A 137,885-nucleotide genomic window follows, 5' to 3' on the forward strand; every position below is an offset into this window, starting at 1 on the left:
ACAGGAAGGATCACTTTCATCTTTTACATTGCTGAGTGCTCACTTCTGCATCCCTTCTTCAAACAAGGACATTTTAATCCAGCTTTCATGTTGTTTGTTCTCTTCACAGATTTTTGATTATTTTGTCCCGAGACTTGGTGATACGCACAAGAAAGTGAAGCAGAAGGCGCTGGACGTGCTGGCTGAAATCATAGGCATCCTGAAAGATGGCTTAAACCCGGTGATCATCTGTCTTGTTGAAGGAATAACAAACAACCTAAACTCAAAGGACCCCGGGGTTTATGCCGCAGCTGTGAAAGCGCTGGAAGAATCCATGGCTCACTTAGGTAAGGCTGAGCCCTGGCATGGACTCTCCTCAAGTGTGTCTCTGCCTCTGCGAGTCAAGAGAACGCTGAGTGCCTTGACAGCTGTTGTTGTCTGTGGAAACCTCCAGCTGACATCCACCAGAAGCTGTGCAGGTGCAGTCCTTACGCACCAGTCCCCCACCAGGCTTGAATGTGCATCAGCATTTCCCAAAAGTCCCAGGAGCCCTTGGCTCTGTGCTGCTTGTCTGAAGAGGAAGTGCTGGACTACAGCTTTGCTGGAATTCAGGGCCAAAGGGATTTTTGGAGTTTGCCTGGGCCCCAGTTGACTTCCCAAATGAATAGCTTTGCTGTTGGCATGAAGGGACACTGGTGCATCAGAACCTCTGCAGAGCAGCCTCCTGGAAGGCTCCACATTATAGGCATTAGCTTCATTAGGACAGCAGGATCAGTTCTTTACTGCATGCTTGCATGAAGATCATTTGGGACCTCCTTTTTGTATCTCATGCAGGAAAGGAGCTCTTAATAATACCCTGCTACTGAAACCCACACTGGGGTGTAGCTCTGTAGTGGTTCCCAATGAAGCAGATTGCCTGCTTTGTCACTGCCAGCCCTGGTGACCCTGTGAGGGACCAAACTTCATCCCACACACGTTCTGTCTCCAGGAAAAGCTTGCCTTGGCTTATTAGAGTGGTAGGACTGGAGGCTTGTAGGCCAATGCAGGCAACAGCAAATTCAGACCCCCAAAACCGCAACAGATAGGCACAAGGAAAACCAAAATACATACGCCGGTCAAGTATTGGGAAATCAGTTCATTTTCCAGTCTCTCTGCCAAGATCTGATTTCACAGATGTTACAGAAACCCACAGGCTACTGAGGCACTGAGCACTAATAGCTCTTGTATGAGTAACTTGGAGTCTTGTCCCTAGATCCACACAGGTAACCTGACAATTTAAAAACAGCTTATCCTTCAGGTGGGAATGGAGGTGTGCATTTTGGAGCCTTCTCACCCTTTTCCATAGGGGAGAGAGAAGATCACTTCTGCAAAGCTCTGGGATGCAAAACCTTTTCACTGCTTACGTGTGATTGAAGTCTTGAGGTCCCTGATGTAAAATGTTTAACATAGCTCCTGGTACAGCAGACAACTTTGGATTTAAAAAGTGAAAGGAGAGCTTTTCTTTTGGAATTTAAAATCCTCCCAAGTAGGCTGGAAGGAAAGAAGAAAAGGATTCAAAAATCAACAGGAATTTCCTTTCTTTTACAAAATGTAGTTGCCCCTGCCCTTTCCCTCCCCACTGTCCTTTCTCTTATGACCTCGGAAGAGAGAGCAGAAACATGTGTTTCCCTTGTAGATAAAGTATCCCTGATGAAAGAGTTCAGCCACCGCAGGAGTGAACTGAAGGGCCAAGCTCTGCTGGATGTCACAGAGCATCTCTCAGGTATGGCCTCCCCTTCTAAGGCAAGAGGTCTTCCGAGGCAGAATTTACAGGGAATGCCAGTGAATAGACACTAGAGTGGCTCCTCCAAATCAGGAGGTGCTGAGCTTGTCCCTCCTGCCCAATACCCATGGAAGGTGTATTGGGCAGGTTTTCCCTGGCTGCTGCAGAGGTGTGCAGCATCTGAGATGGGGGCGGCACTCGGCCTCGGGGCTGAGCTCTCACTGGGGCATCTCAGAAGCCGCCTCCAGGAAAGGGAGGGGCTAAAAGTTCCCAAGCTGGCTCCTTTCTTGGAAGCTCAGGGACAGCTCTGATCCTTTAGGGAAAATGGTGGCAAATGCTGTTTCAGGGGATCGGTTTGTTTTGTCCTCACAGAATTCTTGCTTTGCTCTTGGAAAGTTTTGAGGCGGAAGCCTGCAGTGCCTGGGGGTCACCGTTTGGTCCAAACTCAGCACACATGTTAGAGGCACGGATTTTGTGCAAGGCAGCCTTTGGGGGCAGAGGGGCAGAAGCAGAGTGCTGAGGCTCCCTGCCTGTGCTGTGGAAGTGCCATTGGACTGAGCATTTCAGGGTGTGCAGTCAGGGTCTTCCTATGTCAGCGCTGCCCAAAATGCTCCAAATGCAGCTGATAATTGATTGCTCAGAGGAGCTTGCTATGTCAGCAATAGCCAAGGGATGGGAAAATGATAACCTCAATATATACAAGAGAAGACAGTGTATAGCCTTGCTTTATTTATAGCCTTGCTTTAGCTGGGGCTAAATCCACTGCTAATTAAGCCAGGTCACAAAAACGGAGTCATCCTTTTTATTAGAAATCTCTCAATTTCCTCTCTAAAGTGCCTTTCAAACCTTCAGCAGTGGGTTTAGACAACTTCTAAATGGAAATAAACAGCAATTTGACATTTTGGTCATTCATCATGCCGGAAACAGATTGTGGAATGATTTAGTAAAGGTGTGAAGTGTGCCACAGATACAAGGCTCGGATCTGGAGAAATTATTCCTGAGGGCTTGGTGGTTCTGTTTTGGGGATGTTCAGCTGCTTTGCCCATTTCTGGATCATGGGGCTCTCTCTGTTATTTCACTGATCTTAGCCAGAGAGACTCCCAAAATCACAACTAGAGGTAGATCCTTGTTTGCATTAAGGCTGGTGGTTAAGAAGTTTGTGTCTCTCTTCCGGCAGCGCTTGTGGCATGGGTTTATCCCAGGAGCCCCGAAGTCGTCCAGCGCTACGCCCTGCCCGTGCTCTGGTCCTTCCTGGGGAACAAGGCGCTGCCTGTCCGAAGCGCCAATGTCCGCACTGTGGTCACCAAGCTTGCCTGCGCCCTCTACAAGGTGATGGGCGCCAAGCTGAGGAAGCATGCTGCCAGCCAGCCTCCGCATGTGCGGGAAAACCTCTCCGACATTTTGGGCTGGTGAAGGCTCGATGACCTGCAGAGAGATGACAAAGTGCTGAGTTGGACACCTCCGGACGTGACTTCTTAGCTGTGCCAAAAAGGACAGAATGCAAAGGAAGGGTGTGCACCTGCCCCCGCTCTCTCCACCCCCCTTCCTAGTCGTGGCATGGGGTGCCTGAAGCAACTTCCAATTGAGGACAAGGTGAAGGCTGAGCATGGCTCAGCCTCACAAAGAGGTAAGGCGGGAGCTGGGCCGCTCTCTGGCGGGAGGAAGGCTCTTGTGCCAGCCTAGAGAGCCTGGGCACATTGCCAGGGAACAGTTCTGCCCTGCATGTGCCCCCTGCAATGAGCTGTGCTGCTCCCAGTGCCCCGTGGAGCTGTAGGGCTGCTCAGCTGTGGGGCCGGCAGAGGAGCAGGAGGGTGCGTGTGCAGCTGAGCCATTCCTGGAAAGCACAGGCCTCTGGGCTCCCTGCTGTCCCAGGGCAGCCCAGAGGCCAGGCTGTTCCTGTGCTGGCTCTGTGCAAGTGGGTCAGGGTGTCCCCCTGGCCTGCCTCAAGTGGCTGCTGGCAGGAGCATGTTTCCCTGTGCAGCTCTTTAGAAGTTTCCAGGTGGTCTGTCCCATTAAATACGTAGCTTCAGATGCTTTAGGTTTGCATTGCGGCCTCTGTTATATTTTGTGTCTCCACTTTGCAGGCGTGACTGGCTACAGTCTTATCAAGAAGTTTTCCTTGGACGTTTCCTATGTTCCCTAACCGACAAAGCCCTTGCCTCCTGTCCAGAAGAGCTCTCTTTCCTCGAGCTCAGGAAGAGGGTTCTGCCTGTCTGAAGAATGTTTGAAGATTTGGATTTATACGTTAGGCTTTGTAGTTACAGATGTACATATGTTCTGACATGTAGATGTAGGTTTGAATAAATGTGTTATCATTTTATCTTTTAAATTTTGGAAATAGATTTTCAACAGTATATATTTTATTTTGATTGTTTTTGTTTGTTTTAAATAAAATAATTTTAAAAATACAAGCCAAGAATGTGAGACCTGCTAGCCTAGAGGTTGTCAGAGTGCAGCTGACTCAACGTGCCACTGTCTCACGGTATTCTTTCCTCACAGCGCCTCTCCTCTTCCTCTTTTGCCATGTTTTCTTCATGTCATTTGTGCTGCTGTTTGTTATTTAGCATTACAATGGGGCCACCTATTACCATGTTTGGGGGACAATGGACCCAGAAGATCCTGTGTAGTCTCCAGTTTTCTGCCTCGATCTATTCTGTGCTCACAAAAGGCCTGAGCAAAGCAACAAAGAGAATGTGCCCAAATCCCAAAGCTTTGCTCCTTTGCAATGTCACACAGATCTGGCTCAGAGGTGTCTTCAATCACAATTCCATAGGTAAGAAGAGGACGTGTATTTCACTGGGAAAAGAGGCACTGCTTTGGAAAAGGCATCTGTATGTATATTTACCCAGGACAGCAGTCCAACGGCGTTGTTTGCAACTTGTTTGCAGAAGGATGAGCGGACTGTGAGGTTATTGAACAGGTGACAAGGGTTCCTCAAATCTGTACCCTAGCCTGGGTGCCATTCAGCCCAGAGTTATGGGGTAATGGCGTAGTACATCCCACACACATTCTGCCTCCAAGAAAAGCTTGGCTTGGCTTAATCGAGTGAAATAAATAGAAGAGCAGTGAAATGGACATTTAAACTCGTCACTTTAGAGTGATTCTCCTGCTTTCCAATGTCAGCCCTGTACCTCATGCTCCCAAGGCTTGTTACGAACGAGTGTTTGAGATTGCTTAAAAATTCACTGTCAAGGTTATCAGTAAAACCAGATTGAATATGTCCTAGGTTACAGTGTAAGATGCAACCAAGAGTATGTATTCTATTGTCACCTTCACAAGCTGTTAAAACAGATGGGGCTGTGTTTGTTATCTCCTACCATGACTCATCCTGGATAAATCCCTCTGGGGGCTATCTCATTTTAATGGGCAATCAATGACCCACCCCATGACTCACAGAATTACATCAGCCCATTGGGAGATGCTCCACCCATGGGGAGGAGCCAAGCATTCCCACCTGGATATAATCAGGTAGGATTGAAGCACAAGCAGCTCTTCCCTACTGGATTCCCAGAGGATAAGGGTTACTACTGGGCCTTCAGCTGAAGACCAGACCCTTCTACAGGATCACTGCTTCAATAGGACCACTTCATCTGGGCTGCTACCACCACCCTGACTAACAGGGTGTCAGGTTGTATCCTGACTCTGTCAGTGTTCTTGTACTATTGCAATTATTTTAATTTTCCTATTAAATTACAGCTCTGTCTTGTGATCTCTCACTGGTTTGTTTTCAAACTAGTACAGAATATTAAGTAACAGCTCAACAAAATTTGTTGGCAACATTCACACTATTACTTACTAGTCCTTTAAGGCACAACAAGGAAAAAGAGCAACAAACAAAATGCAGTCAATCAAACCAGACATGAACTGAGAACTCTGTGTGTGTGTGTGTGTTTAGACGGGTTTGACAAAGGGAGAGAAAGGACAAGGATGAAAAGGAATGTGGCCTAAAAGCTTAACAGCACTCAAGCTTAACAGTAGTTAAACTGGAGCCGTGAGGAGTGGGGGTATTGGCCCAGGATCCATTGTTGATCGACGATCCTGTGAGTACAGGAAACTTGAGCTCGCTGGCTCTGAGAGGCCCCACTGGAGGTTGCCAGTGGCAGCCGCTGTGGTCCAGGAGAGCTTCGAGGGCTTCCTTTTGGACCGCTGTTTATGGGCCACAAGACAGTGGGCTTCAGTCATAAAATGCTTCATCATGGCCGCACTTTGGGTCAGCACCCTGTCTTTGGAAGTGCGAGAAGAAGGATGTTATGGCCTTCAGGCAAGAAAAGTAGTTTCCAAGACTGTTCATAGAAAACCCCAGGAGCTGGTTAGACAGCACAAGTTCCTGGGAGCACTCAGTGTTTTGGGCAAGCTCAAGAGGAGCTGAGTCCAGGGGCTGTTCATCAAGGCTGGGGCCTAACAAGCATTTCTGAGATCACAGTGTGGCCTGACAAGGCCAGGGAAGATTCACCACCACAGTGTGAAGCATGAAGTTTTGATGTGGAGTGAAAAGCCGCTGCATGAAGTTTTGATGTGGAGTAAAAAGCCGTGGCCCAGTGGAAGCCCGGGGCAGTTTCCTCAGGCCTGCGGGAGAATCCCACTGCAGATCCTTGTGCCACTGATTCCATCTCTCCCCACTTTTCTCAGTTCTTGGTGGCAAGGTCACTTAGGTTAGACACACAGCTCCCAAGAAGTGCTCCTGTATTTCTCTATACAATGAATTAAAGTGAGATTACACATCCCAAATCTGTGTTTTCTTTCTGGCAATCTGACTGATTGCAGGAATTTCTGGAACAACAAACTTGCTTCCTCAAATATTTCCTATGCATGGTAATGAGCACAGAGGAAAGATTTAATGTTAAAAGCTTTGCCCAGGCAATGCTCTTTTGACAAGTTCCCTCCTTAGCTCTCCTTGGGAAGATCTGAAAGGTTCAATGTCCCCAGAAAAGCTCCTGCAATGGCTGCCCGCCAGCAGAGCAGGGCTGTCAGCTGTGAACCAAGTGTTGCCACAGGCAGCAGCTTACCCAGGGCAGCAAATCAGGAGCTAGCAAGGAGCTGATCTGAAGGCCAAACCTCCTTAGCTCCTTCCAAGAGCACTGCAACAATTCCTCATTCCAAGGAGGTGCAGTGCTGGACACCAGAGCTCTGGGTGAGGACTGGACACAAGTTTGCTCCCACCGAGTGCTGTGATGGTTTCTGCAGGAGCTCTGGGCTCCTGTGCCTGCCGGACACCATGAGGAGAGAAGGAGCCGAGTACACTGACACACCTTTGCCTCGAGCATAGCCCGGCCTTGACCAAACACACTGAAAGGTTTCCCCTTTGGCCCATGTCTCGAAACATCAGGCCAGCTGCGTGAGGGATAAAATGATGTTTTCGTTCAGGCATTGCAGGTAGCCATGAGAAGGAGTGCTGGTGTCACACAGGCAAAGATGTAAGGAGCAGGAGGCCAGGCCTGCTGAGTGTGGGCGGGAGGAAAAGGGGAGGGAACCCACGCTTGTTACCGGCAGGGAAAGGGGAGGGGAAAGGAGCTGTTGCTTGGAGCCTGGTGGGCAGTCGGAAAGAATGTAAGTTCCTGAGCAGCCAGCACATGGGAAAGGGGACAGGCAGCGCCACGGGCCGGGGAAAGGCATAAAGGTTTGTGCATTTGAGGCAGAGCTGTGCCTCATCAGGGAGATGCACTCAACTCAGCTGACTTGTTTATACTCATAAAGAGTTTTGCTTAGATGACTTTCTCCTCTTTCAGCCTTATGGCTGAGTGAATATTTCTCACAGCTGTTTGACAACTCAGGTTGGTTTGTTGTCAGAGAATTTCCCTCAGAAATGGGAGGGTTATCTTCCTCTGTGCCTTCCTCTCAGCAGCCTTGGGGCTGTTGCTGTGGGAAGCCATCATAGGGGACTACTAAAATATGATCGCTGGCCAGCATTTTTCTCCTAGGAGAGCCCTGCATACTGTTCCACACATCTTTCCTAAAGGCCCAAACCAACTCCAGACACTCTGCCTACAGCAGGTTTCCACAAAGGGCTGCAGAAATCCAGGACAGCTACAAGTGAGTGTGGGAAGGGTTTTGTCCTGGTCCTGACAGGAGAATTCTTAATGATCTGAAGCAATTTCATTCAGATGTAGCATAGGATCTGAGTTTTTTCTATTGATATGTTTCAGGATGTCTTACAAGCCTTGGGAGAATGAGGTACAAGGCTGACATCGACAGTGTGATCGTATCCAAGTATAATTGTCCATTTTATTATTCTTCTATTTTTTTCCACTCTAATAAGCCAAGGCAAGCTTTTCCTGGAGACAGAACGTGTGTGGGATGAAATATGGTCCCTCACAGGGTCACAGGGCTGGCAGTGACAAAGCAGGCAATCTGCTTCATTGGGAACCACTACAGAGCTACACCCCAGTGTGGGTTTCAGTAGCAGGGTATTATTAAGAGCTCCTTTCCTGCATGAGATACAAAAAGGAGGTCCCAAATGATCTTCATGCAAGCATGCAGTAAAGAACTGATCCTGCTGTCCTAATGAAGCTAATGCCTATGATGTGGAGCCTTCCAGGAGGCTGCTCTGCAGAGGTTCTGATGCGCCAGTGTCCCTTCATGCCAACAGCAAAGCTATTCATTTGGGAAGTCAACTGGGGCCCAGGCAAACTCCAAAAATCCCTTTGGCCCTGAATTCCAGCAAAGCTGTAGTCCAGCACTTCCTCTTCAGACAAGCAGCACAGAGCCAAGGGCTCCTGGGACTTTTGGGAAATGCTGATGCACATTCAAGCCTGGTGGGGGACTGGTGCGTAAGGACTGCACCTGCACAGCTTCTGGTGGATGTCAGCTGGAGGTTTCCACAGACAACAACAGCTGTCAAGGCACTCAGCGTTCTCTTGACTCACAGAGGCAGAGACACACTTGAGGAGAGTCCATGCCAGGGCTCAGCCTTACCTAAGTGAGCCATGGATTCTTCCAGCGCTTTCACAGCTGCAGCATAAACCCCGGGGTCCTTTGAGTTTAGGTTGTTTGTTATTCCTTCAACCAGACAGATGATCACCGGGTTTAAGCCATCTTTCAGGATGCCTACAATTTCAGCCAGCACGTCCAGCGCCTTCTGCTTCACTTTCTTGTGCGTATCACCAAGTGTCCGGACAAAATCAATGTTGGTATGGACTCAGAGGCTGCCCAGAGCTTGGTGCCCTTCATGAAGCCTTTGCCTTCTTTCTCTGGGTCATTGATGCAGACTCCGAAGAAGCTGTAGAGAGTGCACAGAGCCTGTTGCACTCCATGAACCACTTGACTTCTTCCTCTGAGTTCCTGATAGGGAATCAGAAGTTATAGATCAGGTAAAAGGGAAGAAGTGAACAGGGTGAACTGATACCTTTACAATCAACCCATGCTGGTTGAGGCATTCACCAGCAGAGAGCAGCAAGTCCAGGTGCCTGTGGCCGGGAGTGATCTGCTGCCTCCCAAAATTGCAAATGGCACAGGATTTCTCCCAGACCAAAGCTACCAGCAACTAGGACTCTGGCTGCCCTTGGAGTGCCAGACACCACATCCAAAATGACATCAACAAACTTGGGAGCTGAGTTTGGTTTCCCATGGAAAAGGGCCAGCACTTGCCTCCAGGTGCCTTTGGCCGGTCCAGGTGCCTGTGGCTGGGAATGGGGTGCCACCTCCTAAATATATGAATGGCGCAGGATTTCTCCTAGACCAAAGCTGCCAGCAACTAGGACTCTGGCTGCCCTTGGAGTGCCGGATGCCATCTCCGAACTGACATCAAGAAGGTGGGGGGATGAGGTTTTTTCTCCCATGGAAAAGGGCCAGCGTTTGCCTCCAGATGCCTGTGGTGGGGAGTGGCGTCCCACCTCCTGAAATTGCAAATGGCATAGGATTTCTCCCAGACCAAAGCTGCCAGCAACTCGACTCTGGCTGCCCTTGGAATGCCAAACATCACCTCCAAACTGACATCAAGGAACTGGGGTGTAGGGAAAGAAAACAATTGTAATTGATAGAACAAAGAGTATTTAGTTAGAAAGAAAAGACTTTTTAGTTGGGGCAGGAGAGATGCAACAAAGTTTTAAAAAATGTAACAAGTAGCAGGTGCACACTAGTTTGTAGCAAGAATCATTATATAAGCATTTATCTTTGAGAGAAAAGTCTGATGTTGCTGTTAGGGAATTGATCATGAGTATTTGTGGTTAGCAAGCTTGTTAACAATTCTACTATTCGCTATCCAGGCTCATGCTATTCTAACCCAATGGCAAAAATACTACAAAAGCTATGTACACTTTTAATAAACGTCTCTGGTTATACCACGACTGGGGACCGTGTTTCTTTTATGCACGTGCAAATGGCTCCCTGAACAGGGACAAACAATCTCCTGGGCAATCCTGGACCTGCAGCATATCTCGACTGTAGCAACGGTGAGCTTCAAGGATCGCCGAGGATGTCCTTTTAATCGCTGGCCAAGAAACACGTTAGCTTGTGACATGGTTTGGCAATCCCCACATAAAATGAACAACAATATATCTAAATTAGAAGCTTTCCATAAAGACTGCTTATTACATACAGCAAAAGAGCAAAATCATAAAATTCAGGAAAAGAAACTAATACAACTCCTTATATGGTTGAAAACCTATTGTCCCTGGTACCCCCCTGACAGCTCCTATGACCTCGATCACTGGGAGTGGGGGATGCTTTAAAAGTACATCAAACAGAGATGCCTGAGATTAACTCAGATGAATTTTTAACATGGAAAATTATATATTCTGCATTACAAGCTTTTCACAATTCAGAAGACATAGTACCCCCAGCTGTAAATTCTCCTGCAGTCACTTCCCCCGCACTCACAGCACCACTTTCTTGTTCCAATTCACTTGCTTTGTGTGTGGAGGAGGGGACCCACGGAGAGGAAAAAGAAGGTGAACTTACAGAAAAAGTCTGTGACTCAGATTCTAAAATAGCGCCGCAACAGCTAAAAATTATGGCTGCAGCACCATCTACTGACACAAAGGTGCTAAAGCAGCCCTTCGTGACTGACGGTGAATTTTCGCTGCTCCCTGAGCCAAGAGACTTTTTAGATACATGTAGAAAAACAGCTTTGCTTCAAGGGGATGTTGAATTGCTCTGTGCTTTGCCTGTGATCTATCAAGGCAATCAGCCTCATCATGAGCAAATTTCTTATGAAATGGCTAAAGAATTAAGAAAATCTATGAAAGAGAATGGTTTGAAATCTTCCTATACATTGAGACTCATAGAAGCTATCTCAGAAAGCTATGTTATGTTACCTGCTGACTGGAAAGCTTTATGTAAATCAAATATGACAGCAGCACAATATTCTATATGGTGGATAGAGTATGGTGGGCTTTGTGAAAATCAAGCACAGGCTAACATAAATACTGCTAATGCTGTGATAACAAGGGATCATTTGACAGAGCTCAGACAATGATAAGAGAACAGTTAAGGATGCCCCCAGAAGCTTTTAACCAAGCAAGGGAGCTGGCCATAAGAGCTCTGAAAAGAGTACCCGATGTTAATAAAACTTAACCTGGCTTCTCTGCTATAAGGCAGGGACCTCAAGGGCCCTACATTACTTCTATTGATTGTCTGCAAAAGCTGTGACAAGGCAAATTGATTTATCAGCTGCAACAGAAGTTTTACTGAAATCCTTAGCTTATGAAAATGCTCATCCTGACTGTTGTAAGGCACTTGATCAAGACAGAAACAAACCTGTTGTTTCCTTAAATGATTTTATCAAAGCTTGTGCACATGTTGGTACAGAACAGTACAAAGCCGATTTATTAGCAACTGCCTTAGCTCAACAGCTACAGGTTGCTAAGGCAACAGTCAAATTTGGACAGGAGAGGAAGGTCATATGAGAAAGCAATGCTCAAAGAATAAACAAGGGAAGAAAAAAACTAGTAAACTGTATCCCAGATGCCAGAAAGGGTACCATTGGAGTAATGAATGTCATTCTAAATATGACAAAGATGGTAAACCTCTGCCACAGCAGGGAAACTCGAAGAGGGGCTCTGGATCCTGTGCCCCACAACAAAACAGGATCCAGCCACAGCAAACCCACACAGCTCAAGCTCAAGGTGCATCGGGGGACCCCAGGCAGTGCCGGGATGGATTTGGCAGTTTCCACCACAACAACAATAAATGACACATCGGCTCATCTAATCTCTACAGGTTTAAATGGATCCCTTCCTTTTAAATGTCATGTATTGTTCCTCTGGCGATCATCATCATCTAAAAGCGGAGTTTTTATTTTACCAGGAATCATTGACTCTGATTCTAGGGGTGAAATAAAAATCATGTCTTGGACTCCTAATCCACCTTGTACTATTCCAGCACGATCATGCATTGCTCAACTAATACCACTCCCTATATTACTGGACACGCAGTTGATACCATCTGTCAGTGCTGACAGAGAAATTGGAGGTTTTGGGATCACAGGCACTCCTAACATTTATTGGTCTAAACTTATTTCCGTACGGCACCCTTTCTAACTTGTGTTATAGATGGCAAGTCTTTTAGAGGATTGACAGATACCAGAGCTGACCATCATCAGTGAATGTGAATGGCCATCTACTTGGCTCTTGACAACTCTATCAGCGATTGTCACAGGCATCGGAGGTCAGCAGATGCCACAGCAGTCAGCTAAAGAACTCACGGTATACAGGCCAGAAGGGAAACAAACATGTCTTAAACCATATGTACTTTCTACTGCATTCACACTGAGGGGAAGAGATCTGTTATCACAGTGGGGACTGACACTGACAACAAATTTTTAAAAGGGGTCACTGATGTGCAGCTGAGACTTAAACCCACATGGAACACAAATACTCCTGTGTGGGTGGATCAGTTGCCCCTCAGAGGGGAACGGCTGCAACAAGCACAAAAGCAGCTCAAAGAACAATTAGATCTGAGAAATGTAGTTCCTTCTACAAGCCCGTGGAACACCCCAATATTTGTGATTCCAAAAAAGATTGCCAAAATGAAGACTCTCACAAGATCTGAGAGCCATCAATGCACTAATAGCCCCGATGGGCGCTCAGCAACCCAGAATTCCTAATCCAGCAATGATTCCTGAAACACGGGAATTGTTAATCATTGACTTAAAAGATTGTTTTTTCTCACAATTGCATTACACCCTGATGATGAACCTCATTTTGCTTTTTCATTACCATACTTGAGCAACAGTGAACCCATGCAAAGGTATCACTGGGTTGTGTTACCACAAGGGATGAAAAACAGTCCTACAATATGCCAATTTGTGGTAGCATGTGCTTTACAAACCAGTGTGGCTACAATTTTCAAAGGTTTTGTTCTATCATTACATGGATGAGATACTGCTAGCAGCAGATGATCCTGTTGTATTGCAAAACTGGTTTGCCTTTTTGTGCCTTTCTCTTGACAGATTTGGTCTTTGTATTGCAGCAGACAAGGTTCAAACTGTCCCACCATGGAAATACCTAGGGTTTCTATTATTTGAAATTATTCCTCAGCCCATTGTGCTGAAGACTTCTATTAAAACACTAAATGATTTGCAAAAATTATTAGGAACTATTAATTGGCTCAGACCTACCCTTGGTATTTCCACTGAGGAATTGTCATCCTTGTTTAATTTACTTAAGGGAGACACATTTCAACTTAATATCAGATTCTTTGTATGTAGTAGTTATTTTAAATCGTATAGAACATTCCTTTTTAAAGCAAGTACACAACAAGGATTTGTTTATGCTGTTATCTACTCTCTATGATTATGGTCAATGCCGATCTCACTGTTTTTATGTTATGCATCTCAGGTCTCAGTCATCTTTGCCTGGACCTCTGGTGGAAGGCAATGCTGATGCTCTGACAGTGATGTCAACAGTTCCAAATCAAATTACACAAGCAAAATTGTCACACTATTTTTATCACCAGAATGCAAAAGCTTTGAGTAAACAATTTGATCTTACCCTTTCTCAAGCCAGAAAAATTGTTCATTCTTGCCCTTGTGCAAGATTAACACCCTTTTGTGCTCGTTTAACGCCCTTACCTACTACAGTAGGTACAAACCCAAGAGGTTTGGGTGTCAATGAAGTCTGGCAGATGGATGTTACACACATTTTCTCTTTTGGCACTTTAAAATATGTGCATGTATCAGTTGACACATATTCCAATTTTTTTGTTGCCTCTGCTCATAAAGGGGAAAAGACAATACATGTCATTAAACACATGTTGCGAGCTATCGCTATCTTAGGTGTCCCAAAAGTAGTGAAAACTGATAATGGTCCAGCGTATGTTTCACAACCAATGAAACCTTTTTTCATTCTTGGGGTATACGTCACTTAACTGGTATACCTCATTCCTCAACAGCTCAAGCTGTTGTGGAACAAACACATGCCCTTTTAAAGAATATGCATCTTAAACAAAAGAGGGGGAATCCCCTTGCTATAACACCTCCGGAACAATTGGACAAGGCAACATTTGTTTTAAATTTTTTAAATATTCCCAGATTTGATAACAAAACAGCAAGAGAAAAAGGCTTTCTCATTATATCTTAACAGATTCTCAGCCACCTGTCTATTATAAAGACTTGCAGAGTGGACAATGGCTAGGCCCTATGCCTTTGCTAACATGGGGACATGGTTATGGCTGTGTTTCTCTATCCACAGGACCCTATTGGTTACCTGCGAAGAACATCAAGCCCACCACAGAAGGGATGAAGACTTGAAGGCATCACAATTTTAGTTTGGTAATCAGTTGCAATGGGTTCGGGCACAACTTTTTGTCATCCTCAGCGTATTCTCGATGAATATGAACAAAGTATGGGTCCCACGACCAAAGATCAATGCTTGGCTCACATTGGCCAAAGCAATTAACCAATCTACCCTTTGTCTATCCATGACCAGTCCCAGTGATCCATTTCAGACGTCTGGTCAGCATTCCTTTGTCAGAGGATGAATGGAACAAATTATACAATACTGTTGTACAAGATTGTACAATTTTAGGTAAGTGTAGATCGCCGTGGTCATGTTTGGGGTCACAGCAATCTAATGCTGGCCAATCTGTGGGATGGTATATGGGCAATACTGATGGAAGCACGAAAAAAGTAAGTAACTTCCCTGCTCTCTCACTGCAGCCCCAAGAGTTGGACATTTTAGGCTCTATAAGAGCTTCTGTGTGTTTTTACTTTAGTTATGCTAATGATCCCAAGGCAGTCAACACAGGAGTTGATGTAAGTGGCACTGGCATTTATTGTAATGCTTCTGCCTGACGCAATTTTACTACTCCCTCACAAATCACAACAGAGATCAATGCAATAAGCCTGCCTGATAACATATTTTTAATATGTGGCAACAGAGCATGGAAAGGCATTCCAAGTAATGCAGTGGGACGTCCATGTAGTTTTGGTTGTTTAACTGTGTTTCATCCCAGTCTCGAAACTTTAACTAGTGACATTATGTCATAGGCAAAATAAACGTGATGCTAAGTCATTGGGTCCTGACTGCAATTCAGAGGTTGATTTCTGGAATCCTGCAAAGATTTTTTAGTTCCTTAGTTGCCTCTACTGGTACTGCACACTCCTTGAACACAATTAATGAACTAGGTTGTTGGCTTGCAAAAGAAAGTAATGCTACTAGTAATGTGTTAACAGGATTGTTAACAGATGTCAACTCAGTACGTCATGCAACACTGCAAAATAGAGCAGCAATAGACTTTTTACTGTTAGCCCAAGGACATGGATGTGAAGACTTTGACGGAATATGCTATATGAACCTGAGTGACCACTCCAAATCCATTCCCAAAAGCATGCAGGAACTGAAGGAGCTGTGTGGAGAACTGCAGCAAAAGCAGGGATGGGATCCTTTTGGCCTGTTCTCCTGGCTGGGAAGGTTCCATTTTGGACCTTGGGTTAAACACGTAGTTGGTTTCGCTGTAGTAGGATTCATAGCACTTTTAATGATTATATCTACTATGTGTATTTTCTTGTATTCAACGGCTTATCAATCTGAATATAAAGCAGGTAATGCTTGCACAGACACACTGTACTCGCTTTGCAATGCTTAGTAAAAAAGAAAGGGGGAGATGTAGGGAAAGAAAACAAAGGGATCTTGTAATTGATAGAACAAGGAGTATTTAGTTAGAAAGAAAAGACTTTTTAGTTGGGGCAGGAGAGATGCAACAAAGTTTTTAAAAATGTAACAAGTAGCAGGTGCACACTAGTTTGTAGAAAAAACTATTATATAAGCATTTATCTATGAGAGGAAAGTCTGATATTGCTATTTAGAGAATTGATCATAAATATTATTGGTAGCAAGCTTATTAACAATTATACTATTGGCTATCAGGCAGACGATTCCAGTGACCAATCACTCTTTCAGTGAACAATTTTTTCCTGATGTCTAACCTAAACTTCCCCTGGCACAGCTTAAGACTGTGTCCTCTTCTTCTGTCAGTGGTTGCCTGGGAGAAGAAATGGACCCCCACCTGACCACAACCTCATTTCAGGTAGTTGCAGTGAATGATGAGGTCTCCCCTGAGCCTCCTTTTTTCCAGGCTAAACAACCCCAGTTCCCTCAACTGTTCTTCATAGGGCTTGTGTTCCAGGCCCTTCACCAGTCTTGTTGCCGTCCTCTGGATGTGTTCAAGCATCTCAACGTCCTTCCTAAATTGAGGGGCTCAGAACTGGACACAGTACTTGTGGTGCTGCCTCACCAGTGCTGAGCACAGGGGAAGAATGATTTGCCTGGTCCTGCTGGTCACACTATTTCTGATACAGGCCAGCATGCCATTGGCCTTCTTGGTCACCTGGGCACACTGCTGGCTCATGTTCAGTCAGCTGTCAACCAGTGACCCCAAGTGCCTCCCTTTCTGCCTGACCACTGTCCAGCCACTCTGTCCCCAGCCTGTTGCACTGCAGGGGGTTGTTGTGGCTGAAGTGTAGGACTCCACACTTGAATTTGTTGAACCTCATATTGTTGGACTCGGCCCACCTAGCCTGTCCAGGTCCCTGTGCAGAGGCCTCCTACCCTCCAGCAGATGGACACACACTCCCAGCTTGGTGTTATCTGCAAATTTACTGATGGGGGACTCAGTCCCCTTATCCAGATCATCAATAAAGATGTTAAACAGGACTGGCCCCAGCACAGATCCCTGGGGGACACCACTAGTGACTGGCCACCAACTGGATGCAGCACCATTCACCACCACTCCCTGGGCCCAGCCATCCAGCCAGTTCTTAACCCAGCAAAGAGTGCCCCTGTCCAAGCTGTGGGCTGCCAGCTCTTCCAGGAGGATGCTGTGGGAGACCATGTCAAAGGCCTTGCTGAAGTTCAGGCAGGCAATATCCACAGCCTTCCCTGAAGTCACCAGGTGGGTCACTTAGTCATAAAAGGAGATCAGGTTGGCCAGGCATGACCTGCCTCTCCTAAACCCATGCTGCCTGGGTCTGATCCCCTGGCCATCCTGTAGGTGCCGTGTGATGGCACTCAATATGATCTGTTCCATAATCTTACCGGGCACTGAGGTCAGGCTGACAGGCCTGTAGCTTCCCAGATCCTCTTTCCGGCCCTTCTTGTGGATGGGTGTCACATTGGCCAGCTTCCAGTCATCTTGGACCTCCCCAGTGAGCCAAGACTGATGAAATGAGGTACAGCAGATTTGCAAGCTCATCTGCCAGCTCCCTCATCACCCTAGGATGGACTCCATCTGGTACCATAGACTTGTGAGCATCTAAGTGGCTCAGCAGGTCTCTGACTGCTTCCTCCTGGATAACAGGGGGCTATTCTGCTCCATGGCACCATCTACCAGCCCAGGAGGCCAGTTGTCCTGAGGACAACCTGTCTTTCTGTTGAAAATTGAGGCAAAGAAGGTGTTAAGTACCTCTGCCTTTTCCTCATCTTCAGTTACTGAATTCCCTCCTGCATCTAATAGAGAATGCCATTAACGTATTTATAAAAATATTTATTATCCTTCACAGAAGTGTCCAGATTGAGTTCTAATTGGGCTTTTTCTTCTCTATTTTTTTTCCTACGTGCCCTAGTAACTCCCTTAAACATTTCCTGAGATACCTGACCCTGCTTCCAAAGGTAATACACCCTCTTTTTTTTTCCTTAGTTGCTTCAAAAGTTCCTTGCCTACCCGGTCATTTTCCTCCTCAGCTCATCTTTCAGCACATAGGGACAGTCTGTGTCTGTGCCTTCAAGATTTCTGTTTTGAAGCAAGCCCATCCTTCCTGGACTCCTTTGTTTTTAAGGCCTGCTTCCCAAGGTAGTCTCCGAATTAGTCTCTTGAATAGGCCAGAGTCTGCCCTCCGGAAATCCAGCGTGGAAGTTTTATTGATGCTCCTCCTTGTTTCATCAAATATTGAAAACTCTGTAATTTCATGATCACTGTGCCCCAGCCAGCCTCCAACCACCACATCTCCCACCAGCCCTTCTCTGTTTGCAAACAGCAGGTCTAGCGTAATCCCTCCCCTGGTAGGCTCACTCACCAGCTGTGACAAGAAGCTGTCCTCCATACTCTCTAAGAACCTCCTAGACCGCCTCTTCTCTGCTGTGCTGAGGGTACCCAGAGGGTATCTGGCAGGTTAAAGTTACCTACAAGAACAAGGGCTGTTGATCTTGAAACATCCTCCAGCTGCTTGTAGAATAAGTCATCCACCTCTTTATCCTGGTTGGGTGGTCTATAACAGACTTCCATCAGGGTGTCAGCCTTGTTGGCCTTCCCCCTGATTCTTACCCCTAGGCAATCGACCTTATCATCATTAATCTCAATTTCCATGGCATCAACAGCCTCCCTAACATACACAGCCACCCCTCCACCTTTTCTCCCTCACCTGTCTCTTCTGAAGAGTTTGTAGCCATCCAGTTCTGCGAGTTATCCCACCTCCTTTCCACGATGGCAACTACGTCATTGCTTTCTTGCTGTACCATAGCTTCCAGCTCTTGTTTGTTACCCATGCTGTGTGCATTAGTGTACATGCACTTCAGCAGGGCTACAGATTTCACCCCTGACTCTGGCTTAACCCCCTTGGGCTTGTTTCTGGAGAGCCTACCTGCACCCCCTTCAAACCTAGTTTAAAGCCCTCTCAATCAGCTCACACATGGGCTAGAATCCTTTATGCCCTTATTAGTTAGATGGAGCCTGTCTGGCTCCAGCAAGCCAGGTGCCACGAAAATTGCCCCATCATCAAAGAACCCAAAGTTCTGCCAATGGCACCAGCCCATAATCCACTTGTCAATAATGTGGGTTCTCCTGTTCCTTTCATCATTTATCCCTGCTACTGAAGAGACTGAGCAGAACAGCACCTGTGCTCCTGCCCCATCAACCAATCAACCCAGAGCTCTGAAATCCCTTTTAATTGCCCTGGTACTCTTCTTTTCAATCCCATCACTGCCAGCCTGGTGTATCAGCAGTGGGTAATCATCAGAGGGCTGAATCAGCTCAGGGAGTCTCCTGGTGATATCCCATACCCAGGCTCAGGGAGGCAGTAGACTTCCCTATGGGATGGGTTTAGTTGACATATGGGCCCCTCTGTTTCCCTCAGAAGGGAGTCACCTACTACAACTACCCTCCTTTTCTTTTTAATGCTAGAGGTAGTGACCTGTGTTGGGGAAGATGAAACAGGAAAGCCTTGGAAATATGATTGCCTGACAAAAGATTTTGGGAATATGAAAACTACAGGCAACATCGAAATGAAAGCCACTTTTGAAATACCAGGTCTTAGTTACTAAACAACTAGAAAACAATGGTATGGCCACTGAAGTAATCCCCTTTTGATTGAACAATACCCTCTGCTAGCAGGCAGGTCCAAGGGTCAGAGCAGACCCTACTAGCTCAGCAGAAGGGGTCCAAAGAGTAGTTTTTAGAAGTTAAGATGTAACACTCTATGGTAATATAAGAACTCTTATAGGCTGTATGTAAATGCTATAGGATTTGTATCTTGTATTAGATTGGTTAGTGACAATTAGAATATTCAGTACAGAAGATGATTTATTGTATTGTAACCAGGACTTCTACTTCAATTCTCATTCTCTCTTCACTTCTACTTCGATTCTCATACTTCTCTCTTCCACTTCTACTCTTGCTCTTACACCCTCTCTCTCTCTCTCACCCGTTCACTCTCTTGCTCTCTTGGGCCTGCTCAGAGCTGAGTCTAGCAGCTCTGAGCAGTGCCCCAATACCCACGCCCTTTACAATAAACCGGCTGTGTCCCGAAGACCTGCCTATAGAGATCTCTCGTCTCCATCCGTTACCGTCTACGTCCGGCCGTCCCGACTGGACCTCAGACCTGTCTGACAAAGTGTAATTGGGAGGCTCTATGGGCAGATTGTTTTCTTCTGTGTCATCTGGCTGACCCTCTGGATCCAGGGCCTCATACCTATTCTGAAGGTAGGTGATGGGGGTCAGGAGGAATTTTTTATTAACTCCCCAAGTAGGTACCCATTTCCACCCCCCCCCCCCCCTTCATCTGGATGGTAGGAAGGTCTCATCCTTCTGCCTGATGGCAGGAGGCATGGGAGTCCTCTGACTCCTGGTGGGCTTCTCTCAGGGATGGAAAGGTGAAACTCCACCAGTCTATTTCCCTTTCACTTTCCCTAATATTCCTTAGTCTTTCTACTTTCTCCTTAAGCTTTCCACCAGACAGAGGAGATCATTCACCTGTCCGCACCACACGCAGGCATCTTTTGCACCATCCCCTGGTACTACTGACAGCCTCAAACACTCCTTACAGGCAGGGATCCAGACAGACACACCTTCTTGGGGGGTTCTGTTTTACTAGCTATAGCTTTTGATCACTTGGAGACCACTGCTGAAAAAAAACCCAAAAACAAACAAACAAACCCCCATCACAAAATAAAAACCTCACAACCAGGAGAATGACTGTAACCCAGCCTGCTTCCCCTGGCTGTGTAAACTGCCATGCCACAACCCTATATGCCCACTCCTGGTCACTGCACTCCCCAGAGCCTTCTTTAAAGCACCTCCCTGTGCCTGAGTGGCTAACAAGAGGATGAGAACCGCCTGCTCAGTCCCTTTTGAAAACACCTCTGATGGCATGGATTGGGATGAAATGAGGTGCAGTGAAAAGCATAGAACTTTGCAAAAGTTATACTCATTGAAATCAAGGAATGAAGTGAAGAGACAGGAGTAGTAATTGAGGAAATGAAAATGTGTTAATGCACCTCTCTGGTTGCCTGGGAAATATTATACTTAGATTAAATGAGGTGAGAGATCTAGCACTGAAACAGTTCTAAGGCCACAGAAAATGGGACCTTGAAGACAAGTAATTTTGCTAAATTTGGAATAGTATGTTTAAACAAAACACAGGGAACTGAAGAGAGCCAAATATAGGAAAAGTCCTATACAATTCTTTGAGGACACATGGGATATTAAGAGAAGTATCTGGAAGCATCCATTGTTTTGTGCAAATTTACAGTGTGAGGAAATGGTTGTGGTACTTGTGCTCAAAAATATAACTTATTTTCTTTTTGGTCCTGGTTCTCCCTTTTATAGTTGAATAGATGGAACTGGATACTTTAAGTTCTGAATATTTTCAGGATTACTCGTAGCTGTAAATAATAGGAAAAGACAGTAAGCCTGTAGTAAGTCCCTTTTCTAAGAGTAAGTCTCTGAGTCTACCACCACAGCACCTCTTTTTCTGTGCTGACAGTAAGAACCAGCATCAACATTTAACCACGTTTGCCCCCAGTTCACACGCCACAAACATCTGTTTGATGTAGATATTTATAATCCTGTTGTTGCAGCTTGTTGATGCAGGTGGGAAGCACCTCAGCTTTTGTGGATCCTGTCACCTTGGGCCTTCAACTGTTTGCCCATATACCTAAAAGGCTGATATATTTTATATTGAAGTTACTAAAACAAGGTCTGGAATGCTGTGACTGTTTAGGTGCCAGCTAAGCCAGTTTCAATTTGTGAATAAAAAACTTCAGATGTGGCTGAAGCAGCAGATAAGCAGGACTTTTATCCTTTCATGGCTACAGTTTTTTGAGAATCTTTTTGTTTAATACATAAGGTACATTTCAGCATGGAAGCAATGTATTCACTGCTGCTTGCTCTACACTCACCTGCTGCTAGCAAGTGGTCATGAATTTACAGGAATGTTTCTTTGCAAAATCTCTTGCTAAGTTACAGTTGCAAATCCAACCTGTAACTTTTTGGGGGTTGGTGCTTCGGCTGATTTGTCACTGAACAAGGCTTGCACACCATTACTACAACTGAAGACTTACTTCTGGATTAAAGCTCTTTGACCCAGTTATTAAAAACCTCCAGGCTTCACATGCATAAATCACAGGAGTCCATAATAAAGATGCCAAAGTATTCAGCCACTGTGGTTGTTCTCTGAGAGAAAAGAAACAGCCAAGTTGTTTGTTAATGCAGCTGTATTTTCTCTAGCAGTGTGCTGACACCTATCAGTGCCTTCTAGCACAGAGGAAGTAATGCAATTCCAAATGATGCAGATGAGCATGTCCTGCATGTTACATTTTGATGACAAAAGGCACACCTACACAGCCCTCTCATGCTGTTCTGTCACTTGAAAGACACGATGGAAACTGAAACAAAAGTTGTCTTCCTGCCAAGGTGTCTGTGTGTAAGCACAGCCATGTTTCTTGCTCCTCCCTTGTCTTATGCAAGTCACATACACACGGTGAGCTAGACACCTAGCAGGCACCAAAAGGGATTAGGACGGAGGGGGAAAAGAAAATATGTCCTCTCTAATATGCACAGGAAAACACCAAAAATTAGGAACAATTAGTTACAGAATTTTACTGTCTCCTAGATTTATGCAGCTTCTTGAAATTAAGAACTGAGAGACCTAATTTTAAGCATGTTACTAATTTCAAGAAAATATCATATATGAAGGTTCATTTATAAAAGATCACTAAATGCTCTAACAGGTTTTATAGTCATTTGTCTCACTTTTTGATAAAGACTGCAACAGGTTAATAGGCTGTTTATTGCCATGGTTTATCACCAGCTATGATGTCTTCTACTGACATACTTGTAACATTTCCAGTGTATCCCACACCATTTTAAGCATGTTAATAAAATACATTAATAACATGCAATCTTTATAAGCCCCCTCAAAAAATGCAGCCAGGATATAGTCTTTATTGAAATGAGACCCAAATAGGTGCTCTCTCTTGTATTTAATGGAGTGGATTTAATACAGAAAAAATTATGCTTCCAGCCAAAACCAGCCCCCTGTGTGTGCTGCTTGTGCAAATGACATTTGCCAGTTGTAATGTACTCAGCCTGTGAAATTCTAATAGCCACAGAAGGTTATCTATGGCGAGTGACTAATACCTTCTAAATTAAGGCCTGTAATTGCACTCCAGTGATTAATGCATTAAATTACCCATTTCTTATATGTACGACACTTACCAAATGTGCATCTTATTGTACCTCTGAGATCACCTATAATGTACAATAGGCAGGTGAAATACATGAGCATTTCCCCCAGGCTCCTTCTAAACCAGACTTCCACCCACACAAGATCAACTCTGTAATAAGGTCATTATTTCTGGAGACACACATTCTCAGATCTTGCATAGGTAATGCCATTAAGTTCCTTTACCTTATGAGTCCCAGTTAAAATTACCATAATAAATGCCAAGAATGATTTGATTTTTTTTCCCCTATGGATTTCACAACTAACATAGGAAAATCTATGATCTCTTTAATAAACCTCTAACTTAAAAAAAAAAAGGACAGGGGGAAAAAAACCCCAGTATTTTGGGAATAATTAAAGTGTTCTAGAGAAAGATTTTTATCAAAGCAGTGAACTCAGCAGTTTGTCCATATAATGGAGAGAATAAGAAAGGATAAAATTCTACATGTACAAAGTTAATTATTCTCTCTTTATGACCGTAGAAGAATCCAAAATGAGCCTCTGCAAATGAATTTTTTCCTGGGTTAGGTAGCATTGATTTTGATCTCAATCTGCTTCTGTGAGCTTTTTTCTTAGTGAGACTAAAGACTTTGGAGAGGCAGGTTTTTGCATTCATCTGCCTTTATAGCCTTGGCTACCACTGAGCTCAGTTACAAATACGACTGTGTTAATTTGAGCAAAGGATAGAAAAGCAAGATCAATAAAGGCTAACTGAGAAAAGCCTGATCAACTGAATAAAGTGCTCTATCCATCTCAACATAAGAATAATTCAACATATTACATTTTAGCTTGAAAATTATGATACTTTCATTTTAGCACACACTGAAACCGAAGTTTCTCTGTTGAAATTAACACAGTCAGATCTTGGCAAAAAGAAACCCTCAGAGCTGTGCTTACCCTGCTTTAGATTCTTAAACCCAAAGTAAAAATAAGCAAAAGGATTGTGATGGAGAACTGATTCAGCTTGCTCTGCTTCTCTCTCAGATCTGAGTAGGCTGTAGGAGAAAAATGTACTCCCACAGTTTAATATGGATAAAATACAGCCCTGGGTTGTCTGACCTCCACAGCTGTATAGGACAAATCCCTGTTTTGGGCCTTGCTATCAAGCTAGCCAGATGCAGCAGCAGCAGCAGCTTCTCCCCGAGGCCACTTGGAGTAGAAGGAGACCTTTGTTCAGGCAGCGTCCACCAGCCAGCTGTTCCCTATATCCTGCAAAAAAAGGCTGACTGGAGCTGAAACCTGGTTTTACTCTAACGTAAATACCTTTCAAATGTTGGGGCTGTAGCAAAATGACCTGTGACAGCTTTTGTGTTACTGAGTTGTCTGGCATCGGGATGTGAGTGTACACATGAAGCATTTTTGCAAGCTCAGGTTCTGCCATGGAAACCCCCTGGGAATCACACAGTGCATGTGGGATCGGGAAAGACAGGAGAGAGCCTCAAGACATAAGTTTGTGCAGTGTTAACAAAAAGGGGAGATAAAGGCAAAACAAAATCCACTGGTAACACCGTAAGGAATGTCCCATGAAATTGAAAACTGTACATGCTGACAATATGCCAGAATTGTGCATGCAGGTGGGATATAAAAGCTAGCACATCCATGACAGCCTTGTGTCCTTGTGACTCCAGTGGCACTCGAGACATCTGTCAGTTAATTGCATACTCACCCAGGATAGCGGCCTTGCTCCATCCTGGCCACTTCTCCAAATGTAAAAATGACACATGAATTGCGACATGTCATGTTGTGCCACTCAAAAACACAACAGATGAGGGGAGCGTAAAACCAGCACATCACTTCTTGCACTCCCAGAACATTATTCTTTTAAGGGTCTTCAGAGTGCTTCAGTAGCAAAGCACGTAACATCCTAGAGAAAAAGTCCTTAACATTTTTTCACATGGAAAGACTCCGGCAGGCATTAGAATAATAACCTGAAGTCTCAACACCAGATCACATTTTTGCCAAGAAGCAGGTGGAAGTAATCTTCTGTTCAAGAGGAAGGACTGCTGGGTGGCCACGTGAATTCCCAAGCTGGGAGGCAACCTGTCAGGGTTTGATGCTATTCACTCATTTTCCTCTGCTATAGCTAAGCAGAGGAGGGGAAATTAAAATGAAAGCTTCATGAGTTGAGATAAGGATTGGAGGAAAAACATTTTAAGGGAAAAACAGGCTCAAAATTTAAACAGCATAAAGAAAATTTATTATTAACAAAATTAAAAGTAAAAAGGGTAATGAGAACTAAAATAAAACTTTAGAACACCTATTTTCTTCCCAGCCCCTGTCTCTTTTTCCACCAACCACACAAGGAGACAAACCATGGAGTTTTTAGTCAAGTTTGTCACTTCTAAAAATCTTTCTTCAGTTCACTTAGGGAAAAGAGTTTATTTTTTATGCTATTCTGTGGGATCCTTCCCACAGGAGATAGTTCTCTGCAAACTTTTCCGGAGTGATTTTAACTTTCACAAACAGCAGCCCACCTGACCTGCTGTAACGTGAGTTCCTCCCATGAAAGGTGCAGTCTTCCCAAAACTGCCTAGCCTGGGTCATTTTAGTTCATGAGGTTTAGTCTCTTAAGGATAAGCTGTTCTAGCTTGGAAGCAAGACTTCTCTTTCTCTGTCTCTGGAAGCAAGGCTCTTCTCTCTCTGAGTTCCTCACTAGATTTCAGCTTTTCAGCATCCACCTGCTCCAGCGTGAGCACTCTTTCTCATGGGCTGTGAGTGATCTCTGCATCCCCCCACGCACCTCATGAATTACAGGGAAAGAATTCGTTGTGTTATAGTCCTCACCACAGCTTGCAGAGAGATCCCCACTCCGATGCTTGGAGCACCTCCTCCCTCTCCTTCTTTTCTGACCTCAGTGCTGCTATGTTGGTTCTCCTCACGTGTCCTCCCTTTTTTTCCATTTCTCTGACTCGGAAGAAAATTGTTGTCCGTAGGTATTATTGTTCTCAAGTTCTGTTAATTGAAAAGTCCTAATAGAGCTTCACTGCACTGAAAAGGTTGATCTCGTCTGTGTTCTGTGTCGGGCAATTGTTCACCATGTTTTCGTTGCTGGCCATGTGGTCCCTACTGGCACCGCACAGGCTGCACTGGCCACTGGCTCCACTCAGTGCCTCTTCTCATGCGGGGTGCTGAAAAGGAAAAGCTGCTGCTGCCCCTGCCCTTCTGCCTGCAGCACAGCTGGTTAAAAACAGCTGAGTACAGTTCATTGAGAGCCTTGCTGAGATGGCAGCGGCCATGCCGCCCCGGCACTGGTCTCGGCCGCGTGGCTGCTTGCGGCGCTCGATGGCCCAGCGGCCCCCGCGCCACCCCTCGGAGGGTAGCAAGACAGAGAACTTCCTACACTTTTTCCTTTCTTAAATTTGTCATCACAGAGGCGTTACCAACTTCTCTAATTGGGCCAGCCAATATGTCCATCGTTAGAGCTTTCAGGGATTGGCTCTGCTGGACATAGTGGAAGTTTCGAGGAGCTTCTCTCTCCGAAGTAGCCTCCGTGTCTTCCTCTGCCCCCACTACAAGTCCAGGTTGTGTTAAACTAACACACAGCCCCTTTGCTGCTGCTGCCTCTGGCTCACCAGAGAGCTGTGCCGGAGGCTGTGCTTCCCATGGCCACCATAGCCCTCTCCAGAGCCCATCCACTCCAGCTCCTGCCCCACAGCAGGGAATCACATTGATGGGGTGAATACAGAATAGAAAAATACAGCAATTGTGCTGCAGTGCCTTCCACCTCACCCAGTGCTCGGTTTAGCCAAACTCCACTAAGTGGTGCTTTGCCCTCCTGCTCTTGTGCCAACAGCACCTGCCAGTCAGGAGTAACTGAAAAAAGTGCTTGGAGCAGGATGCCACATCACTTCTGGTTTCGTCCACACCTGAAAGTCCAACCTTTCAGGCATGAAATGTGTTTCACTTTTGTATGGCCTCTTCCTGTGTTTTTTCTGCCTGTTTTGATGTGACAGCAGTTTCTGCTCATTTTGTGCTATCAGCACAAGCCCTAAAACACTGCTCTTATCTACACCTGTTCCTGCCATGGAATGTTGCTGCCTAAAGAAAAGAGAGATGCTGCAGATGCCAAGAAGCTTCTGTGACTCATTGCCTGTGAAGCAAACATCACCTCACAAATCTTTTTTGCCTGAAAACAGCATGCTTGCCATTTTCAGTAACATTGCTGATACTGTTTTCTTTGTACATTTGAGAGAATTTGGTGTCTGGTCACCTTTGCCCCTGGCTTTCCTGGCCAGTGCACCAGTACTGATGGAGCTGTGTGGGTCAAGGCCCAGTACAGATGGGCTACAACAGATAAACTTGTGTCTCTTTTGCCCTAATGCAAATGGCTCAAATCGGGAAATAGCCTTCAGCAGTGAACAGCTGTTGTTTTTAAGAGACCAGAATCAATTCTCTATGACCACGCCAAGGGGTAAAGCAGCTGCTTAACTGGAGCATTTCCCAGTTATCACAAATTTGTGCATTTCAGGGTTTCTTGCATTTCCTACCTTCTTCAAGTTATATAGAAATAGTTGTGTTTGGCATCTGCACATGTGAGTCCATCTAGATTTGGAATTTAAAATGTATCACAACCTGCTTCGCACCAGTTTCCCTGTAAGCTTTCAGCACATACTTACGGCTCTCCACAGCCATTCTTTATTTCTTTTTCTGTGGCTCTGCTAATCAAAGCCTCAGCTCACTTTCCTTTTAAGGTCCAAACTCTCTTCACTCTGTAAAAGAGACAAATACTTATCAAATGTCAAAGGTATTTGAACTGTTGTGTTGGTGTAATCCTGATGATTACAGAGGACTCTTTCTGACCAGCAGCTTGGGATTTGTGCCTTTCTCACTCAGTAAACAAATCATTTCCACAGAGCTCAAATATGTAATTGCAGGGCAGAGGCTGTTGCTTTCTAAGAAAAGCACTTATGAACACATCTTGCACTAAGTGTTGAGATTTCAGTGCAATCGTGGGCTAACATTTTTCTGGTTTACAGGCTGGATTTCTTTCCAGGGTCTTAATTATGAGCATGAGATTTGGCTTCCCGATTGTGAACTTCCTGTTCCTCAAGTGCATGACTAATCTGAAGAGAAAAATGAATGCATGGGGACAACACAACAACAAGGCTACTCCTAAGCTTGATTTACTTATGTATTTATTTATTAAAACTTTTGTTTAGTTTTCAGTGGCACTCATTTTGGAGCTGATAGGAGTTGAAAATATTCACTACTTCACAGAGCTGGGCCTGAAGTACATCCTGATGCAAAGATCTGACAGTGCTGAATGCTGCTGAGGCAAAAACTAAGAGGACTTGCAACCATTTCTAATAGGTCCAGCCTTGGCCAGCAGTATGTCCATCTTTGGAGTCACCAGGAATTGGCTCTGCTATTCATGGAAAAAGCTTCTAGCAACTTCTCACAGAAGCCATTCCTGTAGTCCCACCAGCTACCAAAACCAGGCAATACTAAACCAATACAATTACATTGCACTTCATTTCATTCCATTCCAATTCATTTCATTGTTTTCAATTAATTTCAGAATGTTATATTTTATCAATTACATTTAATTTCATTTAATTCTATTTCCTTCCCTTTCTATCCATTATGCTTCATTTCTTGATTTCTCATTTCATTTCCTTTAGTGAAATGAAAATTCTTCATTTCATGCAAGGAAATGAAATATCAAGATTTCAATGAGTATCATTTCAGTACATTTCACTGCACTTCTGTTCATTCCATTCCCTTTCATTGTTTTCACGTAATTTCACAATTTTCTTTTTTTTGCATTTCATTACATTAATTATATTTCCTTTCCCATCTTTTCATTTCACTTCATTTCTTGATTTCTCATTTCATTTCCTTTCATGAAATGAAATCTCAAGATTTGAATGAGTATCGCTTCATTATGTTTTAATTCATCTCACTACAGTTTATTCCATTCCATGATTTCCTCTTCAATTCAGTATTTTCATTTTTTTTAATATGTATTTAATTTCATTTTGTTCTATTTCATCTCCTGTCTTTTCTTTTCACTTCATTCCTTGAATTCTCATTTCATTTCCTCCCTTTTTATATATTCTAGAGGAGGCAGATATATGATTTATGTCTACTGTCTCCTAGTGACATAAAATATGGTTTGGTGACACAGCTTCAATGAAGAAACTGAAGGTCAGGGGACAATTAATCACATTCTTGCCCATAATTTAATATGAAGATATGTAGGCATATCTAGGACACTTAGGCACCCAAAAGTGAAGGCAGTGCCATACTGGATTTATAAGTATCTCAGAGGGAAACTGTCTTAGTTTCACTTGCTTGTGTTTGCCTAGTGCAGCCAAAGGCTGTCGATGATCTGTTGCACAGCCCTGTGTTGTGAAGACTCAAGTGAATCCACACTACCACAGTGCACCCAGTCAGCCTCGAGTCACTGCAAATACTGTAATGAAAGTAAAATCAGAAGTCTGGGTAGATTTTCCAGAGTCCAGTTTTGCTCTAAAGAAGTGTAATGATAAACCCCACCTTCACTTGGAAGGCAGCACATGGCCTTTCTTCTTCTTCTGGGAATGAGATGGGGACTCCTGACTGCACAGTCAGAAAGAGCTCATTGCTAAAAGGGGCCCCAGTTCTCATCCACTTCACTGGAAACTGAGAGCAGTGTGTATATTCAGAGCCTTCTGTCTGAACAGCTCCTAGATTCAAAAATTCAGGGAACAGGAGCCTCCCAGACCAGAGAAAACTGACTAAAGAGGCATCATTACCTTTAATGATGCTTCTTGGAAATTTTTTCCCCCCACTTTTTCCATAAACCAGAGAGAAGGCTATCATCTAAGCCTTATTGTAGGTATGCCTATCCCCAGTAAGATGTATTTGTGATAGATCAGTCCAGCACCCTAAGCCTAATTGAAAAGCTGGACTCTTTACAGCTGTTACGATGTCTTTTTTAATGCCAGGCTTCAACACTTCTGTAGCTCTGTCTACACTTGCATGCTGCTACAATGGGAATGGATAAGTAAGAAAACCTGCTAAGTTATTGTGGCAGTTCTCTTCCCAAGTGGTTGCCCAAAATCCAATGGAAAACCAAGCAGGAGGTGTACAAGCAGACAGCTCCCTTTGCCAGTTGGACTAACCCTCATTTTTGCTGCAGCACTTCAGTAAAAGCCAATTATACCGAACTCCAGTAATGGCTCTATCAGTGATAGACTGCAGACACTTATAGTCTTCATCAATGAACAGGCTAAGTGAAGCTAAATTGTTCTGCTAAACTTTTCAGTAAGTAATTAACCCTGAATTATTAACAACAGGCAGCTATGGTAATGGTTATGAAAGAAATAACAACTGGTTGCACAGTTATTAGCACGAGAGCACTGAACAAGGCAGGCAAGCAGCATGTGCTGCCATGGAATTAATAGAAGGGACAATGGTGGCAAATGTGATCCCCTGCAGGGCAGTACAGTTCCAGGGGTTCACAGAGCTGCTCAAAGATACTTGCTTTGGCAAGAGCAGCATGTACTCAGCAGTAGATGGATGGAAGTCAGAAGACTATGGTAATAAGGAACGTTAAAAATAAATCCAGCCTCATTAAGTTAAAAAAAAAAAAAGGAAAAAAGAAAGTATCTGAACCTGACAGCTCAGCAACTGGTAACTCTTTAGTTCAAGCAGTTATCCAGGGGACAAGAAATTCATACTGGAGCACCAGGAAGCAGACAGATGAAGTGACCTGCTGTGCAGCCTGTGCTCCCGAACTGGACCGTATCAGTGCCAATTTTCTGAAGCTGTGAGCTCACCAGTTTCAGAAAGGAGGCGGTCTTTATAAAGGTCTTACCTTGAAACACCCTAAAATATTAGCAGATCCTTAAAACCCTTGGCTAGTGTGTTTGTATAGGAGCGTTCTCATGCACCTGCAAATACAGGGACTGTGAAAGCTGGTGAGCTGACAGTCCTGGGACCAAGGCATAGACACAGCACTCATGGAGCAGTGTGGACTCCCCTCACTGCCCCTCTCCAACCATTTTCATGGACCATTTGCCAGCAGAGTGAGGAGCTCCATATCCCTTCTTATCCTCTCTGCTGAGAACTTAAATGAGCAAGGCAAATAAGAGCAACCTCTTACGAGGGAGGGAAAGTGTCCTGCTGGGTACTGCACTGCAATTAAGCAACTTGTTTTGCTTCCCAGCATGACTGGGGTGGCAGAATGAAACTGGAACAACAGTATTAGTGTCATGGTTTAGTATAGGTAAAGAAGGCTCCATCAGCCATGGAAGTGATTCTATTGCAAAGAGGTGCTTACAGCTTCCTCTATGAGCTGACAGAACCAATCAACTGGCCAGTTTGAATATTGGCCACTTTTTAAGCCCCTTAAGAAGCTTGACACGGCTCTGTGACCCACGTTTAAGAAGGAACAGAGCCCGGGAAAGCTCAGTCGCTTCCGGCCTTCGGGCAGGTCCCTGGGGCCCGCGCGGCGCAGCGGGGCCGGGCCGGGAGGCGGCCGTGCTGGAGCCGGGGGGCGCTGTTCCACCCGCGGCCCCTCAGCGCGGGCAGCCAGAGCCCCGCTCCGCGAGGCAGCGCGGCCCGGCCCCGGCCCCGCAGCGGCCAAGGATTCATCGGAGGCCGCTGCCCGGCAAAGATGGGACCGACAGCGAGAGGCGAATGCCGGCTGCGGGGCCGGCTGAGATGAACCCTTTCAGTGCTGTGAGTTTCCTCCAGGACAGATGGAGCCTGCAGACATCAATCCTCTCCCGAGTCAGAGGAAGAGGAAAGGTGGAAGCAAGTGAAGAAAACACCATAGAGACACCAAAGGCAGTGAAGAAGGAAGAGCTGAAACCCTGAGGGAGGAGAAAGAGGAGAGATGCTTCAAGCCTAGAAGCTGAAATTCTGTTGTAAAGCTATGGTGGTGATGGACTGATACATCAGAGTGCCCACTGTAATTTCATGAGAGCATGGGGGGTGGAGCGTTCAAACTGCAATTGTGAGCAAAAGTACCTGTGCTGAAATAAGTAAATGTTGAAGTAGCTGTGATTTGATGAGAAGCATGAACAGAGAGAGATGAAAGTGAGGAGGACCCTTGCTCCCAGGGAGGGAGAAGACCTCTGTTCCTAGAGATGAAGATGCTCCCAGAGATAGATGAAGAGAACCTTTGCTTCTGAACAGCTCAACCTTAAAATGGTACCCCATTAACATGATTGGACCCTTGAAAACAGTTGTGGGGAAAGCTGTAAGTTGGGGGAAGGGACTCTCACATGCGAGCAGAGAACCAACCCGGGCAGCTGGCTCACTATGACATTGAAGCCATGAGAGAACTGTTTCTTGTGGAGATGTCTCCATAGCATGAGCAAGAGAGACTCCTCTCCCTAAGTGAACTGAAAAAGATTATTATAGAGGTGGTAAACTGACTGAAAATCTCAAGGGTTGTCTTTTTTACGTTGTCAGTGGAAGAAGGGAGAAAGGTGGGGGAGGGAGAAGTGTTCTGAAGGTTTAGTCTGACTTTTTCTTTCTTTTAGGTCTATTAATAAACTTCATTATATTCTTTTAAGTTTTGTGCCTGCTTTGCTTTCTCCTAATTCTTATCTCACAGAAGGAAAATAAGTAAGTAATGGATATTTTGAACCAAACCACTACACTTAGTTACCAAAAAACCCTGAGAGAGTAGAAGGATAAGCAGAAGAGAAATGAAGGCAAACACAGTAAAATGGAAAAAGTGGATCCAAACCAAAACCAAGGCCCTTATTTTAAGCAGAATCAGTCTGATGACAGAAATGCAGAGGGGAAGGAAAAGAGCTGCTAGAGCCCCAAAACCAGGAAGCTTGTCCTTACCTCTTGACTTTCTTTTGAACCAGCTGTATTAAACGAACAGCCCCCTCTGTTCTTACTGGAGAACATGGGGAATTCATCCATGTCCCCCGGACTTTATTAAAATTTAAATCTTTTCGTCCTTCTCCAAGTTTCTGCTTAATATATTTTAGGAGGTGAATGCAATTTTCCTGGGTTATAAAATGTCCTCACATAGCAGCTGCCCCTGCCCTGCAGGGCAGCCCCTTTGCCTTGCTGAGGAAAGGTGCCTCAAGAATCCCAGACAGCCTCATCCATCCAACTTCTTTATGGGGTCTCTGTGAATTATTGAAAGTCTGCTCTGACACCTGGACAGAAGATAAGTCAATCTCAGCCCTTTCTGTTGCTGTTAAATAAACTATCTTCCCGTCCTAGAAAATGTAGGGCTGGAAGAACAGGCTGTGTGCCGCTATGTAATAGTAGTGAGGAGAGAAATCTCTAATGCATGAAGTAGGTCATATACATTATATGGGGAGAGAAGGATTAGTCTGCCTATTCTGATTGCACACCCTGACCTGGGAGCGATAGGCAAAGCAGGGCCCATCTCCCCTCCACCACAGGGCTTCCCCTCCAGAATTCCTTTGGGAACTGTGTCGAAGGGACTGGATGTGTCCTTGACTACAGGAGATCCCCCTGGGTTTGGGGAAGATGTTTACTTGCCTTCTGATTCTTTCTGCCCCCCAAGTCCTGCCTGGGCACCCACAGGAGATCAAGAACAGGAGCTTGAGACGTGCTTCTCTCATCTGTGCTACTCCCCCTCTGACAGCTGATGTGCTAAGCTGTGCTGCCATCCGCAGCACAGAGCAGGGAGGAACAAACAGCTTTTGGGTATGGGAAGCAAGTTTTGCATAAACACAACAATGGACTCTGCGCTCCAACTGCCTGAGCTGCTGTTTCTCATTGAACTCAATAGGTGTCTTCAGATAATTGCCAAGAGAGGATTTACTTCACCTAATGCACAGGGAGTATTAGAAGGGCTGCATTCATTTAGCTGCCTAAGATAGACATGAAGACCAGAAAATCCCAAGTTTGGATTTGTCACAGAACAAAATTCTGAAATCAATGTCACTTTAATGCAACAGGGTTTAATTCAGAGGATTTTACTGGAGTTCATCCCACGCTACATGAAAGCTTCTGTTGGTGGAATAGAGAGTATTTCTGGCTGTGCTTTCGATGAGCGCTGACCAGTGTGCCCAGTACCATCAGTTTGGAATTAGTCTATGGGCAAAACTGGGCATCAGCCAAGTTTAGTTTTTACGAGCTGGGAATCACGTAGAAACAGAATGAGAAAGGGCCCCAAAGCTCACATTGTGCATCTCCCCCCAATGTTTTACTGGCCTCTGTTTATTTAAAACAGTCTTAAAAAATCTCTCAGTGGCTTTTACAGCATCTTCAGACTATCCTTCTCCTTGTAACCATCCCTGTGACTAGAATGTTTTTCCTAATATCTAACCTAATTCTCTCAAGCTTCAATTAAGTCTATTATTCTTGTCCTACTTATATGGATAAATTCCTTCTTTTTTGCAAAATATGCTTCTTACAGAAAACTGAATTTCTGTGTTCCCTTTGGTCTTCTGTTGTTCACACTGAACGCTACATAATCTGTGACCTGTGGGGACAGGACAAGTTTTTCCCATTCTCTTTGCTTGATTCTCTCTGCTTGGCTGCCCTCCAGCTACACCACTTTTCCCTTGAAGACGAAAAAAATTGCTCAACATTTGACACACTGCTCTAGCTGAGGCCTTACTAGTGCTGAGTGCAGCTGAAGGATTGCTTCATGCATTTAATAAGTTACAGTTCTGTGTAAACACCCCTGTGTTGACATTTAACATTTTCACAACAGTCAGGTTCTGTTGACTCATGCTCAGGTTGTGATTCACTCCCTGCAGAGCTCCTTGGATCGGCAGACCTTGGATCCCCACCCTTCACCCAGCACTCTGCAGGTCGAGCCCCCATTCATCAGTCAGTGTTGAATGCTGACACGTTGCTCACTTCTGCTCTTCTTTCTCATTTTTAGAAGTACTGGCAGGGTAAAGCCAGTTACTGTTTTTCTTTCCTGGAGTTCTCAGTACACACCCTTCTTCTCTCTGCTGAAGGCACAAGGGTTGTCCATCTTCACTAACATGCTGCTTCTCCCCTCACCAACAAGGGTTTTCCTGGATCTGTTTTAATTCACATCCAGTTAGCTCAAGGGAAAATAGCTTATGATCTGTGTAAGATGTGCTCATCCTCCCATCTGGTCTCATTTACACAGTGAACATCCTGCCATGATCATAGCACCCCTCTTGTCTCTTGAGGCCCTAAAAACATCCTGAGGTCTTAGGCCAGGGAGCTGTGGAGTTCTCCGGGATGTCCAGGTTGCTGGGCAGGCTGGGGGCACCTGGGGGCAGCCCCCAGCCCAGGGTGTCACCTTGTGGGTCGGGACACAGGTGTGGATCCAGGGGGAGGCAGTCTTCTCATGAGAATTCAAGCCCTATGTGGAAAAAAAATAGCATGAGAAAAATCCTCTCTTTCTCCCCAAATATCCAAGCATGCAAAACCCCCAAACTCAACCACACAAATCATCCCTCCAAAACAACCTTTCAGGAAGTCTTATCCAACATAAGCAAAAAACAGTAAAACTCTTTTCCCTTTACAAACTGTATTTAGCACAGTGTTATCAAAAGGCTACCAAGCAAAATTAATACATTCCATTTTCTGGTGTATTTGCAGTTCTGCACTTCTTAAAAAAAAATGGTCTAATAAGTCATAAATTTACATTTCTTAAGTTACCCCGTCTGGCTCCCTTAATGAAATGACTGCAATACAGTACACACAACAGTGTAAATCCATAAAACCTCAGAGCTCCAAATATTAATCAAGAAGCTTTCATAACAGGAATTAATAATTGGAACCAAAAAAATGTAATAAGGAATGAAATTTCACAATCCGCTAAAAGACTAGCAAAGATGGATTTCATAACATTTTTATAAGGCATTTAAAGTAAATTCAATACTTTTCAATGGCATTATGAAACAGAAATCACGTAACTGACTGGGGCCTTGGGATGTGCTTCAGTTCAGGGTTGGTTTTACAGCACTCCTGTCTTGTTTGATGGAGCGATAATTCCAAACATCAGTTGGTCGTGCAAACACCTCTGGAAAGCTTGGTATCTAAAAAGGAAGAAGTAGCCAAGAAAGTACTAACACCTGATAGATACATCTCTGGGATAAACCTGAAGATACAGCTGCAACTGGGACAATTCAGCAGAAAAAAATAACGCAAATATTGTGTAAGCAAGAATGGAGGATAATATGGAATATGTCTTATCTTTCAATACCAATCACTGTGTTCTCATCAATCTTACCATAGGATAATTGACATAATTACTTCTGCTTGAAACAGTTTTTGGTCTGCTATTGCTTCTTGCTGTCATGTACAGTTGCTGACAGGATGCTAATAAACACTTTCCTTGAATGGCTGCAGCACATCTATTATTCCATTAGCCTGATTCATGAGTGGGGCCACTAAATGCTACCACAATACAAATAAATCATTAAACAATCATGAAAAAATAACAGAGCAGCTTTCACTGATCCTCTACTTAGGGCAATAGAGATATTATTAATCTACTTTGTACATAAAATCAGAATTCAGTCATATTTTTCCCTTCGGTTTGGATTAGCCCACACGATGGCAGTCTCTGTCATTAACACACAGTGAGTTATTCCTTCAAACACTGCCAGTTTAACATGTTTCATCTGCATAATATGAAAAATAACACAAGAAAACCTGCTTGGATTTCAGTAAGTTCATGAAACAGCCAGGAATTTTCCTGACAAAAAACAAATAGCCTGTAACACCACAGAGTGAACCCCTCATACAGGTTTTAGCACAATGCTCTGGCACAGCCTGCAGAGCAGAGAAAGCCCTCAACAAAACCCACACTGCATCTGCAGAAGCTGCAGCCATTCCGTGTGCCCTGCTTAACCAAAACCACTCTCTCATTTCCAGCTGTATAATGGATGTAAAGCTGAAAATGCCACAGGGCAGGTGGTCTGCTGCCTTCTCAGCCTTCAGGTACGAGCTGGTGAAAGAAGTGAGGAAGGGGAAAAAAAGGCCAACTACACAATAGTCAAAAGAACTGAAACTCAGCTTTATTGTTCTTTTTTTTAAAAAGTATCTACAATAATGGCTCAGAATACTACCACAATGTACAGGGACAAGGCAGTGCTCTGGGCTATGACTGTAGATTACTCTCATATATATATATATTTAAGAGCTTAAGAAAGGTTGAAGCACGGCAGTTCAACATTTCTTAAGCATGTATTTCATAATTTTAACATCTTCTAGATCTCTCATATTACAGCAGGATTTATCAAATGCAATGTAGTCACAGAAGTCTTGCATAAATACAAATATTGATACTTTACTTTGAATATTGTCTATGATATAAATTCTGCCTTACCTTTAAAAAAAAATCTCCAGATCATTATGTGACCTGGGAGTCTTTCCTTTTCTTTCTCTTTAAGAGTTTTTAAATATATATATATATATATTTTTATATATTTGCTATCATACATCAAAGTATATATGAATCCCATCATTTCTGTTATATTTTCTGCAGACATGGTCTGAAGCAAAATCACCAACAACTAAATCAAAAACTTCCTGGTTATCATAGGAAAGCCAAAGAGGATCTTTCCTATTTTTTGTGTGTGTTTCAGTACTGGTATTTTTTTAAACTTGAAAGGATTCTTCATAAACTAGAGGTCCATAGATCACTTAAAGCAGTCTTTATAAGCAAATTTACATATTTTGACATGCTTTTGTGAGGCAGTTAGTATCAAAATCCAATAGCATTTCTTACAGAGCCATATGACTTTCTGCGATGCAGATACACATTTCATTTCTAAAAAGCCACAGTTCTTTTTCTACATCTGCTCTCATCAAATCCCCAGGATTCATTCATAAAACTGCTGCTGTTCCAAATGCTGATGCTGTTATCCCCGCTGTGGATTAAGACATACACCCAACCTGGTGACATCACTGCGTGGAAGATTGATAAGTAGGAAAACACCCTCCCCAATTCCACAGAGAGTCTTCTCTATCTCTGAATCCTCATGATTCATGTCACCCCACAGTGCAATGTGACGAAGACACAACTCAGTGCAGGCTAAGGGTCTTCTTCCATCAAAGGAATCTCTAGGAGAAACAAAGAAATAGCATTGACTGCTGATTGCAATTTCCCTTTATGCTGTTGCAGAGTATTATGGTTAGCAATTCTACAAAACCAGAAATGGACGTTGCAAATATCTGAACAAGACGTGGGGTATTGACAATTCTAGACCCACTCAGGCTCTAACACTTCTATGAAAATTAGATAACTAAAACTACACAGATTTTCTCCAACAAATTAGGGCCACAAAAACCTAAATGCAAACATCCTTGCTACTACATTAATCACTGAAACAGCATTCAGAAGTGGCAGGCACTTTTACTGGCACTACCGTAATTTCTTCCTCTCCTCCTGGATGTCCTGTCCCCCTTGTGATACCAGTAAAACTATCCAAACCCCTCTGAAGCAGGAAGACTTCCTCCACCCAGACCTCCACCCACACTGAATTTAGGACACTGCGCTTCAGCTCAGTGACTGTGGAGAGTGGGATATGAGCCTCTCCCTCTAAATGTCTCAAGGAAAGCCATCTAGTTTCCTTAATAGGCTGAGCAGCACCACTCAGAACTCCATGAAATCTCGTCAGTACATGCCCATGTTTGACTTAAAGGCAGGCAGTAATACAGGGCAAGCTCCCTTCTGGCACCTGGACCTGTGGGTACATTCCCCTTATGCTGTGACTTCCATGTCCATGGCTTAAGGCTCATTTGCCTTAGATGGAAGGAACACTTTGCTGGATGCACAGACATGATAAGTTTGTTCATAAAGGCTGCTAATTTTGGCCCAGTATGAAAAATGATTTCTTTTCTCTTTTAAGGAGAAAATCCTGTTATTGGCTGTGAAAGCCAGGGTATGTGAGGGAGTTGTGAGCGTAGGAGTTGAGGAGCAGATGAACAGACCAGCACAGGCAAGATGAGGGTTGGCTTTGCTGCTGTATACAGGTGCTTGCTGACATCCCTGTTGATGAGACTGGGGTCTGGACAGGAGCCTTCTGGCCTGGCATTCAAATCACATGCACCACAGCTAGCAAGGATATATGGCAGATATGAAACTCTATAACCATGGAGTTGTCAGATTAAAAAAAAATTCCAAATTAAGGTGTGGACAAAACCATGGAGAAAGTACAAGCAACTTGTCTGGGTGAACTCCTGCTCTGCCAGTACAAACAAATGATGTTCCCTGTTCACGGACTCACCTATTGCACCTACTCAAGACTCACCATCTGTGATATCGATCCGGGGACTCGTGGATGCAGCATCCCCGTCAGTGCTCTGGGATATATCAGTTTGATCTGAGCCGGGAAGCGCTGCCCCTTGGCACGTCAGGGATGGGTACAAACTCTGGAGCAGTTCAGAGGAACCCGACCTACTGCCACAGGTCTCGAATTCACTGGGCAGAGTGTCTGGAATCCTGGGACCAGGGTAAGCGGGAGGATTCTGATCTTCTGTCTGCAAAATATGCCCCTGGTCTGCGGCAGCTGAGTATCCGGGTGCCAGGGCATTCAAGCCACTGCTGACAGCTTCATCGTAGGAAGGCAGCATGACAGGAACACCATCCACCACCACGAAGTCGGGGTCACCCATGGAGCCCTCCTGGTTGCCTCTATGTCAAACACAGATGGGTTATCACAGAGAGCAAGAGCATGTCAGCAGCACCTCGGAGCAACTGCTGAACTTCAGTAAACACAGCACTTTCTAGTCATGCCCAATGGAGCTACAGGGTCATTAACATTCACAGAAATGTCTGCCAAACTCTGCTTGGGTTGGCAGGTGGAATCTGTTACAATCGGAAAAAATGAAACCAGTAATGTGAAGAACAATTCCAACAAGGGAAGGTCAACAGGTATGTGGAAAAGATAAGGAGCCCCACTTTCTGTGCTGTGCACAGTAGGTATCATATATAAGATCGCAGACGTACTTCACCAGCCAAAAGTGTCTGAACCCCTGGAATAATGTGTGCTAGAGCACAAAAGTGTTTACAGCCCAAGTAAACAAGCACTGAGATCACTACTGCTGGATGACAAGGCTTTGGTGGCAAGATTTGTGGCCTCCTTCAGGCCTTTCTTTCAAAGGATGGAGGCTTCCTTAATCAGTATTAAGCTGGTTTCTTTTTTAAGCAATTAATTGGGAAGGTCTGTTAAACCCTAAAAGTATGTGTTTAGTAGCCTACTAAACACAGTATAGTCCTGGCAGGAGGGAATTGGTCTCAGGTACCTTTAACACATGAAAGCATCTGAAAAGGGGAGGATTGAAAGCCATTTCAGTAAGCTAGACAAGTCCAGGCTGTAGGGCTCCCTCATGAAGAGCACTGTGTGAATTAATGACAAATGCTCACAGCTGCATGGTATTTTATGGAAATAAACGAAGATGCAGGAGATGTTTATGAATTGTGATGAAAATAACACTAATGAAGGTAAAGCAAACCTTTAATATAAAATTGTCCATAGAGAAAAAAGAAATTCTTTCTTAAAACTTCCATTACTAAGTCTACAGTAGTTAAAAAATTAATTCCCCCAGCACCTGCAAACGAGTATTTAAAAACACTGTCAGCTATTTTTACAGGCAGAAGCAGCAATTCTCAGTAGAAGGTCAGTAATTACTCCCAGAGTGAATCTGGCAAACTTTGCCTTTTATCTTAGCTTCATGAAGGACTACTGCAGGTTTTTGCGGGTGCCCTTCCACACCAGTGGTTCAGGGACTTCTGCTCAGAGCAGAACAAAGTATCTGCAAGGCTTGTGAGCTGCTCCATCTCTCCAGCAAGGAGTGCTGAGTGCGAAAACTGAACCAAGGCCCTCTTTAAAATAAAAAAGAAAGCAGTACAAACCGTGGAAGGAAATGTGTCTTAAATTTGGTCTGGAACATCCTGGCTAAAATAACCAGTAGCAGTACTAACAGAACACTGGTAGCAGTAAATGCCACTATTTTCCATGTGGTCAGGAGGGTCTCCTGTGTATTTGGCCAGGTTTGTTCTGTAACAGAAAGACAATACAAGAGTTGTGCTTGTATATTCCTGTTGTTATTTTATATGAATACTTCAACACTACTTAGAAGTGCCAGTTAGGACCAGACATTTTTTATAGGCAACTTGTAAAAACCACACATAAACCCAATGCCATGTACCAAAAGCAGCCTTAACATTAAGCTGAGAGAGAGGCTAGATCTTGCTTTTTCCCCTTGACTGGTTTTTTTATACATGCAATCATGACCCTAACTTGCATACATATAAAAATACCCAGATGTTAAAAAACACATTTCAAGAGGTAATTATCAAAATGGTTTAGAATCATTCAGGATCTTGGGAACACATTATATTTAGTAGCATCTTAAAATCAATGCTCATCATTTAACCATGAAATAGATGAAGTTCAGCAGGCATTACCGACCTACAAATCTGCTCCAAAATGAGGGACTGTAGGAAGACAGGACTATTAGCATAGGACTATCCCTTACCTGTTTTGACACAGTACACTTGGTAGGAGGGGAACCACTCTCCATACTGGCAGGTGATGTACTTGTAGTCGTTGGTGAGGGTGTAACCAGGGTCACAGTAGAACTCCACCACCGTCCCGTGGTTGTAGCGCTCGCAAGGCCGCGGGTGGCAGATGTAGTCTCCATGACTCACCATTGGAGGTAGTGGACAAACTTGGGCAAACAAACAAAGGGAAAAGGAGAAAGACATTAATGCCAGCAACCCACCACTGGGCAGCTTCAGTGAAGCTTCAGAGTGTCAAAATGCAGCGGGCACACTTCAGGCTCCCTCTCAGCTCCCTGTGGTTCTGGGTTTGTCTCAGTGGTACCAGGCCACTGCCCGGGGAGGCCAGGTGCCCATCCATACCAGTGGAGGGATGCACATGCCAGGCGGTCACTGAGGTGGGATCTGGGAAGCTTCCAATCCTCTGTGGGAAGAGGAGGGTGAGAGGAAGACAAAAAGGGACACATGCCCATCAGGTGGCTGCTTGGGGATGGAGCGGGGCAGTCCAAACAAGGAGACTCACGCTCCTCACGAAGCATTTATAATTGGGCTGTAACATGCTGGTTTCTGTTACATTAACATAATTAAATGGTTATATGCATTAATTAAATACCTTTTAAAAATAAGTTTGCCATCAGCAGTGCTGCAAGAGATGCAAAGCACCTAGTGTTGCTTAAGCATGTGCAGTCTGTATCACTGTAATTTTATTAAATTGAGCTTAAACTCTACTGGTGGTGTTTGTGATTTGTTATTTCTGAACAGCCTGACTGATCTCAGTGGGACCACTGGTGGAGTGAGGTCTTAAATATAGCAGAGGCTGAGCCTGCGTTAATTAAGTAGAGTGGTTTACTTAGGGTTAGGTAAATAAGAGAGAATTGCAATATAAACATGTGGGACTTTTCCTGTAGGCCCCGGAACAACATCCCAGGCAGATGAACTCCATGGAGAACTGAGGGAGCACTCTCTGGAAAACAGCAGTGGGGAAAGCAGCTCGCAAGCAGTATTTTTACAAGAGAGGAAACTTTTCCACTGTCTAAGTGTTAGTTGATTACTGTTTTCTTAAGTGCTTCTAGCACAGAGCAAAAAAACTCTACAAAGTGTAATGATGTTTCAAATGACTACATACTGACCCAAAAGGGGGCTTCAGTTACTGGATGGCTGCTTTTATTTCCCTTCAGAGGCAGTTCCCAGCTGGCTCAGTGCCTCATCTACAGGCTCTTCCCTTCACTTCACGCCTCTCTCATGCAGGCAAGACCTACTGCACTGATTTAAATAATGAAAATGACATCTCTTGGAAGAAGAATCTTCCCAGAAATTATAATTCAGCTGCTTCTTCCTGTGAATCTTGTTACATGAATAATGCATTTCATAAAAAAATACACAAGATATTAAATGAATCTTCAAGAGAGGCTGATTACAATGTGCAGCAATGTCTATTCCCCATCCTCCGGAGACACGGTTTTGTTTGCATTTTCACTGGCAAGGCTTAATAATAACTTGAAATCAGAGTAATCACATAAAAATTCACATCCTCAATGCTCTGCACACTTTCCAAAGTCTCTGGGCCCACAACAAAGAGGAATACTTTACTGGGAAGTCAACTCAATACTGAAAACAATTTTCTTGAGATTAGGGTGAGGTTGTCAGACTGAAATAGTAGGAAAGCACCTATTAATCATTCTTGTGTTAAAAAGAAAATGATCAGTGAAAGCCATTATCCTGGCCTACCATAAGGAAACCTGGTGTATTTTTATTACCTCTGCTTAGAGCATGAGAACAAAGGAAGAGAACAATTTAAGCTCCTCTGGAACTGAGTTTTTCCAGGCTCTGGCAGTGTGCAAGAGATGTGTAGATGCCCACAACCTTTCTAGCAATGAGCAAGTAGAGCACACCTTTTCACAAAGAGCAACACTCAGAGAAACTAATTTTCCCCTCCAGCAATGTAGCCTCTACATCATCCCTAACCTCTTAAAGTCATTGAGAACCAAAGCAGCCTGCTGAATAAAAAATCCCTCAAAGCTGGCGTCCCAGCAATGTGGGTCAGCTCAAGAATGACACGTTTCTAGGCAGATTTAAAGCAATGCACTGTGGGGACAACCCAGATACGGAGCTGTCAGTCTGTTTACAAATGGAGGTGTATTTTATAACACCCAAAACCAAGAGTATCACTCCTTGTGTAGGATATATCCCCAGTACTAAAAAGAGTGCCACCCCTTCCACAGACACATCTATATTTCAAGGGAAATGCTTGTCTATTGGTGCTGCCTGGAAACTTCTGCAAACAATTTTTTATTGCCCTGCCAAGTATTAGTCATGAATTAGAGTCGAGGTTTAAGGGGTCATACCTGCCAACAGCTCCTGCAGGAAAATGCAACCAGCAGATGTAATGGAACAGGTTTGAAAATGAGGGCTTTTAGCTCAGCTGAAACAGTGCTTCATTCTTATGTCAACTGGACTGCAAGGGTCAGGGATTCTAACTCTCTTAGGGTATCACTCACCGCCTCCTGTGAACTTTACGTTCAACCGGTTTCAGGATCCCTTTAACACTTCCACGGGCAAACTGGCCCCCATGCACCGTCTGCAGCACTCAGGTTCAAAGCCTCTTTTCACAAATCACGTGAAAGATACATCACAAACAACTCCAAAAGAACTCACTTTGAGCTCTGGGCAGTCAGTCGTACACTCAGTCCCTTTCTCAACTCACTTCATTCCCATGGTCATCCTGATCCAAAATCCTTTAAAGCCAGTGGAAGGACAGCCAGCAAGTGGGCCTTAGTTTCGATCATAGAAAATAAAGATTATGAAAGTCTGGAAGGCTGCTGAACTCTCTTGGCTCCCAGTGACAGAAAATTTTTAGTGCAGAGCAGGTCACCTTATAGGGTCTGATGCCAGTGTATGACACTGGTTACACGGATTAAAGGAATGTGCCAGATCAAATATGGAGGAAAACTCAGGTGCCAAACCTAAGGCCACTGAAGTTTTTTAGGAAAATTAAAATTCTAGCATTCCCAGTGATGAACCCTAATTGTGTTTGGAAATTACAGGCCATGGACTTCAGGCAAATGCATCAAACTCGCAGAATGAAAACAGCCACTGATTACAATGGAAGTGTATCTGACAAGTACATTTTCACTGTCAAATAGCAGTATGCACACTAATCGTAGAAATAAGGGAATTCTACTTCAGGAAGTTTTCACAGCTCAAAAAAAAAGTCCTAAGTGTTTTTCTTAAAAATGACACTAAATTTTTACTACCAATAGCTTTCAGCATCTTCACTTTATAAGGCTTTGGAGACTTTAATGCTCTAATTACAACATCCAGCATGGATAATCCAGTAGTATTGTCTGACAACCAGCATTAAAAGACCACATGCCTGTGTCCTTAACTTTGGAGCTTGGCAGAGGGACGGACATAATTCAAACAGAGTCTGCTGGTGGTTCTGCAGCAGGTGATCCCAGGTCTCTGGATCTGTCTTTGTACAGCAATTGCCCACAGACTGTATGGGGATTTACAGGAACTTTATAGCTCAGCATTCTCAGCTGAAAAGTTGAATCGTTCATCAAAAAGAAAGAGCAATTGTGTTTATATGGCAAACAAATCCCTTCCTGGATGCTCAAGAGTCCTGTTACTCAAGGAAGTTGAAGGGAAGAATTCCTGATTTGATTTGGTGGACTTCCCTGCCTGCTCCTAGGAGCTGCTGGAGCTGAGGGCTCTCCACTGAGACCAGCTTTCTGCTCTGGCTGATTTTAATGAAGGACTAGCACTATCAAGAAGAGCTTAAAACCTGGGGAGTTGAGCTTTGTGTTACCAGCAGTGTGACACTGTGGCCTGGAGCAGAGGCAAGGGCTGGTCTGCCCCACAGAGTGCCCTCTCCATCACAGCCTGGCAGTGCAAGAGCTGCATCCCTTGGAGTAGGGTCAGGGAAGGGTGGCACAGGCTGCGGGCACTTGAGGAATTAATGTGGTTCACCCAGTGATTTTTCCTACCCATTATGGTCAAGAAGCTTTTTAAACTCTGCCCAGAGGATGCTGCAGTAGTTCTGCAATGTTGGCACTGGAACTGGAGGAGGGAGGGAGAATTTTTTGGCATTAGCATATTCTCAATTAACATCGATGGCACAGAATAAAGACATTGCCTGACTTTTTAAAAGCCATTGGTAGAGAGATAACAGTGGAGTTACAGATATTTACACTGCTCAAAACCTGTTTTTCAGTCAGTGTTCAAAGGCTAGTGGGTTTAGTCTGTGGTCAAAGCAGACAGATGGTAATCATTCAGGTTTTGCCCAGTGTTTTTTATGTGGGCCAAAAAATAAAAGCAAAAATGCCTTGCAGTACAGGACACTCACTTATAAAACAAAATAAGGGGTAGGAACAAGCAAATTTATTTTTCACCTGTGTTTATTTCTCTCAAGCTAGTAGTCCACCTTTTGTGTAGGACATTAATTGCTTAGTTAGCAGAAAACCCAGTGTAAGGCCAGCCATTCCTGTTTGACACAGGGATTGACAGGATTAGAGACATCAGCACCTAATAAAGAATAAACTCTTAATAAAATAAAAAATAAAGAATAAATTCTTCCAAACACATCGTGAATGCCTGCTCATTATGCAAGGAGTGAGAACATATTAAGATGAAACTTCCAGATGAGAAAGATACAAATAAAAACCTATAAATTCCACTGCGCGGGAAAACGCTGGTGTGTCTCGCTCAGAAGGGGACACACTGTCTGCTTTGCTCACAAACTAGGAAACAACAAGAGCTTCTCCTGACCCTCACTTGACATTCTTGTACACATCAGGACGCTAATGATCACCAGAAATCTGGACACCTATCATCTGGCTACTGCATCCCAACCAATGTTTAACCCAAGCTCCATGAGACCACAGCTGTGCATGTCCCAGCAGGTCTGACCCCTCCCATCCAGGGTGGCCAGGTCCCCATCTGAAGCTTTACTGGCTGGTTTCTGAGGCCTAAAGGAGGGATGCTCTTCCACATACTGCCTTTGTACAAACACATGCTTGGGGATGCAAGATCTGAAAATTATATTTTTTTTACACGAACATAGAAGATGAAGATTATGTTTGTTCCTTTTCCCGCTTCTTTATGAACACTGTGCTAACAAAACTTGTTTCTTGGTTCCCTCAGTGTCATCACCCTTCACACCTTCAGAATAAAACAAATCATCAACCAAGAAGTTTATCTTTCACATTCATAAGAATTCCTGTCCAGTTCACCTGACAGACCAGTCCATTTCCACAGGTATTACCAGCAAGTGAATCACACCTGCACTGCACAGTACAGAGCCTGAGGAAATTAATTCTGCACTTTGAATACTAAAAAAGGGATTTTTCTATTCTATATTTAGATTTCAATTTACAGAGGTGTACGAAACCCAAACTATTTTAATTCTAAAATAGCAAAACAAAAATTCTCGTTAAAATTTCAAGTATTCTAAGTAGGATGGAAGAAAAACTACTGGACTCAACTGCTCATATCCAATCAAAAGCTTGAAGAAGAAATTTAGAGGTTTGTAAAAGGAGGGAAATACAAAAACCAGCTGCTTTAAAATAAGTCCTGTCAAAACACCTCATTCTAAGAACACCTACTTAATGAGATTTTTTAAAATTAGACTCTTCAGGAATGTAAGCAGAACAGGAAGCATTACTGGAGCAACTTTTCATTTATTGTGAACATTAGCCTAACAATATCCTAATGAAACATTCCTACAACAAATGCTGCTTGCACTGTGAAGGGAGACTTGGTGCATGTTACAGCTGTAGTGGAACAAACTTGGAGGCCGTTGAATTTGTGTTCTGAAAGTGATGCCATGCTTTGAGGAACTTTTCTGATTACTCATTCCCACAGCAAAACAGCAGCACCAAGAGTAATAACAGAATAGAAAGTTTGATGGAAATAACTGAGCACTCATATATAGAGTAAATCCTATTTAAGCCTGACTGAATATGTAATAAAGATACAAGATGCTTACTTGAACTCTCAAGTTGCCAGAGAATTTATTTCTTGAAAGCCTAGAACAAGAGTTATTATTAATATTGTATTCTTAGCCAATAGCATCCAAATTCTTTTCAGTCTTAACCTTTCTTGATTACTTAACCATCACAATGCCACTTACATGTTTTCTTCTGAAAAGACACGTGACAGATAAGCAATTTCTTCTCAACCACTCAGCAAGTCAATGTTCAAGCAGCCAGGAACACACCCCAGGTCTCCTGGCTCCAGGCTGCTGGCTGTACCCCTAGGCAATCACCCCTGGGTAATTCTGAACCAGCTATGACTGTGAGGTAAGCCTTTCAATGTGCACACAGTGAGAAGAACTTCTCACCTTCTACAGAGTGTGAAATGAATTGAATAATTAAGTTTTTAAAGAAAAGCTGCTTCTCTGGTCTAGCTTTGACAAACAGCATCTTGCTGAGAACTGCAGTCACTGAAAGCAGCTGTATGAGCCTGAATGAAACAGCATAAAACTAGTTTCAAACATATTTTAAAAATAATTTAGTAATAGCTGATTCCAAAATGGAAACAGACAGTGATTTACAATCACTTATTCCTTCCTGGAATTCCAAATTACAGAGCAGCTTTTGCAGTTCCAGTCAGTTGAGCTCCTACAGGAGCATCATGCCAAATTCACACTCAACCTCAACAAGTCTGCCCTTCCCAGCACAGTGTCCTGTGAAACACTGATATCAATGCTGAGGTCTTTAGTTTCAAATGCATTTCACAACAAACACAAGATGAACCACACCCCAAGTGATCTTTTTCCTATAAATTGTTAAGTTAAGCAGTGAAAGTTCCATTTAAACTACAAAACATTGATGACAAGTTTGCAGCTAGAGAGTTAGGACTTCTTTCAGCAAGAGGCCCACAATTTTAAGGAAATATTTATATTCATTATTCACATGTGAGTGCTTTGAGCACTGTGGTCTCATTTACAGCAGATCATTTTGGCTTTCTTCAATCACTTGCTTCCAGTTTTGTTTCTTCCTTCCCTAATGAGTGGTTGACTTTATGACCAGTAATGGTCTTTTTAGGACTTTGAGAAGCAGATGCTGGGGACTACACAGACACTTTGCAGGAAGGAATTAGAAAATTCCGATGGAAGTCAAGGCTTGGGTATTTGACAGGCATCCCAGGATAACATCAGGACTGGAAAAGACCAAAATGCTTACAAGTATAATGGAGGTAGAGGGGAGAGAGAGAGCAGTCTGGAAGCTGCCTAAGAAAGCCAGACAGCCAAAGGCTCCAGTGAGGGATGTCTGCAGAAGCCAGTGCTCACTGTGAGCTGGCTGTATCGGTGGGTTTTTATGTTACTTTAATCCCTCTGTTTTGAATAGCTTTTTCTTCTTTGTTATAAGCAAGAATCCCTTGAGCTTGTGTGGAGTTACCTACACCAGTCATCAGGAATTGATGGAGACAAGAAGGCTGGAATAGACAAGCTGTATTCCAGGGCTTAGCTGAAGGCTGAGGAAATCAAGGTAGACCACATTAGGTAAGAAAAAGCACAAGAGCCCATTGGAGAGCTACAAGTTAAAAAAAAATGGGGAGGAAAACCAGCAGGTGATCTTACCACTGTAATTTCACAAGCCATCTTACAAGACCAGGAAGGCATGGAGGAGTGCTGTTTTCTGTTATTTATGTTCAGTTCCCAAGTGCCTGCCTACACTGATTGGTGAAAGTGCCACCCTTTAAATATTGGTTTTTATCTCTGGAAACGAACAAGCGAGTAGAGTTCCTGATGCACAGAGTCCGTAGCTACAGTTCCCTCCATTTGTGGAAGATGTTCTGTGAGTGCACTATGTGGCCAAATTTAATGAACATGTCCATAAAGGTAGGCAATGTGTTACTTTCCCTTCCAAGCAGCCTTGTCAGATACAGTTAGAGATTAGTATTATAAAACAGCCCTCAGGAAGAATTTTTGCCTGCTGTCCCCCACCTAATCTACAGTATATTTAAAGCAGTGTGGATAAAACACTACATGCATCTGGCTGCTCATGTGCAACTTCAGGGCAGAAATTATGGCTCCATGAAAACGTTGGGATGTCTGGCTGATTCTGGAAATGCTAAGGAATTTCTGAAAGGTACAGAGGTGATAGAGCAGGTGTAAAACAATGATTTACTGTGGCAGTCCTGTGCAACAAGCAATACCAAAGACATGAAAGAAACAGATTACAAGATGTTATTCTGTTGCTTTCTTGAAGAAGTATGAACAGTAGAGAAGGCATCTGTTTCAATCCCAGCCAAGATGAAGGAAGATTTCTGCAATGCAAAAAAGGAGCAGTCACGTAGAAATATAATGCTATTTATGTTCTTCGGACAATGTCTTCAACTTGGAGCCTGTTCTCTAAACCCTCCATCCCTTACAACAAGAGCTGCAAAAAGCCCACTTTGGTGCGTATCCATTCTGCCTTGAATTTGGTCTGTTTTTCTTTGTGTTTCACTTTGCAACACAGCTGCTGGAGTTAAGAGATTGGATGACTATTTAGCAGCATGTCCACAGAAGAACATGACTTATCTGTCTAGCATTTCATGTCTCTCCGTGCTCCTTTTGAATTCAATTCTTTTCTACACCTGTTCAGCTGTGGATAAAAGTGGACAGATCAAGTTCAGCATTTTCCAACAGCACAAAAATCCAGATACTCCAAGTTAAAGTGCTCACCTTCCACATTCATACATGGATGCATATAATTTCTGCACTCCTGGGTGATGAATGAATGAACTGTTGACAGGGCAGAAGCAAGGAGAATTACTGAATGACTTTTTCTAAAGAAAACTATCCTCTTAAACTTCTTCATCAGACTTGCTTTCTGCTACAAGCACCCCCAGGGTGAGACACTGTCTGCCTATTTAATGTTTTGGGTATCAGACTAAAGGTGTCACTGACAGAAGGGTGTTGCCCTAATAAAGGTCCTTAGATATATGGTTGTCTGGTGCTATGGTTGTAGTTTGAGTCACAAGTATTGCTGTAGGCAGTGAAATACCACTGTAGTCACAGCTATTAGAAACCAGGCTATCAATATGTCCTATGTTAACATTAACTCAGTTAACCTGGATGACCTCTTCAGCAGCTGAGCAGCATTTAATTTATTCTCCCTCCTGCCTGCAAGCTGAGTAGGTGCAAACCTAAAACAGAGTCCTGGATATCTACCTCACTTAATTTCTCAATACCACAGTGTTTCATGACTTGCTTGTATTGCTGCCCTCTGCTCCCTCTACAGGACTTCTATCTGTTGCAGATGTGTTGCATCAACATTATCTTCCCTGAGGATACACATCAGTCTGTCATGTTGGAATTTATCTAAAGCCTTCTCAACGTCAGCAAAGAAACACAGAGAAAAATGCGTTTGTACCGATGTACAACACCTCAGGCTTAGGATTGCTTACTTCATCCCATCTCCTGAGCATAACTGATTACAGGCTGACTTCTATCCTTTTTTCTCAGAGTGCTGCTCTATGTTCCTTCAAGAACTTAAAAGATTTTAAGTGCCTAGTTTATCAAATAGATAGCTCGGTGTCAATCACTGTTCGTGGCATTAGGAACTGTTATAGAAGAATGCAGATTTGCGAAGTTTTCCTTCAAAGTATTTCGCACATAACTGGTTACAAAGTTTCAGCTATTTTGTTTTGAACTATTTGAACTGTACAGAGTTTCATCTGTAATATCACCCTCCTCTTTCATACTCTTTACTTTCTAGGTTCTAAATCAGAATTATCAGCCCCTATGTGTCTGTCCCCAGGCTTATGAGCAGAAAAATTTTAAAGCTCTGTTCTGTATTCTTACCTGTCTTTCTGCAGTATTTTTTTCTCTGCAGCATACTTTGTTGGCTTTGATTCTCATCTGACTAACCCCTTTTTATTCTCCAGAAATCTCGTGGTGCCCAGGTAAGGGGGGTTTGGGCTCCCTTGCACTTCTGCCTTTGTTGTACAAATTTCTTAACTCCTTCCTTCTCCTACCTTTCTTCCATAGTTTCTATGATTTTCAGAATCCTTTCGGCACCTTTATGGTTGCTTAGCTTTGTATCTTTTCATCTACCCTCACAATCAGGTGGCTTTATAGTCCAGAGTTCGGAAATACCTTTTTTTTTTTCTGTGTTTTTAGTCTCTTCTGCTTATTGAATCTCCCCTTTGAAGTCTATTTCTCATGTTTATTTCATTTTAATTTCGAATCTACTGACACAAATTTGAAATATTTTTTGTTTTACATTCTTGCAAGCTTAACCTCAGCTAGAGGATCTGCTGGTCCCAGAAAGCAGAATGAAGTTTTTGATATTGCAATATATTTGATTCCTTGCAAGACCAGCTTTTCTGTTCAGCTGGGATGATGCTGAAACAAGAAATTCTAAGTAACAGGATCATGTCTGTTGTTTGCAAATTGAACCAACCTGTTTTCCCTTTTACTCTTAAATACAAAGCTGGGAATTCCCAATGACACTATCCCTAAAAGTGCCTTATTTTTTAGCATTATAATCAAATTCTCCCAGCCTTTCCTCTCCTCATCTGCCTCCCTTGCCACTCTCCACCCAGTTCTTCATAAGAACTATTCCTTACATCTTCCTGGAAGACTTCCAGAGGGCATGAAAAATTAAAATACAGAGTCCAGATGGCAAGGAGTGTAATCATACACAGGTCACATTCCCAAAGTAATCATGGCCAAGGGGTTTTTTTCAGTTTGGTTTGGGGTTTTTTGTTGTTTTTTTCTTGTTTCTCCAAATCCTGGGTAATATCTTTATTCACCTTAAAGTACCATATTATGAACATATCCTGGTTTTAAGTGTTTCATTTCACAGAGTTCCATACAGGTATGTTTTCAAGTGTTTGCTCTCCTCCAATGTTTTTGGAAGCCATTTGATTTATTTTACAATTGATGTTTATAACCCATGTGATATTCTTCACTCTCATTAATTCTGCACCCATGTTTTACATACCAGATTTTACAGAAGGCAATCACTAACATCAGTTTCTACAGATGGATAATTAACCCCAAATAGGTAATTTAAAAATCATATAAAAAAACCCAAAGCCCATTTTCCTTCAATTTTCTTGGAAGTGTCTATTGAGTTTCAGTACAAAAGAAGGCTTAAAAAGTTTCTGCATAATTGTAGAAGTCCACTAGAAAAAAAGGAAATTAAGAAAGTTAAAGAAGAAAATTCAGTGTGAAGATGCTTCATCTTATCCTCTAAATGACTGTAAAATCTTCCAGCACTGGTAAAACACCACTGTTTCTTTTACTGTCCTTCTCTGATATCGCTCAACCATTTCACTGAAGCCTCCCACATGATTCAGCTTGAGACAGGCACTCAAAAATCAATCCAAATGTTTTAAATCTGGCAAAGTACAACCATTTAAGAAGAGGGTCCCGCACCAGCTAACACTTGGCAAGCGGAGCTAGAGGCGTCCTTTTTTGCCGGAGCCATAACCACTGCCCTGGCCAGATGCAAACAACTGTTTCTGAGCAGTCACTGCTCAGCTCTGCACTGCTGGCTGCCCTTCAGTGCCAGGTGACACAGTTTCTATGCACTGCTCTGACTAAAGCAGCACTGATTTCACTTACCAGAAAAAAAACTCCTTCCCTAACAGCAAAAATGAGTCTCTCACCCGAGCTGGTGGAAGCTCCGCGCTCAGCAATATTGAGGGTAAGGCTGGGAAGCACTAAAAAGCCTGATGTGCAATAGGAGCTGAGTGGTCCCTGGTGTGACCTTCTATTTAAATAGAGCTACAAACCCTTCATTCAGAATTTATTTTGCCCTAACAAAGAGGGGAAAATTCACCAGATTGACATGTAGTATTTCTGTGACTACAAACAAATTTAGGAAATCCCTTCTGTGGAGGCTTCAACAAGAACATACATCTAAATGAGGATACTGTAAGCAGCATTGTTTATAGGAGAATAAAAGCTCTCAAATGGTTTGCTATAGCTTCCTAGCAGTCATTTGCTTTTAATCATTACCATATTAAAATACTGAGCAGGAAATGTCATTACAATACATTTTTAATTGAACATGGAAAGAAATAAATGGAATTAATTTGTTATTTGCCGACTTCCTCTGTGAAAAATACTGCTTGGCGAGATTACACCACACACATAAAAGGAATGCTGAAAAATGAGCTTGACATTGGAATGCAAGGTGGAGAATAAAAAAATACACAGGGGAAAGAGTTTCGTCCACTAATTAAGAGTAGTGAATTGTAACAAGATTCCTGGAGACTGGCACTCCTTGCATAAATCACTTGAACAAGCACCTTCAAACAAGGGCATCTTGAGTTGATTTACCCTATCTGGATTCATTTTGAACATCACTGCACACCTGCTGAAGCAGCCCTGTGGCCGAGTTCACAAGGGGAGCTGTCAGGGGTGACCTTTCAGTGCTGCTGGAAGCTCTCTCTTCTGCCCCAAAACTGAGCCAAACCAGCTCTTGCTAGTGTTGTGCTCCAGACTTCGGTCTCCTGTGGTTCACTCAACGCATGCATTGATGGGATGCCCACGTGAAATCACCATGGAGAGGTCTGGCATTTAAAGAGAGCAGTAAGAAAGTGATTCAAAGGGAGGCCGAAGCAAAATCCGAACTCAGGAGGCCTCCCCGATGGCCTTGGCCCAGCATCTGGCACACACTGATGCCCCCATCACAGATCATCATAGCTGAGTGGGGATGATAACTTTTGACATGTTATTTGAAGTGTAGAACTGTCAGGGCAGAAGTTCTTGGCTCATGTTTTAAACTATCAAGAAAAAGAGCCTCTCTATGACTTTATAATACAAGCAAGAAACGAGCACATGAGCTTTCCCAGGTATTTTGATAGCAGCTGGAATGCTCACCTGTGTTAAGTGACAGTAAGACAACTTTTTCTGCTTCACACGCTTGAGTTTCATGCTCTTATCTTTCTAAATGAAGAATTGTCATTTTTGTGAAATCAGTTATATTGTTTGGATTAAGCCTAACAGGGCCCTTCTGATTTTTTAATGTGTTTTCCAAGCTATAAACAACAACAAATAAGCCTTCCAAAAATGGCTTAGCTGAATGAGGATTAATCTTTCATGGTGAGCTAAATAAACAAACAAAAAAATCATCTTGTTTTGTCATTCCAAAATTGAAAAGGCATTTTTGAATTTTGGAACTTGAATTGCCAGCTAAAAATAAGGCTCATTGAATTATTTTTGTGTAGTTTATCACTTTGTTGATGCTTTTGGCAAATTTTTGCACTTCCAGAATGCTTAGCACTTAGTTCAGTGACATAAGCATCACATATGAATTCCTATAACTGCTTTTAGCTAAATTCTACATAGAGATAGCTTCCTTACAGGCTTGAAATAGAACAAAAATGTAGTTCTTTTAGGGGAATGAAATGCAGAGGATGTTACCTGGATTCTCATTGACTCCCTAGGATGTTTCATTCAAGATGTCAAGATGGAGGAGGGTAGTTTATGCAGTTCTGGCAAAGTATGGAGCAATCTATCCAGTATCTCTGTTTTAAATATCTGGGATGCAAATATAAATGCACTACAACACCCTCCATCCCAGCTCTAGTCACAGGCTCTAGTCACTGAGCCTTTTGGCTCAGTAGGATTTACCTCTGTTTCACACTGAATTGTTTTTATGTTCCTCATCAATAAATTAGCTCAGTCGTTTTAGCTGTCAATCCTTCTTTAAGGTTAACTACCATGAGAGAGCAAATACTCAGGTGTGCAGCACCATGTGGTGCTAAATAATGACTGCAGCTGGCACAGCCCTAACTAAGATCTTCTGTGGAGTATTTTTTAGCTTATCACAGAAATCTGTACATATGTGTAGGAGCTCTGACCAGGTGCACAGGGAGGTGAGTTATGTAACTTCAGTGTTCTGATCAAAAAGGCAGCAGAGACTTTGCATTTTAAGGGCAAAGCAATCATTAGGAGCTTTGCCTCTTGCACTTGGGACACTGCGAGAGCAAACATTACTCAGGGAACACCAAGAGCTGAGGGTTCAGTGAAGCACAGCAGGCTGCACACAGCAGAGCCCTGACAGGCTCTGCACAGCCACTGGAAACATCACAGAGTGGAACCATAGCCACTGCCCTGAGTTAAAATCACAGAGAGCATGCAGATCTTGCAAAATGGAAAGATAAACAAACAGTAAGACATTTACCTTCCACATCAAGGCACCTAGGTGGGCTATCTGACCAGATAAGGTTATACATGCACTCAAGGATCTCTGCCCCTTCTAGTTTATATCCAGGAAAGCACTGATAATACACCACTGTTCCTACGGGGAAGGAGGCCCCGAACTCAGATATGTTAATGTAACTATGAGGAAGAACCAATGGCCTCAGGCAACCTGCAAATTAAGAAGAGGGAGGTTTCTTTTATTATCAGTGCTTATCTCAGTCATCTTCACACATCGCAGTTACAGTTTCTAAACTGAAGAGTGTGATATTTTTCATCCTCTCCACTATGAATGGCATGTCTGCATGATCTCCCTCAGATATATCTGCCTCATTATTCTGTTTCAAACCCTTTTGTGGTTTAGCCCACACGCTTTGCTAGCATGGGCTTCACTCCCAACAAATACAAGAAAGGTTTTCTGAAACTGACAGTATTTTGTTTAACAAACATTCACCGGTTCAGCAGATGGCAATTTCTTTTTGAGGTAGAATCTTTAATAAAGAAAGACTGTCATTTATAGAAACGGTGAGTTTTATTCCTCCTCTTAAAAATGACAAGCATGTAAACCCTCTAAAATATTAAAACCATTCCTGTGACAAAGTGCATGCAATTGTAAAAGCTTTGCAGGCAGAATTAATGACTTTGAAATTCCAGTTTGAGAAAGTCTAAAGGGACATGACTTCCTAGGAGAGCCCCATGATAAACATTAAGCGAGGTCTCAGACTAGGTTATCAAAAAGTTAAGGTACCTCTTATCACCAGAAATTGTAAATGTAGTCAGAATCAGAGACTATGTTCCAGTTCTACTTCTGGAATTACTCCTGAGGGATTTGTATCATGGATGGTACTGAGCAGTGACAGCTAAATGGTTGCCAACCAAATTTGGGGCAACAGAGAGCAGTGAATTTAACAGATGGCATGTCTTTGTAACATGGCCCTATAAATGACCCTCTGGGTAATACTTGATACTGTTTAATTTTTTAATTTGCAATAATGTGGAGAAAAGATGACTAGTAATCAGGGAATGAAAAATAATATTTTAGAATTATGTGACTAATGGAAGCTGAATTATGGCAGTCCATAAATAGGTTTCTTGCCACTACTAGGAATTTGTAAAGGATGTTCATAGGACTCCCATAATTTTAAACCTGAGGAGGAAACAAAAATCAGTCTGAGAACTTCTTGTAAGGTACTGGCATTTAAAATAAAAGCCTCAGCAGCATTTCAAGTGGCCATTTCCTTGCAAAGGTCTTTTGAGGGAGAGGAACAAAACCAAAAGAAAACATGAGAAAAAGCCTGAATGATTTTTGCAACATGCTGTACCACCAGAGCAATGATTCTGATAGCTGTTTAAGCAGCTGGTTATGTCCCTGCTCAAATAAAGCTTCAAGCATCCTATCTGCTGGCTGCTGCTTGTACCCTGATCAAGAATGCCCCACACACAACACACTAACTCCTGCAAACTGAGCAGCCCATCAAGCAAGACAACATAAGCAGCCCCCAGTGGGACAGAAAGAGCACAGACTGCCCAAGCGAGACCAAGCTTACTCGTCTCTGAACTGTATCAGGGAAAATTTGGTCCTGCTGCCTCAGAATTTTAATGCTCATTATGTTCCTGGTCATGCAGGAGAGAGATTTATTTGAATCTGTATGACAGCCAAGCGTTCGTGAAAATTCCTAGGTCTCCAAACAACTCAAGCTGCTTGAAAAACTTCATTTTGACATTTTTTTGCTAAGTAACTCACATCATTCCAGATCAGTAATTAATATTATTAGCTCATGGCAAAAATTGAGGTTAGATTCTTATACACTCTACAATCATTTCCCACTGCTCTGGCAGGGAAAAAAAGGCATCTTAGTGTCATAAGACTCCCCTGCCTGTTGTAATGAAAGGGCCGTAGAAATGTAATTGACAGCCTACCTAGAGCAAGTAGACAAGTGGCTTTGGTCTTACAAGTGCTTGACAAGGCAAAAAGAAAATTCTGGAGACAATTCTGTAGTAACTTTAAAGAATTTGGCAAAATATGGCAGTCTTGAATCTGAATTGCCTATTCTCTGCCTGTCTGGTAATCACAGCACGTGGGTCTTGTGCAATTGATTTCTTAACTTTTATTAGCACTGCTTTTATTTTGAAAAGCAGTTAATACTGACTATTGAGTAGGAGCAATTGATTGTGTTTTACAGTATAAACACAGCAACAGAAGTAACAAGCCAAGGGGTACTTGGGTTACTTCTGCTTACCCAGTAAATATTGTCGGTCCTAATGTATTCACCTGGATCTTTGGCAAATACAGCATCTGCAAATCCATCTTTTGAGCATTAATCTCCCCCTACTGCAACAGTCTTAATCTACCTTAATTTGATGTGAGGTGCACCCCCACAGAAAGGGGCTGTACACTTCATACTGCCACACGTGATGCCATCACTCATAAGACACTCCAAAACTGCCATCCACTTTGCTATGGTTTTGCAAAACCTCCCCTTTGCTGTTAGGCCTGTTCAGAGACAATGTGTGCATCTAAAATGCTGAGCTAGCCTGGTAACATGGCTAAGTTTCTGCCATAGTCTAAGGCAAGATCTTGGGGGACAGTCTGACGTGCTATTGCTCCTGAGAAGTGTCCCAGCTCCTCTGTCTGCCTGCCCCGACTCTGCAAATTGGTGTGACGGTGTAATTAAGTGCCTACAGAGCAGTGTTAGCTCTAGGAGGCGACAGATGGGTTTGAGGAAAGTTGGGACTAATCCTGTCTGCTCCTCAGTTAAAATCTCTTGCTGCTGTTCAGTTGGCCAAGCTTGTTACCAAGATGTGACTTGGTTAAAACAGAGTCAGTGGTACTCAGATGTGCTTATTAGAAATGTGGAAAAGGAGCCCAGGGTTATTGAATTTCCATTCACTAAAGCTGGCTTACCCCCAGTCCAAGCTGAGCTGGGATCCCATGCTGTTGATATTTCTAGTTCTACAGCTAATGGCTTTTCTGGCCAAAATCATTCCTGTGCACACCTTGAATTTTCAGTCAATACGTAAAGGTTTAATGGACTGTGAATCTAATCAACAGCTCTTGCTGAAAACTCTGACAGAATAACAGGTTCCAGCTTCTCTCCTCTACCCCTGCCTTGTGCACAAGGCAAAGAAAGATAAAGTGCAGTTAATCTTTTCAAAAATTAATTGGTGAAAAAATGTGAGATGCCCATCAGAACTTCTGACTGATTACCTTGGTTGTTTTTTACTTTTTAATGCAGTGTATCTGTGTCAGATTTTAGCTCTGCAAACAAAAAAGCAGTATTTACAGTAGTAGTATAAGCATGGGAATGTTTAGGAAGCGACACGTTTCCTGCAGTGAGCAAAGGGGGAGAGAAATCAAAAGAATCTTAACAGCAGCACTATTCAAACACTGCATTGTGGAGCTTATCAGATCACTGACATTCTTACAACTGTAGGAAAAAATATTGGCAAACTATCACAAGATGCATGAGCTATAAAACAGGACGTGCTGGAGTACTAAACCTTGACATATGGGTAGATTATCCCATGTTCCATCGTCTTGACATATGGAAACCATGTTGTCTAAGTCAGGGTAACGGATCTGGAATCCTTCATGACAGCTGATTATTAACTTATCGCCAGTCCTGTATGTCTTGTTATGAACCTCTGCATCTTCAACATGTGGAACAAGGCAATCTGTGACTTCACGAGAAAAAGAAATAGTAACTTAATTAAAAAAGCATGGCTGGCTATTCAGTAATCAAGCTCTTAAACAAAAGTTAGCATTTAATGTAAGTGCTCTGCTTAAACTGTTTGGAAAATACATGCATTTCAGTAAAGGTGCCCTTTCCCTAGTAAACCACCATTTACAAAGTCTATAGCACTGCGGGAGAAGCTGAGGTGCTACAATAATGGATTGCTCCCCCAGCCTTTTTTAAACCAACAAAATTAGGAGCTGTTAGGAAGACTGCAGTTAATTTTGGCCATCCATGCGTCATCTTTGCAAATCAGACCACAAAGTCTGACTATCCCAAGGTTCCATGTGAAGGCAGACTCTGACAGCACTAAGGACAGGACAAAAGAAAAGATAAAATACAGATATGGCACAAGGAACACAGAAAAACTGCAGTTTTAGCAGAGAGACAGATGAAAATCTGGTACATTTATAAGGGTTTATCCAGCTCCATTCCACAGAGTTCATTACAAGAATGCCTTCACTTTAAACTCCTTGATTATGTCATAAACCAGATAGTTTTATGTGCCTGCATTCATATGCCTTTAGTGGACATGATTTTTAGGGTCCTGAGCAGTATCCCAAGTGATTGTAGAAGACTCTGAAGAAGGGACTGCAAACCTGTAGTGATATACAGGAATGGGCTCTGGTACCTGTCTGCGACACATGCATCAGTCAGTCACATATCTCACTCTATGTACCACTGCCCTTTAAAGACACCAAAATACAGAATAATACTCAGAACACTGAAAGATGTGCAAAGTGGAAGGGTGAAGCAGGGGAAAAATCCCCTAGTAATACCAAACACTTGAGAAACAAGCCATGAGGGTATGAGGGAATAGGCCGGGTGACTCAAAGTTCATTCTCATCATAAAGGCAACGTGAGATGAAACAGAAGAGAGGGAAAGATTAAATACTGGGGGAAAAATTTTGTTTGTCTGCCAGCAGTCAATCCATGACAGAGATGGTAATAAAAGTTTCCAGGCATCAAAACCCAAGACATTTCAAACAAAAGAAAGACAGAAAAAGTATTACAACCCTGTGTTATGCTGTTTTATTCCCCCAACATTTCTACCATGAGAAACAATGATCTTCATTTAGGAATACTGTATTTATTAAGAAAAAAAAAAAAGAGATCCCTTGAGACTTGCATAGAAGAGAAAGTTTCTGCCATTTTCATGAGTAATTCTTGCTAAAGAGGAAGAGGCAAAGCTAAATTTGTATTTAGCAATTAATTGCTAGTATGCACTAAGTAAAGTGGTAGTGACAGCTTGTTTGTTTAGAAGCACAAGTAGAAGGAAGATAAACTGTCATTTAGCACAGCACTCACAAACTACTAAGAGCTAATGTTTTCATTATGTTTTTATTTAGTTAGGCAAACTAGGGGGGATCTATTACTCTGAGACTTCATCACTAAATTTTACTAACATAAAGGGGGACAGTGTTGCTCCCCCAGTTAAAACATACTTTGTACCTAGGGATATTTTCTAAAATACTTTGTACTTAGCTAACTTTTTGGTATGGGGCCTCAGCATTGCATTAGTTAAAAATTCTCCTATTTCTCTTGTTACTTTTTAGCTTCTTGGCAGCTGCTGCAGGTGCCTTCTGCTGCTGGTAGTGGGAAGGTCTGGCAGCCTGCCAGGTGGGCTGAGAAACTGCAGCAAGAAGTTTTCTTAGAATTTGTAAGTTTTCTTATTCATTTATAAATGCACAAGTCTGGGAGGATCCATACCCTAACAGGAGGTTGTAAAATACACTGGCGAGGGTGCAGACATCACTTTCAAAGATGGAACAGTTTCCTCTCTAGCAAGTTAATCAGCAGAGAAGACAGCAGAGGATGCCCCTAAGTAATGCCTTACACTAAGCCATAAATGCTGTCATGAAGAGGCTGTCCTGGGCTCCCCATGAGGATGGGATGAGATAGATGGAGAACCTGCTTGGCAGCCATGCAGCAGGAGGCTGGAGATGGATGCCAGAAGATAACGTCAATGAACAAACAGCTCCCTCTCTTGATACAACATCTTTCTGTTGCTATACAAATAGAGGAGGTGTGTATACACACAGCACAGTAAAACATGAGATCTCACTTTCAAAGTGGGGGAAATTGATTCTGTAACAATGATCTATCACAGCGACTCCATCCCCATTATTCCAAGGAGCAGCTGTAGATGGGATCATTTTAATCGGGTAGATGCTGGCAGAGAGCAGCGATAAGTTGCTCACTGCACCGTCCTCCACCTGCCGCATCCTGGCTGACTTTGATAACAGGCTTATTACAACCCCCAGCTAAATGCCAGACCAATGGGCCACAATATTACAGCTCTTTTGCCTGATGCCTTGCAAGCAAATGCTTTCCCACTGGCTGAATTCATATTGTTTAGCACTCAGTCAGGCATAAACTGCAGTAGCCGCTTCTCCACAAACAACTGGATTAGCTGGCACCAATTCTGCTTGGAAAAGCTGGAAGGAGGTGACTGAATTTTAAAATGTCCTGTCCTAGAAAATAAACTACTTTATTCTAAGTCCTTCTCAGCAAATCCGTGGAAGCTGCTAAACCATTTAAGGGAATACACGGTCTTTAACCAGCATTGAACAGCAAAAGCTATGACTTACACTCCTTTCTGGCAGTTTTACATGATCTGCTTATATCTACTGCGTGAGTATTAACATCGGCCAGGCAAAAGGACATATTTCTCATCTTGCAGCAGCAGAAAGAGGTGGGGTACAGCCAGCAGGCTCAACAGCCTGACAGGCACGAGGGCTCACCTTGACCTAACTTTCATGAAGATTTGTACATTAGAAGCTCTTGGCTTTAGCAAACCAAGTGTGTGCCCCATCACAGGAAGATTGGTCTGAAGAACAAAATTCATTAAACAGTACAGTTAGAGTGTTTTGCTCAAGTGCAGAAACTCTCAGAATGGTTTCTTGCAGCCCATGGGGAAGGAGGACCACCCTACCTCCTCCCAAGAGCACTTGGACCACAATGGCTACTCAGAAAGAAGGCATGACCTAGACACCATGGAGACAGCCACACTATCCACGGGTACCAGCTGGCTTGGGATGGCTTGTGTCTATTGCAGGTGAGCCCTTACCATCCAAAAATTGTTCCTGGTTCCACGCTAACGCAAGAAAGCGCTTGTAGGATTTACTTGGGAGTACTACTGGATGTTGCCCAAAACCACGTCAAGGATCTTTCCAACACTGTAAGAGTGTGTACAATTGAAGAACAGTGTCCCAATCTCTGCTCTGGCACTGTTTTGTTTACGATCTGTATGTAAATTCAAATGCAGAGGCCTGGTGCTCCTGTGTATCTCACTGTGGACAGGTCTTTGAATTAGTCTTGACTACATCAAATCACACCACTGACAGGCTGGAACAGAGAGAAACAGGGAGGAGGGATGAAAGGAATATAATGAAGAATTGGGTTAACGCAGGGACAGCTCATCTACACCCTGTGCTCCTGAAATTAAACATTTAAGAGCAATATTGTCTCTTGGTTTTTTTTACTAGTGCTAAATCCACAGTACTGTGTTATTAGGATTGTTCCATGGATGGAAAACACAGTATTTTAGTGCATATTGAATAACACTTTCTCTTTACTGTCTTTGCTTGTATTAAAACAGTGCAGAGAGACTTCACCTACGACCTGCGGCCATTGACCTGTGGCCAGGTTACAAGTATCATAGAGTGCTTGTAACCAGGCTTAAGAATCAGAAAACACTGGGCAAGACAGATAAGAGATGGGGAAATAAAAATAATTCTGTCATCTCACAGACTCAGGGACAAAGGCAAAGCAAATGGAGGGCTAAATGTCCTACAGGAGAGCTGTAGCCAAACCATGTACTAGTCCACTACTTTCACTGCAGGTTTATCATCCCTGTCAGTGGGAGAATGAGGCACTGAGAACATCTCCAAGGTGTCTGCCTGCAGAAGCACAGGGAGAGGTGGGCACAGCTCTTCGCTTCATTGCCATCTCCATGCAGACTGTAAATTTAGATTCAATCTCATAGGAAAGAGCTAGCATTTGTTCCAAGTAGGGCAACAGCCTCAGCAGCCACATTATCACAGTGGGAGAAGATTAGATTAAAGTGTGAACAACATGACATACTGCTCTTAAACAGTAAATACAAAATTCCTACCTCAGAGGTTTGGTATTTATGTGCATAACCGTATTAGAGCTGATGAAAGGTACAGTCACAACATGCTGTACATCAACATAAGAACATAACTCTAAGCACACAGATTTTTGACAGGGCATTTATTGGACACTGAGTCATGCAACTTCATTCTCGTCCTGACACTTAAAATCTCCTACCTCTTAATGAGAAATGACAGACCTATAAAATCAAATTGATTGGGTGAAGAGCTCCAGGCAAATGTATTAGTTTTAAAATCAATTACATTCTGAAACAGGTTGCTCTGCTTCCTTTGGTAAATAGCATCCATTTGTGATTAGAGATTGTGCTAGTAAACACATAACAACAATTAAACGTACATAACATATAGACATAAAATTATCCTTCGCCAAATCCAAACTCCTGAGAATAAATGAACTCCAAACCATGGAGTGTTTTTACTGTTCAAGCTCAGCTGGCACTGCCTGACATTTATATATGCTGGGATGAGAGGCGTGTAGAGCATACCATAGCCCACAGAGCAGCCAGCCCCCGCCGTAAATGGTAAATGCAGCATAAAGTTTATTCCACCTTGTGATAGGTAATGATGAATGGGAAACATTAAATTCTCCCTTCTCCAGCAGTTGGTAGAAATTTCAAATTTCTTTCTATATATCATTACAGAACTTCTGCAATGAAGAGTTTTATGTATGTCATTAGGCAGCTGAGAATCACAAACCCTGTTGTAATTCTCCCTTAACTGGTCTCCAGATGTGCCATGTTCCTATACTGTCCACCTCCCTACCATGGCCCTCTCTCACAACTCTGCTCCCAGTATGCAAAAGGATCAGTCTAAAAATCACTTAAGCCAATGCTTAAGCCTCATGGACTGCCACTGAGCCTCTGCTTAGTATTTCTTCTGAATCAGTGGTGTTATTGTGCATTGGAACTAAGAATTAATGCTGTAATCTAATACCTGAGGTATTATTATAATGTTAATCAGGAAAGTACTTAAGCACTTGCTTCACTAAATCCTAAACCAGGGTCCTACTCTTTGGTCCAAATAATAAGAAGCATTTTTGCATCTGCCTAATTTTGAGCACAGAACTTTAACAAGACTAATCACATAATTACAGTTGTGCTCCAGCTTAAGTGCTTTGCTTGATCAGAGCATTGGCTAGCAATCCTTTTTAAGCATTCTGTGCTGGAAAGTAATTATTATCTCTAAAGCAACTGTTGTCACATCATCCATCACATCCTCATCTTCCAATTTCTTTCTTTTTTGAAACCACCTGGCTCAAGTGTTGATCACACTGACATTGGTGGCAGTTTTGTTGCTGATGGCATTGTGATCAGAAACTTCCTCCACAGATTTCCACTGGGCTGGAGGGCCTGGGAAGAGGTTTGAATATTTAAAAAAAACATACTAATGTTTATTTTAACAACTGCAGTGGATGATACAGGCAACATTTCAAAGATGCACATCAAGATTCCTAGCAGCTCCCTGCTGTGCTTAAGGAAACAGAATTTCCAAGCATTAAAGCTTTTTCTGGTACTTCCAATAGCCAGTTTAGACACAGGCCGCTGTCACTCTACATGTATTTTTTCTTAAATAACCATGAGATGAGAGACAAAGTAATTTATGAAAAGTGGCTGCCACAGGAGAGGGCACGACGTTCATACACAGTTATTTTTAAAGGCATCAGGTTGTTCCCTTGAACCTGACCCACATGGCCCATATGATGAGGTGGTACTGGCACCCCCTTGCCTTTATTTCTAGACATCAGCTATCACCTCTTGGGACAGCTCACAACTGTGCCCCTCACAGCTCTGTAGCCCGTGGCCTCATACATGTCCAGGAGAACATATTTTACCTAAATTTCTCCTGCCAACAAGCCAGCTGCCTGAAAGCCATGGACTCCTTAGCAGCTGCCTCTGGCTACCCTCTCCAATACCTCACCCACCACATTCACACTGGCCACTGTTTAGGGTGGTTCCCTTCAGATGCACCTCCTGAGCACGGTCGTCCCAGGCCCTGCTTGTCCCTATTGTGGCTCATCCCTGTCCTGGCTTCTCACAGGGTTCTCACACCCAGCCCCCAGGAGCACAAACAAGTTCCTGCAGTTTTCGTACACACTGAGTGATGCATGATCCTATGCAGTGTGTTTGTGAGCCACATAAGTCTCCAACTACCTCTGAATAAAGTGCATGTATTTATCAAATTTTAAATGCTGAAAGGCAACCCAAAATAGAATTTATCTTGCTCCACCATGAAGACAATGAGGCCAATGGCTAATGTCTTCAGTGGAGAAGTTACAACACTAAAATGTAAACACTTTATTTAACTAACACTTTTCATGTCTGTTGACTTTAATAGCTCTGTTGACCAAAAATGAATCAACAACAAGGACAGGTTATATCTTTAATATACCTGGTGAAATAAATAACTTGTGCTGCTTGGGTGTACTTTGGCCAAAATTTACAGTTATGAAATTCAAATTAATCCTGCCTCTAAGACCTAGAAGAAGAAAGCAATGTAACATCCTAATTATTTAAAACCAAATACAATGTCAAATATACAATGAAAATAAATTGGTTTATGCCATAATAGTCTGAATTATCTCAGAGTAAACTTCTATCCTGGCTTTAAACTCCTGCAGTCTATGTGTATTTGATTTTCCTACTGACTCATGCACATGTCATAAAATACAATTGTTTAAAATTCCTGATTAGCAGGAGCAGTAGCACTGGAATTTGATTGTATTTTCCTAGTATAATATTGCAGAAAGGAATATTAAGTGGGCAGCTTTAATAAACAGTTAACTTACAGTAGAGGTTGTTTTCCTCTCTGCATCAATTTATAACTAGTTAAAAGGGGACGTTATCTTCTGTTTTCACATTTCTTTATGTCCCTTTCAACACACACAGCCTCTCACGGTACAAATTTAACTGACAAACAAGGATTATGGATGGAAAATTAAAGTATGTATCCAATAAGACACAATGAAATGAACTCCAGCCTTTTGTGTTTTGTCCAGAGATACACAGACATGGTACGTGGACAAGTGAGAAGAACTGACATGGCGAACAGCTTGAAGAAAACTGACTTACCTTCTTGTAGGCACACAGGTTTATCACTGGGTTTCCAGCTCAGGGAGCCATTAAAGTGTCTCACACAAAGTTTTTTGGAAGTACCATTGAGCCTGTATCCTTCTTGGCAATGGAACCGGACTACCACGCTTTCAAAGAAAACACCTGCGCTGGGTGTCTTGTAGCCATGTTCAGGAGCTCCAGGATCAGCACACGCTTGCAGGTCATCAAACCCTGCATCAGACAAGGACACAATCAAACTGTGCTCATTTACTCCTCATGTTTTTTCTATCTTTATCCATTATCTTCATGGGGACCTTGTATCTTCCATATTGACCACGAGCAACCTTGCTTGGGTACCAGGTACTCCAGACTTGGGAGAGGACCCACCCCCAGCTACAGCTGAAATGCTCAGGAGACAGAAATACTCCTGTCCTTTCATGCAGCTACTGGGGAAGCAAAAGTCGACCACACTCCTTGGCAGCTGCCCTGGATAAAAATAAAGCACTTGACCCAGCCTACCAGTGGGGATTGTTCAGTAATGTATCTGTAATTACTTTTGGGGACTGTGGGATTTTGGAGGTCTCGTGCAGTCACTAGTAAGAATAATAATGTGTCAGAAGCAGAGGGAAAGAGGAAATAAAGGGGCATGAAACTTAACTGCCATCCAAAGACACAGTAATTGAAATAGGAGAACTGCTAAGTATAGGGAGATTTCAAGATGGAAGGGAGATCTGCCACAGGGGAAAGGGACACTGTGACGTTGGATGAATGTGGCCCCCTTATCACTTTGGCTTGGTGGCCCTACCACACTTTGCAAACACTGTTCTAGGAATGCTGTATTACTGCACTGACACCAGAAGAGAGTTTGAAAAGCCCTTTACCTTCACAAAATTAACTGTAAAATAACAAACTAAACCCCAACAGTTTCAATCATTAAATGTGACTGTTTATCACTTTATCAAACTCATTTCAATGCCATTTGCATAAGCGGAAGCTTTTTTTTACTGCAAAGCAGCAAAGGTTTCGTGCAGCACTGAACAAGCGCTGCATACAGAAAGAGCAAATAGCCTTGGAACAGGAACAGCAGGGGGGCAATTAATGCCAGCAGGAGGGATGCCTGGAAAATGCGAAAATCATTGCATGGTAGTTTTAATGTTTTGATTTAAAAAGAATAGTATCAGGGAGCCTCAGCTACTTCCTGCATGATAAGAATGAGATGCCTCCATGGTGCAGTCAGAGAGAAGGAAGATATTACAGTAAAGGACTTTTTGAAATAAATCTCCATTTCCCGAGGCTAAATCATTCCCTCCGCCAAGGGCTCGTTGTGATGCTGTGGCAGCCAAATGGAGAGCTCTGAAGGTGATGAAGGGCTCTTGCATTTGAGCACTGAATGTCTCTGCTCAGTCCCCTGGCTGACAGCTGCTAGTGAGGAATACAGGAGGCCCACACCAAGCCACTGTGTCCTATGTCCCATTACCTGCTCCTGCGAGCAGGGGCAGGACACACTGTGGGGTCATCAGGGTGGATTACACATTTCTGATTTCCAGATCCTGCACTGAACTCCCCAACCAGGCTACAATTCCCAGCAGGTGACATGATGGACAGAACCCAACCCGAATTCCATGACCAACAGCCAGTCTCTGCCCCTCTGCAGTGCTCCAATATCCATGCACCTCCCTCTCCACCAGCATCCCCTCTCTTGGCTGAAACAGCACAAGAGCAGCAGAGCATCTGCTCCTGTGCAGCTTCACTCCTCCATCCAGTGCAGTTTATCCTGGGAACTGAAGGGTCAGTGCAGTGCCCAAGTCAAACACATCCCTGACCTCCACGCCCACTCATCTGCCACACAGCTCAAGTCCTCCAGTGCAAATCACCCCGGACTCTCTGTCATTTGCCAGTGGGATGAACAAGGAGAAGCATAGTCATTATGATCATGGGATCACATGCTGTAGGCAATACTTATTAACAGAGAAGGGCTGTCCATTTTTACTGGAGATTAAAAAGAAGTTTCTTATGCTTCAGACAGCAAACCCGTGTTCTTTAATAATGTCAGTGAAGATCTTAATTATTTCCCATTAAACCAAGGGATAACATGACATTTAGATCAATTTTGTTACTTCGGTAATCTCAGAATTTGCAGTCAGGCGAGGAATATTGTAACCTACCTTGAGATATGTGTCCTTTCTCACTAGCTGCATCAGGGAAAAAGTATACTACTGCCTACTACTTTGCCTCTGTAACAACATAAAAAAAGGAAAGGTGCTGAGGTCACACACAATTTGCCTGGTAAAAAAAAAAAAAATGAGCCAAGCTCATTTCTCAGTTTTTATTAAGTCAAATATGCAAAGTTAGAGATTTTGTGCCTGTCAGCACAAAACCCGACATGGGAGGCAAGAATGTTTTCCTCCCTGGTGCAGGCTAATTCTGTGACCCTACTGCCACTTTTCTGGTGACCTTTCACAAGCAAAGATTTCCATTCCTCCTAGGGATACTTTTGCAGTGTGTTGGTCTCTCTTCTTCTCGAGTGCAGTTAGTGAGCAGACAAATCTATCCCCAAGGGGAATTTCCAAGTAGAAACTGGAACACGAATGGGAAAATTGAATTATGCACCCTGTAGTTTCTATAGAGCCAGTAGCCAGCTGTTATTTAGCTACTGCATAAGAGATGAAACACGGACTCGGCACAGGATCACTGCTTCCTTGCTTGTTCCTGAAGCAAGGAAGAAGGAAAAAGCCTTAGGGAAGAGCCAGTCAGGCAGATTACACATGCAATATGGTGACATCTCATAGTAAAGCCAAGAAGGCAAAGCAAACAAAACCCTAACCCCATCTTTGCTCCATAGATACCAACAGTAGACTTGGCCCAAACCCAAGTCCTACTGGAATCAGTGGAAGGCACACGTAAGTCAAGCTTCTTCATGAAGGGGTAGATGACCCAGGCACAAAGCAGTGAAGCCAGGGCTGTGCTCTGGCTGGGAAGGAGGAAGGACATGTATGAGGGAGGTGTGGAGAGGCTGCCCCTGTGCTGAGGATCTCCAGGCACAACAGGCACTGCAGGTGTTCCAAAGGGGCAATTGCCACCATCCAGAGAAGCCAGGAGCTGCTCTGATTTTCACCAGGACTGCTCCTCTCTTGCACGAGAGCTGTGCTGAAGTTTCAACAGCTTATTTAGCTGACAGCTAAGTGCATCAGTGTTTTCCAGTTTAAGGATGAAACTTCTGCTACAATATTCAAGAACAATAGTGCTGAGACATTCCTGAGAATTGCCATCTTCCAGTTGTTCTTAATGATAGCAGACTTGGACCCTTTACACAATAATCCTTTCCATATAATCTCATCTAATTAAGCTCCACTCCGTCAAAAATCTGTAAATATACATCTTCAATGAGAAACAGCTTGGTAATTTATTTTTTTCTCACAATCCTTGGTTTATTTTACTTTTCAAAGCTATGCATTTAAGAGCAGCTACTCCAAGTTGTGATACAGTAACTTTCTAATGGTAGGAGTAATCCTACATTACAGATGAGATGCCATAGACAGACATCTTATGCTTTAATCCCTTCAGAACCTGATGAAAACAGCCAAAAAACTTCTCAGCCACAGCCACAATATAAGTCTTTGGAAGGGAAAGCCAATCTTTTGGCTCTAATAAAAAGGTGCTATCCTTCAGGAAAAGTATATCAAATAAGATAAAAAGTAACTTAGAAATACAATGCATTCTGTTTCTTTACAAACCCTTCAGCAAGTCTTTGGGGAAAAGAAGATTACTGGACTTTTTCTCTTGGTTAAAAGGAAGGAAGGGGAAATCATCATCACCACCTACCAGTAAAAACTATACGACACACTTGTTAAATAAAGTAGTAAACTTTCATGTTTACTATGTTACCTATACAGCCATCATAATCAATACTACATCATTAGCAGCAACTTTATGGGATGCTATCGCATGGCTTTAAATCCCTAAAGTGAAGACAACACAATTACTGCTGGAACTGACTATTTCAGTAATCAAAACAGGTTAATATTTGGTCCAAGTTGCAGGCTTTCTGTATCATGGCACCTTTAAGGGATATTGTGTAAAATATCACGGACACTAATGCCTTCTTGGCAAGGGTAATGAGCACATAAGGTCATCACCAGCAAAGCATGCAGTTGATACAGAATATATTTTGGGTTTGGTATTTACCAATTTCCCATATTTCTACTGTTGAACCAACCAGAAAATAGCAATGCTCTTAATTTGGATAACCCTCAAGCAGATTATATGGGTGCCTGTTTTACCTAAATTACTCGGTACTGTCAGTCAGGTAACATAATGTAAAATTAATGAGAAGATTGAAAAATAAGCAATGCCCTCCTTGGGGTGTAAAATGAACCACTGCAAATATCTTGATCAGATTGTGCAATGCAGAATTCTAGGAACATTCTCAAACATAAAATGATTCATCTCCTCCCCAATGAAAAGCCTGAAATGCTGAAAGCCAAGGGAAAAATTACGTATGTATGATGACAAGAAATCATGATAGCCACAACTGAGCTTCAGACATGCCTAAAAAGGCAGGAGGAAGAATCCCTCAGTTCATCCTATAAACCTGTTTTTCTCTGCTTCTTTTTCTCAATTTCATGTTTTGTTTTCCTTGTTTCCCTCTTCCCTTGCCTCCGTATCTTACCACTCCTTATAAATTCATGGTGCTGGCAAGATGATTTCTAATCTAGATTTGATGGACTTCTTTGCCTCTAAAGCTGCTGTAAAACATCTCACTGACACGCTGATGATGCATGTGAGCTCAGAACTGGCTGCACTCATCCTTGAACAGAAGCATCACTCTCATTTCAGTTTGTTACATACAGCCAGTGAATGAGAAGTGACATACAATGTGCAATAATATTCAAGATACAGAGTATTTTCAGTGTTTGTCTTCAGTAGGATGGAGAATGGGCTTCTTGTACATCAACCCCTGCATTTGAGTTCACTAAATCTGTCTCAGTCAGAAGCAGAGGGAGGCAGAGGCTTCACAGACTGTGGCAGGACCAGACTGCCTGCATGCACATCTTATAAGGAGTCTGTAAGCACTGCAGGAGCAGGTTATCTTAGGCCAGCTCTCAGTAAAAAACCATTCTGGGACTAAAACAGAAGGGCCACAAGTGCAAACATGCCAAGGGCTTGCTTGTACAAAGGAAAAGTCGTTTTTGTCCCTTTAGGAGTTTCTGCCCCGTTTCTGTGGAAGCCAGGCAGGCACAGCGCTGTGTGCCTCTGGCTGTTTATGCTTCCTTGCTGCTGCTGCTGTTAATTGAACTATCCATGTACCCCAGGAACAAGAAAAGGAAGGATGTGCTTCGATTAGTATCTAGACTTGGAAGTGTAATTCAATTATAAGGCTATGATTTCATTAGTGAAATGCCCGCTAAAATCTAAACTCTCCTTAATCCCTGAAGGGTCACTAACGCTTAAGCTTCCCTGAGACTTCAGCAGCTTTGTAAAACCCTGCCCTAAGATGTGAATCACCCTTGCTATCCTCCCAGAACATGCTCCCAACTCCCAGCACAGCTGGATATCCCTCCTCATTTGGCTAAGCCTTACCCAGGGCAGCCTAACAAGCCTTTGGAAGAAACAGAGAAGTTCAAATTACTTTGTAGGAGAAATGGAACAGCAAAAAAGACCTCCAAGGACAGGTATTTTGCTTAAGTCACAAGCTGATCTATCAAATCAAGAGTACCATTAAGCTTCTTTATCCTTCAAATAACACAAGAGCATCATAGCAGAAAAAAGAAAATCAGTGGGTAATGCAGCTTATGAGCACCAAACTGACCCATCTGCAGGAAAAGATGAACATGCAAGCCCTGCATGAAGGGCAACAGACTCCAAGAGAGGAAATCGGTCCTTCAAAAGGTTGAAAGGTTGACTCACTTGCAATTCCTAATTTTTCTGATCTTTCATCTTCTCCCACAACCCTGGCCTCCCACCTGTGTTCTCTATCATCCTTCACCACAACCCACCCTAAGCCAACCCACCACCTGCCCTTGCACTCTCCTCTAAGACTGCCATGCTCCTAAATCTTGCCCACCGCCATGCTCACCACCTCCCTTTCTCCTCTTCTCAATGGGCACTCAGAAAGGGGCAGTCACTCAGATGCTCCTAAGGGTGACAATCAGCTCAACCTTAAAATCCCTACTCAGGTATGACAAGTCCCTGGGCATTTTTGTGCTAAAACAAACCAACATCTCCCCTAGAAAGCCCGAGAATCACTGCTCTCTCCAGAGCAGGCGCAGGGGAAGGAACGTGAGAAGCCGTAAGCAGCACAAAGTGTCCTCAGAGAACAAAATGGGTCTTCTAGGAACCACCCAGGGACTGCTTTTGCCTGGGAATACCACCAGGGAGAAAGGGGCACAAGCTGCAGCATCAGCAGGGCAGGTTCCTGGGCCCTGCATAGATGACTGCAGATGTAATAACAGCATCTCTATTTCAGGGGTCACGCCTCCAATTAGTTACTCCAATTACCACTCAACACTCACGGCTGACAGCACACCCCAGCTAGTGCCTGACCAGTGTCATGCAGCAGGGAGCAAGCTGAATTTCCTACCCACAGAAACCATCACCAGTTTTAATTTTGAACGTGAACCTTGATCCAGGATTCTTTTATTGCCTTGACATTAGGCTAATGCATGAGGAAAAACCACTTGAAATTGGTGGAAAAGGAAGGCAGTTCAGAATACAATCACAAAGCACTTCAGTAAACCCACAGCAAACTAAAAAGATGCATTTGTTTCTTCTGGAAAAGAAGTTTCTTCTAATTAACATCTTAAACAGTACAGGCCTATCCCGTTAATCGTAACTTCTCACAATTAATACAGCTATGTCATCTTTGTAAATAAGCCATTTCATTTATAATGCAAGAAGCATTTGTTACTCCCAGGCTTTTGTAATCCAGCAAGTCTGACTGCATAATTTATGAACCCTTATGAAATGTCATATGCTGCTCTGTGATCCTCTGAACTTGCCATCACTTAAATGAAAAACAAAAGGCAGAAAGCAAATTTGCTGACAGAGCTCACTTCTTCTGTGTTGTTGTTACAGAAAGTTACCATGGCTATCTTGGGATATGATTCAGGGTGAATAAAAGCCAATTTACCACACAATAAATCCCTCAACCTCCTCCCAGCTCCTAAACTTTTAAACTGGATATTTATTTTTCTAACACAGCCATTGAAAATGATAAAACTGGTACTCTGAGGCCTAGACTGGGGTGAGTTCAAATCAAGTAGTAGGCAGAAATAATTAAAAACCTGAAGACAAAGTTTGGTCAGCTTTCTGCAAATATAAGGTGAATATTTTCTGAATCTCCATTTATTCAGCTGGTTCAGTTTAATGATTAGTTCTATTCAAGCTGCAAACTCCACCAGAAATTTTAAAAAGTATAAAACCAGAGAGGCTTTTTCCCATTCTGTGAAAAAGAAGTATGTGAGAAAAAATTACTTCTTCAATTTCCAATAATATTTCATGTTTCTAAGCTAATTTAAAATAAAAAATGTGCTTAAATAAGCTTATCTGTGTGCATATTTATTGTCCTTAAGGTAATCTAAAATACTTCAAAATGATTCTTCTTGGAAATGGTAGGTCCACATTTCTTACTTGAGCCTTGAACATCTACGAATTCTAATTTCTATCTATTTTGTTTATTCTAATTTCTATTTAATTTACTTATTCTAATTTATATCTATAAATTCTAAACATGGTTTGACAAGGATGACTAATTTTTGAAACAATCCAGTTTTAAAAAATAACCAAACACCACCTTTTACCATAATAAAAACAAGAATGCAGTAAATGCACACTAAGTTCCCTATATGCTTCAGAAAATGGGCAAATACCTAACACATCCTCCTATTCATTTTGCTGATAAGGCACTGTAATAAAGATGATATTTGACAATGTGTGCTTGTGGACTGGTGACCCATTAAGCATCATCATAAGGAATTAAATCTGTACAAATCCAGAATATAAAATATTAATACATCACTTATGCCAAGAGTTCCTTTTTACTGATTTAAATGAATAAGTGAGCTCATTACTTGGATTTAAATCAACCAACCCCATTTCTGTTTTCATCCTCAGATGTAACATTTTATATATTAGGTGTCTAAGGATTTCATTAGAGTTGCAATACTGTCAGTGTGGGAATCCAGCCTTAGGTCACTAAACTGGATTAATAACAACATAGAAAGCTACTAATAAAAATGTGACAAATAAAATAAAACAATATTCCCATAATTTCAAGAATGTTATGGGCCTGCTGTGTTTTTCAAAAAGCAGTATCTAAGTACTGTTGTTTATCTGTCCCATATTTTTAGCACTCTGGAAAAAATTAATTACCATGAGTTAGTTTAAACAATCTTAGTCTAGACAGGCAACCCTTCGGAAATATAGCAAAAAAAAAAACCGTAAAAAATGAATCATGAGCTAGTTACTATAGTAATACTTCTTCTAGGCCAATAGCATATAATATTATTCACCACAGCAAATCCAAAGTGATGAAATGTCACACTGTTCAGCAGAGATCCTTGTTTCTATAAGATGCAGGAATCAAATACTCAAGGGTAAGAGTTGGGGGGTTGATATTTATGCTCTCATCAGCTACAGACTTCCCTAGATAACACTATATTTTTATTGTATGCCACAGTATGGTAATCCAACAATTTTTTGCTTTTCAGCTGTGCTGTATAAATTGATTTTATACTTTCCCAAGACCAGCAGAACTGGATATGGGGACAATCCCGATTAATGCAAGAATATTGTAATATTAAACTTTTAAATGGAGTGCACACTAGAGAAGACTGAGAGACAAGGGATTTAAAAAGCTGGCACATATTAAAACAGGAGAGCAGACAGACTCTGTTTCCAGCTTTTGCACTGATTCCTTATCACAGATCCTCTGATGCTTCTGGATACTCTGATAGCTCTTATGCCCTACAGTGATTTTTCCCTATATGCACCTACCCACGGCCTTTCCTCTTAAATGGGGACCTCGTCACAGCCAGCCATTTCTTATTCACCTTTTCCTCTCTGTGTGTTTTACTTGCAGGTACTTATTTGCTTAGCCTTGCACAGCTGGGACATTACTTACCTACAGGTGTAGAAGGTGTAAAGGAAGACGAGGTGGCTTTGTGGGTTCACCGGGTATTTCCTACAGGAGGACTGACATTGCACCTTCCACATTTGCTTCAGATCACCCTGCAAAGCATTTCTACTCAAGTAAAGCTTTTAGAAAGCAAGCAGGTAATATCCACTGGGAAAAAACAATACCCTTATTGACTTTGGTCATAATCTGGACCTAAGGATTGGACCTTCTATATTGAAAAGTGCCTGTATGTTTCTGTGCTCTGCTTGTACTGTCAGCATCAAGCACAGATTTTAGTTTGTTGTCTCCCTTCACGAGAATGCCTTTTCTGAAGAAAAATGACACATAATCATGTTGCTATTTTCCAAGTATGTGATAAACCCCAAAATTGTATAGAAAGGCAGCAGGAGTCCAGTTGGGCACAATAATGACGTACTGCCATCATATCCAAACACTTTTAACTTAAATTACTCATTTAAAGTGCTCTGTCCTGTGAGTTATTCTGCCCATACTGAGAAGACTGGGAAAAATTAGTGGGAGGCTAAGATGATGCAGAGGCTTTTTTTCCCCTTTCTTTTTGATTCATAATTGCATTCTACTTAATCCTCATGTGCCCATTTTCTTCATGAAGTCCTTCCAAGGAATTCCCAATGGATAGAAAGCAATGGGAGGCTGCTCACAGCATCGGAACAAGCAACTCAGAGCAAAGTCCCAGAAGAGCCAGTGAGCAAGATGGAAACATTTATAATTAAAACACTGTGCAACTACACAGCCATCATGCTTAACCCCCTAAAAAAAAAAATCCAGAAAAATGTCAATGACAAATACCACTGGCACACTTCATTTCTGTGGCATCAGCCAAAAGTCCTTAGTGCACAAAGTCCCCTCTGGTCCAATATTTCCTATTTCAGTGCAATGTGATTTCTAGTTTTCTAGTCAGTTTTCTATCAATTCTCCAATTCTTCTACAAATCCAAATCTTCACAAATACATTCCCTGGTGACAGTTTACAAAAGTCAAGGTGGACAATATCTGCTATATTTTCTATCCTTGGAAATGAGCTGTTTTCTCAGGAGATTAACAGATTAGTCTCAAACAACCTTTCTTTTAATACAACTATGTTTTATTTTATATCATGCCTCCAAGATTTTTAACCTCACTACCTTAAAGTTCCAAAATCTCAAATTACTGAAGTGAGAGAACCAGAAAAACCTGATTTTTCTTTTTGATGACACCTCTAAAAACTACAGACTCCATAATGTACTCGGCATTGACAACACTAAAGTCAAGACTGTCAGATCAAGTCTAATACAATTTATGTAACATACACACATCACTATTAGTCAGCTGAAAGAGTGAGAGTTAAGAGTATTCTCCTGCACAGATAATAGGTATTGCTGAGCTACCTGATGCTCAAAATATTTTCATCAGAGCCAATCTGAAAATCACATATGCTAGTTAAATTTAAAGATTATGGGCTTTTGTTCTTCAGAAAGCATTCACATCCATACCTTTCACGAAAATAGGTTCTCATCATTTTGAGGATATAGAGGAAGAACAAGCTGTTATTAAATTTTTATGGTACTGTAAGTTGATTAACTGGGAACTAGGAAAGGTCTAGAGATAGTAAAGTGATAGTTCTTTGTTCTTATTCAAGGGACAGGAGTTTTAACCACATACATAAGCAATTTATTTAAAACTTATTTTTCTTAATAGATATTCATTTGAGGATTTCTGCAGCCTCTCTTTCCCCAGAGTGTTAGATGGTTCTTTTCAGAGGAACAGCTGCAGCAAACCTAGTTAAAATAAAGAGCAGGCAGCACACAGATCCATACATATGCTTTGCAAGAAACAGGCAGCATGTCCAGATTTATATGTGTGCCAGTCCCCTAGGATATTGTAATTGTGTTTGTTCTTTTAATAACTTTAGGCTCCAGTGATCAGAATAAAAATTCTATGCTGAAGCTAATGCTTCATCCTTAGTTCACCTCACTACCCTGAATTATATAGTAAGCAGGCTTAAATAAATGCAGGAGTCTGGCTCCTTCCTTACATCAGACTCCAGCCACACACATAATAGGTTGCCTGATTTAATTCAGGGTCTCTCTCTTCAAATCTTACTTTGTTTTTACAAAGTATTTGTCTCAGCCGTTTCTTTCCGTGCACAGCTTTCCGAGCCCGCCTTCCAGCGTTTGGTGAATTGCAGTCTCCCTGATAGGAGCAGCACATCAAGATTCGTGACTTGCAAGAGCAGTTGGGTTATTTAGACAATCTCGTTCTTCTTAATTATTATATCTACACTTCACATTTACAACCTCTTTCTACAAATTTATCCTGAATAACTGAGATAGTTGAGCAGCTTAGTAAGTAGGCATGGCCTTTCAGCAGCTATTGTGACTACAGCATGCTAGCCCTCAACTAATGGTTACATATCAATTTTTTAATTCCTATAACCAGGCTGCAGATTACCTTGAAGACAGGCTTATAGACTACCAGTTTCCATGAGGGGCACTGAGACAAACAGAGGTCATAAGTGGCAGGGGCTAATGGGACAGTGGTGAGCTTTCAGCCAAACCCCAGTAAGTCAGTGCCTAGTCCAATGTGTCACATGACAGAATGGCTAAAAGCAAGCTAAACATGCCTAAATATACTCCCACTTCCAGTTTCTGACCACCTTAGAGATTTTTTTTTTTCCATCATCTGACACCTTGTTTGAGACCAGAGTTTTAGGAAGGTCAGAAATTATCAAATCATACAATGGTTTGGGTTGGAAGGAATTTTAAAGACAATCTAGTTCCAGCCCCATGGAACCACGGGCAGGGACACTGTTCCACTAGCCCAGGTTGCTCCTGGCCTTGAACACTTCCAGGGATGGGGCATCCACAGCTTCTCTGGGCAACTGTGTCAGTGTCTCACCACCCAATTCTTGCAAAATTCTTGGAGGTCTTGCTGGATTAGGCAAGACTACTTATCTTTGCTACACATGAAATACATGGGTATTTTTTTGCCTCCAATAACTCAAAACCAGTTTCACATAAAACTCTGAGCTTGGTTGTTGATAATGCCAGTGAACGAAAAATATTGATATGGTCCCTGAACCAGTTCCCTGACCACCACATTATGTTGACCCTTTTCTCTTCATCATTACCTGTCTTACTGTCCTCCTGAGAGCAATATGCCCCTTTGTTTCCGTATCTCCTCTATCCTCACCCAGCTTTTTTCTGTGGCTCTGCTTTCCTTTCTTTTCTTTGCGAAGTTCAAGCCCATTAGCCTGTTCTTCTTCAACACATTCTCCATTTTTTCTGTGTCCTAATCTTCTTCCACATTCTCCCCAGGATATCATTTTGGCAGCTTTGGTTTTTCTCAAGCTTGAATTTATCTTTTTACAACACCTTCCTATATCCCCATTTTTCCCCCTTCAAGTCTAGCTGTCTTTTAAACCCCATCTCAAAACCACACCTAATTCATCTATCCTTTGCCAGACCAAGCTGCTTTCCCCTTTGAGGATTGTTCTCCATCAGGTCTTTGAGTTTAGGCAATAAAATCCACAGACAAGAAAGCATCTTGCCTCACTTGGTGGTCTCTGACATAGTCTGCCCTAACCTTGGACTGAAAATGTTCATCTTTTAACGATTCATTCCTGGGAAAAAGCCACCTTTCTTAACACTTGATTAATTTTCTGTGAATATGTTGCTGTACCTATAAACAGAGAGACTCCCATTGATTTGACCTGGCTTACTGTTAAGAAATACTCATTCCTGGGATGAAAAGAAGTCTCTCTGCTCCTGAGTTCTGACTCAAACCACTTGGTAGCCCACATGCTGCTCACCAAAGACATATCAATCATCACACATCAGGCAGGAGTGATCTCCACAGGTAGTTACAAGTTCCCTCACTGAGATATCACACATGGCTTGCCCTAAAGATCTTTCCCACTCACAAAGCAGGCCTGTCCTCCAAGCATTTAGACCTACTGCTCTTGTAAAATGCAACGTCTTGGGCCTTATCAGCAACCTGCTGAAACTAGGCATGGATATGGGAATGATAACTCTGTATTGTTTTCAATTTTCCACTATCTCAGTGAAAAAACTGTATAGCTATATGTCCTTGTGCATCTTAAAGCTCAGCACATTTCCTGTGTCATAGATACAATTATGTACACAGCACACCACATGCCCAAGTCCAACAGGAAATTGAGTGAAGACTGAGGTAAAATAACTGTATCCCATGGAAAAACTGAGGAAACTGCTACTTCTCAAAGTCCCTGTATGCAATTCTGGCTGAAACATCTCAGCTTTCCCTCAGGAGGCAAGGGATGCTCTCTCAGCGTTATCAGCTGTTCTACATGGTATGGAGAAAATACCAGAACAGATACTCCAAATTGGGATGAGTTCAGCATTTTTTTTTTACAGTTCATTTAATAAGCAATCAGGTAAACTTAATCTGATGCCAAAAACCCACATGGTTACACTTACTTTTGAAATCCAGCATACCCAAATGAGGGAGGAAATTGCTTTAGAGTGATTTATAACAGCGATGAAGAATTATATTCTTTTTGGTAATGACATTGTGTGATACATTTTCTCTTTGGGGAGAAAGCTTCTGAAGTGTTTTAATCTGTCTCATCTACTGCTACAGACTCCAGCGAAACTGTGAAATCCTCACGAGAACCACGACTGTATAAAAATCCAGTAATAACCCACAAGCTTCTCAGCATTTTGGTTGTGGTTTTTTGTTGTAGATTCTAGGCTCCATCAAACTTCCATGGAAAATTTGCCAGTTTTATAACCCACTGGGCCATTTAAAGGGCTTTTGCTGTGAATTATGGCTGCTATGTTTGTGGGCAGCTTTCAGAGTGGAAGGGGAGAGGCAGAACACGATGATGGGGGAGCGCAGCCTGTGCATGACCTTCAGAAAATGAATGAACTGGACAGCACAAGCTCCCAGTGTGCAAACAGCGACGGCAGTACTTAAAACCAGTCCTTGCTTTGGGAAATGGGGGAGTCAGTGCCACTTCCAGGGCTGGCAGACGCTGCCTGGAGCTGGTGTCTGTCCCATCCCCCTTGCACAGGTAGCGTGTGACAGCTGAGCTGCAGCAACAGCCTGTGTACACTCTTTGCCCGTGAGATGAAATGCATTAGCTTCAACTTCCTGCAGCCACACCATTTGCCAGATGGATTCTTTACAAACAGCAGAACCCAACTGCTGAATTATTTTACATACGCTTGGAAAGCCTCGGAGGAAAATAAACACAAAATAAATAACTAACGGGAATTGAGTGATGCATTTTTGAGCACAACAGACCCCATCATTATTTCAAAAAACCTCTTGTGTGTTACAATTCTATTAAAAAAAAAGGTCAAAAACCAAAGTAGTTTCCCACTCTAAGTAAGGTAACAGGTCTATTTTTCACTCAGTAGAAATCCTGAATCCTTTTCCTATCTAAGCACCCTGTTCATTAGCAATGGTGTACAAATGTGTTAAAGTAAAGCTCATGTTGTGTTGCAAATTCTTCAGCTCTGCCTGCAAGAAATTCCCTTTTCCCTCTTCACTATGAATTTACATTGCTGCTTCTGTACAACAACAGCTATTATTCTTATTATTACTACTACTACTTTTTCTTTTGGTTTGGGCTTTCAATCTTAGAGGGTGCTCTGCTTTTTTCTGCTTTAAAAAAAAAAAATACCAACAAATCCAAATGAAATTAATGCAGCCACGAGAGGGAGCCACTGACGTCTTTGTAGAGAAGAAAAAGCTATTGACAGTGACAGAGAAATTAATGAAAATAATTATAGTTGAGAAATTGAATTCCAAGAAGTAGTGTCTTTGCCTGAAGACCAAATTCTATTTCAGTGTCAGGTTTTGTGAAAAGATGTAATTTATGGCATAACTGCCTCCTTTCAGTATGGAAAGTATTCAGAGGAAGGACAAAAATCTGACTAGGATGAGAACAACTTCGATTAACTTAATCTAAAAATGCAGCAACTCTTCAGCCCCGGTGAGTAGCAGAAGCAATTCAAGTTACTACAAGAGAGCCAGCCCTTTGCAAGTAGATATTAATACATAAATGCGGGAGGGTAGTAGAATAGTACCAAATTTTCCTTATCTAGACATAAACTTTTTTGGGGATTTTGCAAAAGAAAACATGCAGCTTCTTTCCTGTGTGGGAAGTCTGTGTGAACACAGGTTTTACATATGTCACGGCTGCCTTAGCAAGAAGGGGGATGAAACCAGAGTTCTCCAAAAAAGACAGCAGAGCTTTCTCAGACCTCTCAAAAATCTTGCATAACCCTATCATGTTCCCTAGACAGCTGACCTTCAAAATGCCATAAAAATAGGCAGTATTAAAAGTACACTTCTACAGAGTAGCATCTGCACTTTATATCCTATTCCTGCCATGGCTCTTCAGAAGAAATCTGCCTTAAAGCATATTTTGCTTAGAGGATAAAAAAAGGATACAGTATGTTTGCAACTAGTATCTCCAACAGTACATTTAGTGAAATATTCATCACTTGTTCTAGTCCCTGAACTACTTCTGAATTGCTTATGTCATTTTTTAGAAGATACTCACCACAAAAAGACTTTTTATGTTGATATTTCTTAACTATCATCCTTCTAACCAAGAAATTTTGCCAGAGGGGCTTTACTTCACAATTACAAAAACTTATGTTTCAGTTTCCTTGGTCTGAACTGTGACACTTCCCCTTTTTCTTCCTACAATTGGAGGAAAATACTGCCAGGGAAATACCAGACTGATTTCTATGATGTATGGTACTTACCACACTCCCTCAAGATGCTTCTCGTGCACGCTAGGCGACTCAGTTCTGGATTTTTCTTTCCCATAACTGACACAAACATGCTACTGGAACCCACACCAGTTACACTGGTCAGTTGAAGCTATCTTCTTTCTCATATCCAAAATAACTCTGCACAGGCAACCCAAGAAGTAACACATTGAGCACAATTAGGTATTTAAAACATCTTGTCCTAATATCTCTTGAAATCTGTAGCTATTAAGCCAGAGATAAAACAAGAATGGAAAATTTCAGTTAAATGCTTCAGTACAAAGTTACAGGGCACTGAAAACAAGGATTCCTACTGAAGCAGCTTTAGCTACAAGCCTCACTGCCAACTCCACCTTCCCCAACACAGCACAACCCCTCTCAACTACACATCTGCTCATCACACCTAATATAATCCCAGTTATATAAGCAGCTCCAGCACACGGCACTTGATATAAATGTTGATGTCATGGTGATTTTTAAAAACAACATTTCTATTAACATTCTGTCTTCAGCCTTCCCAGCTGGCTGACTGCAGACCATTTCCCAAGATGTTCCAGTTCTTCCCTGCAGAGCTTTCTCATGTATCTTAATAATAATTCATAACATTTCTATTGCACCTTTTACTTTGACTCCCACTGACATATTCAGCTGTGACTTTCAGAGCAGCAGTAATACTGATGTAGCTGTGATTGCCTCCAGGATACACCAAGGCAACACTTGTCAGGAAAAGAAATATATTTTACTAGATCAATTAAGATAATTACAAAAACCAGACCATCTCGCAGTCACACAAAGCCTTCCTCACAAAGTCTGCTGTATTGTCTCTCCTGCAGTTATGAACTAGAAAATGCCTGCTTAATAGTGTGCTGGCCAGAATTGACTGGGAATATAACCTAACCTCGTTACAGGAGTTGTAAGTTTGCAAAGATTTTATATTTAGAACCGGGGCAAAATCTAATCAAACTAGAAACATATTTTCAAAAGCACTTTTCCTCTGCCTCTCATCATTAGACTCTTCACTGACCTCTTCCACCTTTTCATATACATGCGGATCAGTGAGTAACAATTTACATTTTATGCTGAAAATTAAGAGGCCAAGAAATGCAAGCCAGACAAAGAAGAGAATGTAGATCAACCTAATGCTAAAGCAATCAAGGAGAAAATGAGGTAAAATCACTTTGCAGCTCTGTTCCTAGCATTTTCCATCCCCAGTTTCAGGAAGAACGAGTACAACAAGCAATCACATGCCATCATAAATTAGCCTACCTCTAACAGCATACACAGAAAACCAAAATACAGTGAGCAAACATCACTGAATATAGTCTAAAAAGCACAAAAAATGTTTTCCTTTTGGCATGGGTGTAAACTGCTATGAAGTAAAATAACAGAACACTTAGTAGAAGGTGATTGAAAATTTCTCCCATCACCCCAGCAGCACTCTCCAATCCCAAGGAGTTAAAATTCTACAACCAAGCACAGTTCAACTTCCACAATCTCATACAAAACTGGCACCTCCGATGAGACCATGGAGGTCATGAGGAGACCATGTGGGATAAAGACATCTGAGCAACCAGAAAATGCATTTTACACGTGTGAGTTCATTTAATTATCTACTCAGATGGCAGGAATCTCTTGTCACTGTTGAACTAAGGTCACTGAATCATGAGCTTAAAATATAGTATTCTTCAACCCTCTGTCCAGATTCAAGGTTTCAAGGCCATCATAGCTTTTATGCAACCCACTACGAGATGCTGCCAACAGAGCAACCATTTCACTGCTACACAGCGAAAATGTATCCACACGTTCAGAACCAGATATGGGAAGAATGTCTCAAAATGAACGTATGTCTATGAAATCAGTCACCTTGCAACTTCAGAAAATCTTCATTTCTGTGTGGTATGTTCTTGCCATATTTGAGAGATGTTTGATTTTATCTGTGCAATGGAGAATTACATCTAGGACTGACTGCCAGACAACACCTAGCTGTAACAGCCAGTATATTCCAATGAAAGCCAGCTCATTTGACCTTCTGCATCTTGTTTTAACCCAGCCGAGAACACTCCTGCTATGCCATCTGTTCCTATCACGGAAGCAGCAACACAAGGACACTGAGGAAGATGAGCTGTGCCTTAGCAGTTTGGTCCTACTTGAGCCAAGGCACCATACGGTCATGTTGCGTGTTCATCAAGACACCAATGCAACAAACTTCCTAATTTCAGCTGAGGATGGTAGCCAGGCTAAGCTAAAAACAACTATGCCGCTCATAACAGCAATAACAAGGATGGTAACAGCAACAGCAAACCACAATAGCACTGCTGTGCCTAATGTCTTCATAGTTTTAATTTTCTGTCATTCCCTTCACTTACATTGCACTACAGATCCTTAACCAGTGCTTGGTCACCCTCACAATGGGAAAACTGTTTCCTGATGCTCAGAGGAAACCTCCTGTGTTTCAGTTTGTGCCTGTTACCTCCTGTGCCGCCACTGGACACCACGAAAACCTGGCTCTGTCCTCTTTGTCCTCCCGAATTCAGGTTATTTTTACACATCAGTAAGAGCTTCCCTGAGCTTTCTCTCTTCCAGGCTGAGCAGTCCCAGCTCTCTTGACCTCTTCTCACCGGAAACAAGCCCCAGTGCCTCTCTCTTCCCAGTGCCGCCCAGGATGCTGTTGGCTGCCTTTGCTGCAAGGGCACACTGCTGGCTCATGGTCACCTTCTTGTCGACCAGGACCCCAAGCTCCCTCTCTCCCGAGCTGCTTTCTATCTGCTCAGCCCCAGACTGACTAATATGATTTGTAAGTGTCTGAAAATGAAATTCCCTTTAAAATGAGTGCCTGCATAACACCAGACTTGGATGTTGATGCATAAATGGCAAAGAAAAAAAGACATCCTTTAGACTAGACCAGGCAGTGCAATTTGTTACAGCCAACTGTGAAGTGTTGATGAGTCAAACATGAGGCTTAAAGTGGAGTGCTCAGCTTGCAGCTACCCTGACTTAAAATATTCCTCTCAGACATTCACATAGGACCAGAACAGACAGCTACAGTCTTCTGCTTTGAAAACATCTCCCTGGTGTAGTTTGATAAGATTCAACTCTCCCCATACAACAAAAGAACATAAATACGCATGAATACCAGTTTAATGCCTCCTATGAAACACAACTCATCTGCAACTTTATATATCCGTCACTTCAAACACAAGAGATGAAACTTTCACTGGGCTATGTCAATTCCCAGGTCTATCCAAGGAAAAAGAGAATCCTTGGAAAGGAAAATAGTCTACAGAATTTGCTACATCGTGAAGATTGCTTCCAATCAAAGGCAAGTGGTCAGTAGCCTGTTGCAGTCTGAAGTGTCCTCTAGATTCTTAATCCAATAGCCACATGGCTTCTGTAACTATAAAGACTCCTTCCACTGTTAAAGGCTTCTTCCATAACTTGAAGCCAAAGCCCACCACATCTTTCTCTGGATCAACTCTGGATCTTCTGGATCGACTACCCTACCACACTGTACACAAAGGCGAACAGGGAAGCCACAAAGTTCACAACTAAAGGAAAAAAGAACACATTCCCAATGACCCAGTATGCCAGGAGCCAAAATCTGATCTTCCAAATCAAGTAGTGAGAAGGTTGCATCCTGTCCTGCAACTGCCCCTTCATGGCCCTAGCAGTGTTCTTAGGACCAAGATTCCAAAGACAAGACCAGCGATACAACAGATGCAGGTGACAAAGGGTGTCAGAATTCCACCTCTTCTGCTGAGATCTCACATATGGAATATGACTGTGATCTCAAAACTTCCTATTACCAGAATGAAACAAAAGGCTCATGTCACAACAGCTCACGATCCTATGGGAATTTTCTCAATGAGAATAAATGGAAAAAGCATCAATAAAAATTTAGCTACGTTGCACTCTTGCTTACTGCACTGCAGAGGAAAGGGGGAATATATATGGTCAGTGGTTCCTTTTCTGACCTCTTTTTTTCCCAGACAGCTCTAGTCTTAGACATCTTTACAGATTAGACAGATGCACAAAGGCTAACAGGTTAAAAAATTTAAAGTGTAAGTGCATGGTTCACAGTATTTCTGCAGTTCTCTCTCAATGCAAAATTCTACTGAGTATCAGTCAGATTAATTCTTTCGTTGAAAAATGAATGCAGGGTTGATCACCTATGGTCCCTGCATCTCAAAGGACTGTACCTAATACAAGGACAGACTGTAAGCCACAAGTGATCATATCCTCCTTCCAGGAGATTGAGAAGACAGTGATTTAGTAACTGTTAGTCTTCAAGAGGCATTCAAAACAAAGAATATCTTGAGTCTTCTGTTCTGAGGTTGATGCTAAAGAAATGTGATTTATTTAACATACTTCACAATTTAAATCTTTATGACTCCAGACCCATTATATAAGGCAGAACTTTCCAGAGTCTGAAACAGAGCAATCAGAAAGCATGTGTGCATGATTGCTTATAAAACCAAAATGTTGTATGAAACACATACAGGGCACTAAGGAAACTGAGGTGGGAGACCAGCTCCACTAATTTCTTCAGCCTACACAGACATATGCCCAAAGGATAAAACTATCATCTTCTAGATATTGTATGTATTCTGTTTGTTTTTTTTTTTTTTTTAAATTTCTAAACAGTCAGATCGTTTGGCTAAGGAGTCTTCCCACATGGCTAAAACAACCCTGAAAAAATCATATATTCCTTTCAAAATTGAATAGAAACACAATTTGCTAGCAATTACTTCAACTACTTACTCCTCCAGATTTCAAACATGAAGCCACAGCTCTGCACCCCTGAAACAAACTCACCCTGCAGGCAGGACATGGGTGGGATTCTCACCACTGTGTCCCAGTGAACCAAGGTGCACAAGGACATCTCCGCTGGTCTTGCACGACAAGTCCCACAGGCGGTGGAATCACAGTGGATCAGCCCATTTGAGGCAGACCAGGGACAGGCACTGCCTTCATTTCACACAGCAGCTGTTTGGTGTGGCCATACAAACCTGAGGACAAGACAAATCCAACCCTATGGCAACTGATTCCCCTGGAGAACCATGGCGAGGCCAGAGCAGGGACGCATCTGTGAGCAGAAGTGGTGACCACTTCAGAATGGGACGAGTGCCCTCCTGCACATACAGAAGACATATTCATGAATAAGGGAGAGGTGCTCATCCTGGATAATCAGTCGTAGGAACTGTCACCTGCTTGGGTGGAGTGGATAGAAGATCCACACTTAAATAAATATAACCTGTTTGATTTAAAAAACCACTGCCTCCAGCAAACACTTAAGTATATATTTACTTGAAGAACAGAAGAATGAGTAGGCAGAATACAATATTTCACTCAATTCCAGAAGCACGTTGCATAAAAATCCCACAAATACAAGCCTGGAGCAATGTCAAGATTATTTCACTGCCTACTAAAAACCTGCAATTTTGCTGTTAAGCTTGATGTCTGGAGCAAGATTCATTAATGGTCTAACAAGAGGTGAAACCACTCACAGAACACAGTTGGTTTTGGTAGCAAGGGACACATGACCTTACCCAGAGGCCGTGGGAGAGGTTCTCAATTCAGAGTCAGAAGCCAGATTCAAAAGCAGGGAGACAACACTAAGGGCCACTGCTGGTTCAAAGGGCAAGAGGATGCAGGCGCTGCCCTTGTTGAGCAGGCCCCAGGTCTGTGAGCAGGGCTGCAGACAGAGTAAAGCAGAACTGAACAGTGTGGCTGAAGAGGAGTCCTCTCATGGGCTCAGCTAAGGGCATCAGGCTCTGTAGTTCCAGTTCTTAACATATATCCAGTTAGAAACCTCTTCAGCTTAGGTCATTCAACTCGTAGCGTATACAGCATTATCTACTGACAAATAACCTTTACAACATCTAAGCACAGGAGAACATCTACTAAAAAACCATCAGATTTAATATTTTTCCTGCTTGCAGCTGATTCACTATGTGACTTGAACTTTATATTTAAATCCAGTGTGTGTATGTACAGTATGTCTCTTGGTATTTGCTTTGGTCTTTTAAAAATGTTGTTAAGTGAAAAATGTTCTGCTGTACAAGCCAAAGATGCTGCACACAGTAAGCTACTGTCAGTCTTAAAATACATACTAACTCTTCAACTGCTCCATTGCATAAATAGGTATTTAAAGGCTGTTTAAAAGCAGATTATTTATGTAACAGTTCATAATAAATCCTGTAGCAACACTACCATTTTCATACAAATTTGTACTGAATGCCTTTTAAAAATACTCCTTTTGTCTAATATACTTACACAAAGGTAAAAGAGTTCAGAAAACAAAGTATTATTGAGCTGTGCAGTTTTCAATATACATCAACTGCAATTTTGTGAATATATTGGGTCAGATTCAGCTGTGTCCTACGTCCAGAGCTGTCAGAATATTCTATAATTAGTATTTCCTGCCTTTGCAGAACACTGGGCAGATGGTCATGTTTTAAAGAGATTTCAGTACAGCGGCCAGAAGTCCCCACTAATGGTGCCATGTGACTGAGGTGTCTTAGGCCAGGGTCCAGTTTCAAAAAATGGTACAAAATCACAACTTCCATGGACTCTTACTAGAAATTTGGGATAAATCACCTCTGAAAATGAAGTCCTTCAATTAAATCAGTGGTCTCCAGTGCCTTTTATTTTTACATTAATAACATTTGATCTTGAAATGCCACCTCATGTGTCAGGGCTCAGCCCCAAGCAAAGATTTTTCATTAAATGGGAAAATAAATGCTTAGAGGACAAACTCTGGAACCTAAAAGAAATTCAAGCCATCAGCTGTGCAAATCAACTGGAGTCATAATCAAGCCTTCAGAGAGACCCAGGGTCTCCCCTGTTCAGTTTTATAAGTTACAGCATCAAGTAGGGCAGAAATTTTTTTTTGTGGAGGCATCAGCCTGCTACAGCTGAAGTCTCTTGAACAGAAGTAACAATTTCTAAACTGGCATTAAGGTAAAGAAAATTGGAAAGTCAGCTAAATTTTGTATTTTCAAATGCTTTCAATGTATCTCTAGAAGTATGATCCTAAATGGTTCATCCATGGGACAGTCTGTGCAGAGCTTGGAGTTGGACTTCCACAATCCTTGTGGGCCCCTTCCAACTCAGGATATTCTACAATAAGAAATTGTTCTCTGAAAGTTTAGAAACTGAATTTCTCTACTTAATTGTGACATTTTACTTCTGATGCAGAACTCCTGTGGTCCTCACTGAACCAGGTAACATTCATAAAATACACAGGGAGGCCACAGCAGCCTTGTGTGACAACTGGTGCTAAATGTAAAACTTCCAGGGACAGCAGAACAATTCCCTCTCCTTGCTGATTCAGCACCAGCTTTTCCTTTTCCATACTGACAGCAATTACTGGGAATTAGTGTCAAGTGGCCTAGGGCTGTGAGACAGACAGGTATCCCATAAGAGCATGGTTAAGAGAACCTCCAGGTGAAAGGAGCCTCAGATTTGGAGCTAACAAGTGCTGACCTACTGAAGGAAGAAGGATCGATGATCAAGTACAAATCTCTGTTGTACTCAGCCCCCTTGAATATACAACCATTCAATATTAATTTGCCCTTTTTTTACAAGCTGACATTTCAACCCCCTGCTCCTATTTCTGGCTGCATAACTTTGCATCCTGTGTTCCCCACGTATAAAGAACAGGATTCTTGTGTACAAGTATATTTTTTCCTCCAGCAACGCATAAAGGAGTGGGTGTTCACATATGTGTAGGGCATATGTGTGAGCATTCACCCACATTAACACTTTTGGGTTGTCAGTGGATAGGTCTGTGTGCAAGTAATCATAAGACAGGTTGAGACACAACACGGAAATCTGTCCCATCTGCAAAATTGAGTCAATCATGTGCTGTCAGCAGAGATTTAGCTCACAAAAGCTTGAGTCTTACAACATGTTATTGACTTAAAGGCCATGCTGATAAAGAAAATGGTATAAATTAAGCCGTTTCTCACCACAGTATTACATCCTTTATTTAAACGTCTAACAGAGGAACAAGCAAACAAAAAACACGGCTGTCCAAAAATGTCAGGTCTGTAATTCAGTGACCACTGCTAAAACCAAGGGGACTGGGATTCTTTGGGCAACTCGCCTTACACACGTCAGGGATACTATCTGGGTTTTTTTTTACCTGCCAGCTCAGGGTTTTTTGCATCCAAACAGTGTATTGCAGTTGACACAATTTCTTCTCTCTGAAGAGCAGAGAGAACAGAAGTCTTCTGAGTTGTGCTTCTCTGCTCAGGGGATCTGAGGAAGCAGGGAGAACAGATGGGCAAAGTACCACGTGCAAAATCATCTCTGAACCCAGCAAGTCACTCAACAGAAGATCTAGAAGGGACCCTTCAGCTGTCACTTTCCCAGAGGTATCACACAACATTTTTGAGGCTGGGCTTTTGTTTTGTTTTTTTTGTTTTTGTTTTTTTTTTTAATCACAGGCATTTTAATATATTAAGCTGAAAATGAGAATATCTGTGGGACTTTTGGTACTGATAGCATTCAGTTAGTCTAAGCAACCAAAAGGCTCTATCCACTGGGCTGCAAATTAAGACCTTCCAGGAAAGGGCTAGGACTCCAGAGCTGCCCAATTCTGCTACACAGAAATCACTACAATGAGCACGGGGAGGGTACAGCTGAGTTCTGCTCCCACCATGGCATTTTACTTCCTGAGTCTGGGTAGCTCCTCACAAGAAAAAGGATTTACATCCCAGCAGCATTTACCACCCACAGACCCTGACAGATTTAGCAAGAGATACAGTGATTCAGTACACAGAGGGTGGATTAAAAATAGTGACGTTGTGGCTAAGTTGCCTCCACTGTGTCTCTAAACACTGACAGCCTCAAAGCAGCCACTTTTGACACTTGAAAACGACCTGTGCTATTGGAATTGTGTGTCCACACACCAAGGTCATGAAGCATCTCCTGGACAGGGGAGGCAATGAGGCCAGAAAAAAGAAAAATCTGGCCAAAAAACCTGATTGTACAGATAGTTACTGAACAAAACCACTACTTCCTACTCTATGCATTACAGCTTTAAAAACAAATGAGTCAAGAAGGCAAGTGGAGAGAGCAGGACAGCACAAACTCAGTAGCATCACTGTGCCCCAGGACACAATAAAATGGATAGAGAAGAGCTCAAATATACAGAGACTGTTCTACTTCCACTATCTGCAATCAGTATGTTTGTTCTGGGATAAAACAAACATCCATAATCAATACTGAAGGAATGCTGGACTGTGCCTCATATACTTGAGCAACTGATCAAGAAATAATTCATCCCTGTGCAAATCTTACCCTTGTAAGTCTGCCAAGGTCAGTGTCACTTTAAGTTATCAGCTGTTGGAAGTGCTGGCTAAGTTAAACTGCCTAGAGCAAGCTTTAAACTTACATACCCAACTTCTTTGACAAAATGTCTGTGTCTTACTTTATCTGAATTTGCAATCCCCTGATAATGCAAGGCACATTCTTCCCCTGTACTCCTTATTCTCTGCCCTAACTTCCCTTTTTGGCTCAGATAAGTCTTCCGCACGTAGCAGACCGAGACTTCACTACAGAGAACGTACAAACGTCACTCAGTTGATATTCACCATATGTCCTCCTTAAGACATAATTCAAATTAGATTTAAATCCTGATAACGTGGTTTATTTCCATTAAAAGGTTGCTGTATGTGCAGTTTCCCAAAGTACATTCTTTTTTCTTCAACTTACCATAAAACCAGTAATCTCCTTGTCAAGTATGCTCCATCATCATTATGAGCCACAGATTAGGACCCAAACCCCACTATTCAGTAACCTGAATGCAGGATTTTGCTTTGGTCACAGTCTTAGCAAGTGTCCCAAAGGCAGTAGCACCTCTCTGTTTACCCTGTACCTTAACAGTAGGTCAGGCCCTTTGTTTCACCAAAAGTTTATGGACTTTAAGATTATTTCAATGCTTAAGCTATTTCTAAAGCAGTTCTTAAACTCCAAAGTCACTTCACTGCTTTTTTAAGGTGTAAACATTTTCCTTCAAATCTGACAGTATCACCACTCAGCTTTAGTTAGAAATTCAATGCTAGAAACTGGAACTGCTTGGGTGCAACAGAGGATTTTAATGACCAGGTATTCCCCAGGTAACCCTGGCAGGAGCACAGAGGCCATGCAGCCTGGTAGGCTTTGCAGCACTCCATGAGATTAGGAACAAAAGCTTTCAGAAATCAGAGCACTTTTGCAAACTGAATCTGGATCAGTTATTCCATGGGAAAATGTGATTTTTCCTTTATTATACCAGTACTACCAAATGTCTCACCTCCAAAAATTATTAACATACAATAATTAGCACTCTAAAGGAAAATGGAGGAAATATTTATACTTTGAATAGCACAAACCAAATTCACAGACTTCTGTGTTGCTGTTTCAGTTAAATCAGTCACATTTTCTACTTTGGCTGTTTCCAGCAAAAATTCAAGTTGCAAAGTCTCTGTCCTATGCCAGGGCTTGTACAGAACCAGAAGAGCAGAGAGCCATTCTCTCAAGGAATGAACCTATCATGAATAGAAACCAAACAGATGCATGGCATCTTGGAGAAGTCTGGTTGAAAACAGAAATATGAACATTAAACCTCTCAGCAATATCAGATTGTTCAACAAAAGGCACAGCTGGTATGGAAAGATGAACCTTTGCTCCACTGTCTCCCCTTCAGAGCTAAAAATAATAGTGAGTCATGCCAGTAGCAGTGTTGCTATTTAGCTTTACAAATTCAGGTCATTAGGCTTGGATGTACAGAATCACTCCCTTCCAACCACAGGTCATATGAACTGATAGTAAGGAACACTCAGGACAGAGCACTGACCAGCCCTTGCTTTCAAAACCCACAAAAATAGCATAGAACAAACCAAATGAATACAGTCCAGTTCAATAAGAGAGTCAAGACTGAAACTACCATTACAACTAGGAAGAAAAGGGAAGCTTTAAATAAAGCTCTGAATAATACATCCCTCGACTACCTTTTTCCCCATCCAGCACATCCCTGTCTCATTTTTCTGTCTCTTATTTTTTTGTATTTCTGATCAAGGCAAATGGTTAAAAAGTGTGCGTGAAGACATTTTTTAAAAGCTAGCTGATCTAGACAGCAGAGAGACCAGATGATCTGGAGAAGGCTGAATGGGAGCCAAATTATAAAAAGAGACATATTAAACATTTTTTAAATTGCCTTGTAGCTTCCCAGAGAATCTCCCAGAAAAGGCACTAGTCCACCTGTTCATTTTATTTTCAGGTAAGTACTTTTAAAAATAGGTCAGAGGAAGAGATAAGTATGGACTGGCAAGGATGTAAAGGAGAAAGAATGAGTGGTCTTCAGACGCTGAGAGGAGAGGCTGCACATCAAACCAGAAGGATCAGCATCATCTTGTGTTCCAGAAAAAGCAGATTTTCCTCATCCCTGCATGTAAATTGAGGGGGGCATTGTTTTAGAACTGTTTCATGAGGCCAAATCTCTTCATCACATAAAAACTCTTCTCACCCCTATGTCCTCCATTCCCAAGGTCAAGTGTAGGAGGTAATACAGAGGATCCAGATTTGCTCTTGTAGGAAATTTGGCAGTGCTCCTGGTGACCAGAGTCCCCACGGCCTGAATGACTGCCTTGAGCAAGATAGGAAATTCAGAGGAGAAATGGAAAGCTGATGAATAGGAAAATCCCTACATCATCCTATTTCCAAACACGTTCAGATCAGGGAAAAACCAGCAAATGGATTTCCAAGCTAACAAACAGCAGTCTCATGTTAACATTCACAGTAAGCTGCCAGTCCCATTGGCTCCTGAAACCCTGCTGCAGCTCCCTGCACTGCCTTGGGTTTGTACTTCAGAGGAGATTTTACGATAACAGAACCACTTGAAAGCAAGGACAGAAAATATCAGCATACGGAAAATATTTTTTCTAACAATGTATCTATATACGCACTACCAAAGGACTTTTTCCTCTCCAATAAAACCAAAGAATTAAACTGAGATTAAGTATGGCAAAAAGGGGTCCTAAACAGCAAATGCTAAGATGACTACAGAGTCACAACTGGGAGCTGCCACATTGTTCCTCTGGAAAAAAATAATTTTCAGATCAGATTTATAAAATATATAAAAACTCAGATCTATAACTGTTTTCCCTGAAAGTCTGCATTTTTAAATCACAGCTTTAAACAGGCCAGGATGGCAAATGTCATGAATCATTTACCTGTGATACTAATGCACTGCAGCAAAACCTCTAGTTGACATACTTCTGAGCTATTCTAAATGAGAGCCCCCTTACATTTATTAATATTCTAATAACACTGGCATTCTAAAAAAAAGTTTAAAGTACTCTTTTTTTCAGCCCTGTAACCTTGGCCTGCTCACATACTGACTTCTTGAGCTGCACAGATCTACCTGCTCAGAGGTTTCTCAGACAGCCTGTTGGAAGAACCAAGAAAACTCTTCCACATGCAGAACCCAGGGTTAAAAAGCACACCTATTAGCAGCATCCAAGAACACGCCTCCTAGTACATCAAGGCTACTGCAGAAAGGCATCTTTCATCTTGGTTTTGACAAAATTCCTCTCTCCACAGCGAACGCAATTTATCTGACGGACTTCTTTGAAATGAGGAATGAAGTCCGTCTCTGTAACGTTACTGAATATGAAATAAAAATGAAATAGAATCTAAATATACCCAACTCTATCCCGTTCTCCATCCCTCACATGACTCCAGTATCACTCTTGTGCCTAAACAAAGCATTAGAGGCAGCACTCATCCATTTCTCAGTGTAAAAGGCAACCTTGTAAATGTTAAGAGCAAGCGTAAGAACCTTGGAATGTCTGTCAATGAGAGGAGCGTATTTTTCGCCGTTTCACTGCTGGGTGGTTGGGTTTTTTTAGTTTCTTACTCTTATTCAGCATATATGCATACATCTACTTATCTTCCTCCCTACCCATGCAGCTATCCTTAAGATTAATAAGGGGCATGCTAAGTGCATCAGTGCATGGCTGCATGCAAAGACAGCTACGTACCCCTTCCTTCATCCCTCCTTTATAACCAGATGCCCCTTCCTACAATTTCTTCCACTGGCACCTCTTATGGTCACTGTGCAGAGGTGTGTCCCATCATGACCTAATTTCCAAGAGATCATGGGTATAATGGAGTGGGGCTTCATAAATGCACATTGTGCAATCATTCATATATTTTATCTGGTGAATGTTTTCACTGGGATTTTCCCTTTGTACTAAAATGACCAGCCTAGTCTTCAAAAAAATCAGTCTAGACTGTACCTTTCTTGTGCTGGTCTCCAAGACAGACACAGTGGAGAAGGGCAGCAGTGACAGATGATGCACAAGCTACCAGCAGGGAAGGACTCTGCTAGACTTGAAAGCTGGATTCTTCCATCTGGGCAAACATTTCTGAGCGTCAAAAGAGAAGGCCTGAAACAACAGCCTTGCTTTCAGGGACATGAATCCCATAGCACAGAGAGAGGGGGAGGTTTAAAATGTGAGTACTGTGCTGTCACAACCATGTCACCCCTCCAGCTCACCCGTGCAACTCCAGATGGTATTAATTTGGAATTATGTCTAATGAAAAGAGAGGCTGCATCCCCCATACTTCTTCACTGTCCCCAGAGAAGAACCTCAGGCCTTGGAGAACAGAAAGGAGTGCAGAGAAGAGAGCATGTGATTGTATGAGTCAGCAATGGGAAGAACTGCCCAGGATGATCATCTGTGAACCCAAGGAGAGGTAGGGCAGGATTGTGGATGCAGCAGTGTGGTGCTCCCTCAGAACGGTTGCGACTGTGCTTTTTGGGCGTATGTTGCCCCTTGTTCTGCACTTTACAAGATCAAGACAAATGTCTGTGTATTTTCATTTTTACTATTGCTCATGATAACACCATTTTATCTTAATTCCTTCAAGATTACTGCAAAGCTGGTAATTGCAATCAAGCTATTTTATAAGTCCAATTTATAGGAGACCAAATTATTTATTATTTATTTGCAGTTCTAAGTGGATCATTTGTGTTTTCTCTGAGTAAGATGATGTGTACAAAATATCCCTAAAAATGTCAACTAAGTGGAGAGATACAGAAAAAATGCCTCTCTGTCTCATAAGTACCCATGGCTTTCAGAATACAAATCATTCTTACACAAACACAGCAATAGCATGGTAGGCTTCCACAGAGTATTAGAAATACATAAAAAACCCACACTGCATGCCATTAAGTTCTTACAGCTAAAAGATTTACCCAAGCCAAGTGGTGCTGTTGACTTCAGTTCCCACACCACCACAGACCTCCTCTTACTAATTCAGCTCTTAGTGCTGCTCCAAATCTAACTTCCATTCTAGTTTAACCAAGCAACTCCGCCCCACACTCTCTCTAATATCCCCCACCTCTCCCCCTGCCATTCCTGAATGACACAATCTTTCTGGATACCCACAATTAGCAACCATTTCACTGGAAATGGGAACTCAGGCACTGGGGGTGACAGCTGTTAAGCAGCTGCTTATAAAAATTCCAGTTAAAATTGTTTGTTTGCAAACACACATGGAAGTCTTAAGCTATTGACTGGCTTTTGTGTGGATCTAATCTATTACCACGGGGCTGCTCAGTATATACAACTTCACTCAGTCTACAGAAGTAAAATACAAATTCACTTGGGTGCAATTTACTGTGGCAATAACCATACTGTTTACATCATGATCAAATACAAAGAGTTGGTCTAATATCCCCAAGGAGAACAGACTGTGTAAATAAGCATCTTTTATGGGAGGGCTCTCAGATTTATTCCTGATGCTTTCCAATTGTGACTTTGGAAAATCCTTGCAAGCCCTCCTGAACTAGCAAGGCAAAACTAACCTTTCTGATAGCTGCTGGTAAGATATCAGATCTCGTGTTAAACACAAACTTAGCTGTGACCTACACTAAACCAGAAAAATGGAAGTTCCACCATCAAGAATCACAACAGCTCCTTCTGCGCTGGCAGCGACACATGAACATCAGGCCATTACAGCTAAACCGCAGCTCCCCGGCTGTTAATTCATCCAAAACTTTTCAAAGACACTTTGCTGGACTGGGGCAGTCTGGATTCTTCCAGCCTGACCCAGGAAAGTGACAGGAGCAGCCAGGATGGCCCAAGACACAGCACTGGTTGATTTGCACTGACAGGCAGCACAGTGGAGGAAGTAATGCTTGGGAATCCGACACCAGAGACAGAAATGCTCTGAGTCCTGTGTTACAGAAATGATGATTTGAGTTGGACTTGACAAAAACATTTTTAATGGTTAAGACAACGAAGCACTGGGATAGACTGTAGAGTTTCCAACCTAAAGTCTCAGATGGTAACATGCCTGAGGTAAATGTGTGACTCCTGTGTTCTGGGCAGAGGATAAACTAGAGGTGCTTCTGAGCTTTTTCACTCCTATTTCTGTGACCCTGCTCTCAAGTGTGTTGTCCCATGCTTTGAAAGATGGAAATGAAATTTCTGTTCCATAGTTTTTTTTACTGTACACACTCACTGGTGCTAATGACAGAAGTGAGAGCAGGACCCTGTGCTTACAGGCTTCTTTTTCTGAGCATCTTCTCCCTCCCAGCAGGTATGGCAGCTTTTCCCTTGAATCTGTATGGTGTTCTCCAGCCTCTTGACAGATAAACAGCTATGAGTTCTGCTGCCTTTCTGCAGTACCAAAAAAGATCTGAAGGCTTTGCATTTTCAAGACAACCTCCTCTTTTTAGCATGTTCTCTTGGTCTCCAGAATGGGAGTCCAGTGATATAACGATTCCTCTGGTTCATGTGCATGCCATATCCCATTTTTTCTTTAACAATGTACAAGACAGTTTATTTTTAGGCTATTATCTCATGATATCCTCAATAACCCAACTTCTACATAATCTAACCCTTGGTAACATAACCTGTATTCTTCCTCAGGCTGTTGTAAGCTCTGTTTCCTCTTTTCAGTTTCCAGATTTTGTAAATTTCTACTAGTTGCAGAATTTGGCTTTACACAGAAACTCTGCTGCATCCTTAGCCCTGCTTCACCATGCGCAGAAAGGATCAAGCGACCAGACCTGTTTCATCCTTCTGTGTCCTCTGCATTACATCTTAGGTTTTCATGAGCAAACATTTGCAAGATGAACCCATATTTTTATGGGAGCACATTACACATCCACTGATTTCTAAAGTGGGATGGGAGTATAAGGCAACGGCACTCGTGCCACAGCCTGCACGGAGCTGCCTGGTCATGCAATGATCTTCTCCTCTCTAACTGTTCAAGTATGCTAGAATTAATTTAAAATCGCACGCAATATTTCTCTAATGTTGCCCTTTCGTGCAAACTGTGATGATGAACCAAACGACTGAGCAAGGCAGAAATACCCTTCCTGTTAACATGGGCTTTACACCATGAGAAACCTGCATAATACCATTTTTGGGGGCTCTACCCTAACTCATAACACTTTTTTTTGTTGTTATTCTGAAGATGTTTTTGGTGTCTGGAAAAATGCCATGTGCTATCTCAGACATAAAGGAGTCAGGCAAATAAACTACACTGGAAAAACTCTCTGTGATTTGCTTAAGTAGCAATTTAAGTGAATAGGAAATCAGCTGCTCATCTCAATTAGATGACAGTCACAGCCAAAAAATTCTATTATAGAGGCCATATTATAAAAATGTGGGTTAGGAATTTCCCTAAATTCTATTTACAGAAGAAAGTGCCGGATGAAGATCCAAAGGATCTCTTCCCTGTCTATGGCAACATTTGTTTCTTACGTGAAATGTGTCTTCAAAACATTTAATCTTTCTAAAGTCATTTCTCCATCTACAAAGGGACATAATAAAACTTATGTTCCTTTATAAAGTGCTTTAAACACCATGGATGAGAAGAGCTAAATGAAAAAAAAGTGACATTTTTATTACTATTAAGCTACCACAAGCAAGAATATTTGTCAAAATTGTGAGTTTAATGAGATATGTTTATCAAAAGTAAGTAGGAACGCTGGCAGAAAAGCTTCTATACTCCTTTCTAAAGTTGGTCAAACTGACAAAATAAATTAATACAGAAATGTTCCTGATAAATTCTGGAACCACCCTAGCTAAAAAAAGGTTGGTACAATCTCTTAAGAACAAGCACAAGAGCAGCACAGGATGGACACTACTCATAAAAGATTCTAGGGTAACAAATGTGGAAACACATTTGCCCCACAGGATCTCAGGGAGCACAGATGGCACCACCAAACCCTTCCACTGTTTACAGTACATGGAGAAAGAAACATCCCGACTCGGATAAATCCTATCAGCAGCCCAGCTGTTCAGGAAAAGCCATTGGGAACCCCTTCTCAGAAGCAGGAGGCCAAACTTGGTGTCAACAGAAGCAATGGGGTAACACAGTCAGATCGAAGGTGAATGTGGACACCAAAAACTGGTGTTATAAACCACACCACTGTGAGAATTAACAGATGTAACGCCCATAATTGGCTTCATAATGCTCTGCTCGTGCCACCTCAAAGGAAGCGGCTGTGGAGATACAAAAACCAAGTGAGGAGATGCCCGTTTCACAGTTAAATTGCTGAATTTGGTAAGATACTTGTACCTTCAGTCCTCTTAATATGTTAGCAAAGCAAAATTTTCCACTTAGTGAATCAAATTGTACACACTACACCGCTTTATCCCTCGAGCTCATTTTCTCATTCTAAGCAATGCTCACCAGTAAGTGTAGCCCAGGCTTCATTCACATTTGCACCGGCACACAGCAAATACGAATTCAGGCCACACTTTGTTGTCCTTCTCCTGCCTAAAACCTCATGAAAATGCACAGCACAAGTGCAAGGTTTCCTATTTCTAATAATGTGTATTTTGTTATAAAAATAAATGAACTGCAATCATAGGTAGACAATATTTGAGAAAAAAACTGAGTACATGATCAATGCTGTAGAAAAAAATCTATAAGAATCTGTAAAAGTTAAAAAAGATAGCATCCTTCTTGTTCTGGTAAGAATATTTAATTATTAAACCCCACAAATACCAACAACAAAAATCATGAATATTAAAGAACCTTCTACTTTGGTAAAGCTCAGTTTATACTTTGCTAAAATTCCTATTTCTTATTCCGGTAACATTTTCTTTGGGAGGTTCTCAAACTCCCTCATAACACGCCCACAAAATACATCGCTTATCTACTTTACAGATGAGAAAAAATCAAGCAAAGCATAATTAATTAATTAATTCTCCTAAAGTTGTAATCATCCCTAATATAGAGATCAAAGATATTCTATTGCAATCCTGGGAGTAAGGGAGCAAAGCAGAGACGCAAAGTTAACCTCAGTCTCCAAATGGCACAGCACATCAGTGATAAAGCTCCTTCTTGCAGAGTGCTAAGAAACTGATTTAATATTAATCTATCAAATATGCCCACCTCTCTCAAGGCTGTAGGCAGATGGATGTGCCACTAAGACAAATGATGAACTGCCATCCTCTGATGTCACCGGCCTTGCCACTTTGCAATCAGAACAGCACCGGAACGGTACTTAACTCCTGAGAACAGAGGCTGCACGAGGTACATCTGGCACTGAGATCCTGTCACAGTGGGAAGAATCTCTTCCTTCCAAAACACTGAGCTTCTCCAATAAACTGGAGGTTAGAAACAATCCTGCAAAATAACGGATGATTTCATCAAATGTACAGGGAACTTGAGGCTGAAATGTCTATTTTGCTTGACAAGCGAAGCAGACGCACTGAGACGGAGACAGTAAAATACATTAACTACAGACTTAGTGAGAAGGTATCAGAAAACATTCTGAGTTTTCAGAAAGCCTTCTTTATAATCCCAAAATCACATGTAAGGCAGTTATGGCAAATCTTTGGCTGGCTTTTCTTGCCAGAAACAACTGCAGGTTACCAAAAAGTCAGCCCTATCGTAGGCCTGCATCATCAGCACACACAAAAACTTGTATTACTCCAGGGAAACAAGTCCACCATCCTCAGAACCCTGAGGAATGTGTTTTTAATGGTCACTGCATCCAAAGTCAGTGGTTACCATAACCAAGGCATAACCAAAATTTCAATCAAATGCAATACAATCACAGAGCAGTAACAATTCAGCCTTGGTACAGAAAAAGAAGCCCACCACTAATCTCCATGGAATCACTAAAATTCAATATATTTGAAGGTTTCACAACATGCCAGATTTCCTTACCATCATACACGATATACTTCCCAGTTTAAAAGCACCAGCAATGTGCAGGGATGTTGCCTGCAGAACACGCAGCCAGGGAAACACCACAAATTGACTGCAATGCCAAAAAAAGCAGCAACACGGAATAGGAACATCTGGCCAGGTAACAACCCTGCAGGACCACGCCTGGGAGCTACAGGGAACCAGAAGCTGAATATAACCCAGCAGCATCCCACATGACAACACAGGTACCCTGGATGTCTGAGCAGGAGCAGAGCTCTAAGGCACAGGCAAATATTCCTCAGCTCTGTTTCAGTGCCAGTGAGGTGCATTCCACAGGGAAGTGGTTCCATGAGAGCAAGCTCATGGTCTGAATAACCAGCAATCCAGAAAGCACGACAAAATCTTGGGAAAAGTTCAGAGAAACTGGAGCCATCCAGGCTTTGGAGGAACTGGAGTGTGCATTTCTGCAGAGGAAGATCAAAGAGATGGAACAGAACAAGAAAACCAGCCAGAAAGCTGACCCTGCTCGAGGCCAGGAGGCAAGACAACGTCATGGCCCCCTCCAAGCCTGTGGTGATGTGTGCTGCAGTCCTGAGATTCCCCAATGGGCCCAGCAGAACACAGTTCACCCAACTGACCCATGACAACAAAGCAGACACACGCCCAAGTCATGTCTGAATAGAAGACCACATAACAAACCTCAAAATCAGAAGCTTACTGAACTCTTTTTCTGCCTCTCCTTCTAGATTTCATCATCCTCCACTATTTTAACACAGTTTCAAGAATTTGAAATAGATTTAAAAATTTATTGTTACAGCTATTATCTCCATACTACTGATTTCACAGTGAACGCCGTACAATACCTTAAAACTCCAAAGGAAGTTGTCATCAGCTCCATCCACTATGCATTTCATTTCTCCTCACACCAGCCTTCCCAGCATGCTCCTACTTCATCTCTTTTTTCTGTCCCCTCTTATGAGGACCAGCTGAGGGAGCTGGGGAGGCTCAGCCTGGAGAAAAGGAGGCTGAGGAAGGACCTTATCATTCATTACAACCACCTGAAAGGAGGATGTAGCCAGGTAGGGGATGGTCTCCTTCCCCTGGTAACAACCAATAGGACAGGAGGAAATGGCCTCAAGTTGCACCAGAGGAGGTTTCGATTGGATAGCAGAAAAAATTTCTTCACCAGAAGGGAGGTCAAGCAATGGAACAGGCTGCCCAGGGAGGTGGATGAGTCAGCCACCCTTGGGGTATTTAAAAGACATGTAGATGTGGCACTTGGGCCCACGGTTCAGTGGTGGGCTTGGCAGTGCTGGGTTAACACTTCAGCTCGATGATCTTAAAGGTCTTTTCCAACCTAAATGATTCTGTGATTCTGAAAACAAAAATGTTTAGATGAAAGCCACAAGCTGAAGTATGAGAGATACACTTTATCCTCCCTATCAGCACAGTTTTAAATACATCAGGGAGGACTGCGGGATATTGATAGCTGAAAGGTTTGCTCATTTGAGTTGACTTCTACAGCACATTTTTTCGCTAGATCCACTTTTGCGAAAGTCAAAGTGTAATAAACAAAGTTACTCTCTGTAGAGTTATTGACAGGAAAAAAAAGAGTTATAAGTAGTATTGATTTGGGGTGAAATGGTAGAACGTGACAATCAATAGAGCTTAGTCAGATATAAAATAGAAGGAGTCACACAAGTCATGACAGGATTATTACAGGAGACAAATCCTGGTATCAGCCAAGGAAGGGAAGAAGCTGTAAATGGGATCCAAAATGTAAACTGTGGATTACTTTATAGAAAAATAACCCTAAACTATTTATTTTAATGTTTTAATATGGGAGGTAGTTTTTATTTCTGCATATTGTCAGTGCTGTTTTTCTAAAGCTTTTGAAACAAATTCTTTCCACCTCCATAGTATTTTCATTAAATGTCATCAAAGCTCTTTTCAAATCTCTGAGAGAAGTATGATTATCCTTATTTAACAGATAATGAGAAGATAGAAAGAGGCTGGGGCTACATTTTCCAAACTAGTCAGTAATGCCGCGTGCCTTGTGTCTAAATACACAAATCCATAAAATGAGAGTCCTACAGAAACAATATTTTCAAAGTCCTAAGAAATCACAACTTTGGTCAACAGCTGCTTACAAGTTCCCAGACTCTGGGTCACAGGCTGGGGAGCCAAAAGCTGAGCCCTCACAGCAAACACAGCAAGCTGTGTAAGCACAGTGAGCTTGCTCACATATACAACAGAGCCTAAAATAGGGATGCTAATTCACAGTCCTCTGTTCTAATTACAAAGCTCATTATTTTTACCACTCGAATGACTCAGGGTGAAGGGAACCCAATAACCACAATATTCTACCACATGAAAGGACTGTACATTTGCTGGGATTTACACAGTGCCTACCTTCTGAGCACAGCCACACTGGAAAATAATAGCAATAGTCAGAACAGCAATGAATGCTTTTCACCGCTGATTATGCCCATGCACAATCGTTCAGTGCATTGCCTTTTCCTAGACACTGGACCAAAAAAAACCCCAAATTATTGAAAGATATTAAAATGCCTTACAAATGAAATTTGATACAGAATTAGTTACACTACCAAGGTGAAAGGCAGCAGCATTAATAATGATCAACATCGCACAACAATTTATTGCAGGCTATGATGAAAACTATTCCATTTGAGGGAGATATAAGCCATATTTTGAAGAACCTCTTGCACTAATCAGCTAAATAAATGCTGACAATCAAACCGTGGGATATGCGGAGCCTCGGGGAGGAGGGGGCCTTGGAACAGCTTCATTTTTATGAATGGAGCCATAAGAAGGAGGTTAGAGAAGGACAGGAGCACACACAACTCCAATCCCAAGAAAGGCACAGGACAGGCTGAATAGCACCACCACACTGAAACATGAACTGGCCAGGAAATCAAGGGTTACACAGTTGGAATAAAATAATTTTTTTTTTTAAAGCCGTTAATTTCTAAAGAGGGATATGTACTGACTGCAACAGTTTAAAAGCTTGTTTAGCTGGAATCACATTTGCAGTCACAGGATTTCTATTGGAAAATGGCATTATTGTCTCCAGAGAGAAAACTAGGACTGAATCACATCAGGAGGAGGATGGACAAGATGACCTTTTGAAGTCTTCTTCAGCCGTATTCCTGTAAATCCATATTCAGTGACAGAAAACACATCTGGATTGGAGCTGCTGGGGCTTAGGCATTCAAGTCAGAAAATTTTGGCATAAGTCTTTGGCATGAGAAGAAGCCCAAGCAATTTTTATATTGGGCTCTGTCTGCCATTAGTGATGTGATTCAATCATAAAATGGCTTATTCCCCCAACACAAATATGTAATACCATGCCAGAGTAGGAACATGAAGCTGCTCTCATTATCACAGCTAAGTTCATTTTACAGCAAAGCAGTTTACTTTAAGACTTTTCCAGTAATCCAAGTCTAATTACGGAATCAATTTAAAACAATTTTGTAATTAAAAGTACCTGCTGAAAATATCTCACAGGCTCAGTAATTTAAATGATAGTGTTAAAAATGTAATTAAAATTAAAAAGGCCAAATGAGGCTGGGTCGCTCCTCCACTAGGAGAGTGCTGAAGGACGTTGCATTTGCAGACCCGAATCGCCAGCTTCCTCCCCAAATTCCTGCTTTTCCCAGCTGCATGGGGATTTCGCACTAGGAGTCATCCAAGAGATGTCTGAGCGGACCGCGGCGGGGCAAGGCTTTTTTGTTTTCTAATTTTAAAAATTACGCTGTTTCAAAATGAAGCTGTACTTAGAGAGAGCCAGTGCTCCCTAGCCGGGGCCGGGGTGAGGCTCCCTCCTGCCGGGGGTCCCCGCGCAGGGTGCCAAAGGCTGCGCGCCCCCGCGCAGGGGTGCGGTGGGGAGCGCAGGGGGGGAACTTTCCCCGCTCCGCCCGGGTCGGGGCTGCGGGGGCGGCTGGGGAGGGGGTGGCGCGGGCCGGGCAGAGGAGGGGACCGGGGACGGGGCCGGGGCCCCTCACTCACTCACCGCCCGCCGCCAGCCCCGGGCCGAGGCTCAGCGCCAACTGCAGCCACAGCGCCGCGGCCAGCGCCCGCCGCCGCGCCGCCGGGAGGGCACCGCCGCCGCTCGCCTGCTTCCCATGACACATCTTCTGCCCGCCAAAGGCATCCGGTTCGCCGCCACCTGCAACGAGAGAGCCGCTCCGCCTCGCCGCTGCCCGGGGCTCCGCGCCGGCTCCGCGGGTCGCCCCCGCCGCCCCGCCACCCGCGGCGCGGCTGCCCCCGCGCCGCCCCCCGCCCGCCCCGCCGCCCTCCCGACCCCGCGGCTCCCCCGGCCGTGCCCCCCGCCGCCGCTACCTGCGGGGGCCCCCCCGCCAGAGCCGGCGGTACCTCCGCGGCTGCTGCCGCCGCCTCCGCCGCTGCGGCTCGGCAGCCTGCCGGGGCCGGGCGGAGCGCACACGCACACACTCGCACACACTCGCACACCACACGCGCACACAGGGACGCGCACACCGCAGCCGGCCGGCCCTACCTGGGAGCGGGGCAGCGGCAGCCGCAGCGCGCACCTGCCCGGCCCGCCCGCCCGGCCGGCGCGGAGCGGAGGCGCGGGGAGCCGTGCGCGGCGGGAGCGCGGGCAGCCCCGGCGCGCCGAGCACGCATGGCAGCCGCGGGCACGGCTGCGCCGCCGCTCCGCGCTGTCCCGCCCGGGCACCCCGCGGCAGCCCGGCCCGGAGGGGCACCCGATGCCCCGCGCCGGGGGGCGCCCCAACACTGCCAAGGGCAGGGGAAGGCGAAGTTAAGGCTTCGCTCCCGGTAGTTTCTGCTCGTTTTCACCTCAAACGGGGTTTCGTGGTGCGCAGCTCTGACGGAGCATCTTTGGAATGTCCTGTGCTTCGTCACGTAGGCAGAACGTTAGACATGAGACACAGTTCAGCAGCGCTGGTGGCAGTGCCACATCTTTCACAGTTTTTGGGAGTGGGAAGGTGTATTCCTGAGCACTCGCTCCCGTCAGCTGCCATTGGGGAAAGGCAGGACGCCTGGGCCTGCCGACTGGAGCAATTTGCTGTTAGGAATCAGCATCCAGCTCTATTTAGTGAATCTGTGAAATTCACTACCACGAATCACTGAATCAGAGACACTGTCTCCTGGCTCCCGCAGCTGTGGTAGCTCCGTGTTTCCTGGTGCCATTTCCAGTGTGCTGTTAGGGGTATTGCCCCTTTGCCCACAACTAGGCACTGCAGCTCTTCCCTTGCTCAGAGGTAGCAGAGGGTGTCCTCCAGCTGAAGAGGACTCTGTTAAGCAGATTAAGGTATTTGGCGCACTCCTGGGACGCAGCAAGGGGAACAAAACCAGGGACAAGGGATGACACATTTGTAATGAAACATACCTAGGCTCAATGCAAACACAGACCCAAAGGTACATGGGATCCTATTAACATCACGTGGAAATAGCACATTCCGATGCTTTGAAGTTAATAGTAAACACTGGTAAAGTTGGAGTTCTTTTCAAGTGTCTCAGCTACCTGATGCTGTCTCCTCCAAGTTAAAACTTAAGGCTCTTCAGGAGGGATTTTAGTTCAAATCATGTACCAGTTCAAAGGCCAGTGTAAGAAGCATAGCTCTTTATCTACCCTGGAGAAAATGGGCATCTCACAGCGAAATGCAGGTATTTTGCTAAGAATGGGGAAGTATGTGGCCAATTTTCAGCGAAGAGAATGTATTATTTCTGAAATACCTTTGCTGCTCCTTTTAAACAGGGAAATTTGGAAACTATAGAACTTTTTCACCGAGCATCATTTCCTGATCAGGTAAGTTTCCCCAGCCAGCCCAAAGAGGGAGTTCAGGTCAGTAACAGCCCTCTTAAGCTGTGCAAATACAGCACAGGCACAGTTACATTATAGAGATGTTCTTCAGAGGCAGTAAGCCATTGACTATTAACAAGTGGCAGGACAGAGCAATAATGCAGCGATTCCTGTTGTCTGTAGTAAGAGGATCTTTATGTTACTGGTTTGGTAGCTTTGATTTTTGAAATCAAAATAGCAAAAGATAATATCCTGAGCAATCTGACATTATTCCTGTTCTCCATCGATTAAAATGCAAAGTGCTGGATGCAATGTCTACTTTCAGTGTGGATGGAGCACCCAGATACACCCTTCTGAGGAGGAAGAGGCAAATGAACTAACGTCTGTCAGTGTTGATAGGAACTACTTATCCCTTGTTTCTGCCATTTACTCCTATCCCCACGTGTGCAGCTGCACCTCGGACACCATCCAGCCTGAGGAAGGACAAGTGAGTACTCCAGGCACCTGTCAGCCACCTCACGTGAGTAGGAGCACCACCACTTCAAACAGCACCAGGAAATCAAGGTTTGCTTGTGCAGCAGCTCTTCTTCAAAATCTTAATGAACTGTAACAATTCACCTCTTACTGAGCAGGGCATGTATGTAGGATGCAAGGCGGTGGCAGTGGCTGAAGGGGCTGGGGGGATGCCCCCCCCCCCCCCCCATTTGATGAAGGAATTAATTTAGCGGGGATTCCTATTAGCCAAGAGCAGGGAAGGGCTCCTGCAGCCCAGGAAAGCTGGGCTAAACTGAGTGAGGAGCAGCAAAAGCTGGAGAAGGATGAAGCCTGAGGCAACCCCGACCACAGAGTGGCAGAGGGGAAGGAGCTGCTTCACTTTGGCTTGGGCTTTGTTTGTGGAAGAGGTGGATGGATGGATTGCCTGAAGGGCTACAACCGCTCTGTGACCAAATCTGACATCTGTAATCAATTTTAGTGCATCCTCCTGAGCTGAAGTGGGGCCAGAGCAGTGATCAGTGGGCTGGACCTGAAGCTCTGAGCTGCTGCTACATAGCACAGGCTGCAAAATATGGGAGGATTTGTCCCCTGGTTATCCCACCAGTGTTTCGAGGCCACAGATGTCATGATTTCTGTGCCTTCCTACACTTGGCTGCCCCTCCACTACTTTTTTTAGGCAAGTTCCAGATGAGCCTCAGACCTGTGGGGACTAACCCTGAATTGCATCTGGTGGGGATAAACCCTCCCTGGTGCTGGTGCAGGCGGGCTGGAAACAAGTCAGAGAGATTATGTGACATTGTTTTGCTTCATATGTATTCACAAAGTTGCTTCCATCTCCCTGCACTGCTTCTGCAGCTAAAAATGCCACTCCTCAGAATGAGGATGAAAAGTGCCAGTGCTCATCTGCACCCTCCAGACTCAGGTTCCTGTTGTTTGGGCCCAGGAACATCGAGGTGGTGCTGGGAGCGGGGAGAGATCATGTCTTCCTCATGGCAGGTTGTGGGTGCTCCCATGTGGTGAGAGGTGTTCCTGGCCAGCTTCGCTCTCCTTGGAGGGAGAGGCTTCAGCTCTGCTCCAGCTGGTGCACACAGTCGGCTCCTGGCTGCTTGTAGCAAGTGCAGGGTGGGCATCCCAGCCAGATTCTGGCTGGCTGTGGGCTTACAGCTTATCTTCTCCTGGGGTTTTGTAATCACCTTCATGAATAAACAATTGTGTGTATAACTCCTGTAGTTGCAGGATTTTAGTTTAGTCTTGCCATACACATTCATCTGCTTCATTCTCTTATTTTTATCTTCTCATGTGCACTCTTTTATTTGATAATCTTATTCCAAGGCCTGTACTGGGTAAAAAGCTAGATTGAAAAATTCGGTTAAATGCATCCAACCCAAAAAGTGGCCCCTCACTCCAAGAGCAGTAACATTGACTCTGCTCAGGACTAGGAATATGAAGGCCATGCCCACCCTACACAGCATTTACCCTGAATCCTTAATACAAAACAATAATTTTCTCTCAGTGTGAAGGTGAGGAAGTGTCTTTTGAAACATCCAAGGCAATGTGAGAGTCCATGGCATCACCAGTCCAAGTGGTGCCCTTGCAACATGAACGAACCTGTGTTGCACAGCTACTGCCATGGCACATGAAAGTGCTTGAGAATGCTCAGAAACCAGGACAAAAGTGGGACGACAGGAGCAGCCAAATCTGCTGTAGTCTCATTGACACTGCTCACTGGGAAGGTGTGTGGACTAAATTATTTCCAAAACTGCCAACAGGTATTGTTTCAAAAGGGAACAAATTCATTCACTCCAAAAAAGAGCTAGGGAATGAATGAGCTCACTCAGTCCTCCACCATCCTGACAGGAAAGGGAGGAGAATTGGGAAGAAAAGAGAAGATGTTCATGGGTTGAGATCAGAACAGTTTAATAATTGAGATAAGAACAGTTTAATAATTGAAACAAAGTAAAATATAGCAAGAATACTAATGATAATAGTAATTAGAATTAAAAGGATGGACACAGAGAGAGAGGAAAAAGCCCCAAGAGAAACAAGTGATGCACAACACAGTTGCTCACCACACTCTGACTGATGCCCAGTAAGAATTGGTCCCTCCTGGCCAATTCCCCCCAGTTTATGTCCTGAGCATGAGTCTCTGTGGTGTGCAATATCCCTTTGGCCAGTTCAGGTCAGCTGTCCTGCCTGTGCTCCCTCATGGCTTCTTGTGCAGCTCCTCGCTGGCAGAGTATGGGAGACAGAAAAGTCTTGATTTAGAGTAAGCACTACTCAGCAGCAACTAAAACATCAGTGTGTTGTCAACACTGTTCTCATACTGAACCCAGAATACTGCACTTACCAGCCACTAAGAAGAAAATCAGCTCTATCCCAGCCAAAACCAGGACACTGTGGTAAGAGTCAGCTGGAAAGGAAGCTTTGAGGTCCAAATTCTTGGGCTACCTAACATTCTGGTCCGCCTCAGTGCATGAGTGGTCATGGGCATCTTTAATTTTCTAGCAAAATGTAACCCAAAATATTGGGTATTGGATTAATCGGTTGGGGGTTTTAATTATCACATTAAGATAATCATTCTCCATGATTTACCTGCTCAAAAACAAGGCCAGAAGGGATTGTCCTGATGATGTGGCTGCTGGGTAGGCAAGTTTCATCCTTAAACTGGACTCCAGAAAGGGTGAAAATGAAGTGGTGAGGATTGTAGCTGAGGGTCATGAGAGAATTTTTCTGTGGCAGTGTGAGACTGTAAAAAAAAAAGACCCCAAGGCATGTTAGTGACAGTCAAATGAGTAAAGGGGTGGTCAGTCCTTGGGGAAAAGAAGAGCTTAACACAGAAGACTGCAAGTAACAATTTTAAAATATAAAATGGCAATGACTGGCATTGAGAGTTGGCTGCAGAGCATCATTCCAGGCTGAAAGTACATATTGTTGCAAAACATCCTCCAGACCTCCTGGCCACAGACCAGCTTCCCATTTCATCGGCCACAAGGAAGAGCTGTTGCCTCGAGCTCACAGGTATCATGCTGTAAACAAAATTCTGCATGCAAAATTAAAAAGAAGAACTCAAGCATCATCTAACAAAATGCCAGGAGTTGCTAAAGGGAGTTCTGAATGCCTTGGAAGGCACAAAACTATTCAGGGCTAAGATTTCATTATGACCTTGTTGTGTCCTTATGAAAGATAATAGCCTGAGATATGCTGTATTACTTGTATTCTTAACAGGCTCAAGCTTTCAAGCATTTTCAAGTAAAAACTTGTTTGTTGAACTCCCTTATATATCAGATAAGGCATTCAGTCACTTCCTTCACACCCAGAGTACACTGTATTTCCCTTCGAACTCAGAAATATTAATGAGCTGATATTTCACAAAAATAGGGTGTGCATGGGTGACCTGGGCAGATACACATTATTAAACCATGTAGGCAATAAATAGATGCTTTGCAAAGAAAGGTTTTGTCTTCTTAGGTGTTAGTGGTGTTGTCTTACTGTTAATATTCAGGAATTAATGAGTTCCTGAGTGCTTTCCAATCTATTGCCAAGTGTGCTCTGGTTCCCAGAAGGGTACTCCTGCAGACCTTCTTCTTCACCATGGCATTGCCTTTGCTTGATTCTGCAGGAGACTGACCCTCTACACGTCTCTGGGTAGATTTGCACTGGAAACCTTGATTTCATAATTTCCCTCCATCCATGTCTAAAAAGGCCAGCTCTCTCACCTACCTCAGCCTGAAGAGGGTGGTTGCTGGACACGCAGTAATTGCAGGGATCGCAGGAAAGCAATTATTCTGAACAGGATACTTTAAGGTGATTGCTTATAAGAGAGGCTTCCCCTCACAAGTGTGCTTTCAAAAACAGGTAAGCAATTAGGAGGATAATTATTTTGATGAATTCTCAACCACTAACAGTTATGATGGCTCAAGAAAAGCAGCCCTAAAATTGTAGAGTCCTGATTCTGCAGATGCTAAATAGTGCTGGCTCCTTTCGACTGCTGCCAAATTCAAAGGAGAGCTGAAGGCATTCATTTTCTCACAAAGTCAGGATTTAAGAAAAACCTTTCTCTTCCCTAAACATAATCACTCTTGTTTGAAGGGAGATGGGGGCACCCTGAAGAAAATGACAGGAATATGAAAGGAGAATTCTTTTTCCTTCACTGAGCCTTTAGTACTGACAGCCATAAACTCACATCTGGGACCAATACACAAACATTAATAACCAGCCATCAGTGTAGTTTTACCAATTAGTGCTAATTACATTTCATTAGAAAAACTGGCAGCATAGGGAGGGTGGAGTTTGAACTACTTTTTTGTTTCCTACTGACCTACATAACTAATGAAAAGTTTTATTTAACAGAAAACCATGCTTTATTTTTATTTCCATCAACACGATTTAGAGGACATCACAGAAATAAATGATACCTGGCTAATTGGAGAACTGGACCAAATCACATTTACTGGGAGGCCAATTCTTCAGCTGAACACATGGGGATTTTTGTACTCTTCTGATTACAGCCAAATTGAACTTGCCACTAGTCCTGTGACTACATTTGGCCCTTGCTTTCCAGTAAACAGTAATTTCCAGCAGAAGAATATAAAATGAAACAATTCCAGGAGCTGAAACAATTTAAATCAGTTATGAGTGCTTTTCATTTCATCCCCTCAGACCAGAAGAGGCTCGAAAACACAAAATGCAATATGTAGTGTTTGATTTGAAACACCATTCTAAGCCCTGAATGGTATTCATCACCCCTAAGTACAAACTCATGATGAATTTCCCTATGCCCACAGCACACTTGGCACAGTTGATTTCCTGTGCATTATGATACCTGAAGTTCTGCATAAGGGGACCCCAGTGTCTTTCACCTCCAGCTCACAAGTTCATTACTCGCTGGTCTGTTTAAATTAAAGCGCTCAGCCCCATCCATTTACATCCTGGAAAAGTCCCCAAATCCTACTTTCTGATCTTTTCATCAGTCTGGAAGAGGCAGACTGAGGAGACACACACCTGACTGCCACAGTGCCTTTGGGGTGGGCAGCACGGCCCCTGGCACAGGGAACTGCACAGGGACTGCAAGACATAAATTCCTTCCCACCACTGTCTGAACTTACAGCTACAAGCAAGTCCTCCCGACTTGCCCCAAAGGTATATATACCCCCCAAAGAAATCCACATTCAAAATTGCAACCTCCAGACCCCAACTCAGCTGCAGTTTAAGTCAAAGGCGCTTCACTCTTCCTTAGCAAAAATTCCCAGGAGTTTGCAGTCGTGGCTGTGGGCTCAGCCCTGGCTGCAGGGATCTTGTGGCTTGTCTAGGTAGGGTTGTACCTCTGTGTGCTGGCTTTCACAGAAGCTTTCACAATGCTTCTGATAAGAAAAATGTCTTTCAAACCAGAGGGGTTGCGCCTTCCTTTGTCCAAACAGAGCAGCTGAGCAATCCACTCAGGTGCAGGAGAAATCGGCTTCCACGGCCCTTGGATTCTGGCCCTTGCATCTCATGTCTGTGCAGAGTTGGTGTAGACAGAGTGTGTTTGCCAAGAAGCATTTAACTAAACCATGTAGAAATGTAAAAATTTGTGCACTACCTTTTTCCTTGCATGGAGAGCAGCTTTATGTATTCCTTGAGGACACAAGGAAAGAAGAAAAAGGAATTGCAGTAGAGTCCCCATGAGAGAGGAGAATGAGAGAGCTGAAGCAGATGTGTTCAAACATATTCTTTGAAAGGCTGTGACAAAAATAGAGCAGCTGGTTGAGAACCCTTCCAGTGCAAATATCTGTACCTTTACAATCCTAAAGGTAGAATAAGAGAAAAAATTAAAATGTCACAATTTTATAGCACTGCATAATGACTTCCTAAGATGTTGAGATTTTTCATATTGAGTCCTAACTAAATGCCATGCAAAACCTTAGCTTCATAACATATGGTCAAATACGAATTCAGAGAATTAAGAATTAATTTACATGCATCTTATGTATTCCATGTCTACACATTTTTATGTTTCTTGATAGGCATACAGCAATTTGCATTAACTTCATTTCATAGCAAAACCATGGAAAAGCTGCAAGAGGGTGGTTCTACCAGTGTTACAGTAGAATTTTTGTAACTTCCTTTGGCATCTGTTCTGATGCATATACTAAAAACCACAGTATCAGGCTCCAAAACTTTTCTAAAATTCCACAATGTGAAGTAACATCCATATAGTGTGGACTAGTGCAGACAGAAGAAAGGGAGCAGAAAGAAAGATCCTAGACAGAACTCGATATGAACAGACCTTGAAGAAGCAGAGATTTGGATTTGAGCTGTTCTCATCTTTAATTTCCATTATTATTTTCTACCTTTTGCACACAGACACAAAAATAACTCTCTCCTGCTGTAGCCACATTACCACTGAATTGTGCCAATTGTATCAGCTGTTCATCTGGCTCTCAGTACAGGCAACAGTTCAGGTTTGTTCAGGTTCTTCCCTGCATGTGATCCTTTTCTTCCTTTCTGCTGATGCATTTTTGTAGTTAAATATCTGTCCGCTCTTATCAGGTGAAATAATAACAAATCTAAAGCTGTCTGGATAATACATGATCACCATTACTGCTTGCTGTTGCCACCCTGAAATTCATAGCAACAAGAGGATTAGCTTGAATTGAAGACTAAACTAGATTAGGTTCGATCAGCTATTCTCCTTTAGCAAAAGAAACTCTAAACAAAACAAAACTCCCTCCAAAAAACCAAAAATAACAAATAACATCAGCAGTTCCTAAAAGGAGGGGTGCAAGTAGGTCAGGAGAAGTCCAGCCAGTCCTGAAGGTTATGCATCGGGGTTGTGACTTTGGTGGCTGTCCCTGCCCTCTCTGATCCATAGAGGCAAAGCTGTGGGTGGAGAGCAACTGAAGGCAGGAGAAGAGGGTGAGGAAAAAGGGAATTGTTGGAATTGGGGTGAGTTACCCTGTGATAATCTGTTTGGGAACAGAAAACATGGGAGTGAGAGTAAACCCTCCACGGTCTGGAGAAGGAGAGGGCAGCAGCCTGCCAGGGACACTTTGCATGGGGCAACAGCATGGATTGGAAAGGGTGCTGCCTTCCTCTTTTCTTCATGTCCCTGCCTTTTCTGCACAACGTCTACTGCACCCTCTGGGGAGCAACAACAGCTCCCCAGAGCAAGGGCTGAAACCCAGCCTAGCTGCACAGAAAAAGGAATTCTGCCTTTTTTTGTCATGCATAAGATGACTTTCAGATAGTTAGCTCCCCATGGGAGTCATCTAATTCTTCATGCTTGCTAATGAAAAGCAAATCCAGCCAGGTCTAGTCTTCCTCAACAGACTAATTATCATAATATTAATTATTCCTTTTTATTAAGTTTAGTGCCATTTAAAGCTTTGCCCTTCTTTGTACTTAGGTGTTAAGGTTATATTATTTATATGTGATTGTTTTGTTTAAAGTGTAGAACACAAACTGAAACATAAACTAACTTTTCTGGCAATGCCAACATATTTTTGGTGTATAAAACATCAGGTATTAAATACATGGGTGGGACTATGTGTGGTGGTGAGACAGTAAGAACTTCACATGACAAGCTTTCAAAATCTAATGCTAATTAGATCTTCATCTGCTCAGACCTTCCATGTGTCCCTGACCTCTCTATTTTTCTCAGTTGCCCCAGTATATTCTGTATGCTGAAGCACATTAGTGTCTGGTTAAACCAAAGTTTCCAGGACATCCAGTTTTCATGTGTTGGTTTGTTCAAATACTCGGTTACTTTCCATGTTAGAATAAGATCTCCAACTATCCAAATTGAATTTGTCAACTTCAGCTCCCAAACAATGATTTCTCAGAGTTTTTTTCACTTAGATTTCCCCTTGCCCTCATTTGGAGTCCCTTCATAACTGTACTTTTTCTCACGAAAATACTTCAGTAGCACATTTGAAGCACTTCACAAGATTCTTAAAGGTAAGAGCGAGGTCTTCAAATTTCTCACACTGAGAGTGTTAAGAGGGAGCTTTTTTGAGCAGCTCCAGGGCCACCTGGCACAGGGGAGGCTGAGCAGGGGCAGGACCTCTAGATGGTCTAGATGATCATTCTATGATTCTATGATTCGATTCTGTGACAGGGGCAAGCCTGAGCTGGTGGCCCATGTGATCTGGACCTGTTCCAGCCACCTCTGTGCTCACCACTACTGTGGCACTAAAGGAAAAGTACTGCTGGGCAGAGAATGCCTTGGCTGAGCTTGCTCCTGCATCGTGGGAAGCAAGAAGAGGGGGGTTTTGAGTCCCCACCTTTGCTAGCCACTGGCACCAGCTTGGCTCTGCTGAACTCCTGTGCAGGGAGGCAGAAGTCTGTGCCAGGGTGGAAAAGGCTTTGCTCCATCCTGATGGGAAAGGGCAGGAAAAAATGGACATTTCTCTCTAAAGAGGTGGTTCCTTCTCTTCTTTGGAGCTATAAACTTCAGGCTTGGTTTCACTATTGAGAATATTCCTAGCAGCCCCTTTTTCAAAGGGATTTCTCCATGCTGAGTGATGGCAGCCACCAGCCCCAACACTGAGCTGTCCTGCCCAGTGGTTCCTCCCTAAAAAGTCCCTAAAGAAAAGCCCAAACTGCCTTGTACCCAGCCTGAAAGGAACTGAAAATGTTTGCTGTCATGTCTTTTTGTCCCTCCTCCATTCCCCACACTTCATAAATTCTCATCTATAATTGATCGTTATATGTTGTCCTTGCTTATTGATTGTATATCACTGCTTATTCCTAATTGCTGCTTTCATTTTTTTTTTTTTTTTTCAGAATCTGGCTTTCAGGAAATGCTGTCATCTTTCTTGGCACTGGAATCACGGCGTTTTGGCTGTTTAATGAGCTCTTCTTGAAAGAGCTCACAGTTCTCCATCACATTTTCTCCTTCTGAGTTTTTTTTTTTCCTCACTGTCACTCTCTTCATCTTTGGGAAACTAGTCCTTCTGAAACACTAAAAATGTGTAAAAGTCTGTTTTCTTTTTGCCCACTGTAAATACTGGCAAGCAGTGATTACCATTCCATGGTTGACCACTTAGATTTACCTGTAACAGAAGGGCCCAGACTAGAGTTGGAGTGGGTCTTTGAGGTTAGGAAGTTACCCTTGTAACTTCTAGAAAAATAGTGCCTTTGGAGTAGTCTTGAAGGATATTGCAGGTCTTTCCTTACACAAAGAGTATGAAGAAATGGGGGACTGTGAAATTTTAGTTGTAACTGATTTGAATCCAGGAGTTCTTGTTCAGTCCATCACGGTCAAGTCAAGAATCATTTTTCTAACATTGGAGACTGTTTGGGTAGCAGGTTGTATTTCAGCTGATGATTTATTTATAAATCTGAGGAAAAGGATTATTTATGACTGCAAATGCAGGATAAATTGTAAAATTTTACCTGTAACCAGAGTTACAAAGCTTCAGCATATATTTTATTCACAAGCTTCCTTCCTTTTACATTATTTAGCAAACATAACATTATCTCATTATATGTGGTCTTTGCCCCAAAGAGTTTGCAGTCTGATTCAGGCACTGAAGATTTTTTAGCAGAGGAAAGCATAATGAAGTAATTAGCTTTGAAATAAACAGACATCATTGCAGATTAGAGAGGATGCACATTAATTAAGGCATCATCCAGAACCCTTTTCCTGCAAGGCACACGTTCTGCACCAACCATGGCTAAAGACATTACAGACAGGACTTCACTGAAAGCAGAGACATTTCCCTTTGGACTATGACTGTGAAGTCATTCTATCCATGCCAAGATCAGAAGTCCATCAGTAAAAGTGAAAGGAGAGTGATTTCAAAAGCCATACATTATGTTTAGCTCTCCTTACAATATACTCAGAGCACTTCCCCGTGGTTTGATTTTGCTGGGAGCTGAAGCCACTGAGGTGCTCAGTCCTCTGGCAGAGTTACAGCACTGGGAATTATTGCACCACAGTTCAGGGCCATTTACCACGCCTCGTCATACAGACAGTCCCTGAATTCAAATGGGAAGAATAATTTCATTAAATCATTTTTGTAACTGCATAATTTTAGTAATTAAAACCTTTACTTATACCTATTCAGGAATGAGCAGAATATTATATTAGTGTACTGCACTTATTAAATTTTTAAGGTTGACTGGTAGATTTAGGGGTGATGCAAGACATAGTTAAACACCTTTGAGGAGAAAAATGGTCAAACAGCATTTTGATTAGTACAGATATGTGGGAATTGTCTCCTCAAATTTAGTTTGGTGGAAACAGATGGGCTTTTTCACGTACCTGATTTTGTGGCTATTTTGCTGTGCTTCAGATGTTTCTGAGGCACAGGTGTTTCTAGGCAACATTTAGAGAATTCCCCGAGGAAAAATATCAGCATAGGAAAAGCAAAACTAAAAGCTGCCTGACCCAGCCCCTGTACTGAGTTGGCATGTTGTCTACTTCTTCACTCATTCAAGGCTAGACAAATACACTTATTTATCTCTTTGGGCTTTGTGTCAAGCTTTTAGGTTATGATTTCCAAAAACAGTGGGAAACCCAAACAGAGCAAAGCCCAAGAGATATGTAAGGGAGCGCTGAAATGAAGACATTCATCAAATACTGATAATCATTCAGTCATCTCCATAAGCATGGACAGGACATGCAGATGCAGTACATTAAAATCCTGATTTTATATATATATTTTTTTATCCTGCCAAAAGAAAATGGATATCTCACACACACACAAGAATTGCATGTAAGGGAACAAGGCTCAATACAGATTTAATCAAAATGTCTGATCCCAGCTTAGCTTAAAGGAAAATGAGAGAAATCATCTCACCTTCCATAATTCATTAGAAATGTAAGTTAGACACTACATTTGATTCAGATGAGTACATGACACTTTTTTCATTGCCTCTTGGCTTTCTCTGCCAGAAAGCTCTTATATCTCAACTTCTTACAAGATTGTTAAATTACTAGTCAGAAGAACAAACCTTTCAAAAGATTTAGAGGTTTTACCTTCTGGATTATATACCATGGTAATTTAATGCTAACAAGCTGCAGTGCTGACTAAGGCAATTTGATTCATAGGAATTTATGGGCTATTCAGAATATATCCTAAAGCATGATTACAATTATCTGACGAACTGTTCTGTGAGGAGGGGGCCTGATGTTGCATCCATGTCCTTCAAGCTTCTTCCCATTCCAGGCATCCCAACTCTGCTTCCTTCAGCAGCCACTGGCTGTGGCTGGGGCAGAGCTGCAAACATCCCAGCCATTGCTGCTGGGGCCAGACAAAACCTGCAGTGGGTTGATTCTACACCTAAAACCAGCATGCACAAAAGCAGGAACAACTGTTTAATAATCCTGGTAGAAAGAGACTTTCCTTTCCTGGTACCTTCACAATTCTGTTTATTCTCATTGCTATCCAAGCAAAGGCAGGATTGCCACAGCAGCTTTAGGCACCTGCTGGAAACCGAGGTCACAAGTCCTTTGTAAATCACGGAGATTTGCCTTTGGCCCCAGTAGTTAGAGGATCGTTATTGAAATCTTTCAGCACTCTGTTTGCTCCTGTTTGCACTAGCACGGGTTATCTTCACTGTACTTCCTATGCTTGATCACAGGTAAATACACATTCCAGCATTACAAGCAGGAAAGTCCTTGGGAATATACAATTCTGAGAATATACAATTTACAGCTTCACCTTATCTGCTGTGACTATAAGGTAACAAATAGTAAAGAAAAAGACACGACAACAAAAGAGTACAGTGGGGTGAAATTCTGTTTTCTCACCCTGGAATCAATCCCAGGAGCTACGCAGCTGAAGTAAGTGGATTTAAACTCAAGTAGATTAGAGCAGATTTAGTTCCTAGACTGTAACTCATATCTGCCTCTTATCTCATCATTGTCATGGTTGCACTATACTGTTAAAACTATTGAGGAATGATACCTTCATTTAACATTGCCCACGGATCTGTAACTCCAACTGTACAACCACCAGGTTTTAGCTGCTGCTGACTTGAGCTTCTACTTCAGTTCTTTTAGGAAAAGAAGATATTCATAGCCCTAACATTTTTCCTAATCATCATCCAAAGTGCTTCTAACTCGTACCGGCACTGCCTTCCTTCAACTCTGATGAAGCAACATCTTGAATGGCTTTGGAAAAGGAGAAATGCAAAGTGGCTTCTGTTCTTTCTAGTAGCAAAGCAAGTCAGCTTCCTAGGTCCTCTGATCTGAGCCACTTTCTTTTCGGCCTCTGCAATGTCTTCATCACCTCTGGCTGTTACATTACATATCCATCTATGATAATCATTCTGGAGTCATTTTAAGCTCTTATTTCTTGGTGTTCAGGTGCAATTGTTGTCAGTAATTCTAAAATAGAAGAGTTCCTGCACTCTGAGAAGGTACACTACTTAGTGCCCTGAGACTGAGTCTCCCCTGGCTGAATTCTCTTGGTGTTTAGACTGGCCCTGCCAGCTCCCCACTGAAAAGTTTGCTGCCAGCTTTGCTTATCAGGGGCTGCAATAATTAATTTCCTATTACTTTCCTGTGATGATGGATTAACCTTTTCAAGGATCTGAGGGAAGACTCCAGCTGTGAAAAGCACAACCACAGTGGGCATTGCCATTGCAGGCGCCAAGGAAGTCTGAGAGTCTGCTGCCTGCTCAGAGAATCCCCAAGCAAGCATTTCCATGTAAAGTGCTTCACACCATGCTCAATTGCCTAGAATTACAGATTGGAAAGTTAAAGGCTGTGCATTGACACCAATACAATAAAAGTTTTTTATGCACAATGGAAGAAATACCTGACCACTCTGCAGTATTTGTAGGAGAAATAATCTGCAATACCATTCTAACTGCAAAAGGAGGAAATCTGTTAAAACCAATCACATTATAATGTTTATGCTTATGTCTTGCATAAATTTCTTGCTCTCTATAAAGTTTGACTCTGATGAGAAGGAAAGCTGTGTTAGGAATGATTATGTGCTTATTTTCATAGAAATGATCCACCAATTTCTGAAGAAAACAACAGAAAAACCTGCATGAAAGATACCAGCTCTGACATCACGTTGCTACACTCATTTTCTTCTTGTAGCAGGTTCAGTTCATAACCAGGCGGAAACACCAATTTAGTGTAGTGGTTAGGTTCAAAATATCCATTACTTACTTATTTTCCTTCTGTGAGATAAGAATTAGGAGAAAGCAAAGCAGGCACAAAACTTAAAAGAATATAAAGAAGTTTATTAACAGACCTAAAAGAAAGAAAAAAAATCAGACTAAACCTTCAGAACACTTCTCCTCCCCCCACCTTTCTCCCTTCTCCCACTGACAATGTAAAAAGACAGCCCTTGAGATGTTCAGTCAGTTTACCACCTCTATAATAACCTTGTTCAGTCCATTTAGGGAGAGGAGTCTCTCTTGCTCATGCTATGGAGACATCTCCACATGAAACAGTTCTCTCATGGCTTCAGTATCACAACCAGACAGGCACCCGGCATCTTCATCTCTAGGAATAGAGGCCCTTCTCCTTCCCTGGGAACAAGGGTCCTCATCGCTTTCATCTCTAGGAACAGAGGTCTTCTCCTTCCTTGGGAGCAAGGGTCCTCATCAAATTACAGCTACAGTCATTTGCTTATTTCAGCACAGGTACTTTTGCTCACAATTGCAGTTTGAACGCTCCACCCCCCATGCTCTCATGAAATTACAGTGGGCACTCTGATGTATCATAGTCCATCACCACCATAGCTTTACAACAGAATTTCAGCTTCTAGGCTTGAAGCATCTCCTCTTTCTCCTCCCTCAGGGTTTCAGCTCTTCCTTCTTCACTGCCTTTGGTGTCTCTATGGTGTTTTCTTCACTTGCTTCCACCTTTCCTCTTCCTCTGACTCGGGAGAGGATTGACGTCTGCAGGCTCCATCTGTCCTGGAGGAAACTCACAGCACTGAAAGGGTTCATCTCAGCCGGCCCCGCAGCCGGCATTCGCCTCTCGCTGTCGGTCCCATCTTTGCCGGGCAGCGGCCTCAGATGAATCCTTGGCCGCTCTGGCGGAGGGGATGGTGGGGAGCCGGGCCGTGCCGCCCGCGCGGAGCGGGGCTCGGGGCGGCCGCGGGTGGAACAGCGCCGCGCCACGGCTGACCCGGCCCGGCCCCCCTGGGCCGCCTGCAGCCCCCCATTACCTGTCCAAAAGCCAGAAGGCAAGGGCACTTACCCAGGCTCTGTTCGTTCTTAAACGTGGGTCACAGAGCCGTGTCAAGCTTCTTAAGTGGCTTAAAAAGTGGCCACTATTCAAACTGGCCAGCTGATAGGTTCTGTAAAGTCATAGAGGAAGCTGTAAGCACCTCTTTGCAAGAGAATCGCTTCCGTGGCTGATGGAGCCCTTTTTACCAAAAAAACAAACTATGCTAAACCATGACACTTCTACAAACACCAACGTCTTGAGATAAATCTGAAAGTTCTTTAGTCTTTTAGACAAAAATGAACATACTCAATTGTGAAATTATAAGTTTGATACTGAAAACTCAAAAGCTATGGAAAAAACTTCCTAATAAATATTGTGGCAATATTTGGGTTTATGTTTTGTTTAGGGTGCAGTTGCTGAGGAAGCTGATCTATGAGAGCAAAGTGGATATATCACCCTCTACAAAGCAGTCAGATATGCATTCATTTTGAGAGAAGCCAGCGAGCTGCTCCTTCTCTCACTTTACTATTTCTTCACTGGCTAAAACACATAATAGCAAAAAACCCCAACCCAAGCCCCTGAACTAAACAAAACACGGATGTATTTCTACATTTTATTTAAATAAGCATTTGTTTGAAACCTTGCAAGTCTTCATATCCAGCAACACTAAAAAGCCTAAAGCAGAAAACACATAAAAAAGCAATCATAACTCACATCCAGGTACAAAAGGATGATGCTCTCCCTGTGCAGTTCACTGAGCCTTGTTCAAATAACTTCTGAAAACACTGCCCCACATGCTACTGCAAATCCCAGAACAAAGAGTAAAAAAGTTACTTCATATGCATTTCAACAGTCTCATCTAGTTGGGCTTGAAGAGAATTAGGTGTTTTCTAAGTATCTTGGACAGGATACTCAAAATTTAAATCCAGAGAGGGTCATTAGGCATTATCAAAAATTTTAATATTTTCCCTCTTTAGTGTTTTGTTTGCAGTAGATGGTGAAGTTCTCATACTCCCTAGTGCCAAGATCTTGGTCTTCTAGATAATACCCTGCAGATCTGCTGGACAGGGAGATAAGTGCGCAGTTTCATGGGGGGTGTATCAGTGCTCCCACTGCTATGAGGATACTCACTGTGTACATAAATGGTTTTCTGTTTTGTAGGAATTTGAATATCTCCATACTCAGACCATTTATTTACTTTCAAAATCTGTATGGCTGAGTTATATGGCACAAACCAAATCTTTTATATTTAAATAGAGCAAACAGGGAATGCCACAGTGGTATGATTTCTTTTTATAATAGGAACATTGTTTGCTGCAACCTTTGCAATAGAAAGGTAAGTGGATGAGCTTGCATGTTATTAATTCCTTTTCATTGTGGAAAAACCTAGTGATAATGTATTTTTCTTTGCCTTGATAAAATGAGCTTGAGTTTTCTTTAGTTGAATCCCTAAACATCAGGGGAACTCTGTTCAGCTGAACTGGTCATGCTGAGTCATAACAATTCAGAAGTTGAGCAGACAGAAATCTAATTATCCCACAACCCTCACCACAGATCAAGTCTCTCTGGGCAAAGGTTGGTGAGTATGACTAAATGACAGTGGAAATCTTATCCATTCAGCTCCTTCTAGCTAGTTATTGCACTAGGGATCAAGTAACAGTCTCAAACTCTGTTTTTCACATTGCCTCCTGCAATTTCAAAGCAGCCAGATGTAATCTGAAGATACAGATGAATCTGTATCCTTTTTAGATGGCACTGTGCAAATTATGCCTGCTTTATCCACAAAAATTGCAGCCAAGAGGAATCATGTACTTAATACTATCAAGGTAGTGTGGCTGGCTCTTCAGGGGAGGTGTGGCTAACAGGCAGGGCAGGTAATGCCAGCAGAGCAGTTCCCTGCAAACCAAACACTTTGAAGTGCTCGTGCCTCCTTGTGGCTGTTCAGCAGGTGGGATCAGGCTCCTTTGCAGAAATCCTCTCCTCTCCCTTCGATGATGATCCCCGGACCTGGCATGCAGCCCAGCACTGAGAGTAACACCAACATATTCCCAATGCTTTCCTGGTGGTCTGGACACTTCTACAAGCAAAGCTCTAAGAAAAAGAATCACTGAAACTTGTCAAGAAACTTCAGACCCTGTGGTTGAGGTATCTGGAAGACATGGGGTACGAGGCAGGTTTGAATAGAGTGAGGGAATAGAATGAAACAAAGCACCCCCTGAACCTACTCAAGAAGACACACTTAGTTGATTAACTCCTCATGGATGTCCCGGGACAAGTAAAGCTAGAGGATGGATTTGGATACTGATAAATCTACATTGGGGAACCATCCAATCATCCTGTTGTGGTCTGCTGAAGGTCCAAAAAGGTGTTAAGATCCTTGAGAGAAAAGCAAATAAATAACATTTTCAATCTGAAGTAGATTGCTGAAATCTAATTAGAAATATGTCCCACCTCAAAAAAAAAAAAAGGATTTCATCATTTCAGCAGTTTCCTAAGATATCTATGATGTCTTGCATAGCACACAGATCACTATGTCTCACTCCTAAAGGTCATTGACCGTTAATTAAAATTTCATTGTACATCCATCTTTCAAGGGATGTCTCCTCAGCTCGCCATCTGGAAGGTTAATAATGCACAGATTCCCGGGCCGTGCTGCAATGCTCGGATCCAGAGATGGATTTCAGACACCACCAATTGCAGCAGCTGTTCAGAACTGTGTTTTGGGTGGTTCACAAAGGAAGGGCCCTTCTGAAAGTTTGGGCTCAGTGTCAAGGCTTTCACGGGGTCCCATTCCAGTGCTGGAGATGGCAATGTTGATGACTCGAGTGCTGGGCATGTAAATTATGAGTAATGGTCATGTGAAAAGATAACAAGGGATTCCTTGTGGCCCTCTGGGTGGAGGGAGAAACTGAGTCACAGTCTGGGGCTACTTTGACAAGCAAACATCTTCAGCCACTTCTGGTGCGACTTTCCCTTACAAGACATTGAGCCTCAGGGCTGGAATTCAGGGGCAAGTAATAACACAGACAGGTTACATCTTCTCTTTTAGCACCAGAGAGAGGAAGATTAGCAAAAGCTTCCTGAGCAGTGGACTTTCATAGCTTCTCTGTGACTCTTTTGAGTGTTTTGGGGGAATTGTTGGTGATACACTCCCAGCTATGGCTCTGGAAACACAAACCCCCTGGGATGGCATTCCTAAGCGTGTTAAATGCAAACTCCTTCAATGGTCTCAGCTCTCTCTTTCCCAAAGAACATCCCACCTCATTCGCTCTTTTAGCATTAAATAACTGGTGTTTGCTTCTGCTTGGCATTTGTAAAGGTCTCCAAAGTAACAAATCCTGAGTTTGAATATCGGTGTGTGGCTTTGTGTTCCTCTTATGACCTCAACCCTGGTCTAAGAGGTGCAGAGGATCACAGTGACACATAACCCAGGAATGCTGTTCATGCTTGGAAAAAGGTGTTGCACACCTTACCCTATAACCCGTGTAGGGCTGCAGTCTTTTAGCACACACAGATCATCAGCCACAGAGGGGCAAAGACGCTTGATGAAGCTGAGCTGTCCCCTGTGCACCAACTCTTGTTTCCTGGTAACATGTTACAACCCATATAATAGAAAAACAGCATCCAGAACTGTGGGCAACGTTCCCCAGAGAGGAAAAATTTGCAGCTAGAGAAAAGGCTGCTATTTGGTACATTATTCTGGCACTGCTTAGCATTTTGTTCTATTTTTGCTTGGGAAGACAGCTTGTGATGAAGAATGTCTCACCTTATCAGGGATGGACAGCAGCTGCTGCACGGGGATGGGAGGTCTTTAGGTGATCAGCTGCACTGGGAATAATTTGAAGAGATGAGAGTTAATTAGTCCAGGATAAACCAAGAAGGGATCTGATTAGCCAGAGTACTAAAAGCCAATTACTTCCAGAACACAGCTAAATGGCTTTACAAAGCTAAAAAAAGACAGCATCTGATAGCTTTTCTAACACATGAGCTCTGATCACTAAAAAAACGACCTCTTCTTGCCCTTCCCCAGAAAATTTAGTTCTGGATGAGGGCAGACTTGGGAGACAGTTTTCTTTTCTTTTTTTTTCTTAAGTAATTTCTACAAAGGTTTGTAAGATACCCAGCTACTCCTGAGCAGGCTTTCACGTGCAGAAAAACTCATCACCACAAAGCATGATTTTTTTGGAGAACCACTGTTAAGAGCAAATTGATCTCACTTGCAAAGTCAAGTTGTCCTTTCTTTAAGTGGAGTTGGCACTCAGGCAACTTGGCCACCCTGGGAACTTCACCAGGTCAGCCTCCTAACAGCTGGTCCCCTCTTCTCTGGCAAGATGAAAATGTCCTGTATGTAACAAATGACCTGATGATTTTCTTCCCATGGGTTGGAAATTAAAATATATACTAACTCTCTTTGTGACCCACAGCTGAAACATTAAGAAATGTATTCCTGGACATTCAAACATATTCAGTATCTTGCATAACGTATATAAAAACAAAAGGATGCTCAAGGCGGGCAGAGCTAAAAATGTGAGCAAGAATTGGACCATCTGTGGGCTGGTGTGTGGCTGCCTCTGTGGCTGCTACACTTAATTCCAGTTGGACTGTCAGCTCCTTCCTTGTAAGCATATTGTCAATGTAAATTGACAGGAATCCCCGGGATCCAAGCCTCGGAATGTATTCCCTTGTGCAGCACTAATTGTTCACAACAGGGCAGATATGGCAGGAGAGGATGTTTGACTAATTGCATATCAAATTGCACCCGAGCCAAAAAAGCAGCCACAGAAGAGGCAGTGTGCAATTTCAGATAGGGTGAAATGGGATCACATGAATGCACGAACTCCGCCACTTAGGTTCTGCTTAAATTCTCCCTGTAAATACCCAGCAGAATTTGCAGAGCCGTAAGCTCTGCGTGAATGTGAATTGCATCCCTAGCATGTATGAACTGTGCCTTGGATAATTCATGAGAATAGCCACACGGGGTCATACCAAAGGTTCATTCAGCTCAGCATCCTGTCTCTGAGGCTGAACAGTGAAAGGTGTGCAGGAAAAAAGCAGGAGAAATGGGATAAGCATAGCATGCTCCTTCCCCTGGTGTACTCTCTCTCTGCTGACAGTCACTAGTTCAGTTTTCTGCAGGCTGTTCCTGCTTCCCAGAGCTTAATGGGCCATGAGAGACCTTTCTTACTGATTCTGTCTAATTGCTTCTTCTGCCCATTCTTGCTTCTATCCAGAACATCCCATGGCAAGGAGGTGTACAGTTTAATTATATGTTGTGTGCAGATGTTCTTAGTTTCATTTATCGTGATTAATACTTTCATGTTTTTCTCACTAATTCCTGAGTTATAATAAAGAGTAAACAATCTTTTCTTACTCATTTTTGCAATTTGCTCTTCCTCCCATAGATTGCTTTGTGTTATTTGGAGAAAATTAAACCTTCAGGTGTCTCATCTCAAATAATAAACTGATAAGGGATCACACCTATTTGTTAACTTCCAGCTGTGAATAGTGGATCTGTTCTGAATTCCAGGTGCTAGAAATGGCCTCTCTTTAGTGTTCAGGCTTTGAATACAAATTAGAGCGTGAACCTGCCTCCAGCATTATTATCCATTGGACTACTGGGATTTAAAAACTCTTTGTATCTTGCCTGGTTACTATGGCCATTCTCAAAGTCTGCTATGTCTGTGCTTTGTACCAGACCTGTAAGTATAAGGCTACCTAAAAGGTGCAGCATTTCAGTGAAAATCTCTCCATGTTCAGACACAGAGGTTTCAGTAGGCCCCCAGATGGGAAGACCAAAAGGAACCCGAAAACCTTGGCTCTGAAAGAAAAACAATCCTGTTCCCTTTTTCCTCCTCATCTTAACACATAATATTGTCCAAAATGCTCCAAAAGGTCTCCCTCTGCAACTCCTCCACCCATCATTGTCTTCTGCATCTTATTCAAAGTCTCATAGATATCCTGTCTCACTTTATGCAGTGCACCTGTCTCCTAATACTGTACCAGATGCATCTTCCTGATTGCTTGCCATGGGCAACAGTCATTTTTCCTTTCTCAAGGGAAAGCTGCATTCATATATCAATTCTCCACCTTCATGCCAGAGTCTCTCTCCCTCGCTTCTTGTTTTCAAAGCCCCTCATACGAAACGCACAGTGTGTAAGAAATGACAGAAAATCAGAGCATCTGCATTTTGTATTCCTCCAGCAATGGCTTGAGTGGCTGCACAAAAAACAAACCTGGAGTTTTGAGGTTCCCCACTCTCATCACCCCCATATCTCTGCTTCTGTTAAAGACTTTATTCCCTTTTGTCTTGTCTGAATTGGGGTCACAAAGCAGGAAAAAGTGATATTTACAGTGCTCCAGTTCTCACTGCCAGTGTCTGGGAATATTAACAAGTCAGTGCACCCTGACAATGGTTCATTTCAAGTGTGGAGCATTACCATTCTCATCAAGGGCAAAGAACCTAGAGCAGTTCACGAGCTCAGGTGCTTTAAACTCTTTTCTAAAATTACATTTCTGCAGACAGCAAACCACTGAGTTGAGTCATTCCGTGCAAACTGAATGAAATCTTCCAGTTGCAGTTCTGTGTGATCAATAGGGGGTGCATCATCTGAGGGCAATATTTTAAACCATCCCGTGTGGAAGTGTATCTCTGGCAGCCTGGGTAGTGGCCAGACTCCACCACAGAGCAAAGGGCCAGGGCAGCCCCCTTCTCCTCCTTCTGCTGCTAATCCCTCCTACTGCAAAAGAAAGGAGAGCAAGAGCCCATCCGTGGAGACAACCAGGCAGTGCTCCCAGCTCTGCCCTGCCCAGGGCTGCACCATGCAGCAAGATGGGCAGGGAGCCAGCAGCTGGAACCATGGCTGTGGCCTGGAGCCTCCTGAGAGCTGGCACATGACCAGGACAGCCTAGCCCAATCCTTGTCTGCCCTCCTCCAAGCTGTGTCCCCAGAGAACCATGTCCAGTGGATGCTCTTGTTCTTCCAGATGTCCTCCATCCATCCACCCCTGCATGGCAACACTCAGGGCACAAGTGAACACAGCTCCTCCCTGTGCCCTGCTCTGGGGACAGAGCTGGGGCAGGCAGCACCTGGAGTGCTCATCACTCTTGAAGGGTCCCAGGGATTTCTGTCTCTCCTGCTGCAGCATAATGGGCACCAACTTCCTCTAGGCAAAGGGCAGCATCAGCCCCATCCTCAGTTCTGCAGATGTGTTGGTTCAGGAGAAAAGAAGACCCAGCCTGCCTTTTTTTCCAAAATTCACCTGGTGAGCAGCAGAGACTCCCACCATTTTCAGACGAGGCTGTCAGAGCCCTTTGCTTGGAATCATCCTGCAGGAACCAGGCTGTGCTTAGAGAGCAGCCCCACAGCAGAAAGGGTCTCTGGCAAGCTGCCACCCAGCACCAGCAGCCTGAGTGTGGCAGAGCTGGAACCCTCTGCCCTCTGGGACTCTCTCACCCACATGGCAGATTTCCTCCCACCATCACCACTAAGGCTGTGCCGGTGTTCCTGGTGGCTTTCCAACCCTCTATGTTCCCTGAGTGGCACGGCAGGACCCTCTCTCCCTTCTTCCCACACAAGCTCACCCCACTGGCCACATATCACCTCGGCACAGCCAGAGGCAGCTGAAAGGCGTCCTTGCTGCTGCCATCCTCCCCTTCTTCTTCCTCCCCCACTGCCTTCTTTCCTTCACTCAGCACCCACAGTTCTCAGGGCAGAGCTCAGACCAGAGGGACACACAGCATGGTTGCAGCTCATCTTTTTCTCAAGGAATGTTATGGATGGCAGACACACAAGGGGGAAATCAGGACACAGCTGAGGGGAAGGATCACCTCTCTCCATCTGTTGGGCTTCATTTCCCCTTGCCTTGGGCTTCACTGTTTGTCCTGGCTTCTGATGCCACTTTGGGCCACCAGCCTTCGGGCCCAGCCACTGAGCCAGTTTTCAACCCACCTCCCATTCTGCTCAGCCTACCCACACTTCTTCAGCTTCTCCATGAGACTATTCTGTCCTCCTGAAGTGGACAGTGGCCACTGCACTCCCCTCATGTCCCAGCCCAGTCATTTCACCACAGATGATTATCAGGTTTCTCTTGCTGAGTTCATGCTGTCTCCTACCTCCAATCACCTTCGTGTCCTTCATGCCTCCAGGATGTGCTATGGCTTTCCCAGCATCTCCACGACCATGGGATCCCCTTTACTTACCAAATATAATAACAAGTTCAAGGTACCTGGTGAGCTTGGCCTTAATGTTTTGTGTTTGGTTTTTTTTTTCCTAAGCCTCTCCAAGAATGTGACAGTGAACACTTCAGCAAACATTTAACAAGATGTGTGGGCTCTGTCCTCATTAGTCTAAACAAGAGAGGCGAAGCAGCAGATGCATGCAGAGCAGGCATTGCTGAACGACATGAAGCTAATTTGAGCTTGGAAGAGGGGAGCCTTTGACTGGCAGACAGCCCTACATATTAAAGGCACTGATGTGAACCAGCACATGAGAACCCTCAGCCACATTGCATTGCCTATTGCCCCAGGGTCCTTCACTGGAATATGATTTTGAAATACCCCAAAAAACTAAGGGCAACTGAAACAGAAATTTTAGATTGACTTGTCATCAAAGCTGTTTTGAAACCTGAATTCACCTTGTGTTTGAGAGCTTATTTCCTTGAGCTACGTTCACAGCACCCACTGTAAAATTCTGCTTCCAGAGCATTTTTTCCTTGCAGACTTGTTGTACGATCACCCACATTTTACAGAAAGAGAACGGAGATACAGGGGGAGACTTGCTCAAGGTCAGAGTGGGCTGGTGTGATAGAAATGGAAAAAGCACAGAAGCAATGTGGGAAAGATGGGTCTGATCTATACAGAAGGGACTTGAATGACAGTGATTTATACAAGTATTTATACCAAGCCTGAAATGAAAACACAGTGTCAAGACTATTTACATTATCACTTCTTTTTATTCTTAATAAAGGCAATGATGTGGCTTGAAAAATAGAATTACTCTGACCTTAAACATTGACTTGATATTTTCCTAAGGGATTTTTAACTTCTGATTGTTATTCCTTACACTTTCTCATCTCATCTCTCCCCTTCTCAAATTAACTGCCATTTATTTATGACATTACCCACATCTGAGCTGCCAGGATGTCTCCTGTGAGCAATCCCCCCAAAGTATTTTCCACTGAGGCTTAGGAGCAGACCTCTTCCTTAGCCTAACCACAAATACCTCCCTCTAATACAAGAAGATCCAAATATAGTCACTATTTTCTGGGAAGTTCATGAACCCTAAGGGGTCACATGCAGCATTTTGTAGAAAAACATTTAAATAGACCTGTCTGTTGTTCAGCTTGGGGGTAGCTTGAAGTCACAAGGTGACACACCACAGTTCCCTCCAGCTGCACAGGACCTCCCCAGGAGCACCTGGGGCCAGCCAGCACCATTGCAGTGTAACAGCCTGATACACAGAGGGGAAAGAAAACCCATTTTGCTGAAAAGAACCCGAGACACAGGCATCAACTGTGATGTGCTCGGAGTCCCCCTGAGAGGCACCACATTACGCCACCGGCGACAGTCCAGAGACAGCAGTGGTACACATCTTGCCCTCAGACTCTTCATAAGATCACAGGGATTTGAATACAGACTCCAGATTCAAGCTGCAAGAATAAAACTGTCTCTGCTTCCTTGTGTAGATCTGTCTTGGCCAAGAATGATATGACAAGAATCCCATACTGAAAAAAAAATTATAAAAGCAGATGAAAACTCTGTGGCCCAGGGAGGAGAATAAAGAGAAAGACCCTCTGTGATGCTACAGACAAGACCACTGTGCCTGTGTGGAGCAGATGAGTAAAAACATATGTTTTAAATTAGTCCCCTGGCAAATGTATGGCTCTTGTTCAGTCCTACTGCACAGGACATAAAGTATCTGCCTGGACCCTGTGGTTGCTCAGCACACTCTGTAGAGGAGCCATTTGTCAAGCGTCCCTAACGTATGTCAGCAGCTAGAGAGGAGTCAGAGCTGAGGGTCACGACATCTCGCTGCTTCAGTTCTATCCCTGATGCGGAAAGACAGTGGGATCACATGAGTGGGATCCCAGATAGTGCAGCTCCCAGCACCATTCTGGTTCCCAATTTGGGCTGTCCAGGCCTGCCATGAACTCAAAAGTCAGTATGATAGAAGTGCTGAGAGTTTGTTGATCTGCATAATTTTGGTTATACCGCTGTTGTGGGCAGAATGGGAACTTCAGACAAAGTTTATTAGAGAAGCCCACCTGTTGAGTCATGAGGGACAGAAAGAACCCCTTTGCTTTCTAAACTCCTTCCCAGAGAGTAATCCAGGTGCTGCTGGATCCAAGCTTAGCCCCAGACTTTGTCAATGATTTATGGCTAAAGGATTAACATAGGTGTAATATAACCTTTATACAAATTTGTCCCACAGGATAAAGGATGGCGAACCAAATATATTTACATAAAAATAAATTATAATGACTAAACTAAAAGATCTTAATCAAAATTATTTACTACACAGTATGGGAAGCTATAACTATTAGTATTGTACATTATTTTGAAGTAGTATTGAAGCAATTATATTGCAGCAAGCAAAACCAATTATTAAGTAGAGATTGATATTACTCACTCATGCCAACACTGTGGGCAAATTGCTTTCACTCAGCCTCAAGGAATAACCTTGAGGGCTGTAGCCACTCCAGGGAGGAATCTCCAAATACACTCCAAGAAAGATTATGTTAAAAGGTGTGAGCACTGGCGCAGGTTGCCCAGAGAAGCTGTGGATGCCCCGTCCCTGGAGAGTACAAGGTCAGGTTGGATGGAGCTCTGAGAAACCTGGCCTAGTGGAAGGTGTCCTGCCCACGGCAGGGGGGTTGGAACTGGATGGTCTTTAAGGTCCCTTCCAACCCAAACCATTCCATGATTCTATAAAGACCCTGCTGTTAAAAAGCGGGACTGGGTTTTTATATATAAAGTGATTTTCTGTCCGTCGTCGTATGTCTCCAGGCCAGCTGTGTCAGCTCAGCATCTTTAGATAAGTTATCAGCGGTATCACTTGTTTGTCCCTTCATATCAGGTACTTTATCAGGTCTGCCACATCTTCACCTCACTGTCAGAATGTTTATCTTTGGGAATGATGAGTCAGGCTGTTTTCAGCATCATTCAACACCAAAAGCAGCATGGCAGCCCCCGTCTCCATCCACTGCTGATAGCGTTGCAAATAGGGTGTTGATCAAGTTGTTTTCCCCCCCACTCCAGGCAGAGAATCCTGCTACAACTGCCCATCTGAACACTCACTGGAAACTATTCACTCTGACTAGAGCCTCAAGTCTATAATTCACTCCTGCTCCCAACAACCTTGAATTCAGATCAAACTTTTTGAAAACATGTAATAGCGTTTGCCAATTAAGTCATTAGGCTCAGTTATCTTTAATAGATGTAACTTTTTCTGGAAAAACTACAAACAGCTGTTGAGAGTGGAGATCTCATACTACAAGTGATAAAATATTGCTAATTGGGCAACGTCTCATTTTCTTAGGGTGAAAATACGACTGCTGGGAGGATACTAATCGGTCTGATTCCTGCAGCTCCTTCTGAACTCCTGCCTCTTGAGCTTTGCCACTCTCTCTCTCTTCAGAGAAAAACGTCTGCAAAAGGGGGGAACATTAGCTAACCTTGTGCTTCTCTTGGAGCTCATCAGCAAGTGTGATTTATAGCTAGAAGGGAGAAAATCCTTGCATGAGCCCAAAGGGTGACCTGAAGGATTGCTGTAATGTAGTGTCTCCTACACAGTTTGTGATAGGGGTTACTTGCCCCCATTTGTTCCAAAATTGAAATTTGTGTCCAGTTTGTAGCATGCCAGGCCAGGTGGGGAATAATTTGCTGGCCTAAGACGGTTACCATTACATTGAATATCCTTGCTTCTCCTTTATTGTTTAAAAGGCAAAACCATGAGGGGTTTTTGCTTGAAGTTTATATTAAAATCATGTCAATGTTTTGATTTCAAACACCTTTCCTGTAAATTAAAATTTTGAGGAAAAAGAAATTGCATCAATTCATTGATATTCCCATTCTGCTTCAGCTCTCCTCTGAGACTGAAAATGCAGTAAACCTGATTTGTTTCAACACAGAATCACTTTCTCACAAAAAGAGCATTTTGAAGGATTGTTTCTCAAGGAACTGTTACAGAGGCAGGCTGAGAGCTTCCCAAAATCTCCCTCTGCCCACTCTGGTACTTCACCATTACTGTAACTCTCCTCTCTCCAATGACAGTGCCATTCCTATCACTGGAATATCAAAATAAAGGGGCTGCTTTATCATCCAGCAGACTCTGGGCTTATCAAAATGGTTGAGGGAGCTGCTTTGGAGCATAGCTGCATATAGGAGAGCTGAGTCAGGAACTCCAGGTTTGCATTTGGGTTGAACTTGGAGATAATCTGGAATAGCTGAGGTGACTGTACCAACCCCAATGGGAGGCATGTGCAGCTGTGGGATGGCATCAGGCAGTGCTAAATGAAAAGAGAAAAATTCCCGGGCTTTCCCTGCACAGTGAGCCTTGTTCATCAGGACTGCAGGAGGTCAGGGAGGTGCAGGTAGTGACACAGAGAGACACTCAGCATCAGCTGCTGCTCAAGCACTCACAGGTTTATCTGCAAAATTAATATATTCAGTCCTGATAAAGTAATCCAAGACAAGATAGGAGACAATCAGATCTGGTCTTATTAGGATGTGATACAATTAATTTAAAATTACTTATTTGTGAAACTGTGATGATCAGTGTTGTGGTTTTTCTCCAGATGACAGGGTTATTAGTTAGCTTCAGGCTGCCTGAGGGTATGCAGCAGGCAGACACTGTAGTTAAATAGCAGGCATGTACATGTCACACAAATTACATTAATACCCCTTCCCTTCTTTCTCTCCGTTATACCCCCTGGCCATATCTCCTTGGTCTTTTACTTGTTTGACCTCTGGCATATATTAAAAAACCACTGACAATCAAAGGTCAGTACAGTCACTTACTACTGCTTTTGAACAATATTAATCAGAATTTAATTTCAGCTGCTGCAACACAGTGTGAAATAGAAGCACTTTCTTCAAACACTGAATTTTCTCTCCCAGCCTCCTAGATTTCATTAAAATTACCCAACTGAGCTTTATCTTGCAGTGTTCAGGTCTCATTCACAAAATGTTTAACAAACAAGAAAAAAAAATTCTGTGATTCTGTGAGAGGACACATAGAGTCAGTCCTTGATTCATTTCCCCCATGCCAAGGCTCACCCAAAGCCTGTGCCTGGGTAGAGGTTTGCATCAAAGCAGTGGATGTGAGCTGGGATTGGGCTCATGCTTGGGATCCATCCTGTGCTGATAGTTTGATTCTGCACTCATCTCTGTAAGGCAGCTCCAGCACAGGTGGAAGTCACTGCCAGCTCAGCTGTATTGAATATAAAGTAAGAGGCATCCCTTCCTGGCTGGCAATAAAGGATACAGCCACCTGGAAAGCCAGGGGCAATGCTTTATTCTAATTGACTTTTCAGACATCATGGAGCCCTCTGTCATATTCCAGTTTTTTCCTAAAGAGAAAAAGATATGTATTTCTATAAAATCCAAATAAGGCTTATGTTACATTTTAAATGGTGCCTATGGATTTTAGTGTGTTTCAGTTAAGTTCTTTTGAAAACAAATTCACAACATTCTTTGTACCTGCTCGGAAATCAGCTCAAATTTAAAGTTTAGTGTCAACAAAATCAATACCTAGGAGCTTTTGCAATCTGTCCATGTTTCTTTAAAGACAGAAGGTGCTACATCCAGGATAGAAATGGACATTAGAAATCCCACACGTTTAAAAAAAAAAAAAGTGTTAACTAGAGTTTCAACAATCAAAGTGAGACCATTACAGCAAGGACAGATCAGACTCTGTCACTCAAGTCTCTCTGGGAGAGGAGATGCTTGCAACACCTCTCCATCATTTATACATCTTTAGCTCAATCTGGCCATGTTTCTTAACCAGGTTTCTCCATAGAAGACCTTTAAAATGGGGAGGACACCCCTGTGAGGGTCTTTCCCCTTGATTCTCCTCTGATAGAGCTTGTTCTGAACTCCCAGGCAGCCCTTATCTCTCCAGCAGCACCATGCCCCAGCCAGACGAGAGCCCATTACAGCAGAGCCTGAGGGGAGCTGGAGCTTTCCTCTGCTTGGGAGCAACTGAGCTGGAAAGAAAAATTCCAGAAAAGCTCTGCCTAAAAATATCCAGGCCCTGCCAAAAGGAGCTGGCACGTTATCATTTCACTAGTCCTGTCATGCACAAGTACTCACTGGATCTCTGCAGTTAAACATTTCCAGCCTTGAAATTGCTTTTGAAAGCCAGTGATACTAACTCCTTCATCTGAGTAGGAACTGGTGACATCCCCTTGCCTCTTCCCTGTGTATTGAGTCATGATCCTCATAGTCCAAAACTCATGTCCAAAACTAAAATGAATCATGTTTATTATTTTTAGAGCTAGCCACTGGCACTGGCATATGTGAGTATATTCAACAAGGTTATTTTGAGGATTAGAGCACCCTCCTAATCTGAACTGGAAAGAATGAACTGTTTTATTAGCTGATCTGACCTTTGCTTGTGTTTGAGTCAAGCTTGTGACTTCAGTGATAACTCATGGTTTATTGCCTTTTATTCCTGTTACTCCTATAAACCCTGAAAAGTGTGGTCCAGATTTTATTTCCCTTCTTTATCACCAGGGAGATCATGTACTGAGTTCCCAAACATTTATATGCTGCAAATTCACTTAAATCAAAGATGCCGCTCAGGGTCCAGGCTGGGAAAAGCTATCGGGGCCTGTTTAGTTTGGTGGAACCTGGATTCAACACAATGGTCTGGGATATCTGCCCAGGCTGATGGGTGGCAGTGAGACAGTTAAGAACTCTTTCACTTGGGAACTGAGCATATCATTTTATATGGATATTGTGGGTGACAGAAGACACAGAGCTCTGCCAGCCTGCATGCAGAAGAACTTTTCCTTTTTGAAAGAGGACTCTCTTCTAAAACTCAACACCGAGATGCATGGTGCTGCAATCCCAGCATAACAGACTGTCACATATCAAGAGAGATCCCAAAGCAGTCAGATGGGTCTGGAGGCTCAGGCATACCTTGTTGCTGTTTTATACTGGTTTTAATCAGGCTGTGCTGAAAGGCAATTTTTGGATTTCACCGTTTGTGCAGGGCTCATGGATGTGGCACCTGGTACCCGTCGTATCCAATTTCAAAGCAGATCTGTCTCACAGATCTTGGTTGCTGGAATGGATGACAGAGAAAATCTCGGGCCAAAGCCATGTGTTGCTGGGAGTGTGTTAAAAGGGCTAGATGAAAAGGAAGCATTACAGCTGTATATTATCATCACCAAGAAACATGTTTGCAGACAGATATATTTGTCCCTTTGGGCACCCAGATGCTTCTCCTCTGGGGACTGATCCCTGTCAGGATAGCTTTTTAAATTCTAGTGGCTTTTTATTCCATCCCACAAGTAATTTTCTAGAGCTGTTAGAAATCACGAGTTAGGAAGGGATGCTTTCAGGTGATCTGGGGTCTATAGTCACCATTATCATCAGATCTGAAAATCAGAGCTCCATGCTGTGCTTCCTGAGCGAGCCCTGGGGACCCAGGGAGGTTGTTCTCAATTGGCAGAGACCAGGATTATATGACATAAATTTAATACATGCCTTAGTGCCCTCAAGCCCACACATGATAAGTTATTTTTATAGAAAAACCCAATTATGCTTTCCTAGGTT

The 137,885-nt window shown here is 42.9% G+C and overlaps 2 protein-coding genes across 4 annotated transcripts in view; one reads left to right on the forward strand and one right to left on the reverse strand.

The window, feature by feature from the left end:
* The window catches only part of LOC120411581, a 16,683-nt gene extending 11,282 nt beyond the window's left edge, over positions 1–5,401 (forward strand). Inside the window, exons 8-11 of the mRNA XM_039567837.1 lie at positions 37–326; positions 1,655–1,741; positions 2,919–3,368; positions 3,826–5,401. Of these exons, the coding sequence (XP_039423771.1) occupies positions 37–326; positions 1,655–1,741; positions 2,919–3,154 (613 nt within the window). The 3' untranslated portion in view covers positions 3,155–3,368; positions 3,826–5,401. The remainder of the gene's footprint in view (positions 1–36; positions 327–1,654; positions 1,742–2,918; positions 3,369–3,825) is intronic.
* Positions 5,402–37,028: 31,627 nt separating this feature from the next.
* On the reverse strand, positions 37,029–106,284 carry SUSD4 (sushi domain containing 4). Of its 3 annotated transcripts, none has more exons than XM_039569541.1 (9): positions 106,220–106,284; positions 105,716–105,871; positions 66,629–66,841; positions 59,192–59,371; positions 55,674–55,862; positions 41,520–41,711; positions 40,894–41,038; positions 39,290–39,672; positions 37,029–38,099 (listed from the first exon to the last, which is right to left on the reverse strand). In XM_039569541.1, the coding sequence occupies exons 2-9, from the start codon at positions 105,834–105,836 to the stop codon at positions 38,071–38,073; spliced, it is 1,452 nt and encodes a 483-aa protein (XP_039425475.1). In that variant the 5' UTR covers positions 105,837–105,871; positions 106,220–106,284; the 3' UTR covers positions 37,029–38,070. The 3 variants fall into 3 exon arrangements, with proteins under 3 accessions (XP_039425475.1, XP_039425474.1, XP_010392035.2); XM_039569540.1 differs by lacking the exon at positions 106,220–106,284 and adding an exon at positions 106,045–106,149; XM_010393733.3 differs by lacking the exons at positions 105,716–105,871; positions 106,220–106,284 and adding an exon at positions 82,504–82,597.
* Between the last annotated feature and the right edge of the window lie 31,601 nt (positions 106,285–137,885).

Source organism: Corvus cornix, chromosome 3 (assembly GCF_000738735.6).
Source record: "Corvus cornix cornix isolate S_Up_H32 chromosome 3, ASM73873v5, whole genome shotgun sequence".
Taxonomy (NCBI): Eukaryota; Metazoa; Chordata; class Aves; order Passeriformes; family Corvidae; genus Corvus; species Corvus cornix.

Coding starts and splice junctions, on each gene's coding strand:
- SUSD4 (XM_039569541.1), bottom strand. CDS start 105,836: ATGTGTCATGGGAAGCAGGCGAGCGGCGGCGGTGCCCTCCCGGCGGCG. Junction 59,372..66,628: donor ACCTGTGTGCCTACAAGAAG/GTAAGTCAGTTT, acceptor TTTCTCGTGAAG/TCACAGATTGCCTTGTTCCA. Junction 55,863..59,191: donor TAATCTACCCATATGTCAAG/GTTTAGTACTCC, acceptor CTTAATTTGCAG/GTTGCCTGAGGCCATTGGTT.